The following is a 144179-nucleotide window of genomic DNA, read 5'->3' as shown; positions in this document are numbered from 1 at the left end:
TGACTGGGTATTTAAAAATGTAATTATTAAATAGGTCCTAATGAAAATGTACTTGCAAAGTAAGATCTGGGGGTCGAACATTAGAACATGCAAAGTGAATCACACACATGACTGGACAGAAAAAAACAAAAACAAAAAAGAACATGTCTGGACAGAAAGAGAGGCTTCTACAAAAGTGATTTCTACATTAACAAGCCTCGAATCGAGGCTTCTTTTGGCATGCCCTTTAACACAAGCTCTTAAGTCTCGGTTCAAATGTCATTTCACTAGTTGACAGTCATTCAAGATTTAGCAATCCAAACTTGCTAATAACACAAATTATTCTGAAAGTGATCTAATCTTTTATTATTAATAGAAGTAATATTATCAAGATGAAAATACAGTAAAAGACAGTAATTCGACATCTGCCATTCAAGTTATAGGCCTATATGAAAGACACAAATGACAGTAATTTGTGTATAGAACACTGAAAATGAATGTGAATTTTCAAATATGAAACACTTAGGACTTGTAGCTTTAAAACATCTCAGAAGACATAAAAAATAAAAATAATAAAATAAAAAAGAGGCAAGAAATCAGACTCTCTGCGTGTGTCTCTGTCATTGTCATATACACGTCGGTAGTTCTGCTAAAAGCTATAGTTTCCTCAGAAATGGCTCTCAAGCTGTGGAAGGTAATGGGCTCTGGGAAAGGCCAGATACCAAGGTGTACACAAGGGTCAGTGCATACGGCAAAACTTCAAAGCAAACCAAACCAGGAGAATAGCCGTGAAATAAATGTGCATAAGAAAAAAAAATATGCAAAGTTTTCTTTCAAAACAACATTGTGCCACTGAGATCGGCTGAATTGAGTTTTCTGAAGGAGGTCCAACCTTCTGTGACCAGTGATAACAGGGATACAGTGGTGTGGGACACATGTGTTTCTGGTTCAGTGGGTTGATTGGCAACGGATGTGGAGCTGTCCTTGGTGCTGATTTGTTTGGCTGAACTGGTGGTGGTTCTGAATGGACAGCTCCAGCCTCTCACAGCCTGCCACAGTTTGCCATTTATCAGCCTTTTAACTTGTATTTGTAAGAAGTAACACAGGCAACATACTTTTCTAATAAAATCAACTGATGTGTTCCATGCTGAATGAATTACAGGAGACATTTTTACTAGCTTTTGCTGTTATCTGTGCTAAAGCTGCCAAACACTAAACGAATGAGCTGAGAGATGGTGGAATACTCTAAAAACTCTGATTGAATTATCATTATCTCTCAACACAGATTCCAGAGAGACTGAGGGTCAAAAGTTATAGCTTCCTTTGAGATAGCAACCTCAATACGTCAAGCCGCTTTTTGATCAGTTAACGTACCCTTGAAAGACAGCTCAAACTGGTTTCTCCCAGAGTATATCGTCAGACTGTTGCATCTGTCTGGCTTGCCTGTTTGTTGGGGCCTGATATTGATTTCCACTCTCATTTAGCAACAATTCAGCATGTAATGAGAGCTTCAAGCCCAGGGACTATGTAATGAGTGTATGATGATGCCTAAGCCCTGCTCATTGTCTGCTTGGAAAAAGAGAAAGCAAAGAAATTATCAGGTGAGAAGAACAAGAGAAGAGACAACATTAAGAAAGTTTAAGAGAGGCGTTTAGGTGCAGCTTAAAATAAATCAACAGCTCAAAAGGCATCAAACATTTTCAAACACTTTTTGTATCAAAAGTAATGCATTGGCAAAGTTTAAATAGTTCACGTTAGTGCTTTTATTGTTATCAGAAACTAGAACTATTAAAAACTGAAACACCTGTGGCAAGTAATAGGTGTGGGCAATATAGTAATCACACTTGCAACCAGTTAAAATGGAGGAAAGTTGACTCAACCTTTGTGTTGCGTGTCACACTGAGCATGGAGAAAACGAAGTGTAAAGAAAAACATGGACAATCTCAAGGCTTCAAGTCCATCTCCAGAGATCTTAATGTTCCTGTGTGGGGTCTGCATGGAATTGTATCAGATTTGACTTTTCTTCTCTGTTTTTTTTTTTTTTTTTTTTTCGTGTTTTGTTCCAATGCAAACAAAAATAAACAAATAAATAAACATGTGAGTACCAAAACTTTTGCAACTGCAACAATTTTCTAAGAGAAAGGTTGCATTTTCATATATATATATATATATATATATATATGTATATATTAAAAAAACTTAATTGCATATTTTTCATATTTTAATACTGTTGAAAAAGCATGGTTTTCTCTATACATGTATATTTTTCTTCATACCTTTGTTTCTAAAAGTTACAAATAAATCTGAAGTTACTTTATGCAACTGTTAAAGACATCTTTATGTTTATATGACTTCACTAAAAGACTTCACTAATGCACATCATATTGTGAGAACATTATAATGTAATTTACTCTCAAGTCCATATAAATGTAAAAGGCTCCAGTGCTATTTGCAAGGAGCAGTTTGTCAAATGAAGCTAAATTCTGGACTATCATCAGGTAATTACTGCTTGCTGCAATTTACATTTTTTATTCTGCTGGCTTGAGTCATTTTTCATTTTTGCTTTTTATTAAGTGGTATCAAATCATGCAAATCATGTCATGAAGAGCTCATGGATATTGCAGAGATTCATTAGCTAAAAAAATTAACCCATTCATGGTTCATTAGACATTAGCAACTCAGCTGAAGACATTGCCTTATGTAATGCTTAAGGCAATGTACAGTCCCCCAGTTAAAGAAAAGCATCAAAGGTAGATTTGCGAGAGTGTTTTTTAAACAAATTACTTACAGGAAGTGCTCATCATCACTAATGAAGCTGATGTCCTCATACTAAGTCTTCTGAATAACACTGTCTCTTCTGCAAATACATTTTCACAGCAGACAGCATTCAGGACAGACAGTTACATTTTAAAGCTTATCTGTGGTTTAACTGTGACTAAAATGGCAGATATTAGATGTGTGGTGGTGCTGATTTTTATTTTTGGATTCGAATAAATTTTCCCAGCCATTTTTTAAAAGCTGATTACCCTCAATTATACCTACTGGAAGAAATTTAATGCTCATTTGTAGTTGGATTGCTTGAATACAAGCCCACCCGAATAATTAACCAAATTCCCATAAATAATGTGTCTTTAAAAGAGAGCTCTTTGACAGAAATCAGAAGGGTTCCCTACGGAGGGAGCACTGTGTTCTCTGAGCAGGGAGCAGGGGGTGGGCAGCAGGGGGTCCTGGGTAAGGCTGGCAGGTCACATATGGGACTGGTAGGTTGACATGAAGAGCCTCAAGCTGTTGGGGAATGAAGAGGGGTGGTATTAAAAGGTGCCTTTAACCTCCCACACGAGGTGACACTGGAATTCTCATTGTGTAGCTCAACATATTGCTTTGGAGAACAAAGGCAGACACAGTTGGATAGGTAGTGGAGCACCTCTGTATTAAATATTTCAAATATAAATGGAATGGGAGATGTGTGAGTGAAAAAAAGCAATAGATAGACAGACTATCTGTCAGTCTGTGTGTTAGTCAGTGTTGGGGTAATGCATTACAAGTAATGCAAGTTACGTAATATTATTACTTTTTCCAAGTAACTAGTAAAGTAATGCATTACTTTTTAATTGACAAGAAAATATCAAGACAAGAGTAACTTGACAAGAGTTACTTTTTTCAAATAAGTAACGCCAGTTACTTTTCCCCCCATTTATTGATTAAAAGCTCTCCTTTCCCCAAGTTGAGAGTAAGTCGGGAGTAAGGTGTTAGTTTTAGAATAAATGTGAACATGCATTAATTCATCTCACTCACAAAAAACAGATTCAGTATTCCTCAAAATGAATAAAAACAGTGAAATTCAACTCAGAATATGATGCAAACCTGCAGTAATTATGTTAAATAATACAAATATCCTTTATGCATTTAATACCATTTTATTAAACTATGTCTTTGCTGCCGACCTTTTATGATCCAGTTCAACCATGCCAATTAGCAAAAATTACTCAATATAATCTAACATTTGTTTTCCTTTTTTTACTGATGAAGAGTTGATATTTTTTCTTCTGCGGTCTACTGTACAGACGTGAATTCACTTTGCTCAAAGCCTGAGGCTTTTGGTGTGAAAAGGCTTTTACATTTGCCAAAAATAGAACTTTTTATATTAAAAACAAACAAGCAAGCCCTGCCCAGATTTAAAAAGTAACGCAAAAGTAAAGTAACACATTACTTTCCATAAAAAATAACTAAGTAACGTAATTAGTTACTTTTTTAGGGAGTAACTCAATATTGTAATTCATTACTTTTAAAAGTAACTTCCCCCAACACTGGTGTTAGTGGTGGGGATGTTTTAGTGGTTACATTGTTAAGCCACTGACTGTCAGTTCATTCAAAATCCTGATTCACTGAGGAACAAGCTACTGAATCATTCACTCAACCGATTTGTTAAAAAAATAAATAATAATCATTTGGTAACAAAACGCTACTGTGCGTTGCAGCAGATGGAGCAAAAACAGACAAACATAGTGGCAGCAAAAGCAAATATGTGACCCTGGACCACAAAACCAGTCATAAGGGTCATTTTTAAAAAAAAAAAAAAAAATGAGATTTATACATTAAGCTGAATAAAGAAGCTTTCCATTGATGTATGGTTTGTCAGGATAGGACAATATTTGGCCGAGTTACAACTATTAGAAAATCAGTGCAAAAAAATTGCCTTTAAAGTTGTCCTAATGAAGTTTTAAGTGATGCATATTACAAATCACAAATTAAGTTTTGGTATATTTACGGTAGGAAATTTACAAAATATCTTTTTGGCTATTGCTACAAATATACTCGTCCTACTTAAGACTGGTTTGTGGTCCAGGGTCACATATAAAAGGCAATATTGTGTCTAAAATGTACGTCTAAATAATAACTATAGGAATGTGCCTGAATCCCAATACCCTGTTCGGAAAGGAAAGGAAATTACATGTAATATGGAACCCCTAAAGGGAATAAATACAAGATGGGAGGAAAATATATTTTCGTATTTCAATGCTTTCTCTCACAGTTGACCTGTGCTGCAGCTTCTCTTGAACAGTGGGCAAGTAAACACAGGCCCCTCCCCTTGAACGCAGATGAGCCAATGGCAGTTAAGTATCAGGTTTTAACGCCATAGAGAAACATTGGAAGCTTTCGTGAGTTTGATGGTGTTTATGCTACAAAAATGGAAAAACAATGTGCCTGGGGTACTTGTAACACTTATTCCAGGTATCCTGAGAGGATAGGCAATGGAATGTATTTAATTCCATTTCCTAAACCCAACCAAAACAGAGCAAAATGTCTCTAAGCATTCAACCCCAATTGCAATGAATACGAAAACGTTCATTTTCTGGTTATCATACTCTCATTAAGTTACAATTTTCATCTGCTCAAGCAGAACGTTAATGTCATCTTGTGCTTCAGCTGGTCTGATTAAAACTAGCTAATGCTAAAGTTAGTGAGTCTATACTAACAAACCTAAATAGCAAACTGTTCTCACGTCATGTATAGTGTAGGTCAAAATAACATAAACAAAGATCTACATTTCAGTGCCTCTCCATATTAAACTGGTTATATGTAAATTAATTTAATCTTACACTGCAGTACATGAACAGTGTTGATCTGGGATGTTGTCATTGAGATCAGTGTTAGAACTGTGTCAAAGCTCTTGGGGGGTCCCCCTAACCAACTTAGTCACTTAGAATAATAAGACATTTTAGGCTGTTAAAACACAAATAAAATAATTATCAACAAACGTCATCTTTTCAATATAGAAGAAACACAAACACTGCATCTGAATTGGCATTTAGATGTATTTACCCACTGTTTAATGCAGGACATGAATGCATTTAACCTGCAGTTACAAATGCATGTTTTAATACTTTAATCCTAAAACGTTGAATGCTGATATTTAAATTTATTTTAAAAAATGAAAAGGTACTTTAAATATGGAATTACAGCCGCCAGTAGGTGGCAGTAAGTCACAGTTAATAAGTGAGTCATTGCGATTGAACCGATTCATTTAAACGGTTGATTCATTCAGGAACGAAACACCGTCATGTTGTTTAGAGACGGAAAACAGTGCTGTGGCTGTGTTTGGAATGATTTTTGTTGGCGAAATAGACCAAAAATAAGCAAAATGGTGTCTAAAACGTAAGTCTCTTAATATTAACTTCTAGTTTATTGAACTGTTGTATAAAATCAATATCATATTTGTGATTTTTGCAAAAAAAAAAAAAAAAAAAAAAGGCACTCTTGGTGTGATATTAACTATATGAAATCATATAAATCTCCAGGTTTCAGCTGACTATTCTGAACGCCTCTGATGCATTGTAAACTCAAATAAAAAATAAAATATGATTTAACGTGAGCAGGTCTAAATTGAATACAGCAATCGAATTTTTTTCATTTCATTTTTATTTTCACTAGTTTTATGTTTGAAGTATTATATTTTATTGAAAAACCAGGGGACCCCCCAAGTATATTTTTTTGGGTGTTATGGGGGGTCCCGGACCTCCCATAAGCATTAAGGGACCCCCCATAACACCCAAAAAATATACTTGGGGGGTCCCCTGGTTTTTCAAAAAAATATAATACTCAATTCGAACACTGATTGAGATCGTGATGACCTTAACATTATCCTTCTTCTGTTTTCATTGTGATCTGTAATGTATTTGTTTTCTTTTTATCTTTTTTATAGTCCTCCATGGCATATTTAAGTTCCACTTGAATGATGTTTCTTTTGTGTCCCAAATTTATCAAAAACATTTTGGGACAAAGTTTTTACACTGACAGCTGTCATTGTAAGACAGTTAGCTTGGCGGGGCTTATCGATAGGTCAGTTACATCATTGGGTAATTATACTGTATCAGGTAGCCGCTATTAATATGCGAGATATTGATATATATAAAAACAGTATCACACACTCATGCTGTTAGTGATGGGAGAAATGAAGCTTTTTAAATATCTGAAACAATTAGCAATTGAACCAAATGAATTATTGCACATTTTATACATCAAAATGTAAACTATTTAATGTCCAAGTACCACTGAATAGCAATATTATTCTTTTGTAATGCTTGTTCGGGTGTTATTAAGCAGGGTTTGGTTAATTAGAAGCAATTAAATATCATCATACACGCATAAATATTAAACAAACCCAAATATTATTTAAATGTTTCGAAAGCAGGGTATGAAACAGTATGATGTAAGAAAGCCTTGTTTGCTTGGTGAGTTTGAAACAAGCTCCAAACCACTGATTCAAAACAAGATTCATGAATGTTTCGAAGCTTAATGAGATCCCGTCACTATATGTGTTGCATTATTGTTACTCCAAAAACCCAGGATATTGTTGCTAGTTCTAACGTGACATATTTAATTGATTTGAAATAGAAATTGCAGATATTAAATCCTTAGTTTAAGAAAATGGTTGCATACACAAAAAAGGTCTTTTGGGACACTTATACTTCAGCTGTTGTATACTCATGTGAGCATGAGATTTAATATTAGGCCTATATATTTAGAATTTAATGGCAGATTTCATTTGTGCATTGCAGTGGAACTGCTGCTGAAATGGTGCATTTGCCAACATAAAACATTTCAATATTCATCAAAGTCATTTTATTGAAAAACCTATATGGATATTGATAAAGATCACATAAATCCTTGTTTAATGCGAAATAGGTAGTAAACTAAACTTTGTGATCAATTTTCATTGATTGCTGTCATAATGATTAGAGTTTCTCAACTGTGATCTGGTAATGCGCTGCAGCTTCTCTTGAACAGTGGGCAAGTAAACACAGGTTTAAATGCAGCTATAATTGAGCCATAACTCAGGATCTCTATATGCAGCCACTAATAGAAGCTGTTAAACCTCATCACATTCGGCAGATAATAAGAATTAAAGTTGGACTAAAGTTATTAAATGTCACTCAGCTCACTCATAACTTAAAACACTGTTCATTTAACTCAAAGACAAATTGGATAGAACATTATTCAGCTTGATTCATGTACAAAATATTTGGCATATCATTGAAAATGTAGTCAGCTAGATCTAATAAATGTAGTCTGTGTTATCAAGGGCACAACATGAGGTAAAACAGAACAGATTAGAAGAGTTTGGCATCATTAACAATTAATCAGACTTTTAAATAATTGCTATGCTTTGGGCATATTAAGGCTCAACTTAGTGTTTAGTTACATGTGCCAGAAAGGTCAGGATTAGTCATTCTATTAAAGGCTTAGCAGACCCAAAAATGACAATTCTGTCATCATTTACCCACCCGTATGATTTGCTTTCCTCAGTAGACTACAAAATGAGTGAGGCAGGATTTTCACAATGCTCACACAAAACTATCATGTGGTTTCAAAAGACAAGTCATATGGACTACTATTATGCTGCTTCCTGTCTTGTTTGGAGTTTGACCTTCCCCTGGTCCCCATTTACCTTTCACAGTGTGAACATTATTCTTAATGCACATTATTTTCCTTTTGTGTTCCACAGGAGAACTAAAGTCATAAAATGGAAGCCTGTTTTCATGACAGAATAAAAAAAAGGTAAATGCGACTTTATCTCTCAGTTCAGACTTTGTTTTTCACAATTCTGGTTTTAAAAAAAAGTCAAAATTGTGAGATATGACAGAACTGTATATATTAACTCAGAATCTTGCTTTTTTTCTCAAAATTTACAAAAATGCATCATGCAGTTATGATTTTTTTTTCTGAATCAAGTTTAATCTCAGTTTTTTTTCCCCCCAAGAAAAAATGTTTCTACACTCTTTAAAAAAAAGTACTTTAAAGGAGAAGTCCACTTCCAGAACAACAATTCACAAATAATTTACTCACCCTCTTGTCATCCAAGATGTTCATGTCTTTCTGTCTTCAGTTGTAAAGGAATTATGGTTTTTGAGGAAAACATTTCAGGATTTTTCTTCATATAATGGACTTGATTGGTGCCACGATTTTGAACTTCCAAAATGTAAAGTAATGCAGCTTCAAAGGGCTCTAAACGATCCCAGCCGAGGAAGAAGGGTGTATAAAAACGTGTATACTTTTTAACCACAAAAGCTTGTGTAGCACAGGTTCTGGGATGCACAATTACGTACTATTGAAACATGTCGAAAGTTCACGCCGAACGTAGGCAGAACTACAGACCCAGTGTTTACAAAGTGAACGCGCAAAGACTAAGAAAGTGCAAGTAAGTCAAACGCTGTTTACAAACAAAAAGGTACAACGATGTCGGACGATTCTGAAGTTGTAGGAAAAAATAAGATGGTTTTTCGCCATACTCTACCTTTTTTAGCCGGAGTACACAGACGATGAACTTAGACATGAATCGTAGTAGTGATGGTAAGTTCAGATCATTTTACCGACTCAGACCTTTGAGACTCGTTCAGCAAAATGAATGAATCTTTTTTTCGAGTCATTTCGTTCATTTCATTCATTTTAGCAAAATATAATTAAAGTGTTACGTGTTACTTCCCTAACACATCTACTGCTTACTGTAACGCCATGCCAGCAGAGGGAGCCCTCACCCACTGACTCTCTGTTACCGCTCCCTCTGCTGCTTCATTGGTAACTTCCTGTTTGGTGGCCATATAAGGAGGCCTAAACCAAACAGACACTGCAAAGTATTGTTTTGCCTGTGCGGACTCTACTAAGCGTTTTCTCGGATTTCCTTGCCTTGTTTTTGTTATTTTCACGGTTTGGTTTCTTGTCATAGTTTTGCCTTGTTTTTGCCATTGTTTTGTTCTGTTTCCTTGCCATAGTTTTTGCCTTGTTTCATTGCCTTGTTTATTTTGCTACTTTGACTGCCCTCTGGTATTTTGACATTCTGCCTGTTTTCTGGATTACGCTATTGTTTTTCCCTGGTTTACTCTGTTTGTTTGGAGATCGACCCTGCCTGTCTTGACCACGATCTGTGTAATAAAGCTCGCACTTGGATCTGTCACACTTCCCTGGAGTCTCCGTTACACTTACACGTTGATTACACTACAAACAAGACAAAACTGTAATGCTATAAGAAACAGAAAATATTAATTCATTGTTTACCTGGGTCTTTAGTCCATGATTAGCTCACCTCACCTCTTATCTGACAAGTTTTCGGGTATGAGTCATCGTTCATCACCTGACAGCCCCATAAGATGAATGAATGACTCGAAAAACCTGAAGACTCGAAACAGGTGAACTAATTCCAGTACAGAACCTAATAGGATGTTGGCATGTGCGACTGAACGAATCACAACTCGTTCTTCCCGAGTCACATTAAAGATTTGTTCAAAATGAACGAATCGTTCAAGAACGACCCATCACTAATTCGTAGCATCGTGAACGCGCATCCCAGAGCCTGTGCTACACGAGCTTTTGTGCTTAAAAAGTATACAATTTTTTATTTTTAGAAAAAAAATGACAATCGTTTCGCTAGATAAGATCCTTCTTCCTCAGCTGGGATCATTTAGAGCCCTTTGAAGCTGTGTTTAAACTGTATTTTGGAAGTTCAAAATTGGGGCACCAATGAAGTCCATTATATGGAGAAAAATCCTGAAATGCTTTCCTCAAAAACCATAATTTCTTGCACTGGTGTTCAACAAGCATTACTTAACATAATATCAATGTATGAAGCATTATACGCTTGGCTTAAAGGGGTCATCGGATGCTAAGTTCACTTTTACATGTTGTTTGAACATTAATGTGTGTTGGCAGTGTATGTACAAATCTACCCTATAATGATAACAATCCATGCAGTGGTTTTTAATTAATCTGTAAAAATAATATCCCCTTTTTCAAATCGAGCCATTCTCAGATGCCTGTCATTGTGGCGTCACACCTACAGAGGCCGCTCCCACGATAGTTGATTGACATGAGTGTCTTACCTCAGATCAGTTGTAACAGTCTAACCTCCATGTTTTGATGCCGTGGTCATTTACTCCTGACATCTGAGCCGCTGAAGATGCAGTAGATTACATTTGTTTGTGAAGGGAATGCGCCTCCCGATCTACATATATCAGTCTATGTTCGCGCAAATTGTTCGTGATCCAGCTTCACTTACAGCAGAAGTGAGTATAAGGGTTTTTTTATGAATCTTTGCGATCGCCTTTCCTAATAATGTGCTAGTTAGCAAGTTTAGCGGCTAAACGCAGCTAAATGCGGCTAAAGTAAACAGGCTCATCACTCCACAGAGAGAAGAGAGGGGCGGGGCGAGCAGAGCTCATTTGCATTTAAAGCAGCCTCGACCAAAATGGGATGATTTTTGCAGAGCTGATTTTGGCAAGGTAAAAAAGTTGTTGTTTCACACTACTATTGAGAATTTTTAACCAAAGTATATTATAGACTTTTCATTGAGACCCTAAAGAATCATATCAACTTGTGGAAAATGGGCATCTGATGACCCCTTTAAGTAAAGAGCTTGAGTCTGTATTTATCAGCCTTAGAGAATCAGAAGCTAACATACAAAATGTAGTATAACAAGGCTTAAAGCCTCCAGATGAGGGTGACTCAAAGAATGTCGTCAATGTGCCCACTGAGGTGGAAAGCTGGGACAAAACAGCCAGCGCGTCAGACAAACAGAGTATTAATGAAAGGTTTGATTTTGCTGTAAGTTACAGTGAAGCTCACTCAGGCTATCTGTATGACAAATGAGTTAGTTTAGAGTATTAGACCATCACTTCATCTGTGATCCTTTGGGCAATGTGCGGCTACACGCACAAACACGCCTAGGTGTTTTGATTCTCGCACGTGACTTTCCTCCCTTGAGATATTAACAGGAAATTGCTTCTCTGCTCAGAAAGCACTTAGCCGCATTAGATGGCATAATAGACTTTGCCAGGGAGAAGGCAGGCGAACTCTTATTGATTGTGCCTACTGGACACAGTTGAGACCAATTCACACTCTGAATAATTCATGTCTCTATTACAAACATGGCCCTAATTGTAATAATGTTTTGACTGGAAATTTGCTGTGAGAGAGCTGTGGCAAAAATTTTTGTATATCCCCACATTAGCAGAATGCAAAGGCAGGTGCAACAGATGGAATAATAGCCTGCATTAAAATAATGAATATGGTCTAGCCTATAAGGCTAGAGGGTTATAATGATCTTCTATTTCTTAGCGTAATTAAAAATCAGAAAGCGCTTTATTGCACAGTCGTGCTTGACTGGTTCACGGTTCGCTCTTCGCTGCCCTCGGCAAATTCGTCCCTCGCTTCCTCCACCCTGCAGCCCAAGGATCCAACAGCATGAAATATGCATTGAGAGTGAAGGTCTTTGGTCGGAAGACGAGCGCATAGAGTAAAAAGAGATGGTTGATGTTTACTGATGCGTTCATTCACAAGTGGCCTTAAATCACATTTGCTGTGGCCTCTAAAAATGTATGTGAAGTAATAAGAGGAAAAGCTTTGCTGTGATGCAGAAACACAAAAATCTTTTCTTCTAATGAAGTGAAAGAAATATTTTCACTCAACAGAAGGAGAAGGCAGATGTTCTATTGCAATTACTTATTTCATTATACGGCAGTCCCAGTCCCAGAGGGCCAGAGCCCACCAGGGGGCCTCATCAAACTTCTAAGGGGGGCGCAGGATGACTTAAAAAGATGGTAAATTAATTAATACATTAAAATAATCTGACTCTAATCTAAAGTAAAAAGAAATGAATTTAAAACAACACATAAAATCAAGATTTAAATCATGTTTCTTTCTCTTCCCTTACTAACTGTTATAGTCATAGTGAAGAGATTACAGTTCTTGAAACATCTGGAATTCCAAAATGAATTGTGGTTAATTAGTTTAATATGTCAACGTTCCCAGTTCTTTTAATAAAAGTTGATAACAAGCAGTTTTGTCATAATTATAGCAGAAATGTGTTATTCTAATTGGCATTAAATTATTGTGCTGGACGACGAGGGGCCTTTGAATCGTAACTATTCATTGGTGGAGAAAAAAATATATATAAACTGGACAATTTTTTATCTGAAATTAATGTTAACAACTACTACCTGCAAATAAATAAATAAATAAATAAATAATAATAATAATAATAATAATAAATCTGAACTTATATTTGTATTTTTATATCCCTAAAAAAGATTAATTAACTGATCTTAAAGGCCATAATAAAGTTAAAGGATTAGTTCACTTCCAGAACAAAAATGTACAGATAATGTACTCACCCCCTCGTCATCCAAGATGTTCATGACTTTCTTTTTTCAGTCTTTTGTTTTTTTTTTTGTTTGTTTTTTTTTTTGAGAAAAACATTTCAGAAATCTTCTCCATATAATGGACTTCTATGGTGCCCCCAAATTTGAACTTCCAAAATGATGTTTACATGCAGATTCAGAGGGCTCTAAACGATCCCAGCTGAGAAAGAAGGGTCTCATCTAGAGAAACGATTCGGTTACTTTTTTTTTTTTAATTACAGTTTGTATACTTTTTAACCTCAAACACTCATCTTTTCTCGCTCTGTGTGAACTCCATTTTTCTCTGGTTATGACAGGTGGGGTACATCTAAAAACTGCCATTTCATTTTCTCCTCCTTTAAAATTGTCCTACATTACTGCAGAAGTACCAACCCAGAGTATACAAAGTGAACATGCAAAGAAGATCAAACACCCTTACAAAAAAGGTAAAAAGACAAAAGTTGGAGGATAAAATGAAATGGGAGTTTTTAGATGTACAACTGTCATGACCGTAAAAAAAAAAAAAGTTAGACAAGTGTTTGAGTTTAAAAGTATATAAACTGTATATAAACTTTTTTTTTAAATAATATATAAGAAAATAATAGATCGTTTCACTAGATAAGACCCTAGATAAGGGCCCTTAGAGTCTTTTGAATCTGTATTTAAACTGCATTTAGGAAGTTCAAATTTGGGGGCACCATAGAAGTCCAGTACATGGAGGGAAATCCTGAAATGTTTTCCTCAAAAAACACCATTTCTTTACGACTGAAAAAAGAAAGACATGAACATCTTGAATGACAAGGGGGTGAGTACATTATCTGTAAATTGTTGTTCTGGAGGTGAATTAATCCTTTAATGACTAAAACATGATTGGTGAGGAAAAAAATGAAAGATAAACTTGTTTTCCTTTTCTTTTTCTTGCTTTACAGCAAAACACTTTTAATTTTTCTAGCTTTAACAGGCAACGAGACCTTAAATCATTTTACTTCTCAAGTAAGTGTACTTTATTTTAATGATGCATTTATACTATAAAACAAGACAAAAATAATAAGTAAGAACAATTATTTATTGCAGTGTGTGAGGAGTCTCAGTGTACTCTACCATACTTCTACCATACTTTAATAATAACTTTTTAAAACCAATGACTAAAGCATGAACTTTGTGATCATATAGCAACAATCCGAATGCGATTGAAGACTCCAGGCCTTCAAAAGAGGCGCAAAGCTCGGCGCTACAAATAAAAGGCAATGTAATCATTTTTCATTGTTATTAAAATATGACTCTATCTTGGAATTATACCTCCCTAGGGGAATATTGAATTGTAAAAGCTTGAATGAATTATTTATATTTGGTAGCAGGGGGAGCATAAGCATAACAAACAGCCTGGCTCATTGCCCATAACAGGCTGATTGACCAATTGTCGTTGCAGACACACTTTCTTACATCATCTTTCAGCTAAAATGTTTTTAAATAATTACTCATAAGATAATAATCAGCTATTAAAAACTATGCATAAAACTATATTAAAGAAGGTATTATTTGTATTTAAAAAAAAAAAAGAAAAGAAAAAAAAACATTATTTTCAAATATACAATTTACTATAGTGCTGGCATTTACATTACTTTGATTTGTATTGTGGTGCATTAGAATGCATTAATGTACACATAACTGAGATCAAAGGTGATTGACTTTTTAAATTAACTTTTATATCCTTTGCCTTTAATTTGCTAGAACACTGCATGGCTGATCGTATGTCGTTTAGGCTTATGTTATTCACCTCTGACGCATTAACATTATTTCTCCTACTTTCCCTTTTTTCTTAGTTTGTTTTTGAAGTTATATCTATTCATAAGACCGACCTCATGTTAGTCTAAACCAAGCATTTTGCTTATGCTGCACTATACACCGTATTCTATTATTTTGGTGAAAATTTACTGTATATGTATGTTTTCTTCAGTGCTCACAGATGAGAATATTCCAGAGTGAAATGCTCAGCCATTTATCTACTAAGAGAAATTTCAGTTTTCCCACTCCTAGTTGAAAAAGTAGATCACTGAACACTACGATTGCTCTTGCAAGCTTTCAGGTTCTTCCCATTAGGCCTGTTTGTTCCATTTACAACACATTACCACAAACAAGTTATTTTGAAAGAAAAAAAAAAAAACTGTCTGTAACCTGGATTTTTCTCTTGGAGCAGCAGATTTCATAAGTACCGAAGGGTGAAGTTTTGGGTAGAAGCTTTGAATTGTCAGCATTAGCATTAATAAAGAATGAAATCCTTTAATGTCTTGCTCCAATGGTCTCATGAACGTCGTCCTGGGGTGGAATATAAATAAACTCCAGGCTAATAAATGCTGCCACATTTTTTTTCACAGTTGCAAGACATTCAAAACATCAAGACATGGATGTTCAGAATAAAAGGCGAAAAGATGAGAAGAATTTCTCTGAACAGCTGCAGAAATGAATCAATTGTGAGTCAGTCCTTCTGTCATGCCTTTCCAGTATCTTCACCCTCTGTTAAGTTTATAATTCAGCTTGGCAGCCGAACTAAACGAATGGAGAGCTGTGATGTTTGTAATGACATGCTTTGTGATTTAGTATTTTCTATATATCTCAATCCTGGTGTCCAAACCCAACCCCTCACCGATCGTTCTGAATACATCAAATGATTATCTGTCATCCTAGAGCTTTGCTGAACTTGCAATTTATTTGTAAGCCAGCCTTCACAAGTTCAAATTCAAGTTTTTTATGCTGTCAAATGGACAGAAACCTGGTCAGAGTTGCATGGCCATGTACGGCAGGAAGTTGCCCCTGAAGGAAGATCAGTTCAAGGACACTGGTGGACTATCTCTTTAATTCAAGGCACTTTATCATCCACAGAAAACAAGGCAATTTACTAAAGGACAGTTGCGGTGCAAGCTGGTTTGATTTGTATATTTTGTTTCCCGTGCAGCTCGAGGGACCTTAAAGTCAAAGACCAATAAAGCACCGTAGAACCGAGTTGAAAACAAAGAAACTTTTGACCTGACATTGGAGCAGTTCAGTATTTATGCAGTGTTATGTTATTATGGAAATAGTGGTTCAAAGCAGTCCAGAAGATGTAGTGCTTTCTGCATTGTAGTTTTGTAAAGTAAACACATTACGAAGCAAAACTAACACTGCCTTGATAAATTATTCAAAGCTTTTGCTTACTTTCATAAAATTACTTTTACTGAATGTTCTGTTTTTACTTTAAAGCAATAGATCTCTCGAAGATGCTAATTCTTTCATCATTCACTCACCCTCATGTTGATCCAAACCTGTTTGACTTTTCTACTAAAGTAGAACTGAAGCAACTACTTGAATGACAATAAAGAAAAAATGGGCTGGACTAAAATAACACTGAAACATTTTTCAGAATATCTTCTATTGTGTTTCACAGAAGAAAGAAAGGCATACAGGTTTGGAACAACATCAGAGTGAGAAAATGATGACAGAATTTACATTTTGGGGAGAACTTTCCTTTTAAACTAGCAACTAAAGGACTCTCTTCTCTCTTTGACTGCAAGATGTAATGTGATTGACAGGGAAAAACAGAAGTTTTGATGCAAACTTTTCCAAGTGGCTGATTCAGCTTCAGCTCTGCTGCATTTAATATTGCATCAGCTCGCAATGGCCCTATCTAATTCAAGTTCTCCCAAAGGGCCAGGCTTCTGCCCTGCCTCGCCGCACCATCGTTCACTCCTTCCCAGAGGTTCAACCTAAAGGAAGACCCCTCAGCCAGGGCCAGGACCAGAAATCAACTTTAATCAATCCTTTTTTCCGTACAGCATCATTGCTATTCTTTTGATGCAGGGGTGGATTTTCACAGTCTGATGCAATTGCGCAAAAGACACAATGACCCTCTAAATCTCTAGACTTTGCTCATGAATTTATAGCTCCAAGAAATTGCATTTAACTTTTGTAGGGGTTCATGGGAGGGCAATTTGTTTCACTCAGCATAGAGGAATATACAATAACTTGAACAGCACAGCAGTATATAGAATAGCACTTTGTGAATCTTACACACTGGTGGTTTTGCACTTTATGCCCCTGCCTGCTGAACTCAAATGTCATGTGCTGTTTTGATATCTTCATGAAGTTGCAGATAGTTTCACAGAAGGGTGAATTTAAGGTTGATGGGTTGCAAGAAAGCAGAAAGTTCACACTGTAAACAGAGAAAATGTGAATTTATGCATAAAACAGAAAACAAGTCATGCCAAACGCTTTGATACATGGCAGAAAGAAAGTGGCTTCTCAAAACTTTACTCCACGATGTTCTTAGTGAATTTAAATTAGCTCACATACTGTGCTGATGTATCAAGATGCAAGGTGAGGAAAATATATGGATAGAGATACAGTGCATTAAAGACCTCTTTATAGAGTTTGGCAGTTTCTAAGCATTTCTGGCTGCTTTGTACTCTAAAAGACATCATTAGTGAGGCAAAGTTATGTGTGAAAATCAGAGATACAAAGCCTGGGTCATGCAAATTGTCATCACTTTTGCAACCTAAAAGATTAATGTCATACAGGGTCAATTTTGAAATGAATTAAAGGGATAGTTCACCCCAAAATTTTGTCATTACTTACTCACCCTCATGTTGTTCCAAATCTGTAAGACCTTTGTTCATCTTCCGAACACAAATTAGGATATTTTGACAAAATCCGAGAGCTTTCTGTAACGCAACTACCACATTCAAGGCCCAGAAAGGTAGTACAGATATTGTTAAAAAAGTCCATGTGACATTAGTAGTTCAACCATAATTTTGTGAAGCTACGAGAATACTTTTTGTGTGCAAAGAGAAAGTATGACGCAAAGTTCACTTATGAGTATACTTGCAGTATAAAACTATTAAACTAGTAGTTTACTGACACTACACTTCAAAGTGTACTAAAATGCATAAAAAAGTATTTAATTAGTAAACTATCAATATACCTATTGGTTCACTTTTAGTATACTTGCAGTACAAACTGAAAACATAGATGTAAACTAGTTGTGTACTCAAAGTTTACTTCTGTTACTTCTGTCTTGAAAGTATACTTTTATATACTAGAAAGTGGGCCAATTTAGTCCCAAGGAGTATTGAAATAGTATACTACTAGTACACTGATATTTGTATACTTCCTACATAAAGTATGCTTAAAAATATACTTGAAGTATACTTGTTTTTGGTAAGGGTTTCCCTTTAAGAAAACTAACACGGTTGTCTTTTGCTTACCGCAGACTTGGAGAAGTCTCAAACTGTTGAGATTAAGTCATGGCCACAATGCTGCATCATTGATGTGAAGTTAGAGGGGGACTCATGAAATATTCCTGACCATAATGCTCAGGTGGCTCTAAGTTTAGTGACAGCCACAGACAGGTCTAAGAAGTGCTCAGCTACCCTGTGGGCCTGGGAACGCAAGACACAGAAAAGAAGTGACAGCCTATGTGAAGGACTACACTGGGCGTCCTCTCTGCTGAAGACGGCAAGTTCCGTCACGCTATGTGGCCAGACGTTTAAAGGACAAGAGCATAGGAGTTTAGTCAACAGTGAGGCCTCTTGGGGTGACATGCAGTTGTCTGGTTGTGTGTTTCTTCCTTAGTGAGGTATCCAAACAGTCTTAGTTGTCAAATGGGAAGGAAGTCTGGATTTTCACAGCATTAAGCAGGTTGATCCTCAAATCAAGTTCCCATTTTAATTTTTATCCTTTCAAATAGATTGAGCTTTCAGAAGGATCTCTCTAGCTGTAAATCTCTCTGTGGGTTCAAAGAAACATGGTACTTTCATTCAAGATCTAAGTCCAGTACTTGCCTTGGTCACAAATTAAAATTCAAGCATTTTTTACCATCAAGCAGGCATGCAGGGCTGTGTACTTATTACACTGCCAACAAATTTAAAACTTGAAATATTTTAATTCATAAGCACTGCACAAACTTTCATATCTGTATGTGAATACTTTGAATCCCTTAATCAACTATTTTGACCTTGTTTAATCAAACTGTTTCTAACTAGCCAAAAGTCTTTAGTGTACTTTTTCCATACATTATATTTGAAGTAATCTAAAAACGATCCAGTGTCCTTATGATTTATTCCCAACATTAATTTTGTTTCTATTTCAGCCAGTGTTTTAAATATTAATTTAACTGCATTAAGGTCTTGCCATATCTATCTATAAAGAGAATGTGACAGGCATCTTAAGTTCCTGCAGCTCCAAAGTAACTTCCTCAGGGTCCTGCAAGTTCAGTGTGTGAGTGTACATGCACGCATATGCTTTTGCCTTATGTACTTAAAGGGATAGTTCACCCGAAACTGAAAATTACCCCATGATTTACTCACCCTCGAGCCATCATATGTGTATATGACTTTTTTCTTTTAGATTAATACAATTGGAATTACGTTACGCCTATGTCCGCTGGAACACCACTTTCTGGTGTTTGCATGTACGACATTTAGCGGAAGTTATGATTATAGTTTATGGTTTAAGTTTTAAATATAGATATTTTTCTTACAAAATGCATCAATTCGCTTTAGGAGGCCTTTATTAACGCGCCAAGGCCATGTGGAGCACTTTTTATGATGGATGGATGCGCTTTATTGGACTTCTATTGGACTATTGAATATTAACACCCATTTACTGCCATTATAAAGCTTGGAATAGCCAGGACATTTTTAATATAACTCCAACTGTATTCGTCTAAAAGAAAAAAGTCATTCACACCTAGGATGGTCTGAGGAGGAGTAAATCATCAATTTTCATTTTTGGGGAAACTGTCCCTTTAAGTGAGCAGCTGTATATGCAGCCTTGTGGTTGCAGCTGAAAATTTAACTGTGTTTAAGCAGTATATGAGAGGAGAGGGCAGGGAGTTGGCTAGTGACTTTAATGTTTAGTAGGGAGCCAGTGCTGTCAAGGAGGTCATGCAGGTCAATTTTAATTTATTATTTTGGGGAGGTGAGCAAAAATTCAATTCTCAGTACACATTCACCTATGTATCTCTAAGGAGGTCTTCAGGTAATGCTAAATCCAGCTCATGAATGGAATTCTCTTCCAGTGATGATTCCATGCTGTCACTCCATAAGAACATGATACAGATTTACATTTATAGAATCAAAGTAAATGTAGTAACAATAGTAACAAAATAAAGAGAAAAATATAGGAAATTATATATATACAGTCATGGCCAAAAATATCAGCACCCTTGCAATTCTGTCAGAAAATGCAACCCTTCTCTCAGAAAATTGTTGCAGTTGCAGATGTTTTGCTGCTCACATGTTCATTTAAAAATTTTATTTTTGCAAACTGCTCCAGGTCATTCAGATTTGAAGGACGCCTTCTCCCAACTGATGTTTTGAGATCTTTTAAGTGCTTTTTGACATGTATTTCGGGTCATTGTCCTGCTGGAAGACCCATGACCTCTGGTGGAGACACAGCTTTCTGACACTGGCCACTACATTGCACCCCCGAAAATTTTTTGGTAATCATCAGATTTCATGATACCGTTCACACAGTCAAGGCATCCAGTGCCAGAAGCAGCAAAGCAACCCCAAAACATCTTTAAACCTCCACCATGTTTGACTCTAGGAACTGTGTTTTTTTCTTTGAAGGCCTCATTTCTTTTTTTGTAAACAGTACCATGATGTCCTTTACCAAAAACCTCTACTTTTGTCTCATGTGTCCACAGTACGTTCTCCTAGAAGGATTGTGGTTTTGTCACATAAGTTTCGGCAAACTCCAGTCTTGCTTTTTTATGCCTTTGTGTCCTCTTGGGTCTCCTACCGTAGCGTCCCTTTTCATTCATATGGTGACGGATAGTGTGAGCTGACACTGTTGTACCCTCTGTCTGCAGATCAGCTTGAATTTCTTTGGAAGCTAATCAGGGTTCTTTATCCACCATTCGAACAATCCTTCATTGTAATTTTTCATTAATTTTGCTCTTCCGTCTACGTCCAGGGAGGTTAGCTACAGTGCCATGGGCTGTAAACCTCTTGATGATATTGACACAGTGGACACAGGAACATTAAGATCTCTGGAGATGGACTTGTAGCCTTGAGATTGACCATGTTTTTCCGCAGTTTTTTCTCTCAAATCCACAGACAACTGTTTACACTTCTTTGTTTTCTCCATGCTCAGTGTGACACACAACACAAAGGTTGTCAACTTTTCTCCATTTTAACTGGTTGCAAGTGTGATTACTATATTGCCCACATCTGTTACTTGCCACAGCTGTGTCTAAATACAAATTACAGGAGCGTCACATGCTTGAAAAGCAATTATTTTTCTTCTCTGTTTTTTTGTGTTGTTGCAGTGCAAACAAAAACAATAGCACGTGAATACAAAAACATTTGCAATTGGAACAATTTTCTGAGAGAAGTGTTGTATTATCTGACAGAATTGCAAGGGTGCGATATTTTTGCCCATGACTGTATATATATATATATATATATATATATAAATGTTTTGAAAGAAGACTCTAAAGGCCGGGACACACCTTGCAGACTTCAAAGAACTAGCAGCGACAAAAGCTGCACTTGAACACACCGCACAGACTATAACGACTGCAAACCTACACATGCATTGTGCGCCTGTGTGAAAAGATGACTATATCAGCAGCGTTTAATAGTATATATTCATCATTCAAAAGTAGAAACCGAAACAAATATATACGAGATAAACGCAGATATATGAAATGTAAACAAAGCAGCGCTTGCTTACTTTTTTGAATATCAGTTATGTTCATAACCTTATTTTAAGCCCTCTGTTTGTGCCGACTTCATTTACTTACTCATTTTCATCACTTTCGCTTTAATTCTCTGATTCATTCGCTAAATTGAACATCCAATCAGACTTCTCACTTTCCCTGACGGCCATGTTGAATCGGGCAAACTCCCGCCGACGTGAGCTAAATTTGCAAAGGGTTCTTTTATTTGATTAAAGAAACGGTAAAAAAAAAAAACAGTAATATTGTGGAATATTAGTACAATTTACAATAAATGTTCTCTGTTTTACCATATTTTAAAATGTTATTTATTCCAGTGATGCCAAAGCTGAATTTTCAGCAGACATAGCTACTCTTTCGTGGAAACTATGATTTTTATTTTCTTTGAAGAATAGAAAGCTCCGAAGAACATAATTGATTTAACATAGAAATCTTTTGTAAAATGTCTTTACTCTCATTTTGTCTTAAAATTATTTAAAAAAACAAAACAAAACAAAACAAAAAACAAATAGTCTGCCTACTTACCTTTGAATGCTACTTACAAAAAGGTACAAAAGCTGTCACTGAGGTATTACTCTTTCACAAGGTTTAATATGTACCTTTAATGTGCTAATAAACAACCTTAAGGGGTAAATAAGGTACAAAGGTATACTTTTTTGAAAGGGTACCAGCCCAATGACAGCTTTTGTACCTTTTTTCATTTGTTTCCACAAAAATATTATGCAGAAAAACATGTTTTCAACATTTATAACAATAAGAAATGTGTGTATATATATATATATATACACACACACACACACACACAGTATATATATATATATTCACTATATATATATAGTGAATATATATATATATATTCACTCACACGCACACACACTTATCTATATCTATATACAGTAACATGGCTGAGAAATCTCAAGTATTGACTGGCATATACAGCCCACACACTCAAAGCAGCTTCACTCCACTACAACAAAAGTATCACATAACAAGCGGAAATCGACTCTCTGCTATGGTTCTACTTCTGGTTTATCATGTGGTCTGAACTTGCAGTGTATAAAATCATGGATGGCCCTTCCTGGCTTAAATCAATTTTGGGCGAAGCATAAAAGAGATGCGGATGATAGACCCCATCACACAGGCTCCACTTTCACAGCAAACAACATTAAAATGCATGTGCATGTGATAAGACATCAAATGCACAGATGAAAGATCACGGAAAACACTTTCTGCTTTCATGATGCATGAGTGTAGATTGCACATATCATCGTGTCTGAAGCTCTGTCAGAGTAATCTTTGGCTTTACAAGACTAAAATATCAATACACACCATCAAAATCTCATCATTTATTCTTTGTTCTTTATAATAGAAAAAAAAAATGTCTTTTAGTTTGGAGAACTGTTCAGTCTCAGTTTTTTTAAACATATATAATGTGGTAGCTTAACATATATGTTAATTTACATATTAATTTTGAAGAAAGCAGACATTAAATTGAAAAATTAAAATTATCGGTCACTGAAATTACTTTTGCGTGTCCATTGACATCCCTGCCTATCAAGCGAGAGCAGGCTAGTTTTTCGGTTCAGGGTTTAATTAATGGCCTGTAGACCTTGTCTTAAATGTCTAGCTTGACTGACTCTGCTGATGCTTCCAGTAGGTCTGGAGGGGCAAACTGTCTTCGAAATAACAGACATTATCTGCTTCTACATTTAAATGCTGAAAGTCTCTTCTCTTGAGAGGAATTTCCATGCAGGTGAGTGAGACACTCAAGTGCTGCATTTGAAGGCATCACATAGCTCAGCCTGTCATGAATGGTTAAGAATTCCTGTTTAAAAAACAGGTTTTTTGGCTATAACTTTAAGTACAGAATATTAGCTAAGATGACACACTTATGCTAACATACCCCCAAAATACCTTTAGGAATTTAAAATGTACAACTCTTCTTTTCTGGGGAAAATGGTCCAAAAATATTGAGGACTATCCATGCTTGCTTGATTAGGTGGAATGTTGCAGGATTTCCAACTTTAATTTTTAGAGTGCCTCAGGAGATATAGATAATAAAAATTATCCCTGTAGGCAAAATATAGGGCTATAGGGGGTTTTTAGGCACATTTTGATTTGGGAAGTTTGATCTCTGGCAGAGAAGCAGAGTCTGCGCAACACTGCTCCCTACAGGCCTTCAAATCAACAGCCAGAGGATTAGTTGAAAGCCACCTCATGTTGAGCGGTAGTCTGTCTTGTGCTGAGGGTCAGCAGAGGAAGGATTGACTATGATTCACAAGCTGCTTGTTTATTTAAAGCATCAGTTCCAGACAAAAAATACCATAAAAATTGGTTTAGCATTAAGTGCATCCTGCCGTGAGACATTTTATCTTTCAGTAAAAGCGTATTAGTGACTTCCTTTGATGCACATGTAGATCACAGGTCAGTTCTCTCTTATGTGTCATTCATTGCACACTGTAAACAAATTCTGGGATCTATATCCAGTGATCATAAATGCTCTTGGAAAAACACTGTAAACAGCGGTTCTATAAATCAATCCTGATCTCACAGGAATGTAACGCTTTCTTTTATCCTGCAGTCTGTGCTTGGTTGTGGGCAAAAAAGAAACCTAAAAAGTCCTTGTTTTTCCAGTTCATTCAGTCAGAGCCAAGGTCTATTTTCCTGCTGGGATCTGGTCAGCAGTAAACACAGGCTATTCTGCTTTATTCGAAGTTAAAGATTAATATCTATCCACATGTGGTCTTGTTGCCCTGGGTTTACACCTGCGTCACTAATACATTCACATTCACTGTGTTTTCGTGTAGTGCATGAAGCGGGAAGAGGGAAAAAATAATGAATGAGAGGAATATATATACTGATCATCTCAAAACAGCTAAATATTGGTTGATTATTTGTTGGTTGGAATTACCCCAAATACAGGCTTTTATGAAGCAATTTAAAATAATGGAGTGAACTATACAGTACAAGTATATATATATATATATATATATATATATATATATATATATATATGTTTGGGGGTGTACAGCAGAAGTAATAAATTTGGGGTGTACAGCAGAAGTAACTTGCATCAAACTAAACTTGTACTGTGTAGTTCACTCCATTATTTTAAATTGTTTCATAAAAGCCTGTATCTGGGGAAATTACAACAAATACAAATCAAATACAACAAATAATCAACCCATATTTAGCTGTTTTGAGATGATCAGTATTCGGTATTGGCAAATATATGGCAGACAGATAGATAGAGATAGATAGATAGATAGATAGATAGATAGATAGATAGATAGATAGATAGATGCACTGCTGTGCCAGTGTGAATGGTAACCCCGCCTACTTTGATTAGATTGGCCATCTCAGTCATTTTGACATTGACACGCACTGTTAGACCGCTGAGGGTTTGATCTGAATGCCTAGTATGCACAGCGGTTGTGCGCGCATCCGTAGACTACCGCAAGGTAATTCTTACACTTTAATAATATTTATAGCCCCTAACAGGCTGTGTGACAATAATAAATTATTACCTCATAATGTACATCAGTATGCAGTTTTCCCTGTTACTCATGTGCCAGTGATTATCACTCTGTTACTTCCGTGCCATAGAGCTTGGGAATCTGCGCATTGCATTCTGGGTAGTAGCCACCATGTTTTAGGACACGCTAAATAGCGTACAATGACAATAAACACAAATCACTAAAAATGACTGTATTTGCTTTAATGTTTTTAAGAGCTGCTTGCACTTACTTAGAATAATTGTACTAATTTTGGAATCCATTGCGTTTATTCGAGCACTGAGTCGTGTGGCCAGAACACGACACATAAACACTCACAGAAATCATATGGCCGCCCACTACTGTACCATACACACGACCAAATTAATTTCTCTTTTGCAGTTTTTAATAAATAGGTGGCACTGATATATCTGCCAGATAAAATAAACACACCATAGCTTGATCTCAGCCAGTTGATCGTGTAAGTGAACCACCGCTCTGCACATTTAGTGTGTATCTCAGGTGTCTGTTCTATTCAAAAGTAAGTGCCCTGCGAACTTGAAATTTTCCGCCCTGATTACAGTTCGAAGACAGCGTATATGTTCCATTCAACGAGCATGAAAGTGTGTGAAGACATGAATTTAAATAACAGTTATTTACAGAGGTATATTATGTCACGCTTCTCTAGTAAGTTTAGTCTGTGTGTAAAGACGATGCAGGTGGTTGCGTAGCGCAAATCTATGAATGAATATTCCTAAGTAAATTAAGTGCTGATGTATTTAATCATATATCATATCGCCATAATTTCATCAAGGGATGAAGTGCAATAAGTTTTACTGGACTTAAATTGAACAAATACACGATTTCTTACAAAGAGCTGCTGAACAGTAAATCAGATGAGTTGCTTTAGGAACAATGACAATGATCACAACGAGTCATATCACAGATTAAATTACATTTCCAAATGTGTTATTCATAGCGGGAGCACTTACAAATTCATGTGGATCGGAATTTATGAATCTGTAATTAATAATAAATACAAATGACAAAGCCAGATTTTGAAGTTGTTTATTTTCATTGAGCTGCTTTCGCCATTGTGGTGTTTCAAACTGAAAAGCATAAAATTGCGCTTCATTTTAGATCCGTTCCCCACTTTGGTCATGACAACAGATATGGCAGTTTATGTCACAGCAAGCATTCACCAATCTAATGTGTTTTTAAATGTACAATATAAATTTTAACATCTACCTCCACTATTACCCAGTGTAGACTGTAGTGTCCGTGTCCGAAAGTCCCAGAATGCTGTGCGTTGCTGACGTCACGTTCCCATACTCTATAGGTTGCCGACCCCTGCACTATATAATATGATCATTTCATCACAATAATATGATCATTTGTACATTGTTTCCATTTAAATAGGCCAAACTTATAGGAAGGTATGGGGGTTTTGCTGTAATTTCTTCATCTTGTTCAAGTTTGTGTTTTTAAAACTGAAACTCAGTCTGAGAAATTTGTATCTGGACTCATAGCTCTGTAAGCCCAGGCCTTGGGGTAGACAGGAAACCTTTCATCACTCGTCTCTAACCTTGGGAAACAACAGATAAAGATGTCACTCTAAGCTCCCGCCAAAAGGAAAAGTCACCTGATAAAGTATGCAATCTGTCTGCCTCTGGAGAAAAACAGAGGATGTTAAAACCAATCTCAGCCTACTGCATTCTTCCCACTATGAACATAATCTTTTCAGTGCAGAAATGTCAGCTGCAACGATGCAAGACGTGTTAGCTGGTGGCACAGCTGCCAAAGCAAATTGATAAATTGATTAACATCTTTTGCCTAAAGTTACTGCTCAGTTTAAAAAGGGAATACCTTCTGCTCTGACAGGTGAGGTTGCCCCAGTAGTTTACAGTGCTGATTGCATTTATTAAAGACAGGAAACTGCACATTAAGGGGATTTGTACCAGATTGTATCATACTGTCTCTTGTGTGCACAATTTTCACACGAGCAAATTTACATAGTCAGTGAGCTCTGAATTATTTACTAAAGAAAATGTCTTTACTTTAGGAACACAGAATCCATCAACACAAGGTGCCGCAGACGTGTAAAATATAAGGTATTAACAAATAGAAAGAAAAATAACACAGTAGAAAATTACATACGTTCCAAACACATTGTTAGAGTGCAACAGTCCGGAAATAAAAACCCCATTCATTTCCCCATAGAGGAATTGATTTTTAATGATAAGACTGACTAAGATAGAGCCACTGTGGGCTACGAGGTTGTTATTCATTGATATACACTTTTGTTGAAGCCATCACCTGAATAATTTCAACATATTTTTTGAATAATCATTTTTAACAATAGAATTGTTAAAAATGATCAATCAGATTGTCCCAAAAACACTTTGCAGCTAGCCATTCCCATGTAGCGATGAAAATAAGTCAGTCTTCCTACACTCAAACTATTAAAAAATGGCTATATATGAAATATGTTATTTCATCATCTTAGAATTATAAGGTTCTATCTGACACTTTTTTTCAAAATTTAGTTATTCACATATATTTATTCGGTGACAACTTATTTACATTATGTACATTGTGTATGTTTTAGAAAATAAAAATTGGTTCTATCTACAGAAGTCTATGGAATGCAAAAACTTTGAAGCTCAATATCTCAAAAGTACTAAGAATGCAGATAGAACCTTATAATTCTAAGGTGACGATTTCTATATGAATAATAAACATATTTAAAACAATAGCTTTATATTTATTGATTGTTTTTCTTGTGATTAGCTTTGCTTTATTTATTTTTATTTTTTTGCTTTAAATCAGAGTTTGTAATGTTATGATTCACCTCGTAGCTTGTTGATTTAATTCAATGCTTATAACTCTTTAACAAATACTTTTGAAAATCCAAATGGCAAAAATAAATGTGGAAAAAAAAAATCTCTTTCTACAATGATGACTAAGTAATTGTACTTGATACATTACCATGTCAATCAGTAGAAAAGCTTTGCAGATGTTTACTGTCATCTTGCTTGATTTTTGAAGCTTTCACTTTTTGGTCTCTTTATTTCCCTTTACCTTCATATTTCTTTTAGGTTTGGCTAAGCAGTTGTCGATAAATTTTGCTCTCAGCTTCCATCCTTTTGTATACAGACTGCATGCTGTGAACACAAAATCATTTCAAGATTTTCAGAAAGTACAATCATTTTCTACATACCCTCTATTAAAAATAACTCATGAAACTCATTACACAAACATTGTATTTAAATAAATAAATAATGACAGCAAGGTCTTTTTAAAAAAAAAAATGCTTATATAAATAGAAATTGCTTGTTATGGAAAGAACTGCTATTTATTGCCTTGAGGTTTGTGGCAGTTCAGAGCAGATGCATTACCCTGCATCCTTCATTATTTTAACCATTTGCTGAGTGACAGCAGAGACAGGTGGTTTCTGCCCAGGTGAGGACCTTTGGCTGATGGATGCAGCATCAGTGAGGAGGGCAGGCAACTGTGTGTCATGGAAACTTAACATGCATGCTCAAACACCCGGGATAACATATTCAAGCACACTGCGGCTATGGGACAAACAAGCTGTCGTGACAAGAAAATTCTTATAAGGCTGAGGGCTGACAAGGTGAAACAGTCAGTTGCTAATCATGTTTTTCACAGTGAAAGGAGGTTTGAGCTGCATTTCTAATATGGGAAACCTGAGTTGCACTTGCATTCTGTTCATTTTGACCAGTGACCTAGATTCTCCTTTCAGGTTCCCCAAGTCCGAAGTAAAATGAAATGTATGAAGGAAACAGTTTTGCCATTTAATGTGGGTCTAAAAAACTAAAACCTACATATGATGTTTTGAAAAGATTATTTGGTTAGTCTATTTGTGTCGAATGAAGAAAAATCTCTGAGATGAAAGAAAATGCTAAAATCTAATTGCGAGACTTGGAGAGCTGTTCTCCTTGACATGAAAGAAATGAAAAGCATAAATGTTTTATAGTCTTCTCCATCTTAGAGTGAATGAATGTACTGAACAATGTCTGAATATAGCCCAAAATCATTTTCATTGTCTGCTACTGCTCATTCTTCGTATCTATTGCATAAACCGAAGGTGACAGAGCACAGTAGGGAATCAATGTTTCTCTGGATTACACACTGAGGACCTGTAAGTAAATATGAAAAATAATTAAGAATATTTTATGAGCATTATCTTTGCACAGAATTCATGCAGGGACGCCCAATACTGAGAGTTCACTTAAATAATCACATTGTAAGCTATACCTAAAGATGAATTAAATATTCTCCAGCAAACTCTACAAAGTGCTCCGCTCCTAAATTATTTACTGTGCTGTAAACTTTTTACGCCACACAAATGTAAGTGGGTCTATAATGGCAGTTTTATCAAAGCCTGCTGCTAGGAAAGCTCCTTTGAAGTGAGCTATAATGAAACTCAAGTATTAGAATAAATGTTTCACATACACTACAAGCTAGAGTTAAAAAACAGTTAACTGCAAAATGAAAATTCTGTGACTATTTGCTCACCCTCATGTCATTCTTGTAACTATGTTGCACTGCTTTTTAACATAAGAATAGTCGGCAACGCACGTCCTGATTTTGCTGAGTTAGATCTGTTCCTGGGTCAACATATTTTGTTGACCCTGGAACAACATTTTAATCCAAAAATTTAATCTTGACCACATCCCTACACCTAAACCCAACCCTACCCCATGGGTAATCCCTAAAATCAGAGGAAATGATAGATGAATGACACTGATGTAGAAGGACCAAACACTGATTGTAAGCCTAAACTTCACAAAAACTATAACCTGTTTTTTCAAATCTGATTGGTTAATCACAATGTTGTTCCAGGGTCAACAAAGATGTTGATCCAGGAACATGTCGTACTTGGTAAAATCAGGTTATGCAGTCAGTAACACTTTAGTACAGGGAACAATTCTCACTATTAAAGGATTAGTTCACTTCCAGAACAACATCTGTGTGAACGTTTTTTATGGTCATGACAGTTAGGGTACTACTAAAAACGTCTATCACATTTTATCCTCCAACTTCAAAATCGTCCTGCATCACTGCAGAAGTACCAACCCAGAGTTTACAAAGTGAACATGCAAAGAAGATCAAACACCCTTTACAAAAAAAAAAAAAGGTAAAAACAGCGATGTAGGGCGATTTTGAAGTTGGAGCAGAAAGTGAGACGGGAGTTTTTAGATGTACCCTAACTGTCATGACCAGAAAAAACATTTTACACAGAGCTAGACAAAACGAGCGTTTGAGGTTATAAAGTACTTTTTTTTTTTTAGAAAATAACCAACCTTTTGCTAGATATGACCCTTATTCTTTGTTTAGAGCCCTTTGAAGCTGCATTTTGGAAGTTCAATTTTGGGGGCACCATAGAAGTCTATTACATGGAGAGAAATCCTAACATGTTTTCTCAAAAGTCACATACACTGAGACAGAACAGTCAGAGAGAAGTATGAAAAGACTTACTTTGAATAATTAATGTCCAAATAATTTTGCTAGAAGTTTGGTGATTTTTGTCTGCTGTAATAAGTAGCTTATAGGCGAGCAGAAGCAATGCTGCTTTTGATGCGATTGCATTTGACCTTCACATTATTATAAATGATGTGTACAAAATTTTTGCCACACACAAGCTTTCAATCGATACTCCTCATGTGTACTGTTTTTCACATTCTGTATGTGGTGTAGATGCAGGATAGGTAGGACTTTTAATATTCTGTGAAATGCACTGGTGATATTTTTTTATTTGAATTCATGTTTGTATTCTGTCCATTCATTTAATCATAATGAAAGTGAATGAGAAGTGTACTAAAAATAAGATAAACAGCAATGACGAATCTTACCAGGCCTAGTACTAGCCTGTCACATCTGAAAAAAAAAATACAAATAAAAATAAAAGCTCAGTTGAATGCTTGTGTGTCGCGAAAATATAGCATTGCTTCAAAATCTGTATTAGGATAACTAACTAGGCCTATAAGTTAAGCTTCTATTACAGCAGAGTTTTTCCTACTTTCATTCTCTCTGACTGTTCTGTCTCAGTGTACGTGACGTTTGAGACGTCTGCTTTGTAACTACATTTCCCATAATAACTCGCGGCGTGAGTGTTACGTTACCCACAAGGCTGTTCGCCCTCTATCTCCAGGCAGGAAGGTCGTTCAGAGTCAGACTCAGGTTGAGCAGATCTTACACTTCAGCAGTAAACGATGCTTGGACAAGCAGTACGACGATTCGCCACCTCTGCGGTTCGCTCCAGTCATTATGCGGAGGGACCAGGAAAGGTGAGGAAATCTTAGGATATATGCAAAATGTGCCGGTTCTTGTTTAAAAGCTTCAGCGCCTGTATGACTGATCGGCACAAGGCCTGGTGTTCAGCTGAAGCCAGACCGGATGTCGTTTTAAGAGTTTAGTTAAAAGTGATCATTTTGATTTGTACATAGCAGCGGTTAAGCTTATATAGACAGAAGTATTAAGTGTAAAACAGTGGTTGTGATGAACCTGCAGGGGCTGAATGCAAGAATGTCTTTAGCTTAGCTTAGCTTAGCAGCATAGGTAAGTTAGCTAAACAGGCCACCGCGCCTCTTACGTTAACCGCATACTTTACGTGAAGGGTAACCTTCAGTGAATTTCAATATAAATCCATTCATGTGCTTTATTAATGATTCAGTAAAGTTGGTTTTAATGCAGTTATGGTGCAATAGTGTTTAATGTCCTTGAATTGGCAATAGTGCACCTGCTGCTTGAAATTTTACATTAGATTAGTAGCAATTAAGAGCTAAACGCAACTTAAATATTTCATTTAGCTATAATCAATTCTTTGTGATTTATTTTCTATCCATGTGGCAACTTCAAAAATCCTAGAAATTGACTGATTTAAGGGTGTGGAAACTCTATTTTAGTACACCAGTACACAGTTTCTAATTTAAACTTTTGAACTTGTTTTTTTTTTGTTTGTTTGTTTGTTTGTTTTTTTTTGACAGTATAAAATTCTATATATTGATGACAAATGACTGGAAATGTATTGGTCAGAAGCTGTCGGATCAGTTGAGAATTCTGCCTAGGACACAAAGACCTTGTTCAATGTAATTTGTTGGGCGAAAGCATGTCTTTAATTACAAAATCAAGAAAGTCTTAACATAATTCTCAAATTAAATAGTATTTAATTCACTTTTTTTTTTTTTTTTCCTTTTTTGCAGAACTTGCCATTCTCTGTTGAGAACAAGTGGAAGCTTCTTGGCATGATGGTGCTGTTCTTCGGCAGTGGATTTACCTTCCCCTTCATTGTTGTCAGGCATCAGATCCTGAAGAAGTGAAGCTCCTATCAGTCACACATTGTAAGTAACTTTGCATAATAATATATATAATAATAATGCTCTTCGTCTTCATTAAAGTTTGAACACTGCCGCATTGTGAAACATTCCAAACAATAGACGTTTAATAATTTAGGATGGTATTTTTGTATTCTTTTCTTACATTGCCTCTTTTGTGTTTTGTTTTAGGTCAGTGTGATTCTTGTGCAACGCAGCTCTCAGTTTCTTCTGGTGTGGAACCTTTAATGTTATTGTAAATAAAATGACCAATTACATTACTATGTTTTTCTGATTCTTTATCCCATTCTTTCCTATAAACTTAAAAGCATAGGCTGAAATTGCATAAATGAAATTATTCTCTTTATTGGATTGAATATTAAAAGTTACTTATCCAATGAACAAAACATGCTTAAGTTTATTAAATTCAGTTTGTCATTTGTATGATAAAATGTTCACTTAAACATTGATGTGATGTTTATAATAAAGTGATCTTATAATAGGAATAGTTTATCCAAAAATAAAAATTCTGTTATCATGTACTTACCCTGTATGAGTTTCAGCAGATGGTATCCATTGACTTCCATAGTATTTTTTCAGTACTATGGAAGTCAAAGGTCGTCAACTGCTTGGTTAGCAACATTCTTCAAAATATCTTATTTTGTGTTAAACAGAAGAAAGAAACTCATACAGTTTTGAAACAGCCTTTGGGTGAGTAAATGCTGACAGAATTGTTATTTTTAGGTGAACCATCCCTTTAAATATTATAGAAATATAATAATATGACAGGCTGTGAAGTATCTGAAGTTCACAGCTTTGCACTGTTTTTGCATAGTATTAGCAAACAGAACTTCAGGAAAGCTCTCACTTAATGAAAATGAGATACATTTTACAACGGTGGGATTATAGTGTAAAGAATATTAAAATGGGAGGGTCTGCTGGGATTCTAGACATGCGATGAGAAGTCAGTCACTTACAGCTGAAAAAGTGTGTTTGAAAGGGTATTGTTTTCCCTCCACAATTCTCAGCTTTATGCCTCTGCTGCTGAATTTCATATATAAACCCATTATAGTTCAATTAACCTTCTACTGCCAAAAGCTATAAATATCTAGGAACAAAACAACAGAGAGGGGGACTTGCAAAGTGACAGGGTAATATTGGAAAAGAACTGGCATTACAATTTTTATTTCACTGGGAACAGACTCATTCGAGTTTTATGTACATCATTCAAGGGAATGTGACTTGACAATTTTTTTTTTTAAGAAGACCAAAGGGGTAAGGAGTTGTAAGACTGCGAAACGAGCCATAAAACTAACTTGTTATAAACCATTCAGACCATATTGTTAATATTTAGTTGGGTTGACTGATGCATTTGGCTATTTTTAGTGCACAGAGTCACATGGAAATGTCATTACTTTACAGTTGGTGTGTATGGCCAGTATCTTATTTTAATCTTCCCTAAGGCAGTTTTAAAGAAATGTCCTAAATATATACGCATACAGTATCTATGGAAGCCCTTTTCTGCCAATTAAAAAAGGTAACTGTGACTTTTTATCTCACAATTCTGACTTTTTCCTTGCAATTGGGAATTATAAACTGGCAATTTTTTTTTTTAATTTAATTTTTTTTTTTTTTTTTTTTGTAATCAGAGTTGCGTGATATAAACTCAAAATTGTGAGAAATAAAGTCAGAATTGCAAAATAAAAAAAAAAACTTTTTTTCTTGTATCTCCTTGTTTGTATCTCAGTTCTAAATTTTATAAAGTCAGAATTGTGAGTTATATCACGCAATTCTGAGAAAAAAAATTCCGATATGTAAATTGACATAAACTCACAATTGTGAGAAATAAAGTAAAAAATCTGACTTTTTTCTTGCAAATGCGAGTTTGTATCTCTCAGTTCTGACTTTATAACTCGGAGTTGTAAGAAAAAAGTCTGAGTTGTGAGATTAAAAGTTGCCATTACCTTTTTTTTTTTGAGAGAGATACAAACTTGCATTTGCAAGAAAAAGTCAGACTTTATTTCTCACAATTGTGAGTTTATGTCAGTTTACATATCGAAATTCTGACTTTCTTTCTCAGAATTGTGATATAAACTCATATTTCTGACTTTTTGTCTCACAATTGCGTGATATAAACTCGCAATTGTGAGTTATAATCAGAATTGCAAGATATAAACTTCTGACTTTTCCTTAAAACCGCATAATACAGACTCGCAGTTCAGACCTTTTTTCGCAGAATTGCGAGATACAAACTCACAATTCTGACTTTAGAAACTTTTTTTTCTTCTTCTTCTTTTTTGGAAAGAGACTTCCATAAGTATCAGCACAAGTTTTCCATTTTTAATGTTTGATATAGCCCACTTGAATAGTAAGAATAAATTATATTGATACTTATTTCTCATATTTACTTTTTAATATATTGTTGTCATACACCTTAGACTTTTATGTTGTGAACATGTTATCTCCACAGTCAGAGTGACTTTGAAAGACCTCTAATCTAGTGTTCTAGCTTAGTGTTTATGTATCACTATAACACTACGTCCTTGAGAACAAAGATGCTATCTTTGCCTGTGCCAGAATGCTAAGGTCACACAGAACAGGCCATTAAAAACCAGCCATCCCTAAATCAAAGTCTGCCAGATTGTATGATAACTCTTCCCTGGACACAGACCCTGATTAAAACAAAGCAGAGCCATTAAAAATCAATTCCATAATTGTATATTAATGTTTAATGATTTCGGACCGTCATGCAGCACTATAAAGTTAATGTACCATCAAATTTGCCAAAAGCAATGAAAGCGAAGGCAACAATAAACTGTGTGCGTTAATTTTGGATAAATGTGTATTTGCTTCCAGCTTTGAACAAAAGGTTAAATTCTAGTCTGTTCGATAGAAAGCTACCGTTTTACCTCTGGGCTCTTTATATCTCGTTTACGCTAAGATGTCTGAATGGGTCTAACTTTGTAGGTTAATTGCTGAAATAATTAGCTGCTTTTAATTTGCTCAAGTCTCAGTCATTCTATTTGTGTCCTCTGGCTGTTTAATGGCTGTTAGTTTGTATTTGACTATACCTATACCATGCAGTGACTTTTAATGGAGAATTGACATACAGATACTGGGTTTTAAAGGGATAGTTCATCCAAAAAAAAAAAAAAAAAAAAAAAAAAATTCACCCTTATGTCGTTCCAAACCCGTAAGACTATCATTCATCTTTAGAACACAAATTAAGATATTTGATGAAACCTGAGAGCTTTCCCTTAGTCTCTCATGCTTGCAGTGTACATAATCAGTGCTTGGTTGTTTCATTTACATGATTTGCCAAATGTGCAGTTTCCTTGAGAAAACAAAAACAACAGAAAAAGCAAATAATGAACGAACAAACAAGCAAATAATGTTCAGAATTTAAGAAATCCTGTGGGAAAAAATGCATTCTACCTAAAGATTTATTTACACTGAATAAAAAAAAATATCTGCAGTTGACAGCAAACAGTAGGTTTGAAAAGAAATGGGACCAAACTGCCTATTAAGCTAAGAGTCTCATCAAAGGCAAACAACATTAAATGAAGAAGGCTATACTCTGTTCCTGGCATTTCCTTTAGACTTTCATTAAAGTCATTATAGACCAAAAAGAAAAATTAAATAATTTATGCTTTGAAATACATGTCATTTCTCTTTACTTTTTTTTTTTTTCAAAAATACCCTGACTGCTGTCAGAGATTAATTGCTGTGCTTCAAAATCTTATTAAGATCACAGTTAGATACTTTTGTCTCTTAAGTTAATTATTTTCCTGTAAAAAATAAAGGTTTACTTTATTTTTCATCCATTTGCTGCAGTACTTTGCTGAATAGCTCACCACAAAATATTCTCAACATGTAGTAGCACTACCAGAACACATTTTATGGTGGCTTTCATTTGGAGTGTCAATGGTTAAAATATTGCCTAAAGGTGGAAGTATGTCTACAAATGAATCAGGAATATACAGTGGCATGTCAAAGTTTGGGAATCCCTTGCTGAATCTGTGAAAATATTAATAATTGTAACAAAATAAGAGAGCATGTTATTTTTTATTTAGTACTGTTCTGAGTAAGATTTTACATAAAAGATGTTTACATATAGTCAAGACAAAAAAAGTTTGGAAACCTTTGGTTCTTAATATTGTGTTTGGTTACCTGGATGATATACGACATTTTTTTTGTTTTTGTTTTGTTTTGTTTGTTTTTTTGTGATGGTTGTTCATGAGTCCCTTGTTTGTTCTGAACAGTTAAACTGAGCACTATTCTTCAGAAAAATCCCCCATGTCCTGCAGATTCCTCAGTTTTTCAGCATCTTTTGCATATCTGAACCCTTTCCAGCAGTAACTGTATGATTTTAAGATCCATCTTTTCACACTGAGGACAACTGAGGGACTCAAACACAACTATTAAAAAAGGTTCAAACATTCACTGATGCTCCAGAAGAAAACCAAACACGATGCATCAAGAGCCGGGGGATGAAAACTTTTGAACAGGATGAATGTGTCCAAATTTTTCTTATTTTGTTGAAATATCTTTTTTTCCCCCATTTAGTACTGCCCTTCGGAAGCAAAAGAAGATACTTGCATGTTTCCCAGAAGACAAATTAAGTACAATTTACCATGATCTTCAATTTCAAAAGTATCAAAATCATACAGTCACTGCTGGAAAGGGTTAAAATATGCAAAGCATGCCGGAAAACTGAAGAATCTGCAGTACCTAGAGGATTTTTTCCTGAAGAATGGTGCTCAGTTTAACTGTTCAGAGCTAGTTTTGTTTTGTTTCGTCTTGTGGACTACATGTAAACATCTTTTATGTAAAACATATTGGTCAGGACAGTACTAAATAAAAAAAAATAATAATAACATGCATTTTGTATGATCTCTCTTATTTTGTTAAAATTATTCACATTTTCATAGATTCTGCAAGGGGTTCCCAAACTTTCGCATGCCACTGTATATATAAAATATGTCACTAGGTCAAATTCATAAGTTAATGACTGAATACAGCTAATGTTTACATGCACACTATTAAACATTGATGAAACATTACATTTAAAATGATTGGGAGACATTATAGTACTTTGTTTACTGATAAAACTACCAGAGCCTAATGAGACATCGAGAGGGTGGTGACATATCGTTCCACTAGTAAATAGGATTGGCCGAGAGTCTATAACTCTCCCATTATGCCTTTTCTCTGCCACAATGTTGTTTGCGTGGAGTTTGGGGGCTGTTTGCGGATCATTATTTGTACCTTTTCGCAGCTGCAAGTTCTCTTTCCCACCCACAGACAGAAATAGATGTCTTTTGAACCTGACGTCTTGACGGTTCTGAGATCTCATCTGTTAGTTTCTACCTGTGGTTGTTCATGCATTGGCAAACATCATCTGGCCTCTAAAATACGCCCTCACAAAACAAGTCATCAAATCCCAGATGCAATACGTGTTCCACTAGAGAGGTGGCAGACACTTGTCTTTATTATAACTCTGTCCTTCATGCCACAGCAGTAAAATAAGATCCTTTCTCAGTGTTTATCGAGAACATCTCACCTTTTAATGAAAACTACATTTACTAAAGATAAATCATGATGGATGTTGGAGTCTTTCAGACTGAAAAATATGGCTATTGTGTTGAAAAATTACTACCAAAAGTGAAAAGAAAGACACATTATGAAAATTACAACTGTGCAGTGCCAGGGGTGGTTTTATGTTTTCAAAAAGTGGTTCAGAATTAGATTTTTTTTTTTCTTTTCATGAGAGTAGCTTCACATCTGTCAATTGATGCTTTTGGCAGGAGTCTATGCCAGAGGATACTCTGTGTTCTGATAAAGAAATAGTATATGATAACATGCAATAAAAATATATAAAGTAGTTCAAATGCTTTTGAAAACAGAGAAGCAGCATGGAATTTAAAATCCACATATATGGAATGATGCATAATATATGAACAAAACAAAACAGAAGTGATGGGAGAACTTTGCATCTCAGCAGAATGATTTTGTTGGAAATAAAGACGTAGACAGCTGCTGATAATGCAGATCAGCCTGGTACAAACAATTCAAAATGGCTAAACTTATTCTTTGTCTTTCTCAACAGTTTCAGTGACTGACAGTTTTGTCACCCAGGCAGTTCACAGATGACAACAGTAAGAGCTTGTCATTTTTGCAATTTGCAGCTCCTATTGCTGTCATTTGTTTCCGCCTTGACATACACAAGAGCTGAAATACGACCAATTGCCGACACTCCTATTTCAGTTTTTGTTCGCAGTTTTATTGCCTTTTTATTGTTGTCATCATCATCACAAAAAGGTTTATTTCATTTCAAGACCTAAAAAGGCATTGTGGAGCTGTGACTTATTTGATTTTAGATGGTGATATGCCTTCCTTTGGGATTATGTTTGGAACATTTTGAGCAATTTTTTAACTGTATGGATCAATAGTTTACCATGTTTTTATAAAACCATTCTTTAATGAAAGTGATGAATCCTTCAAAACTGCAGATGTGAAAATGTTAAACAATATGAAACAATAAAAAAGTCTCCATAAAATTAAAATAAGACTTTACAGTCTTAATATAACTTCATAAATCCACCTAGTCCTTTTATACTATCTACACAATTACAGAACCTTTAACATAATCTGTATATGTACAGTGACTGTTGTTTGTGTCTTTCCTTTGTATCTTAAAGTTAGCTTTCTTTTATCTTTATCAGTGTCATTTAAAAACACAATGCAATCTACTGCACAGCATGGTGTCCTGTCTTGTAAAGAGGACACTACTCTGTCTTTTTAAAGTCAGACCTTCATTTGCCACCAGCTGAAAAAGAGGAAATGCTACAAAGGCATTGCTCATTTGACTATCTTCTTTCTCTCCAAAGCGAATGTGAGACTGATGTTGCAAAGCAACATACAAATGCAATGCAAAGATGAAATATCCACAGGCTCTGAACTTGTGAGGCAGAGAGAGTTCACTTTAAATCTCCTTTCAATGTAAATCATTTACAAAATGACTCAGTCCGGCCTTCATTCAAAGTCCTTGCCTTGTATCAAGGTTCATATCTAGAAGACTGGTGAAAAGAGCTTGAGCTCAAAAAGCTCACCATAGTGCATACAATTACATTTTAACTTTTGCATCACATCACCAGCTCCATATGTATGCAGTGTTGAGGTAACGCATTACAAGTAACATGAGTTTCGTAATAATATTACTATAAAGTAACGCATTACCTTTAAATTTCTAAGAAAATATCTGAGTTACTTTTTCAAATAAGTAACGCCAGTTACTTTTTCCTCATTTATTGATTGACAAGTCTCCTGTCGGGAAATTGGGTGTAAACATGATGTTACTGTATTCTAGACTAAATGTGAACATGCATTAATTCATCTCACTCACAAAAAACAGATTCAGTATTCCTCAAAATGAATAAAAACAGTGAAATGCAAACTCAGAATATGATGTAACCCTGCAATAATTAAATATGTTAAATAAAACAAATATATTATGTATATAATCCCAATTTATTAACCAGTGTCTTTGCTGCTGACCTTCAATGATGCAATTCAACTATACTAATAAGCATAAATTACTTTACATAAACTAACATTTGTGCTTCATTTTTTGTATAGCTGAACAGAGATCTCCTGCATAAATGTACTTTTCTTTCAGCCTGAGGTGAATTAATTTCACTTTTGGTGTAAGGGCTTTTACATTAGAATTGTTTTATATTAAAAACAAAGAAGCAAACCCTGCCCAGATTTAAAAAGTAACACAAAAGTAACGTAACACATTACCTTCCAAAAAAGTAACTAATTAGTTACTTTTTCAGGGAGTAACGCAAAATTGTAATACATTACTTTTAAAAGTAACTTTCCCCAACACTGTATGTATGGAGTAAACTTGCTTGGTTGCTCACCCAGTACAGCATAGCACTTGCAATGTGGAGCACTCAGGTAGAAGTCTCTTCAGACACTTTTTGTTTTAATGTTGTTGTTGGTCACAACATTTGATGAAAGAGTTCAAACTAATGGTACATCCCTGTTGGAAAATCCAGCATATGCTGGTTATGTATGTTTTGAAGCATGGCTATTGGTTTGAGTTGGTTTAAGCTGGTCCTTAGCTGGTGATTAGCTGGTTTAAACTGCTCAGGACTAGCTTAGGACCAGCACATTATCAGCTTAAACCAGCTCATGACCAGCACAAACCAGCAGCCATGCTTCAAAACATACCTAACCAGCATATGCTGGATTTTTCAACAGGGATTTGCTTCAGCAAATGTGTTTTTATTTCACATTTGCTATTGTTAACACTATTGGTTAGGTTTAGGGTAGGTGGTACATTATTCTTTTTAAACCCAATAAAACAATAACCTTTTAGCCCCATTAATTTATTTTTTTTTTTTTGATCTGCTGCGATACGTACAACAACCAATGTAATAAAACTCACATTCATCTGTGTTGTGTACTTTGAAACACTTTTAGCAGCACTCACTGGACATTTCATATTAAAAGTGTGGCAGAATATGCACGAAGCAACTTAATATAATTTTTCTGAGTTGTAAATATATTTTGACAGCTGCTGCAAATGTATATTTTACCCATTTCAAGCTTAAGTGGACATTTATTGTTCTTTGCTAATACTGAACAAATGCTTAATAGGCTTTGTGAAAGATGACAAACAAATTACATTTTATTGAATTCCATTTAGTTCGTTTCCAGCCTCAGTGGCCCACTCAATTAGTTTTGAATAGTTTAATTAATTGAATTTATTAAATTGCTCTCCAGGTCTCTACAATTTGGTTCCTGACAAAAGGCTACTTCAACTTTTGTTGCAATGCTAATTGATTTTCAAGATCCATAAGCTTTGGGTGGATTTGCCTTATCATGGATTACCAATGTGATACGCCTCTCTTTCCTGAATCGTTTTGTATGATTTTTGCACGGGTGGGCATGAGAAAGGGTTGTGTGAAGTTAATTACTTTTTCTAGAGGCCAAAATCGTCTTCCATATGAAACTGATTTAGAAGACTAATGCTTTAAATGACTCTTTCTTTTTCAGTCTCACAGTAAGTCAGGCTGGAATTAACCATTCAGTTTTAGCCTATGATAAATGAACTGCGTTCTGTAATTCTCAACTTTTATTAAATAGATTAATCATTATTTCATTAAAGATGTATCCATTGGGTTGAGCAGCAGATTGAGTAAGTAGCTTTCATGCCATCTCTCCCTCATATCAGTTCATCTCCTTCTGTACAAGTCTGTGAGATATTGGGTTAATAAAAGATCCAGGCTTTTTATGTCTTAAAGAACAATCTGAAGAAAATAGAGTCAATGCTCTGATCAAATGCATCAGCAGTTCACTAATTTAATTTCAGCTAGAGTTGGTCAGACTCCCTCGAGGGAAATAGTTGACATGAGAAAATTAGATCCAGGTTCAGCTGTGCTGCTCCCCAACAGTCTATATTTAACCTTAAGATCTTAAAGAAATACTAGAGAACCTGTGAGTAATCGTAAGAAGCTGTGTTACAATTCATAGGATCCCTATAGTGTTCACTGCTCATACCCAGTAATTTCACAGAGGTGGGTAGAGTACCCAAAATCTATACTCAAGTAAAAGTAAAAGTAACTACTTATGGAAATATTTACTCAAGTAAGAGTAAAAGTAACAATCCCAATAGTTACTTGAGTACGAGTAAAAAAGTATCCGATGGAAAAACTACTCAAGTAGCTAGTTACTAGTTACTTCTGATCTGATTGATATGAAGCGAAAACCTTGAATTTCAAACTATTTGGAAAGCTTCCACACACCTCTCCTTGAAAGTCTCTTTGTTTTGTTTATATAAAACATAGGCTGAAGTAAAGTAGCCTATCTCAGTCCTGTGACGGGCACATTAGTGTACGAATTTGTGTATAACGTCACAGTATGCACTTCAATTTATTTAGATTTTTGGAAAATGGATATGAAAACATCCAGACGTTTAGAATGAACGTTTTTTACGAACGTGTGTTGTTTGTAAGGTTCACAAGATATTTGTCATTACTTGCACAAGCGCGCATATGAGAAAAAACATTCGGACAGTGTGTGAAATATGGTACTTTAAAGTCAAAATGCCCATAGCTACCAAATTACCATTAATAGGGTTCAAATAGGCATCATCATATTAGCCGCTTTTCCACTATCGTGATAGAATGTGCGTGCTAAGCGAAAGCGCGCTGTATGATCAAACAGCCAAGTAAACAGCTGTTACGCTGCGTTCATAGCTCATGCATTAATACTGTCAATAAATGTGTTTTCGGAAAGATTTTACCTTCTGTGTCCGTCTCCGTTAGCATGCATATCCCCTCAGCATTTGTTGGTAACCTTATACCTGTCGTCGCCTTCTGTTTATTTTATTTTTTTCGTTGTTTATAGTTGTGTCCTTTTTCTGTTATTTAACAAAGTCCCAAAAACAGAAATATCTAATCATATCTCTGTTTATATTACAATTGCGTTACCAAGGCAACGACTAACGCATTTGTATTTAAATTCCAAAGAGTTCCGTTATCAGCACCATAGTGGAAAATGAAACCGTATCCGTGCTGACTGGCCCGGATCGGCACGGAACAGAACGGTTAAGCGAAAAGAACGGTTCGGCCCGATAGTGGAAAAGCGGCTATTGACACTTACCGCTACATGTTTTTTCATGTTGGAGCTGGAATTTTTGTACGCAGCGATGTCGCTTTTTTTGGTGCACACAGCCTGCATCGCATTATGAAACTGTTCTTTCTCACATCTTTAAGTGAAAAAATAGAGTTGATTTGAGGCCACGGGTGATCTGCCCCCGATAGCTCACACACGTCATCCTCTGCTTCAGCCATCATCTTTCTAAACGCGCGCTGAACTTAATCGGGAGATGCGTAGCAGACTCTCGCGAAGCAGCCTCTCCAGCGTCTCCCGAGACTTCAGATCAAGTAACGTAAACGAATTATTATTTTATATATCTAATATTTATTACAATTTTGTCAGTAACGGAGGAACGCCATCAAATGTAGCGAAGTAAAAGTAAAGTTTTTTCACTAAAAATGTACTTGAGTAAAAGTAAAAGTACCTATCTTTAAATATACTCTAAAAGTACTAGTTACCCCAAAAATTTACTCAAGTAAATGTAACGAAGTAAATGTAATTCGTTACTACCCACCTCTGTAATTTCATATATATGAAATGTATACTGCATTTATGTTTATTTAATAAAATATATTTTAGGCCTACAAGCTATATTTAACATCTTATATAAATACACATAGGCTAAATATAAGAAATATAATTTGCATACTTGCAGCCCTTACATTTAGCTTCGACTGTTTTCATGTTCAATATCAAAATAATATGATTTTGTAATTTTGCTACCCATAATGAAGGCATTATAAGGGGCCATTCACACAAAACACCTCTTTGCTTTTGACACTGTGAGACAATAGGGCCTCAAGATGTTTTTTTTTTTTTTTTTTAAGTTAGACTGGTCACATTTTTATAATACATTTACATTTATATAGCGCTTTTCTGGGCACTCAAAGCGCTTTACATGGAAGGGGGGAATTTCCTCAACCACCACCAGTGCGCAGCATTCACCTGGATGATGCGACGGCAGCCATATTGCACCAGAACGCCCACCACGCACCAGCTTATTGGTGGAGAGGAGATGTAGAGTGATGAAGCCAATCAGAATATGGGGATGATTAGGAGGCCATGATGGTCAGAGGCCAATGGGCAAATTTGGCCAGGATGCCGGGGTTACACCCCTACTCTTTCTTGAAGGACATCCTGGGATTTTTAATGATCAAGGAGAGTCAGGACCTCGGTTTAATGTCTCATTCGAAGGACGGTGCTCTTTGACAGTATAGTGTCCCCATCACTACACTGGGACAATAGGACCCACACAGACCACAGGGTGAGCACCCCCTGTTGGGTGATATGGCTGCTCACTGTGACTTCCCTACTCAAATGCAGATGCAGAGAGAGTGTTCTCCGTTTTTGGTTTGAACAAAACCAAATATAAAAATGTACATTTTTACAATGTAATTCGTTACAGTTAGATGTCTGTTTTCTGATCCTTTTTTTTTTTTTTTTTTTTAAGGGTATAGGGCTGCTAGAGACCCGAGATGTGTAACCTAATAGTGTAAGTATATTTTTCCTGCTAAACTATTTTTAATATTTAAATATCTGATTACTCAGTATGTGCAGTTCACTTTTATTCCTCGAGGTGGCACTGTTAATGATAATGTGATGTTTCACTCATAATTACCGCAGGCATAAAAAATCTGTATATAATCAGCAAAAATTGAACTGCAGAGCAATTACTGTACACAATGAAATATAAATGTCACTGTCATTAGATGGTGGATATGGTGAATAAGCTGCCAGCGATCAAAATATTGATTTTGAAGTCACTGACAAATAATCATTTTGAGAACATGGTTGAAATTGCGAATATGAGCCAGATGCTGAATGTATTGTGGAAGTGCACTCTGACGATTACGAAAAGTAACGCAAAAGGTAACAAAATATGCTTTATTTTATTCTTCTGTAATTGTTCTTGAAATATCAAGAGAGTTTTTTGCTATTGCGTCAGTTAGAGATCCATCCGTGCTGGATATATAGGCCCGGGTCACTCAGGGCTTTCAAGTTTTATCAAAAATTTGGAGTGAGATTACATCTGTTAGGAGAGGGGCCACTCAAATATTTGCAGCAGCGGTCCCTCAGCCCCACTGAATTCTCTCAAGTTTTTGCTAGCAGTTCCATATGACCTATTGTTCATAATTTACCAGCACAAATAGAAATTATAACAATTAGTAAATATTATAAAAGACAAATAAATTCATCCACATAAAATAATTTAAAAAATACAAATGTATCAAAAATTAAAAGAAATTTGTGTTTATAGCATATTTTGATGCCTTGTTGACAGGGGTTGGGGCTCCCACTTAAAGTACTGTGGCTCTAAGCCAGCCATTTTCACTGTCACAATGAATGATAGCATTTTGTCCCAAGCCAAACTTTTCCTAGTTTTGGTTTTGTTCAAACCCACCACAGAGAACACTCTCTCTGCATCTACACTTGAGTAGGGAAGTCACATTGAGCAGCCATATCACCCTGCAGCCCAAGACTGGTTGCCCACTAAAGCTAAGCAGGGTTGAGCCTGGTCAGTACCTGGATGGGAGACCTCCTGGGAAAACAAGTTTGCTGCTGGAAGAGGTGTTAGTGTGGCCAGCAGGCTCACTGTGTGGGTCAGGGGTGATTTTTAGGATTTTCATTTTAGGGTGGTTCAGCCCCCAATGAGGCTATTATAAATATATATATATATATATACATACATTTCTAGTACAACCCTATTTCCTTAAGCATGCAAACCCTATTGCACATGCACTGGAATATGCAATATACTGGACATTAAATTTTCGAATGAAAATGGAAACATGATTGTTATAGTCAGCTGTGGTGTGATGAGGGGTGAACACAGCAAAAACTACAGTAGATGGGAACCGATTGGTCTTTTTATGACAAAGAACCGCACAGATGCAGATATTATAACAATCTATTGATAAACACACCTTGTCCTCTGTTTCTCACGCTGTGCTGCCGCGGCCTGCGGATTGAAAAAGAAAAACGCACTGAAAGACAGGAGGAGCCGACTGAAGGTTGCCGCCACTTTCTTGTGAAATTTAAACTGAGGCGATCACAAATTCATGTACGGTTTATGAAGCAAATTGCAAAATTTTAGGTAGGCTGAGTAGTCAGTTCAGGGAGGCCTCTGGGCCCATATAAACCAGGGAATGAGCCCCCTTGATGGCTAGACTAAAACTACTTCCAGCAGCAAGCTAGTTTTTCACAAAGGGTCTCCCACCACTGTACTGTCCAGGTTCTGACCAGACTCTACCGCAGCTACTGAGACCAAAAGTTGCATTTGATCCCTGTGCCTTAATAAAGCTGCCCTAATAGTATCCTGACAAGCTCAATATGGCCATCAGAATGTACTCCCACCTAAATAAATGAGGAACCAGACTCTGGCTACTGCTTGCATTTTTACAGTTCTAAGTCTGCATCATTATACTGGGACTTTTAGACCCATACAGTACATTTCAGGGAATGAGCACCCCCTGCTGGCCAGACAAAAACTATATTCAGCAGCAAGCTAGTTTTTCACTAAAGGTCTCCCACCAGTGTACCTACCTGGCTCAGACCTGCTTAGCTTCAGTAAGAGGCCAGACTCTGGCCACTGTATGCAACAGCTGCATTCGGTTGCAGATCCTTAATAAAGCTGCTCTAATAGGGGGGTAGCGCATCCTGACAAGCTCAATACGGCAACCTTAATAAATGAGGAACCAGACTCTGGCTACTGCATGCAACAGCTGAATTTCGTAGCGGTGACTTAAAGGAGAAATCCACTTCCAGAACAACAATTTACAGATAATGTACTCACACCCTTGTCATCCAAGATGTTCATGTCTTTCTTTCTTCAGTCGTAAAGAAATGATGTTTTTTGAGGAAAACATTTCAGGATTTTTCTCCATTTAATGGACTGATGTGGTGCGCCGAGTTTGAACTTCCAAAATGCAGTTTAAATGCGGCTTCAAACGATCCCAAATGCAGTTGTAAATGATCCCAGCCGAGGAAGAGGGGTCTTAAAGACTGGGTCGGAACTTCTGCAGCGATGTAAGATGATTTTTAAATGATTTTTTAAGTTGAGGGAGAAAATACGATCAGAGTTTTTCGACATACCCTAACTGTCTTGAACCAGAAAACAGAGTCGCATTTAATGCCGCATTTAAACTGCATTGTGGAAACTCGGGGGAACAATATCAGTCCATTATATGGAGAAAAATGCAGAAATGTTTTCCTCAAAACATTTCTTTACGACTGGAGAAAGAAAGCCATGAACATCTTGGATGACAAGGGGGTGAGTACACTATCCGTAAATTGTTGTTCTGGAAATGGACTTTAATAAAGCTGCTCTAATAGAGGGGTAGCGCATCCTGACAAGTTCAATACGGCTGTCAGAATGCGCTACCACCTAATTAAATAAGGAACCAGACTCTGGCTACTGCATGCAACAGCTGAATTTGGTTGCAGCGCCTTAATAAAGCTCCTCTAGTAGAGGGGTAGCGCATCTTGACAAGCTCAATATGGCCGTCAGAATGTGTTACCACCTTAATAAATGAGGTCAAATTCATAATTAAGGTGGTGAATTAATGACCACAGAAAGTCAGGAGGCCAGTTTAATGCCTCATCTGAAGGACACTTCATTTTACAGGGGCTGGTTTAACGCTTCATCAAAAAGTCGCTCCGTTTTACAGTCCGAAGTCTGCATCATTACACTAGGACTTTTGGACCTGTACAGTACATGTCAGGGAATGACCACCCCCTGCTCAGGTACACCAATGTACCTACCAGGCACAAACCTGCTTAGCTTCAGTAAAAGGCCAGACTCTGGATACTGCATGCAGCAGCTGAATATGGTTTCAGTGCCTTAACAAAGCTGCTCTAATAGAGGGGTAGCACATCCTGACGAGCTCAATACAGCCATCAGAATGTGCTACCACCTTAATAAATGAGGAACCATTTATTTATTTATTTATTTATTTAAACCACTGCTGCCTGGATCACTTTTCAGCCGCATTTCCAGTGTTGCAACTCCTATTTAGTTTGTCCAACTGAGATTGCAAATATGAGCCAGATGCTGAATGTGCTGTGGAACTGTGCTCTGACGATGACAGCGATGGTTAAATCATCTGCTCAAATTGAACCCTTCTAAGTTTCTAAAGGTAACAAAACATGCTTTATTTTATTCTTCTGTAAATGTTCTTAAAATAAAATCACGTTTTTTTTTTCCTTTCTTTCTTTTTTTTTCAAAATAATAATAATAATAATAATAATAATAATAAATACTTTTTCAGCAGCAGATCAGAATATTAGATGGATTTCTGAAGGATCATGTGACTGTGAATGATGCTAAATATTCAGCTTTGAAATCACAGGAATAAATAACATTTTAAATTAAAGCTGCAAGCAGCGATGAAAGGGCCCTCGCACCCGGGCTCATCGCCGACCGGTGGCTTTAGGAAAACAGCAAACGGTGGGCAGTATGCTTTTAATATAGTAAATATGGGAGGAATATGTCAAAGTCATTTATATGTGCCAAACTTCCTGCTGCCAGCTGGTGGCGCTATGCCTATAACTGAATATTGAAATGTAGATGTGTTCAGGCCAGCACTTTTATCAGACATATGAAGTTTGGTGCAGATTGAACATGATATGCTTGAGCTAGTATAAGACGTGACATATCCTGCTGCCTACAGGTGGCGCTATGATTATAACTGAATATTGGCCTTTAGAAGTCTTCAGGCCAGTACTCTTACCAAACATGTGAAGAATGGTGCAGATCAGACATTGCATGTTTAAGTTAGTGCAAAATAAGTAATTTCCTGTTGCCAGCAAGTGGCGCTATGATAATAACTGAATATTGGCCTCTAGATGTGTTCAGGCCAGGACCCTTATCGAACACAATAGTTACAACAACTTCTATTCCCATGGCGAAACATCGAACTTTGTCAGGCCACAATGGACATGCCCTTCAACGAAAACTCAAGATCTTCACAATTTATCATCGCTAAGGTCTTTAGATTAGGCTGACCAAATTTGGTGTTGATCTGAATAAATCTCTAGGAGGAGTTTGTTACAGAGTAAAACATGTCACTTCCTGTTGCCAGTAGGTGGCACTATGCCTAAAACTAAATATGGTCATGGGTAAGTATTCAGGAGTGGACTCTTATAAAACATGTGAAGCTTGGGGCAGATCAGACATTGTATGGCTGAGTTATAACAACTTTGTTTTTCATGGCGAAACATCGAAATTTGACAGGCCGCCACGGACACGCCCTCCAGCGAAAACTCTAGATCTTCGCAATTTAACATCACAAAGGGCTTTAGATTAGACTGGCCAAATTTGGTGTTGATCTGAATAAATCTCTAGGAGGAGTTCGTTCAAGTATGACGCCTGGAAATGGCAAAAATGACACAAAATTTGCCGGGAAAAATCTAAATAACTTACTTCCTGTTGGGCTTTGGATTTCGTACCTGGACACTTTTTTGAAGAAAAAGAACTGAGCAATTCCAATAGGGTCCTCACACCATCGGTGCTCGGGCCCTAAATATATTCAAATAGAAAACAGTTATTGAAAATAGCAAAAATATATTTTAAAAAAATCTGTTTTTGCTGTACTTTGGATCAAATAAATGCAGGCCTGGTGAGCAGAAGAGAATTATTTAAAAAACATAAAAAAATCTTACTGTTCAAACACTTTAGTAGTGTACAGTGGAAACAAACAGAGCTGGACAGTTTTCTTATTTATATTATAAAAAAAAAACATTAAAAATGTTACTGTTCAAAAACTTTTTACTGGTAGTGCATATGTGTGTCTAAGCACTATGTATTAGCTTTCTTAGCATATTTTGTTTAGTCCATATTATTTGTCTGTTCAAACAGTCATCACATATGTCACAGCTGTCAACTTTGAATGGGAGAAGAGCTATCGAAAGGTCTTGAACACAGACAATCTAACACACCTAGTGTGAGGTCCCAGATGGACAGTTCAGGGATGGGCTGTGGCTGAATGAACGACGGGGGTCCAATCTCTCAAAAGCACTGAATCAAATCATTGCTTCCAGCTGCTGAACGAGATATGTGGAGCGTGTGTACGAGACAGAGAAAGAGTATGTGAGAAAAAGGAGACAAGAGTGTGAGTGTGTTTAACACAGACTGTTCTTCTTGATAAAGTCCTCAGATGAAAAGAAGCTGGTCCCACTGAGGACTTCCATCTGTGTGCTTCTTATAATCTTAGTCTCCACAAGGAATAAAAGAGAGATAGCGAGTGAGAACGGTTGAGAATGAGAAAAATAGAATTTAGAAAGGTCATGCAGCTTTTGGAACGGGTTACATTATCCACTCCTTAAAATTTTTTTAATGAATTTCCAAAAGGGGGAATTTGTTAGCATAGGCGTAATTTACGGCTGGGACGGGTGGGGGACATGTCCCCACCACATTTTTGACCATCTCGCAGCACAGATGTACCAAATGCTGATGAAACATTTGTTTCTGTTAAATAAGATGCGATCTGGTGCTGGAATTTGTTGTTTTTAAAAATTATGCTCAATGTTCGTGTGTTATTAGTGACAGAATGTTCTCGATGCAGCTTGTGCTCAGTCTTAACACACGAGTGCTTCAATTTGTCAGTCACTTAATGAGGCTCTCTATTCATTCCAGATACATCACAAAACAAAATACATACAAATGTGTCCCTCCTCTTGATATACGATCACCTCCCCACCCAAACACACACTCCTGTCCCACTCGCTTTTTAAAACAGTTACGCTAATGTTAGTAAAATGTACCGTTAGTAGAGAATATGGAAAAAGAAAGAAACACACCCACAAAATTAGTATTATGCAATCTGCACAAAACACAAAGCCTTAATCTATAATCAGCCATAGAATTTAGTTCCTGAATAAACTGTGTTGTGGTTTGTTATTTAATAATATGCAGGTTTTCTTTAGCTAAAACACATCCCTGAGAGTACACGTGCATCACATTTATTTGATGTCTGCATTTACATCTGGAAGACATATTTTTAGAGTGTTTGCTCATCTCCAAAACGTCTATAGGACATTTCCTATCAGATGTCAAATAGATGTCTATTAGATGTCTTTAAGATGTTTATGATTTACAATGTATGTAAAACTGACATCTTACAGATGTCTGTCAGATGTTTGTACACATCAGATGCTTTCCAGATCAAGTGATCTTTAACAGACATCATCCAGACGTACGTGTGCTCTGTGATCTGGGATGTGGCAATACTGTTCAGTTGATTTTTCCCAGTGTCCAATTTTTGCTTTCTGTTTTGCATCACTGACTATATCGTTTTAGTATCTTAAAGGGATACTGTGGCACTTAGGTTAAGAGTTAGTCAGCTGCAAATATGGCTTGACCCTAAAAAAAATTCTAACAAAAGGTTTCTCAGTGGTTTACAGTAGTATCAGATGTACTTAAAAACATACTAAAACTTTACCAAAGTTTGACTTCAAGAAAGGCCCCATTTCCAAAATGGTGGCTGTCAGGTCCTTAAAATGACCATTACTCCTTTTTATTCCTCCTAGACCAGGAATACTGGTGCCTGATACATGTTTTGGCCATGTAATATTCTAATTAGCATGTTTGCATGATAGATAAGTGATTACAAGTTCAATTATATATTAAAGCAATTGCTTACAAGCATATTTATGTAAAAAATAAGTACAATTTGCCTTAAGTATTATTATAGTAGTAGTATTATATCCCATTCCATGAAGGGTATCCACCAGGAATTGTGACCGATACATATGATGTGCCTGCACTGCAAGGCCAAGTTGTAATGGAGCTACCACAGCATGTGGTCATGTTGCCTGGACAATTGCCTTTCCAATTCCTGAAACCTTTCACCTTGTCTCCTTAGCCACAAAAAGACCATTCAAAAGTGTACGGAGAGTCTCAAGAACAAACGAAAGGGCAGAGTCAAGCTCAAGTGACTTTGTGCTCGGATACTGATCTGTAACGGACGGGACATTGGTCTTGATATCACTTTTGATCAATCGCGCAACTGTTTGAATGATCGCTTGTTTCTGGGATTCCTCATCCTTTTCTTGTTCGCTGAAATAAGATCATAGTATTTGTGATGTCTTCTCTCTCATTGTCACTATGTCATGGAGGCCTTCCCCTTCAGTGAAATGTACATTGTCCTGGTACTGTTCTCTCAATTTTCTCTTGAGGTATTGATTTCCATATGGTTCAGAATCTGGGTTTGTCAGAGATTCCTTCATTTTGTCTTGAAGATGTGTAATTGTCAACTGTTCCCCATCATTACTCTCAAGGTAAGAGCAAACTTTCATGAATGCCTTCTCCTGATCTTCATTTTTGGGCCGGCCAGACTTTCTGCACTTTGCCTCTGGGTCTTTCTGAAACTGTATGTTATATCCGTTATGAAAACTACTACTTCATAAGTGGTGGTAAACACAGTCTGCAGCATGTAGATCACGGCCATAATACTCGATCCTGCCTTTTACAATGAAAGCCCATTGATCTGCACGATTTTCACAACACTCAAGGATTGACTCTGCAAGCATATCAGTCTTAACACTACTTGTGTCTTTACTTCTATGTGTTGTTGTAGTCCCACAGAAAAGACAATCGGTTTGGCTGTTGAAAGGACCAGTTGCTACTCTGGCACTTCTTTTTGGTGGCTCGGTTGTATTCTCTGGTTGGATTTTGATGTCTTTTTTATTTATTTGTACTTCTGTCGGCATTTTGAGTGTACTATTTCACCAGCGGAGATGTGTACAACGTCGCCTCTTTGTACACTCTTTGTACACATGGTTGATTCCATCAGCTCCCTTCTGATGAACCTCAACCACATCAGAGCCATCTCTTAAGTTTTTACAGCAAATGGGGCAAGTTTCTTGGTTTACAACAACATGACTCAAAAATGGTCAAAATTGCATTTGGAGTATACTTTTTCCTCAAGCTAATTCAACAGTGTCATCCTCTCTTAACACACTCACATTGTTGGCCTTTTTCATGTGTTAGAAATCTGGGTGGGGGTGGGAGGTTTAAGTAGTCAAGGATGAATTTTGTTTGAGTAAAATGGTATACACTGTGCTGCCAACAACATTTCAATGAGGCAAGCAATATCAAATGTCAGTATTCTCTTCCACCATCTTCTGAATTGCTGAGAATTGTGAATTTAGTTATGTTGGATTTAGTATAATGCCACCTTTACACTCAAAAACATCTATAGAGGATGCATTACATATGTATTACCTTATTCAACTTGAAATGAGTGACTATTTTAAAGGGTTCACACACATGCCTCTGTTCGGGCTAATTCAGAGTTGTTTATGATCAAACTCCAATTTAAGTTACTTTTGGGTGCAATAACTTTTACATTGAATGTCAAGTCTGTGTTTTAGCAAAAAAAGCGGATGTGTCCAAAAACACGTACTGAGTAGGAGTTACATGACATAGGCTAAATTGTTTACATCTCTGGTTCACCCCAAACAAAGAGAAAACCTTACAGTAATCTCACAAAATCATGTAATCATGTCAAAGTCCAGTGGATTTATAGACCCAGAAAACATGGGGTTAGACACCAAGATTACTTGGCTAGGTCAGATAATGAAGGAGTTAGGATATTTTAAGGGTTTCCTGACCATCTTGGACACCATCTTGAAAATGACACCTTTCTAGTGGTCAAACTTTGGTAAACTTTTAGTATGTTATTAAGGACACCTAATACTACAAAAAACAGCTGAGAATTTTTTAGGGTTAGGTTTTTTTTTTCATATATGCAGCCGCCTAAGTAGTTAAACTTTTTAAGAAACACGTTTTTTTTTTTCACTCCGCTACAGAGCATTTCATATTTTTGAAAAAAAAAAAAAAGCTTGTTCAATGTGAATCATTCCTTATAGACTGTTTACACAGAATGCATTTTGCATTCCACTTCACTGTTTTTCCATTGTTTTTGTGTAAACATGCACTAGATGGACTATTTGATCATTGCGCTCATATGTCAAGACTTTTGCAGCATTCTGTGCATGACACAGCATTCTAAAAACACACTGCTCAAGTTAAAAGAAACTCAACTTTAAAAAACTTCCACTGCTTTGTGTCTCAGGTTTTTGCATTCCACTGTAATGCTTTTCCATTGGTTTGTTTTGTTTTATTTGAACTTGCACTAGATGTACTAGCTTTGACTGTTGCACTCACATCTCATGTGTTTTGCAGCATCTTGCACATGACACAGTGTTTTAAAAATGCGGCGCTCAAGTTAAAAGAAGTTCAGCTTCTAAAAACTTCTGAAAAATGTGTCTTGAGACCTTCTGATTTTTTTTTTTTTCATTCCACTGCCTTGTGGAACATATTTAAACTCAAATTCATTCCATGCGAATGGTTTTCTATTTTGATTTCGTAGCACCGCATTGGAAAAAAAGCCATAACTGTGCCAGCTGTTTGGCAAAATGATGGAAAAGCTTATGCTTATGCTATTGCATATAAAATGTTTTAAACCTGCAGTATCTATTAACACCCACGGATTCACTACCACAACCAATAGTTATTTAGGTCACAATGAAACTGAAAATTGTAATGTTCTTTTGTCCCGGATAGCACGTTCTGCATCAATCAACTGCATTATCATTAGCGTCACCAATGTCTTGATCTCTGTATTTCTCTCTCCCTTCCTCCACTGTACAATCTAGCACCTCCTCTTCATTGGCCAGGCCTTTTCTGCACAGTCTCAGAGGGAGAGAACTGAAGAGGAGGAGGGTTTTTGAGTGTGCGCATGCAGCAGAATGTGACAAACTGAAGTGCTGACTGCTTATACCTGAGCGCCAACTCAGGGAGGACGATATGCACTGCTGTTCAGCAAAAACATCAAAGTTTGTTTATCACCTCCCTCGCTCTTGATATGGAATCAGACAATTGTACTATTGTGTTTTCTTCCTTGCTGTGAGCTCACCAGTCCATCTCTGCTTTTATCACAATTCAGTTTTACAGAGCATATGCACCACTGCAGCTGAAATTCATAAGATTAACATCTGTGTCGCAGACTCTAAGTTCATTTTACAAAATATAAAGGTTATTTGAGGTTCATTCTTCTCTCACAGGTGCTTTGGCAGCAGTGTAAATCTCAAGAAAGAATACTGAAATGTCTTTTAAGCAGAACGTTGCATTTCACATTTGTTGGTTTTTATTTTCATATCTTTATTTTAAAGGCAAAATGTGATTTCTTTGCTACTAGCAGCACCAAATGGAATGTAAAACATATGATTGTATCCCAGCTAGTTCATGGTTCATCATGTGGTCTGTGAGAGAATTTTCTTTGAAAGCTATGTATATCACTACTAATCCAAAATAGGATTTATTATCATAATGTTGGGTTTTCCCTAATAATTATGCTCCTTAAAGGATTAGTTCACTTCCAGAATAAAAAATTCCTGAAAATTTTACTCACCCCTATGTCATCCAAGAAGTTTGTCCTTCTTTCTTTCGAAAACAAATAAAGGTTTTTGAGGAAAACATTCCAAGATTTTTTTTTTCCATAATGGGCTTCAGTGGGAGCCAGTGGGTTGAAGGTCAAAATTGCAGATGTAATGCAGCTTCAAAGGGCGCTAGTTGCGGAATAAGCATCTTATGTCGTGAAACGATCGGTCATTTTCTAAAAGAAAAAAAACATGCTTTTAAACCAAAAATGCTCATCTTGCATTAGCTTGACTTTATGTCATGTTGGAAAGGTTACACATGACGAAGGTGGAAGTACCGACCCAGTGTTAACAAAACGAACTTCCAAAGAAAGTCAAACGCCCTTGATGTCGGACAATTCTGAAGATGGAAGAAAAAATTAGTTTTTTTTAGAGTTTTTTGCCCTACCCTACCTTTTTGAACTGGAGTACACAGACGAAGAACTAGTCGTAGATGTGCATCGCAGAGATTTGTGGTTATAACGTATATAAAAATACGTTTATAAACAACATTTGTTATAATAATGTTATAAACAACATTTACATTTTTTTTTTTTTTTTTTTTTTTTTTTTTTTTTAGAAAATGAATCGTTTCAGTAGATAAGACCCCTTTTCCTTGACTGGGATCATGTAGAGCCCTTTGAAGCTGCACTGAAACTGCAGTTTGAACCTTCAACCCATTGGTCAATCCCATTAAGGTTCACTATAGAGAAAATTGAATGTTTTCCTCAAAAGGTTTCATTTCTTTTTGACTTGGATGACATAGGGGTGAGTAAATTGTAAGAAAAATTTTATTCTGCAAGTGAACTAATTCTTTAACACTGATGATCTATTAATTAATAGTAAGACTGTAGTTAATCATTTTGATACAATTTTTAGGAAGCTCTTGCTTCCTCTCATGGACCACCATTGTTTTCCAAATACCACCCATTCCATGCCACCTTTAGCATTTAGCAATAAAAAGTATTTTTCTCAAGATGTATCTTCATCTCATATTATACAAATCCATCCAAAAATACATTGCTCGTAATGATATGAGCTTCTCTAGTCATACTTTTCCGCCCATAACATGAGAGCCCTTCAAATTACATGGGGAAATTATGGGCTAAATGGACTCTTAAGAGGATTCTCTAAGTGCTAAGATGGACTGGGGTCTTGTCCTGTCACCTTCGGTGTTTAGCACTCTCTGACGGGCTCTATTTATGGGTTCAAGCTACACCACTTTACTCTGAAATTATTATTCTGCATGTGAGCTCTTTAACAATTTTAGTGAGAAGCAATTTCCCCTCCTTAAAAATTAAAGGATTGCGTGACGTTTTCAAATTGCCGTTTTTTGTTTCAGAGTGCTTTTAAAGGATTTTAAAAGCCTCTTTTGGTAGTAGCACCAGAAATCCTATAAGAAGAATAGAAATGATTCTCAGCTTTTCCAGCATATCCCTTTAGGATCATTCGAAATCAGATGCACTTTCTTTTGAATCCACTGTCAATCCCACACTTTTACTGTAAATCAGTAAGTAACAAACTTTGAATGGAGAATCTACCCAAATACATATAGAATAACACTTCAGATGTAGAGGTAATTAAAAACAGTAAGTCCGATATATCAGCTAATATGGACGCTATGAAAAAATGAAAAGTTTTTTAAGAACAACATTAGGCCTGAATCCCACATCACAGTCCACAATACTGTAGTGTGCAAAGCTGCAGCTATTTCACTATAGAAATAATAAATGAACGTTAAGTATTTGATAATGCACTCATTCATCTTTTTGAATGTTGCTAATGGCACGAAACACACTGCGTGAACTCTGCAAATTCAAAAGGAAGCTCAATTTAATATCAATCAATCAAGAGCTACTGTTCAGTGACTTTAGTGTAAAAACAGAAAGAAGTGGTTGATGGAGGGGCAAACAGCATATGAAGGGAGAGATCAGCAAACCTCTCTACGCATGGTTAAAACCGCCTTAGCAAATGTGTTTGTGTGTCTCTGTGTGCGGGTGTAAAGTTTCTGATTTGCACACAATGGCTCATCAATTTCTGGGTTACAGCTGCTGTTGTAGGCTATTAATCACATTATGCATGCCTAATGATGTAAAAATAACTCAAATCAAAGAAATGACCACTGTGGAGCTACTAACAAAATAAAACATCATTTACTTGTATTTATTCATGCAATTTCATCCCACAGTCTGATGGCGAGTCACAGGGGAGGCAGAGGAAATTGGACATCTTTCATCAAACCACAATGAAAAGGGCAGAACAGGGGAAAAACCCAAAGGAAATAGTCTTTAAAAGTTGTTTTAAAAGTTTAAATACAATTAAAATGTTTACCTGCACATTTAAAAAATATGACGCTCGTGCTCAAAATACTGAGAAAGCAGTAAGATGGAAATAATTAATTCACCAAAATAAGGGGCAGCTGTGGCCTATTGGTTAGAGAGTCTGGCTTGTAATATGAAGGTCATGGGTACTTGGCTACAAGTCACATCACATAAAAACTCACTTAAAAAGTGTAATATCAATCTACACTCTGGTGCATGTTTAGAAAACAATTAAAAGTAGCACAGTTGTACATAAAAAAAATGAGACTTAACCATTTAGTCCAGCAGAATGGATGCAAATGCATGAGGTTTTAAGGCTGAGTGTCCACCAAAGTGTTTTAGCCAGTTGAAAATACAAGGCACTCTTGTGAAAATAGCCAACTGTGGGCGCTTGAGAGCATTTTGGATGCGCAGCATTAAACTACTTACCTGGCAGATCGCAGAACCTGATTTTACCAAGTACGACATGTTGACCCAGGAACAGATCTAACTCAGCAAAATCAGGACGTACCTGGCAGATCCATTGCAAACAAAATGTGCCTCCAGTCATTATTTTTCAAATTACTTCACCCAAAAATGAAAATTCTGTCATTAATTTCTCACCATCATGTCGTTCCAAACCCATAAAACCTTTACAAATTAAGATATTAAGAGAACGTTCTGACCCTGCATAGACAGCAACGAAAGAAGCTTCCATCTTTCTTAGTTCATTGTCTGTATATTCTGGTTCAAATTAATAAACCTGGGCAAAAAATTGCAAGTCATTCTTTCTGTTGAAATCTTCAGATATGTTTATGAAAACTGTTTTATGTATAGATTGTGTCGTCTTCTTCTGTGTCAGCAGCACCACTACACGCATGCGTCGTGGTACTCTTGTTTCTGTCGAAATCTTCAGATATGTTTACGAAGACTGTTTTATGTATAGCTTGCATCTTCTTCTGCTTGTAAACAAAGCACAACACATCCGGTTTCTACGTCAGAATGCTGGCTCCTGTGTCAGCAGCACCACACCCATGCGTCGTGGTGCTCTTGTTAATGTTGACACAAAGAGAAGGAATGGCTGAATAAAGTTTTTTTAAAGTTAAAATTTTTTGTTTTCTTTGCGTACAAAAATAATTCTTGTAGCTTCATAATATTATGGTTGAACCACAGTCACATGGACTATTTTAAAAATGTCCTGATTACCTTTCTGGGCCTGGTAGTTGTGTTGCTGTCTATGCAGGGTCAGAAAGCTCTCAGATTATCAGATCAGATCAGAAATATTTTAATTTGTGTTTAGAAGATGAACAAAGGTTTTACGGTTTTGGAACGACATGAGGGTGAATAATTAATGACAGAATTTTCAGTTTTGTGTGAACCATCTCTTAATATTGTGATATACTCAAGTGATGGCATCTAGTACAGGCATGGATACTCCAGCAATTTTAACTCTTCCTTGATTGTTATTATGTTGTTGTACAAGTAGAATGCGACAGTTGGTAGATGTGGCATTTGCCCGTCCCCTCTGGGTAAAAAAATGACATTGATCAGCTCTGTGTTTTACCCAAAGTTGGAATTTTGTAACTCTCTGTGACCACAAATGCACAGCAAGCTTATGTGTGAGGCGCTGAAAAAGCAGCGATACGTTGCGCAACTGTCAGAGATGTCCCTGTGCGTTAAATGTGAATCTACAACACTATAAGAGACCTTTATGACAACTAACTGACATCAGAGCTTCTGTTTAACTGCCAATGATGTCTGGGGAATTGTATATCTGTGATTTCAGAGGTGTTGGATTGATTTGATTTCATTTGGTTTCATTGCGTGGTACTGGAGCTAAGTCAGTGTCAGCCACCCTTGCCATATCAGCTTAATTAAATCAATAAATCACCCCTAGACACATATTCAAGACACATTTCAGCACAAGTGACACTAACTTTATGAATTTTCCACAGAGCAAAAGAGCGCGTCATTTCAGACCCATTCAGAGCCCACTGAAATGTTTCTTGTGGCTGAAAACTGTAAACAGGATTTATGTATTTTAATTAAGCATTTTTAGAATTACTTTATTTACGAGAGCAGAAACAGTGCTGAGGGAATCGGTCGGTAACTGGTGTCTCTCATTGTTCCTACAACACAAGGACACAATCCTCGCGCGCGAACACGTCGCACATGACCACACATCACAATACCAATCTGAGTGTCGTTGATTTGTAAGGCTGATTTCTGGTGCAGCCAAATATGTGGATGGAAGCCAAGACTGAGGAAAGATGCTGAGAGAGAGGGAAGGAATGAGTGAAAATCCAGAAAAATTCAGCACAAATCATTCACGCACCACGGGTGACAGTATATGCATACTGTACAGTATATCTGTAATGAGGTGAAACTGGGGCTAAGGCATCACATTTAATTAAGGCCTGTCAAAGTCTCTTTCACTGCAAGTTTAGTCTCTTCCGTCGCATTAATGGAAGATGCCATATTAGATAACTATATAACTTAGTGACTAAAGTTGATTTGGTGATAGGTGTATTGGGAAAGATATCGTCATTGTCCTTCACAATACATTATTCATAAAATTGCTGTCCCGTTACATTTACAGTTGTAGTCTGACTGTCTATGGCATCAGTGGGAAAATATCAGTACGCCACATAAATGATTCTCACTCTCCATCCGGAGAACTGAATTACGTGCTGTTTGGATGACTGAACTGCCTTTGTTGCTATGGCCAGAGGGACCCCTGCTGGAGAAAAATAAAAATTATTATTTGCAATCATTTTTATGTTTTTGTGTGTTATTATTTTTGATAATAACTACACACTGTGCCCTATCCCACAATGCTTTTTGAAAGCTCATAAACACAGAGAGTTGAATATGTACTTGCTGCACTGTTTATTTTACTGCAATCATAATTATTTGCTTTCATATGCACATTTTATATTTGCATTCCGGTGTTCTTCAACAAAGCGACCTAAAGCAGTTTACAAATCACTTTAACTGCAGATATCAGGACATGTAGCTAAGAATAAACAATGCTTACTAGGCTAGGCCTTACTCACCAAGAAGAAAAGCCTAATAACTGCAGGAAACTGCTGTGTATATACTTATACGAGTCCCTAATGACACTGTATGTCTGCATATAAACTGAAATGAGTCCTTTGAGAACATAGTGAGTACAGGGTAATCAGTAATGCATGTATATGCTTTGCTGTTGTGTGAGTGGATAATGTGAGGTTTTGAAGACCTCTTGTCTATTGAATGTGGTTAGGGTGTTAACTGTTCCCACAGGGTGGAGAGGAAGAATAAAGAAGTTTGATTGTCAGTACTAGTGAGGACTCAAAACCCATGTTTTTGACTATCTGCATGAAGTCTGCCCAACTTTGCGGCTTATTATGATCAAGGGCTAGAATATAAATATAAAATAAATGGTACTACAAACATATCTGCTGATTTCAGCAGGCTCTTGCTGTTTTGTGTGCGATATGATCAGAAAGTCAGTAAACAGACTGTATATGCTCTTCGGGAGTATTTTCAATATAGAATCATATTTTGAATCAAATTCTTTTAGCTTTAAGCTTTCCGCTGACACTTTTAACTGGCTCTGTTGGGAGTTTAATGCACTATTGCCTGTAAATCTACTTTGGAACCATATGTATTGGAAAAGGTGCTATACAAATAGAGTGAAATTGAAGTATGTGAGAATATGTTTAAATGGATATAAAATCACATCCAAAACCTTCATTTCTGTACTCATAATATTACTGGCTTTCAGCCACTGTAATACCAAGTTTATCCAAACGAGGGCAACACAAACATAATTTTGCACTCATGTCAGCTTACTCTCCTGTCCTGTATGGCTCAGTTTATATTAAATATGACTTTTTGTAATGGCTAATTGGATGGCACCCAAAAAGTCAGCAGATCATAGAGTTCATGAGTTAAACTGAACAAAATCAGGGATATTTCATGATTATGAGCTGTTAACTAAAGACTTGTAAGACCCTGATGGACTCACAATCACATATGGGTTGGAAATACCAGGGAATTGTTAAAAAAAAAGTGATTTTCCAGCTTGGAAAAAAATCTCACCAAAAGTGTATGGAAATTTGATAGCAAAAATCACAGAAAATATATGGAAATTCCATTAAATATATTCCTTTTTTGGTTAATATCAACTTTAAATCTCAATCTCTAAAACCTGCTCTAATCTATTAAAATATTGTATAAAATATAAATGATGAGTTACATAATACATTATATATGTAAAAATCCATTATATTACATTAAAATTAGTGCTGTCAAAAAGCTTAATTGTGATAAATCGCATCCAAAATAAAAGTGTGTTTACATAATATGTGTGTGTGTGTGTATTGTGTGCATTCATTATATATTTATATTTAAGAAATACATGTGTGTGTGTATATATATATATATATATATATATATATATTAGGGGTGTATTAGATGTCACGGTTCGGTACAGTACGTACCTCAGTTCGGGGGTCACGGTTCGATACGATTTCAACAGGAAAAAAACAACAAATCTGCTATGCTTGCCATGCTAAAGTTCTTTTCATTTATTTTGAACAGACAGCAGTACAGACACTCTCCTCATTGTTTCAACGCTGGAACGCGACTGAAGTACAAAGCCTATAATTTACATACTAAATAACAGTTTAGCATTTGGATACATCGCAAATATGGAAATATTATGGAATATTTGGATTTGTGCCAAATGAAATAGGTAGGATACACGAGCGCAAAGCTCCATCTCGTAAACAGTTGAATACGCAAGCCTTTAAAGGGGTCATCGGATGCCCATTTTCCTCAAGTTGATATGATTCTTTAGGGTCTTAATGAAAAGTCTATAATATACTTTGGTTAAAAATTGTCAATGGTAGTGTATAACAACATCCCTTTTTACCTTGCCAAAATCAGCTCTGCAAAAATCATCTCATTCTGGTGGAGGCTGCTTTAAATGTTAATGAGCTCTGCTCGCCCCGCCCCTCTCTTCTCTCTGTGGAGTGACCAGCATGTTTACTTTAGCCGCGTTTAGCCGCTAAACTTGCCAACATTATTAGGAAAGGCGATCGCAAAGATTCATAAAAAAACCCTTATACTCACTTCTGCTGTAAGTGAAGCTGGATCATGAATGATTCGCGAACATTGAGGGATATATGGAGGCGCATTCCCTCCACAAACAAACGTCATCCACTGCATCTGCAGCATCTCAGATGTCGGGAGTAAATGACGACCACTATGTTCATTATTACATCCAGCAACACAACAAGTCAACTGCTCAATTTTGGTCTAACTTACATCCATCCGGCATCGAAACATGGAGGTTGGACTGTTACAACTGATCTGAGGTAAGACGCTAATGTCAATCAACTATTGTGGTACCGGCCTCTGTGGGTGTGACGCAACAACGACAGGCATCTGAGAATGGCTCGATTTTAAAAAGGGGATATTATTTTTATGGATTAATTAAAAACTGCTGCATGTTTTTTTTTTCATTACAGGGTAGATTTGTACATACACTGCCAACACACATTAATGTTCAAACAGCATGCAAAAGTGAACTTAGCATCCGATGACCCCTTTAAAGTAAGGTTATACTCCTTTGTCAGTGAGAGACGTGTTCAGAATCAGCACATGGTCACTGTCTAGTGGGCTTGTTTTCAAATGCGCAACACACGGCATTCGCTGTTCTTCTGCTGGTGGTTATCAAACAGCGTTTTTTTTTAAACAATACACACATATTTTAAACAAAAAACTTTTATTTTGTATGTGATTAATCATAATTTATTGATTTATATTATATTATATTATATTATTTAATATAAGGATCCACAAATTACTGGAAAAATCATGTGGTCAGAAGGCATGTGAGCCCTGAAAACAGCATTACCTCCACAATGTTCAGTCTGCAAATGAGGGATGAATGCCTCTAACAGGATGTGCACATTTTAATGGAATCTGATGTTTCTCTTGTTGAACTAATGAACTGATTTGTCAGAGGCTAATAAAGCCAATGCGTTTCACTTTCTAAGCCCTAAGAGTAGCTTTCAGTCAGCTTGTTTGTTTATTTATCTTTTTTCATCCCACTGAATAGATCCGTACTTGGAGCTCAGAAATGAAGGAGGCCTAGAGGCTTATGAGCCAATCTAGTTTTTTCTGTCATTGTTATGGTCTCTCATAAAGAAGCTCTTGGATGCGGCTTGCCTGAGGGCGTTCAGAGAGAAAGCTAATGAAAAACTTGAGTGAAGCCGACTAAACATCACAGACTCTGTGCAGAGAACATACACTATAGACTTACAAGCAGTAACAGCTTGTTTGTGAACTGGCAGGGAACACAAGTCTTTTTTGATATACATCAGAAGAGAATAAATTATTCTTGCATACAGTGCTTAATATGGAACTGTGATAGTTCTAGTTTTGTTAATGACAGAATATTAAGTTAAAAGCACCTCAGGAGCAATTAGTACATGCAGGCAATTTTCATCTTTTTGTCCGGAAGTCAGTTTTTGCATATGTTTGTCAGCCTGTTTTTTGTGTCCTTTTTATGGTTGTGTGTGTGCTTTGAGCAGAAGGCTTGCACAGGCTAGGACAGCAGTACTCTCACAGGGCTCCTGAGCAGGCAGGAGTCACAGATGGGCAGCTGTCATGTACACTCAACCTCATCAGAGCTACTAATACTTCCTGCAACCAACCGTCCAGAGAAGCTGCACTGAAGAAACTTAATTTACTTTCCAGAACAACAAACAAGTAGAGAAACATATTATGTCAATTTTTGCTATTCAGAACATATAGTCAGTATATTTCAGCGTAATATTTTGTTTTTTGTTGTTGACAACACACAGTCAGTTTTTTGGGTTTGACAAGCATTTTCTAACAGGTGTGACTCCCAAACTGTCTTGTTCACAGTAACATACATTATTTGTCATGACTATATGAAACAATTTTTAGAGTGCTGCAGTGACAACATATTTGTGTAGGCCGACTCAAAATTAGCATCGCCATGGTTCCCTTGACAAAAACCCATTTGGATTATTGCAAAAAATAAGCTTTCACACCAACAGAAGTGATTATGATTCTTACACATTTTGTTCATCATGATAGTCTTCACAAATAAACAACTTTTATTAATTTTGAAGCTTAAATATAATAATCAGAAGTAAAAAGCTAAACGTAGGCTATAAACAGAGACCTTGTAAGACCTTTGTTTATCTTCAGAACACAGATTAAGATATTTTTGATGAAATCCGAGAGCTTTCTGACTCTGCATAGACAGTAATGCAACTAACACGTTCAAGGCCCAGAAAGGTTGTAAGGACATTGTTAAAATAGTCCATGTGAAGCATTCGTGGTACTTATGTGAATGAGCATCGAAGACTTACACGGAAGAAAAGAAATTGTTCAATAAAGTTATTTTTGTTTTCTTTGTGCACAAAGTATTCTCATAGCTTCATAAAATTACAGTTGAATCATTGATATTACATGACTATTTTAATGATGTGCTTAGTACCTTTCTGGGCCTTGAATGTGGTAGTTGCATTGGTGTCTATGCAGGGTCAGAAAGCTCATCAAAAATATCTTAATTTGTGTTCCAAAGACCATGACTTGAGATCTGAGTCTCAATTTTATTTATATATATATATATATAGTAAGAATTACTTAAAATAACAAAAGCAAACTTTCACTTAGTAATAAGGTCTATTGACCATCATCTATTTATTCAACAAAGATAAAATATTGAGAGATCTCAAATTGATAAAGAGACTTTCCACCCTGCGCTTTAGACAAGCAGAGTAAAGTTGGCTAAAAATAGCTCATGTATTGCCAGTAAGGACAAAAGCATGCCTTGTGATCCGCAGGCAAATCAACATTATCTCTAATGTGAAAGCTGAGACCTACAACAGGTGTTGTTTTGATGAGTCATTTAGGCTTAAATTGCATGTAAGGCCAAAACATTAGCTGTTTCACTGAGAATTAGTCTGTGGTTCAAGGGGAGTTCATCAAATTTTCATGTCTTATGCCAATTTAATTTCTAAAAAACGGGAAGAGGACGAATATGTCCACATGTAAATTCCACCTTCAGCAAAATACAGATTCTGCCGTTTTGTTATCAGAGGGATTTTGTTCAAATGCTTGCTACAACAGGTTACAGCTCAGTAAAGTGCTGCTGGTCATTGATGTTTTTCAGTCAAACGGTTAGCCTCAAGAGGGGACAAGAATGATAAATGTGATTTCTCATTGATCGACCCCACTTTTCAGCCATTTGAAAGGACACACAAATGTTAGTCTGCAGTGAGTGGGTGTTTTTTCTCTGTTCACAACAGAAATGCTGCAGGGCCAAGTGGAACCAATACACTTTTATTCAACATGATTTCCTGTCAACAGCACTTTCACTCTTTTTACCAAAACTGAGTAAATTCTCACCATTGGCACAGACAAATGTAAGATTATATTGACATGCCATTCCTTTTTTTTTTTGAATATATAGATTGAAATTATTCTGGTTATAGCCTATTCTTTATTAAAATGCCCTATTCCAACTAGTGACATTTGCTATCAAGCATCACTTTTTGCTCATAATTAATCATCTGAACAAACCACAAACACTTTTATTATACATTTGTATATGAAGAGTTCAGATGCAAAAGCCTATAACTCTATCTGACGTATTTCTTTAAAATTAGCATTTCTTTATGGCTACTTCTGATTGGGCTGAGGCTGGAATTTAGCGAGTGTGAAGTAAAAGTATTTGACGGACGTATACTATGCGTCAGGAGCATTTACTCAGTATCATTATCTCATTTTTGACTGAGATGGCTTTTAGCTGGTTTTGCATCTGAACTCTTCATATATCTTTCACCCTTTACACTATGGACATGAATGACACCGCAAATTGTGTGACTTGGTGTGCAACAGTTCTAGGGGTAAAGATTACTGTTCTTGCAATTGGAATTTGTACACGGCAGTCAATAAAATGGGTAAAAAATACAGGATGCCAGATACAATGATGATATGATACAAGTCACATCTAGACTTGCAGAACCTGATTTTACCAAGTACAACATGTTCCTGAATCAACATCTTTGTTGACCCTGGAACAACACTGTGATTAACCAATCAGATTTGAAAAAAACAGTTCATAGTTTTTGTGAAGTTTAGGCTCATGGGTAAGTTTAGGTGTAGGTGTAGGGATGTGGTCAAGATTAAAATTTTGGATTAAAATGTTGTTCCAGGGTCAACAAAATATGTTGACCCAGGAAACACATCTAACTCAGTAAAATCAGGACGTTCATCTAGACTTGGGGGATGGGCTCTTTTTTGCTAAAAAGCAAGCACTCACAAGATGGTAACACATTAGCATCATGATGGTATGTTTTGCGGAGACAAGCACCACTTACATTCCCTTCTTATTTGTTACATATAGAAGATTAGGAAATTGCTTCACACATGGTCAAAATGAATGCGGGGAAAGCACAGTCTGGCTCTGCTGTAACAATCATACGCTATAAATACGACATTGGCTCACTGAGGAAGGACTTAAACGCACCATTCGCGTTCTCTCTCTCTCTCTATGAAACATCTGATGGAAGCATATATTGATCCAGCCCTCTCGCGAGTGGCTTTATTGAATCATCTGGAGAAGTTCTGTGGTTGATCGACTGCAAAAGTCACCCTTGCCGGTGATAGCATCACGTGATTTAACTCACTCCTTGGGTTAGCTCAGTTGTTGGAGATTTCACAAATGATAAACCAGTTCACTGCTGTTTTATATATCACTACATCTTTCTACAGTTGTTGGCAACATCAGTGTAAATATTTCTTCTCTTGTTAAGTAGGAGAGAAGATGTGTCACCGGAATTTTTATGTCACTAAAAATTAAGGATGGCCAGCAATGCGTTTTGACTTTGCTTTATATGAGGCAGATTGGGGAAAAGGGGAGGCCAGCTCAGAAGATGTCTTCTGGGAACTTCTATTATTTACAGTCTGCCTTCCTGTGAACTCAATGTGAGTTGACAGCAACCATAAGAAGCTCATGAATAAAACCATGGGTGCTTAAAAGCAAGAGAGAAATGCAATTTTGGATTTGATGTCGCCACTGACCAAGGGTGATGGGTTGTGTGTTTAGACGGGTTGAAAAAAAGATGATGAGCTCAGTTAAAGGGATATAGTTCACTCAAAAATGAAAATAATGTCATTAATTACTCATCCTCATGTTGTTCCAAACATGCAAGACTTTTGTTTATCTTCTTAACACAAATTAAGACATTTTGATCAAATCCAAGAGTTTTCTGACCCTGCATAGACAGCAACGCAACTACCAAGTTTAAGGCCCACATTTGGTAGTAAGGACATTGTTAAAATAGTTCATGTGACATCAGTGGTTGATGTGGTTATTCCTTTAATATCACATAAAGCAAGGTTTGTGTCACTGAACTTCCTATTTTCCTTCCATTTCCTAAAAGCCTGAGTGATACCTAAAGCCTTTTCAGCAGACATGCATAAATTAATTTGGGCTTTCTAAATCCAAATCACACTCAATTTAATGAGTCTTATGCACCACTGTTGAATTTTCGTATGCTATATAATGAATATACATTGAGTTCCAGAATGAGGCCACTAGTGAATAATTGTAGGATATTTTAAAATGCAAACATAATCCAAACATAGATTTGACACAAAACAGACTTGACTTAACATGGACAGACTTGAAAGAGACACAGATACACAAACTCACCAACAGCAGGTATACACTTCAATACATGACAAGGAAAAATGGCTGCATGAGGGCTACTTATAGCAAACAAAGAGGGGCACATGGCACAAACCAACCAATGAGCAAACAAGACACATGACTAATCTAAGACTAAGACCCAATGAGAACATGACACAGAACTAAGCAACCAATGGCAGGAATACAAGAGGGCAGGGGAAGCAAGACACAAACAGCATGAGTCAAATACAAAATAAAATAAACCCAAACCCCACGTAACACTAGTTGGTTATTCGCATGAATATTACTGGGATATTGGCTGTTTATTATTACTTAAAAATCACATATTAATAGCTTGTTTTGCAAGACCTTATTCTAAATCCTCCATCAAAAGAACTAACAAGTTAAATAATATATACAGGTGAACAGAATAACAATCAGGAAACAAAGGAAAACTAGGTCACAGGGGAATAAGCCAACTGAAAACTCAACGAAAACAAGGACAAAAACTAAACATAACCCTGACATTATGTAGTTATCCATTATTTATTTGAAAGAATTAAAAGAACCGTTTCATGTCTGTCCTTGTATCATTAACTTGTCGAAGTTAATAGGATTTAGAAGGTAATTAGTAATAAGTAATTAAATACTTTCTGGAGTGAGTAATGTGTACAGTAATCTAATTACACTGTTGAAGATGTAATCAGTAAGTAGTAATTAATTACTTTTTTAAAGTAACTTACACTGTCGCAGAGCCTACCAATATTTTGTGCAAATGGTATTTTATTGTAAAAAGGACTCTGAAACCCTCATCCTCCCCAGCTCCACCTATATATATCTGCTACGGGTTACTATATATGCTATCTGTGCAGCAGCAGTATGTCTTAAATACTCACAGCAGCGTATCAGCTTATGTATTGGCAGTAGCAAGTTCCTGCACTTGCTTTGCAGCAGCAGCAGCAATAATCTACAACAACAGCAATAACCAGCAGCAGCAGCAATTCAGCAGCACATCAGATCTGTCCCACCAAGACCAACTACATTAACACTGTCAAGTCAATTACCATGCTAAAATCGTCAGAGTTGTCATGATAGAAATTGTACTATTTGATTAGTGACCTGGAAATAGCACCATTTAAAAAATAATAATAATAATATCTATTATACATGATAACTTTTATTTGTTTTTAATTTTTCATTATTCTAAAACTTTTAGTATATAGTAGTCAACATTTGAAGTGGATCATTACATTTCATTAAATTTACCCTAAAACCAAAAAGTATACTTGTTCTTGTCTAAGGACAACTTTGCTGAACTTTTTTTTTAACTACTTCAAATGTTGACTACTGTATTTCCAATGTAAATAATTCAGTGGTCTCAAAGTTTAGACCCACTGTTTACATAAGCAGATAACATTCATTTTGGCTAATTTAACAAATGCTTGTCATCTGATCAACTGCAAAATCTCTGCAGCAACTTGGGACTAAGTGCTTTGTTTAGGGCCACGATGGTGATAGTAGTGCTCAGTATCCCTAAGCACTTGTCACAATCTCATTAAGATTCTATACTGTCAATCCCCACGGCTCCAAAGTGTCTTAACAAGTAGCAGATATTAATACATCATTATATCACTCATTAGGTGTTTGAATGTACACCAGTGGAATGACGATTTTAAGCATGCTACATCGCAGGATCTCACCTGAAGCAGGGAATATAGACTGAAACATCAATGCACATGCTGCTGGATTGCAACAGGACATGACATATGGTTTATGCAAATCGTAAGTTCAAAAATTCATTCATAACCAATCTGGACTTTGTCTTTTAGGTTTTTAGAAATGTACACATTCAAGTGAAATTAAACTATGAATTGATTTTGACATGATGTGCTTATTCTCTCATTTAAAATGGTTATAATAGTTTAAGCTATTGTGCTATTACTTTAACGTAAAGATGAATATTCTGTCATTAATTACTCTATTTCTTGTCGTTCCAAACCTGTAAGACCTTTATTCATCTTTAGAACACAAATTAAGATATTTTAGATGAAATCCGAGAGCTTTCTGATCTTGCATAGACAGCAGGAGCCGGTGTATAGCATCTCTTTGTTCATCATCTGTATATTCTGGTTTAAATAAAGGCTGGGCAAAAAATCGCAAGTCATCTTCTTTGTCAAAATTTTCAGACACGTTTACAAAGGACTATTTTAGTATGTCCCTACTACCTTTTTAGGCCCTGAACGTGGCAATTGCGTTGCTGTCTATGCAGGGTCAGAAAGCTTTTGGATTTCATCAGAAATATCTTAAATTTGTGTTCTGAAGATCGAAGGTCTTACAGGTTTGGAACAACATGAGAGTGAGAAATTAATGACAGAAGTTTCATTTTTGGGTGAACTATCCCTTTAAGAAAAGAAAAACAAAGATATATATCTTTTACTTGAGAAAATCATGCACAATAAAACCAGGAACGTCCATTAAAGTAAATAAATAAATATTCCATTTTGAATTTATGTTGACTGTAGAGCTCTCATGCTCTGATGATGTCATTCAGCTGGCATTATTTTTCAGAAGCCTGTCGTCCGAGAGCCTTTCAGTCTGTCTTGTTATTGATATTTCAGCCTAGTAAAGTTTAAGAGGAAAAGGTTCCCAGAGACAACGACTCACGCAGGCTCACTGAATGTTCTTGTCAGTCGGGAATAGAGGTGAGCTGCTTGTGCAATGCTGGGATAAAATCATCTGTAAATTACATTAAAGCTGCTCCGCTGTAGGCGCAGTGCCATAAAACGCATTTCTCAAAGTGACAAAACTCCTTTAGTGTGTGTGTGCAAGATTAGGCTATGTGTGTAAGGCTTTTGTTATAGTTATAGTCACAAGAAATTGAATTACGTTGCAACAAGACACAGACAGGGCTGGGAAAAGTGATTGCTAGCAACAAACAGTATAGCCTATTCGTAAACAAAATATAAGTCACAGTATATTGTTTAATTAATAGTGCTGCAGCATGTGGCTGTCATTTTTAAACGAGAAAAACCTTGTTTATAACCACACCTCTGAATTACTGTCACACTTTAAAAATGATTTCTCCCAAAATAGCCCAATCAGCCATGCTTACATGTGTCATTTAGTGTGACAAAGCTCTATTTGGTGTAATGATTCCTGAACACCATGTAAATTAGACGTTATGTGCTCAATATGGCAATAAATTAGATTATCACACATATCTCATTCTACGTCTTTCTTTTTTTCTCGGAAACAAATAAGCTGTTTTTGTGAAATCTGTTGGTGTCTTTGTTCAGAGTGAAACAAAATAGGTGATAATAGGTGATAATTAAATGCACATCACTGTTGTAGTTAATCAGTATGATACAGTGGCTTTAAAGTCAATTGAATCATGTCGATTTTATATATTTTTCATTTTAGAGGCCAGTGTTGTTGCTTTAATTATTTTATACACTGGTCATGTTGTTGTACAGACACGCTTTAGAGATCTCTCTGTGTGCGTTGTAAATATTTCATGAAGCCAATTTAACAGCGACCAAAAATCTAATTGCAGGACAATATAAAAGACGTACACCATGCTATGTGTAGCCTTAGGTGTCCCAGCAGCAAAGCATCATGTGTGCCTGTTTGCTTCTCTGAGTGCCTCAGGGGAACTCTGAGAAGTGTGGTGTGGATAGTCCATATATTTTGTAGCACATGCAATTCAAAGACAAGAATGGGAGGACTGAGACATACTAATAGGGGGACTGTAGTTTCAAATGCCCAATTAAAAAAAGAAGAAGAAAACAGAGTATATAGTATATGTGTTCTGTGGGTGCTGAATCAATGGCAAGGAAGTGATTTAACAGGTTAATAGCAGAAACCCAGCTAGCAGGGAACATTCTCAGAACTACGGTATAACGTTCTGGCAAAATTGAACAAATAGTGATCTGGTCTTTAATAACCTTCTCAAAACGTTTGCACAAACAATGTTGTTTATACATACTTCATGAAAGTTTTTTTTTTTTAATATTAAAATACATATATATATATATATATATATATATATATATACACACATATTATTTACTACTTGTGGACGTTTTTAACATTAAAGGGATAGTTCACCTAAAAGTGAAAATTCTGTCATTAATTACTCACCCTTGTGTCATTCCAAACCCATAAGACCTTTGTTCAGCTTCGGAACACAAATTAAGATATTTTTCTGAAGATGAACGAAGGTATAACAGGTTTGGAATGACATGAGGGTAAGTAATCATTTTTATATATATATAAATCTGCTTCTGATCATGGTTTTAAGATCATGCTGGCAGAAATGCAGGATAATGATGAGACTTCACTGTCAATGAGCTGACCTTAATTTACCCATAACCAGAATGTTTCGTCTGTGTGTATGAGAGCACATCCTCCAGTGCTCTGAGTTGACTAGAAGACTGCTTAAACATTCATGGATTTCCCTCATTTTATAAATATAAAATTCACATCATTTATTTTTAAGGGCACTGACTGCTTTTGGACATTTTTCGCCTTCAAGACTTTCAAGAAGAGAGTGATAATGCTTAAATTCCCTACAGACACTTCCTGACCTAGACTTTTTATAACACTAAGGCTGTTTTAAAGTTTTATACTAATGTAGAGAAAGATTTGCTGACATTTTGACCTAACTGTAGTGATTTTATACGTTTAGGTGGAAAGTTCACGTTGGAAAGGCACAATATGTACGATTTTTTGATTAAAATATCCAAAAACCACCAGAACAGCTCACTTATGTACTTACATTATCCCAAATGTTTCAAAGATTGTTCAAATCCTGAGAAATAAGCAATTTTAACTAGTGTAACTGGCCATGTCATTGCGTTCCCTGCCATTGACGTTATACACTCTCAATTTTCCGGTTTTATTTTGTAGAAAACATGGAAACCCCAAAGACACTTTAATATGTTATGCATTTTATTAGGCGGGTGACGAACACACAGAGCAGCATTATAACAGAACTTTTAATGCACTCAAATGTAAATGATAAAACTGCTGATAATCCCTACAAACACGTTACCGGAAGAAGCAGAACCGGTCGACTGAGGCATAATAAAAGCTCCGCTGTTTTCAAGCTGTGTATCGTGCTCGTCCTTCATTAGCAATCACTCCAGGCGTTCTCCTTTCGCTTCCACAACTTTCAGCCCCACCCTGCTTCATACTACAGTGACCTTAATAAGTCTGATTTCTGCTCGAGTCCCGTTGGATTGCATTGGCTGTGGGGATGAAAACAACAACTCCCATGATTTCACACTCAATCACGGCATCATCAAACTATGCCTTTGTTTGTTGTTTGTTTTGAATATGCTCCTTGTAGCGGCGAAAACGTATATATTGCACTTTTAAGGACATTATTCAATTTATCTATAAAGGCACAGACAATGGAACATTGTGTTAAAAGAATATGTGACGCTGGACCACAAAACCAGTCTTAAGTAGCACAGGTATATTTGTAGCAATACCCAACAATACATTGTATGGGTCAAAATGATCAATTTTATTTTATGCCAAAAATCATTAGTATATTAAGTAAAGATCATCTTCCATGAAGATATTTAGTAAATTTCCTACCAAAAATATATAAAACTTTGTTTAGTAGTATGCTTTGCTAAGAACTTAATTTGGACAACTTTAAAGGCAATTTTCTCAATATTTAGAATTTTTTTCTTTTGCACTATTTTTCAAATAGTCGTATTTCGGCCAAATATTGTCCTATCCTAACAAATCATACATCAGTGGAAACCTTATTTATTCAGCTGATGTATAAAGCTCATTTTCATAAAAATGGACCATTATGACTGGTTTTGTGGTCTAGGGTCTCATATACACTCTTAACATAAAGGTTATTTGTGTACAGTTCTATACACAAAGAAACTTTAACATCCATGGAACTTTTCAGTTGCACAAAAGGTTCTTTATAGTGATTCTTTAGGTTATTAAAATGTTCTTCACACTAAGATAGCAATTGTGGTGCAAAAGGTTCCAATGATCTACTTTCAGCAAAAATATCTAGATTCTTAAACTATCCATCTCAGATTGTCCTATACCTCCTTATGTAGCAAGTGGCTTCAGTAGTGCCACATGCACACACACACACACACACAGAAAGATGTCCATAATGACAAAGTGAGGGGCTAGTAGTCATCAGCAGGTGCTCGTGCTCCTCCACTTGGCTAACACTGTAAGATGGACGATTAGCTGCACCCTGCTTTGAATCTCATTATCATGGGTCTGGCAGGCGCCATGGCAGCAGCAGCCTGTGCAGCAGGACAAAGAGCCATCCCTCTTCTCTACAAATCATCCACACAACACAAGCTGGCTTCCCGCAGCGCGGGCCCAATCACACCACTGAGACAACACGGCCTCACTCCTACTTTGAGCACAAAGGAATGAATTATTACAGAATGTGTGAGAGGGTTATTATCTTGCACAGTTTCCTGAAAGTATGTTACAGTGTTCTGACTGCCTAGGGGGGAAAAAGCATTACAAATTTACCGTTTTTTTATTGTTTTTTTTTGTTTTGTTTTTTTATAATTTAGTAATAATCTTAAAGGGTCCTAATGAGATCCGATAAAAAATCCTGAAGAAGTGACAATATTGTAATGGATGCACTGAAATTCTAAATTCATCTATAAAATATCTTATTTTGATTATTATTTGATTGCATTATTATGCGATTTATGCCATTAAGATTCTATAATGTTGTTGGTTCCAAATTATGATAAATCCATAACCAATTTTGTGAATTCCTGAAGGATATGTTTCAAAGAATCCTGAAAAAAAGTATCATATTTTCCACAAAAATATTAACATTCTTGAATGTTCAAAAATAAAAAATAAAACAATAATAATATTAATATTCTTGAGCAGCAAATCAGCATATTAGAATGATTTCTAAAGGATCATGTGATTAAACTTTGGAGTAATGGCTGCTGAAAATTCAGCTTTTACCATCACATAAATAAATTACTTTTTAAAAAATAAATAAATAAATAAAATAAAATGGACTCTAAATGATCCCAGCCAAGGAATTAAGGTCTTACCTAGCGAAACGATTGGTTATTTTCTAAAAATAATTGACAATTTATATACTTTTTAACCTCAAATCCTCGTCTTGTCTAGCTCTGCGTGTTCTCTGTGCTGTGTGTGAACTCTGTGTGTTCCTGTTCAAGACAATTAGGTTATGTCGAAAAACTCCCATCTCATTTTCTCCCCCAACTTCAGAATCACGCTACATCGTGGCAGTAGTGCCGACCCAGTGTTTAAAAAAAAAAAAAAAAAGTATATAAGTAAAAAAAGTAAAAGTATATAAATTGTCTTTTTTTTTTTAAAAAATAAATAAAAAAATAACCAATCGTTTCACTAGATAAGGCCCTTCTTCCTTGGCTAGGATTGTTTGGAGCCATTTGAAGCTGCATTTAAACTGCATTTTGAAAGTTCAAACTCGGGGGGACCATTGAAGCCCACTATACGGAGAGAAATCCTGAAATGTTTTCCTCAGAAAACATAAATTCTTCACGTTTAACTTCTTTTTTAAAATCCATTTTACAAGAGTGCATAATATGTGCTTGAGGGTGCAAATAATTTCATATATGAAACTTTACAGAGATGGACACAGCAATTCACAGTCTGTGTTCATATCAACATGACAGAGGCAAATGTTTGGTCGCCTACTTTGACATTTGAGAAATGTCATTGAGCTTTATATAGTGTCCTCAGCACTGGAGGCAGATATGTTTTGACTGTAGATGAGGAACAATGAACACAGACGCATCTGCAAACCCTTAGTTCCCATGGCTACATCAGATTATTGCCTGATTACTTACATACAGCAACATCTCTGGCTCTTCTCAAGCACAGCTGTAAAATAATGGTCTTAACTTCTAAGGTCAATAAACACCAGTTCACTTATGTAGGTCTAAAATTTAAATAAATATGTTGTCAATTTAACAATTTAAACATACAAATGGAAATAAATTAATAACTTTTTAAACTGATGAATTCATAAACATTTATATTAATTCACATTGTAAAAATGTAGTTAAAGGGGTCCTATTATGCTCTTTTTCAAAGTCTTGATTTTAGGTGTACTAGAACATGCTCATATGCTTGGTGGTTCAAAAAACGTATTATTTTTCACATAATTTACATTATTACTATACCTTTCTCCCAGTCTGGCACTAATGGCTCGATTAGTTCCGGGTTTAATGAAGGCCATGTGTTATGATTAGTTAGCTGTCCCACTGCGTTGTGATTGGCGAACAGCATAAGGCTAAATGCAGCCTAAGATTATCAAAGAACATCATCACTAATCAGCCTAGCCTATTCTAGTGCAAGTTTATGCATTTTAAAAAAACACTTGCGTTATAAATGAGGCTATCTACACTGTATGATGAATAAATCTCTGACCACACACTGCACACGCCTGTGGCGCGTTACGGCTCTGACGTGGCAACCGGAATAGATCGCGGCTTCGGGATGTGTTTCGACCCCCGGTACTGATCTGAAGCGGCCGCTCTAGTCAATGCTTGTGTTTATACCCGCCGCACAGCGGCTCGTTGAAGCGGCTCTTCGTTGAATTTTGGCTAATACCCTACCTCATCCCTACCCACTGCCCAACAATTCGAATTACCTTAGGCGGGATTTAATTTAATTAAATAATTGCATGCAGGAAAACAAAGGCTGTAGTCCAAAGGAGCCCTTCCTTGCAGTTCTTGAAAAGAGATTTTTTTAAATGATATATCTTCCTTTGGAGTGGACTTTGAGATTTGTAACTTTGTAGATCTTTTTTATGCCCAAAGATACACACCACACACTGACTAAAATTCAAAAAGTGAAAAAGCATAATAGTACCTCTTTAAATAATAGAACGATATAACATAAAATAAATATTTTAAATTGAAATATAAAATGACTTAAAGGATTAGTCCACTTCCAGAACAAAAATGTACAGATAATGTACTCACCCCCTTTCTTTAGTTGTAAAGAATTTATGTTTTTTGAGAAAAACATTTTCTTCATGTAATGGACTTCTATGGTGCCCCCAAATGGAAACATGATCGTTTTATAAAGTTTGCGTTCATATGTGATTCATTTTCACTGGAGGAAACAGCTGTGGTGTGATGGTCTATTGATAAACACACACTTTGTCCTCTGTTTCTCGCTAAGCGCCGGTCTGCGGACTGAAAAAGAAGAACGCTGAAAGACAGGAGGAGCCGACTGAAGTTTGCAGCAATTTTCTCATAAAATTTAAAGGGGACTGAGGCGATCGCAAAATTTAGCCCCCCTAAAAATGGCGCCCATGGTGTGAACTCGGTTTTTTCCGGTCACGATCAGTTAGGGTACGTCTAAAAACTTCCATCTCACTTCGAAAATCACTACAGAAGTACCAACCCAGAATTTACAAAGAAGATCAAACACCCTTTACAAAAAAGGTAAAACAGCGATGAAGGATGATTTTGAAGTTGGAGGAGAAAATGAGACGGGAGTTTTTAGATGTACCCTAACTGTCATGACTGGGAAAAAACAGTTTACACATAACTAGACAAGACAGCGTTTGAGGTTAAAAAGTATATAAATTGTATTTTTTTTTTGTTTGTTTGTTTGTTTGTTTTTAGAAAATAACCGACCATTTTGCTAGATAAGACCCTTATTCCTCGGCTGGGATCGTTTAGTGCCCTTTGAAGCTGCATTTAAAATGCATTTTGGAAGTTCAAATTTGGGGGCACCATAGAAAGTCTGTTTCATAGAGAGAAATCCTGAAAGGTTTTCCTCAGAAAACATAATTTAATTTCTTTACGACCAAAGAAAGACATGAACATCTTGGATGACAAGGAGTGAGTACAATATCTGTGAAATAATCCTTTAAAAACTCTTTATTTGATTCATACTTGAATAGTAAAAATAGCAAAATAACAACAACAACAACAACAAAATTAAATTGCATTTTTTTATTTGTCAGTCAAGATGCTATGGGAACAATTAATCCCCTTTCGACTCAATTTTAGGAGGCACATACATATACATATATACAATTTATACAGTGTAAATATTAAGGCAGACACAAAAGAAATCAATGCTGTTTTATTCTTCTGATTTTTTTAAATAATACAAAATATTACCCAGAAATGATTTGTGTATGACAGACAGGGGCTGGAATTGTCATATTAATAGTTACAGTCACTCCAAAAAGTATCTGAACACACACACACACACACATAGTGCAGAAACCATGACTCAGCTGCGCTATAATTTCCCAAAACAACAACTAGTTTATAAGCACAAAGGCGCCTATAGTCTATATTAGCTTAGGCTGAAAGGACAAACTATTGATGTCCATAAATCATTATGCTGCGGTATCAAATGTGAGGCGGAGTGTTTTGAATATGAGGAAATCGCGTACTTTCATTTCTCCTCTTAGATTGCGCTCCGTCGATTGTCGAGCTCACTGATGTGAACGCGTCGGTTCGACGATCAGCTAGCCTGGTCTGCGCATGAGCGGGGACGCGCAGGGAGAGGAGTGGGACTGGGAGCAGCTGTGGCAAATGTTCCAGCAGTCCAGCAATCTCGAGAAGAAAAGACAATTTACGGCTAAAGAAATCACTTTAACGCACTCTTTGAGCGGAATCGAGTGAGGACGAGCGTGTCGGATATCTGCGGTTTTCTGCGAAGCGTCCAAAGTAGCACATCGGCGCGTTTTCTGAACTCACTGCAAACAAAATAACAACCCCGAAAGACTGACAATAAAAGCCCACAACTGACACCAGACCGAACCAGGGCCTCGATACACCATCCTCTCCTCTACTCGGATATTTACCCTGCACTATTTCAGAACAGCCCTTCTTCTCTTTGTGAAACTCAGGAAACAATGAAGACTTAAACTCATGTGTTAGCCGCTGAGCTGCGTGTGTGTGTGTGTGTGTGAGAGAGTGTATGTGTGAGAGAGTGAGTGAGTGTGTGCTCCTCTCCTCTGTTCTCCAGGAAACTTTCTCTCGTCGCTTTAAAAGACTGGAAGCAGAAGAAGCTTTAACAGACTTGGAGAAGAAGCTCAGGCTGTCTTCTTGAATTCTGCATGGAGGTAAGGGGCGAGGACAGGGGATCGGACGGCAGCAGAGGCCCCGACTCGACCCACTTTCCTCTTTACAGCAAACCCGCGAGAGCACGGGTGACGGATCCTGACATGATGATCTACCCGAGTGCCGGAGGAGAGGATCTCACGGGGAGAGCTGCTGCTGCCGGTTGCGAGTCCCCCTCCTCGGATGAGCCGGGCAGCAGCCGGATGTCGCCCACCGACGGGCCCACGGTCTTCCCACCTTTACCGCTGCCCCCTGCGTCGTCTGGAATCGGGGCGCAAGGGAGCGTGGATGAAAGTGATCAACAGGATGGGCCAGAATATGAGGAAGAGGAGGTTGTTTTCCCCCTCTCAGCGCCGCCCACCAACCAGTAAGGATTTATCTCGCACACATGTATCATTTATGTTAGTAATTCATGATGGGAGAGCACTTCAGACATGACCTGTTGTGATCATCTTAAAGGTCAAAAAGTAGTTAGCTATCTAGCTCTATAGGGTTGATTCCCAAAAATGTATTCTTTTACTGTTTTTTCCTTCCAACTGGCAGCTGTGGTCAGAAATTTAATGCAAAAAAAAAAAAAAAAAAAAAAAGTAAAATACAGTACTAAGTTGCACATTAAGATGTGACATTATTGGCTCTATATGTCTAGATGACTGTGTGTAATAACAGTTGATATAAGCTATGACAACTTATTTATTTCATCCAAAAATACAGCAAATGCAGTAATATTGTGAAATATTTTTACTATAACTGATTTCTATTTGAATATATTTTAAATGTAATTTATTCCTGTGATCAAAGCTACGTTTTTAGCATCATTACTGCAGTCTTCAGTGTCACATGATCCTTCAGAATCATTCTAATATGCTGATTTGCTGTTTAAGAAACATTTATTATTATTGTTATGCATATTTAAAATTTCTTTGATAAATAGAAAGATCAAAAGATCAGCTTTTATTGGAAATAAAAAGCTTTTGTAACATTATACACTATACCATTCAATTTTTCTTGTTTTTTGGAAAATAAATTATAGAAATCAATACTTTTATTTATTAAGGTTGCATTAAATTGATGATAAAAACATTTTTAAGGTTACAAAATGTTTCTATTTTTAGATAAATGCTGTTCTTTTGAACTTTCTATTCAAAGACTATTCAAAAACCTGAAAAAAAAATTCTACTCTGCTGTTTTTAACAATAATAATAAATATTTTTGAGCAGCAAATCAGAATATTTAAATGATTTATGAAGGATCATGTGATGATGCTAATGATGCTAAAAATTCAGCTTTAAAATCACATGAATAAATTACGTTTTAAAATATATTCAGATAGAAAACAGTTCTTTTCAATAGCAAAAGTATTGTTTTTACTGTGCTTTGGATTAAATAAATGCAGCCTTGGTGAGCAGAAGTGACTTTTAAAAAAGATAAAAAGTAGTGTAACTGATATCAAAATAAGAAATTCATGTTTTTTACTCAATTTTAAGATTATTGACCTTGAAAAATATATAGCAAACTATTTTGTGTAGCATAATCTTTCATAATTCATATTTCAGTTTTTACTTTAACAAAAACACACATCTCATTTTAAAATATATTTTAGAGTTACAATTTTACTGTGTAACTGAGTAACTTGCATTTAACAAGGTATTAAGTTTTTATGGTAGCATTTTTACTTTTCTGTTACATTTTTGACAGTAAAGATACACAGCTTACTAGGTTTTGTGACAGACCATTGACAAGCATTCTCTATAAATACCAAACGTAACTGTTGGTATGCATATTTACATTTAACAGGCACTTTTATCAAGTCTCTTTTGTGAAACATGATATATTTTGCTTCCTCATATTGCAAAATGTGAGGTTATGTATTCTGAAGTTGTGCCATTTCATTATGGGCTAGCCATATAACTTTACTGCTTTCCTTAATGAGAAATACAGTCGCATGTCTAGTTTTTTTCATTGTATTGTATTTATACTCTATAATTGTAGAGTATAGTTTTGACCTATGCATTGCAATAATACGGTATTTTGAATGCCTTCAAAATGTATATCTAGACCTACCTTCTACACACATTGTGAAACTGCAGTTACTGATAAATGATTGCGACTGCTTCCATTATCATATTGGTGACAAGATCAGTGGCTGAATCTAATGAAGAATGTCAGGGTGGTGACAGACTATATCACGATAAGCTAAATGATAATGCGTAATTTATTGTGGCTCTCATATCTTTGGTTGCTCAAGAGCAGGTTGATAATCAGGCCTGAAGTTTGATATTGCGCATGCATATTTAAAGTAACGTACATTTAACCAATTATAAATACCGTTTTTAGTTTTCAGTTAATTGTGCACAGTTGTTTCAGCTCGTCAAAAATACAAACATTAATGTCTGTGTTCAATATTTTACAGTAAAAAAAAAACAAAAAAACATTCTTTCATTGATCAGACCAAAGCATGATGGTTTTAATAAGAGACCTGCCTATGTTTTATGACAGCAAACATCTTTAAAGCAAAATTGTGAATCATTTCGCAGTGGTAGTTAGGATTTAATTTCCTGTTGGTTGTCAGTGGTTTCTTTGAAAGTGCTGAGTGTTGTTACAGAAAGTGTGGGGGTGATTCCTTTTGGCTTTCAGTATCATAGATGGTCTTTTCAGATGTTTTTTTTTTTTTTTTTTTTAGAGAGAGAGAAAGAGAAAACAAAAGTTCGACGACTGACTTGTGCACTGACGCTCTGCTTCATTCAGTTGTTAGCTTTTGAGAGACACTGTTGCCGTAGACTGGTGACCCAATTACGACGAAAGTTTTCTCAGAGCTTCTAGATGATTGACTCTGACAGACTCGACTGCCTATAAGGCTGGGCAGCGTTGCTTTCTGATGCACCAACACTGAACTAGAGGTGCTCCATAAGCTTATATTACCGCATGCGCTCAGCGACTGCTGAATTTCCGCCACGATGAGGTATTATTCACATTTTAGCCCTTATCTGCTCAGAATGGCTTAGGCTGTGACATAATAGAAGCCTGCATTGGCTTATGGCTCTAGACCTTGCAACACCTTTGCAGTGAAGAGGAAACGCACCAGTGTCCCATGCGATGTAGGTGATGTTGTCAACTTGCACGCTTGTTTTATTTTTAGTGTATATTCTGACACCAGATCCTACTTCTTGTGAAGGCAGTGCTGAACTTGCATAACGTGTATAGTCACATATTCTCTTGATTTCATCATTTCCAGATCCACTTTCATATTTCTTCTAAACTGAGGCAGTTGTTTCAGTGTTTTCTCACAGTAGTAGGTTGAATGGCAGCACAGTGTGGTGCACATTCTCCGGTTGGATGCAGTCCTGCGTGTCAGAATGTGTGACTAAAGTTAGTGCTCAGAAGACAGCCACGATCGTTGACGCCTCTCTGCTGTGCACTTCATTCATAAACAATGATGCCAGCAGCGGAATAAATATTTCACAGATGCTTTCTACTGTTTAACAAAGACAAAAAGCAGAGCATGTGAAGAGCGGGGCAGTTCTTCTCTGTAGCACCGGGCCTTGAATGCAAACAAACAGCACTGTGGAGAAAGAGCAGGTTGATTTCGTTTCCACAAAGATTAGAAAGGATTTAGTCATAAACGGTTTCCCTCAAGAGCTGGAAAGAGAGAGAGTTTGATATGGAGATCAACAGCGGTGCATGTTGTGTCCGCAAAGCAATTGTTCAACAAACTCACTCTCCGTTGAGGGCTAATTGAGCATCTATCCTTGTTAGTTGCTTTTTTTTTTGAGACATACAGGGACTTTGGAATGCCAAGTGGCACAGCAGAACTGCAGAAACTGCTGGTCACTGTGCTTGACACAGTCAAGAGGCTTAAGTGGTAGAAAAGTCTTTCCTCTTTTTTTTTTTGTTTGTTGTTGTTTTGTTTTTAAATAGCCTTGAACAGCTTCTCTAATTCATTGTTTTTGACGGCGTTCATGACCTTATGTGTTTAGTTACAGCAGCAGTTTTAGTTGACAAGGATTGTTTTAAACCTCATCTCAAATTGGTCTTAAAAAATCATCTGCATTTAATTTTAATCAACTCCTTAATGTGTGTTTTAAACAACAGGTCATATGTTGTTTTTTTTTTTTTTTTTAAGTGTCCTAATATTGTATTGGAGTCCCCTACAATAGGTTTAAATGCATCTAAGGTCAGAAAACATTGGGATTTTCTAAGAATATGCGCTTAATATTAGAGTCATTTGTCAATTATTTCGAAGCGATTCGTTCGAAGCAGTTCTGAGGTTAAGGTCTGTAAACCCCTCCCTCCATAAGCATACTCCGCTCTGATTGGTCAGCTGGCCAAGTCTGTTGTGATATGGTACAGAGAGGAGTATTTAAGTTAGCGAGCGCTACCATTGACAAAGCATGCACCTTTACATAAAAACAATAATATAGTGCTCCAATCCGTTCATAAAATAATGGCATAAAAATCATTTTGTTTAACACTTATGCAAGCGAATCATGCCCACAGCTAAATTTTATCTGCTAAACTGTAAACACTTCACAAAACAATAATGGTGGATATGTTAGCCGAGTGCTAACATGACTAACTGATGAAACAATACAGTTTTTAAACCAAAATATGCCTACATTCTTAGTTATTAAACCAAGTAATTAGAACAACGACAGTCTACATTAATCGACACATTCTTAGAAAATACTGGGTTCACAGTGAATTATCAGAACTATTTCAGTAAGACAATAATATCATACTTTACCTGTAGACCTAAAGCTGCACTAGGTATACATCACATATTAGCACATAAACTTGTCATTTTGAACACTCAATTGAAAATGTACACATATCAAATAGGTTGTGGCTCGGAGATGTCTGTTGGTCCAAATAATGAAGATACAGACTTATCTTTCATGGACAAGCATTTAGCGAATACCGTTGAACTCTCCAAGATTAGAGAAGCAGTCCTCAGTAAAATGACGAGCACACAACGAAAGTTTGGAATTATATTGCAGTGGTATCGTGAAAAAAAAAAAATTTACCACTGATTTGTGACAGCATAATCTTTTGGCAATGAAAACAAAACGAACTTGCTTTCACAGCGCAGAACACAGCGTCTTCTCGACATGATGTAAACACGCTAACTAGTGGAAGTGTAGGCAGTAGGCAGTTCAGAGTGTTTGTATTTTGAGGGCAGTTGGGAATTATGCTAATATGTTACCTGTGACGTGTATCGGTAACAGGCAGAAGATTCGAAAATATAATGACTCGTTAGGGTGAATCTGAGTCGATTCTTTTGAGAGACAATGTCTTTATTTATCATGCACGTTTTTTGATTAACAAATTTGCAGACTGTTGACCGCAAAAGAGATGTTATTCGAAAACCTATATGACCTGCACTTTAAAATATCTGAGCACCATGATTTATTCAAGTGTTGCACGTTTAAGATCATTCCCTGGCTGTTTCTGAACATCTATTGATTTCTCCTGAGAGGAATGTAGGTCAGGTAGGCCAAGCTGATATGATGTTTTTCCCCATTTTACTGTAAAAGGTCTAGGAAAAAATTTCGAGTTTAAAAACGCAAGTAAATTTACTTTCAAACAGCTGTAACTTTGGTTCCTTTTAAAAACATGCAGACTCTTTTCAACTAGCAGCAGATTCGTGGGTCAGCTCTTTGAGGATGTATAATCCATCCTTTGCATGACCCCGTTTCGGCTCCTGCCGCACAGTAACTGCTCGCTGAAGATGGGCTCTTTAGTCATCCATCTGTATGCTGGAGGACAGTCCCCGTGTGCTGACTCTAACAAGCTGTGACACTCCATCATGTGTGAAGAAAAACAAAGCTGTTTGGCAGCTGCTCCCAGACCCCGTTCATCTCCACCTTTTTTCCGTTGTGGAAACTTCAGAAAAATTACATCGCTAGTCCAGCCACTTTGTATAATGGTTGGTCGTTGAGCAAACCAGCGGGTTACTGATGTTCCGACCTGCCGAGTTTGCACGTTTGCAGAGAAAGGAAAGCGCAAGTGTAAATTTGAATGGTGTGGGATTCATAAATGCCACTTAATGAAATACTTGAACTCCATTACCATTATTTACACACATAACCAACAACATGAGGGTAGTCAAGTTGTGTCCTGCCACTGCTTTTAGCGTCTCGCATCCCATTTGTCCCCTCCCTTCCCGTCCTGCCTGCTCTCTTTTGCTGAGCCGTTTCATACTTTGCAGTATTTGAGTGACTGCCTTCACAGAGAAAGGACATCAAAGGCAGACAAGGCAAATCTTCATTCTCCAGTATCTCTTAGTTAAAGCGTTCCCTCCATGGAGTGATAATCAACTTGGAATATTTCACTTTTGGACATCAGCTAAGACCATATGTGAGGTGGAGCCCCACCTCCACTTGAGTTTCTGCTCAGTGACTTAAAGAGCTGTGTGGTGGGCGCACTCAAACAGCAGGTTCTCTGGGACATGGCGACGACCAAATGGGAGGTTTGTCTGGAGAGACAGAGGAGACAGACCCCGGCAACTCGGCAGCTGAGCGGGATTACTTTGTGAATGAGTAAGAGCCAGCCGAACAGCCCAGGATGCAGCAGAGGATGAATTCAGCGTAAGTGGGACACAAGCTCTGCCGTTAGGAGCTCAGACTTGCAGAACATGAAGTGAAGAACTTAATTTTCGGTTTTGCCCTCTTTGTCGAGTCTGTTCTGTTCTGACTTTGAAAAATGTTATTAATAATATTAAAAAAAATATTAATAACAATAACAAAGAAGAAGAAATCTCTTATAATTTATTGTACATTTAGCATTAAATTAAGATGTTTTGATATCATCTCTCTCTATTTTTATGAATCAATTAAAACTGTCTGTTTCACCAAATCAGTTAAACACACTGATTCAAGATGAAACACTTTGTTTCATTACCACTTGAAAAATGTTCATGGAAGGGTCTTTGCATAGCATTATAATGTGTATATGATATGCATATGCATGATATGCACATTCACACGCTATATATACATTATACAATGTATACATGATATATAATACATATGCATATATACAGTGTGTGTGTGTGTGTCTATAATTCATATATACAAATGCATGTATACAGTGATTGTGTCTGTGTGTGTATATATATACACACACACGTAATATATATACATATATAGTGTCTATATATATATGCATATATATATATACACATTGTATACATGTATATACATTGTATACATGATATATATATATATATATATATATACTGTATGCAATGTATATATTTTTACCTATGCATGTGTACAGTGTTTGTGTATATGTGTGTATATATATATTTTATATATATATATACATACACACACACACACATATGCATATATATTGTGTGGGTATGTATATTATATAGGTATAAAAATATCTAGTGAAGTAAATAGCTATTTATTTACTGTTTTTGTTTGTTTTGTTTTGTTTTGTTTTTGTATTATTTATGTCTATAAATGAAAATAATTACATTTTTAATCTAATCATTTGATTGCGGAAAAAAAACACACCCCTAAACTAATACTGTGATATATATTGAAATTTACCTAAAAACTGTAGAGATTTATTTATTTATTTATTTTTTTAGCCCTAGCTCAGCCCTAGATTTATTGTTTGGCTACAATATTTCTGTTGCATTTTAACATAATGTTATATATTTAAATTTTTATACATTTATGTTTCTGTTATAATTTTTGTTGCATAAACAATGCGTTTAGTGACTAAATGCTAATACAGTATCTTGTTTTTTTGTGTTTTTTTTTTTTTAATTAAAAGTGATTGTCTCAGGTGGACAGATGTTAAATGCATGAATTTGTACTTGAGCATGGTTACATAGTGCCTGTACGAAGAGTTGATGAATTAATTATGTGTTTTTCTTCATTGTGAATGTTTCAAACCGTTTAAGGGCAAAGTGGATTATTCAATATGTAGTTGTCACAACAGTAATTTTTTCTGGTGTTCAGATGGAGATCATCAGGTCTTTTAGTGTCGTGTGCAGAATGAGAGATGGGCTCATGACAGCTGACAGCATCGTGGAAGGGCACTGCTAACGTAAAGCTGTGCAGTTTCATTACTCCGTCATGCTGATGAGTGCTGTCGTGACATCTTTAGAGGTGTTTTTGAGGCAGTCGAGACCCATCAAGAGAGACGGATGAGTTGAAACTACTTAAGAGAGCGAATACGACCCCTCAATCAAGTCTTAACAAGCCCGCTCTGCCCTCGCTTCCTCCGAGATGAAGTGTTGTAAATTGAGAGGTCCAACTCCTTTCCTGATAGCTGGCACATAATAACCTCAAAAAGGTCATGTCCTGTTTTCAGTGAGCTAGCTATGAAGATGAAGCTTCCAGGAGAAAGATTGTCCTTCTTCCCTGGTATCTTGTCAGCATCTTTTCATGGAATTTTTAGTGAATAATTCAAAACCCTAGTATGGATCTAAAAATACAATCATTGTCTGGAAATCATAACATATTCAAGTGCTGAGAGATTTGTGCAGCACAGTGATGTTTAAGTGCCTGACTGCTGAAACACTCTCTCTTATTGGGCTCATTTTGCAGTCAAATGAGTTTTCAGTTTACGTGTGAAGTACCACTTTTCTTGTGAAGTGTCATTGTACTGTCCTGTCTGTGGGCTATCGAGCATACGGTGAACTAGTGCATAGTCCTCAGTTCTATTTATGGTTCAGAGCTCCGTTCTGTCAAGGCTGTGAATGAAGTTGCTGATGACGTGCTGCTGTCTGTGGTTGTAATCTTTTATTTTTGTACGCTGTGCTGCATATATCAGTTGATTTCCATTACAGCGAGGCACAAAACGGGCAGTGAGTGTCAAGGCGCCTGAGTGGTTTGAGTGCTATTGAGAAAGTGTCACCTGTCCACCTCAGCACACTTCCTGTTCTTCTGCTTTTGCATGAATCGGGTTTGAGGCAACAGCCTTTCGCAGTCATGCTTGATATCTACTTGCTTCAGTCATCTCAAATGCAAAATGTGAAGCCGCAGATCTCTCGAGATCAGAGTGTGTGTTGAAGATGCACAATTTGGGGGCACTTGACTTTTGGCCTGTGCTGAATAATGGGCAGGTTATTGCACTAGAGTCTAACAATTTTGAGATGTTAAAGGTAAAGTGCAAGTTCTCGTTGATTCCTGCTCTTGGTTGCTTTTATTTGTGCTTATAAGTTGTGTTTATACCACAATTGTTAAGCAAAATACTCTAAATGACACTGTGTTTTAGTTTGCAGACCGCATCTAAAAATAGTAAGACATATTTATGATCCTGACCACAAAACTAGTCATAAGTGTGACAATATTTGGTTGAGATACAACTTTTTGAAAATCTGCAATCTAAGAAAGGAAATAATGGAAAATATTTAGAAAATCGCCTTTAAAGTTGTCCAAATGACAAATTACTAATCAAAAATTAAGTTTTGATATATTTACAGTAGGAAATTTATAAAATATCCTTATGGAACTCAATATACTAATAATTTTTGGCATCATAATTTTGACACATACAATGTATTGTTGGCTATTGCTACAAATATACCCGTGCTACTTACGACTGGTTTTGTGGCCCAGGGTCACATTTATTCTGCAGATCTGATGTTGATATTCAAATGCAAGCTGTCACATTTTAGCTGTGATGGATTAGCTGTCATCAAATTTAGAACCTGAGCTGATGGCGTATCTGAGAAACTTTTCTGAGAAAGTTTTACAAAACTACATGCTTTCTCTTTTTTTTTTTTTTTTTGCTGTTAAAAACTTCTTAAAAATCAGTATTTAAAAAGCAAAACAAAATAGTAATATTGTGAAATTTGGTCAATGTAAATGTATTATGTATTGCATATTTTTAATTTTATTTAATATTTCACATCTTAAGTACACACATTTAGGGTGTTATGATTTCTAAGATGTGGAAAGTATGGATGGAATTGTTAAATTCAGTCATACATAAAAATCTGATTTTCATCAAGGTATGGACAAGCATCTGTGATTATTATACCACAAAAAGACTGCTGTTAAATTATGAAGTCTTCATATACTGCATATTTTGATAATTAATGTGTATTGAATAAAATCCAGAAAAATTAAAACAAAACAACAAAAATTTCCAGAAAAAAAGAAAAGAAAATCAGTAAAAATCGTTTAATTTATTACAATTGTAACAGTAATAGGGTCGCTATTATTGTATTTCTTCATGATATATTGTATGTTTTATGAATTGTATTGATTATACATGTTTTTATAGCAATTTTATTACACTATTGAAATTAACAATTCAAATGGAAAACACAGAATATGAGGCAAATAAAACTCAATTTTTAATCAAAAATAAAACTGATTTCATTGAGCTATAAAATGTAATTTTTGTTAAACTGTTGTAAAAATTGTAGATTACAGGTAAATGCTGTTTTAGATTTCAACTGATTAGACATTCTCTTTTTCTTACTAAAATGTAATTTCACAATTAAACAGAATCCAGAAAATATAAAGTGGAATTTATATTTTTTCCTTAATTTTACGGACCCATTGAAAACCCCTGACCTAATGGACTTTGTGTTTCTGTATGCATTTTCAATATAGCCATTCTTTTGAGACAAATTGGCTCTATAATACTGTTAAATTGAATAAATACAGTAAATGATATATTTAAATTTCCTTCTTTTAGAAGTACTTTAGTGTTTTGTATAATGTCTATTTAAAGTGTCAATTTAGCTCAGTAAAAATTAGTTAATATTCAAAATTTCATCTTTCGCCGGGACACACCAAGCCGAGAATTAAAGCAAAAGTTATGAAAACGAGTAAGTAAATTAAGACTTTTTTAAATTTCTAAATTAATAAGACTGTTCTAATGTTACGTGATCTTACCTTTCGAGTATGTGAATAATTTCATAACAGCATGAGCTGCTTAAAGTGAATAAAGTTATCAACTTAACTAATATTTAAAATGGTAAGAAAGTGCTGCTTTGTTTACATTTTGTATATCTGCGTATATTTTGCATATCCTTGTTTTCTCCTTTTAAATGACAAATATTTACTGTTGAAAGCTGCTGATATAAACAGCTAATTCCTCTCTCGCAGGCGCAGAACGCACGTCTTAGTCTGTGCGTTGTGTTCAAGTGTAGCTTTTTGGTCCCATCGTTGGCTTTTGTAGCTTTGAAGTCAACTAGGTTTGTGCCAGCCTTTAAATCGCTTTTTGTCCTTAACAGACATCCAAGAGCCAAACCAAAAGGACTGTCAGTCTTTGTATCGAGTGAGCATCATCAGTGTAGATCATTATGTTGTCTTAACTCACATAAGCGGATATGAGACTTTCACCTGTTCTTTGTAAAGTACACCACACAAGTCACTGGACGCTTGGCACAGTACACACAACAGCTAATTTAATGCAAGTATCAGTTTCCTGAGAGGGAAAGAGACTATGATGTAATTTGCTATTTTGACTTCATAGTTTCTTTTCATCGAAGGCACCAGCTAGAGATCAAGCACTGACATGATCGGACATTCCTCAGGAGGATGAGCTTGTCTGTTTCCCATCTGGATGTACGGAGGGATCTGTTATTTACCCATAGGCCTTGTTGTCGGCACAGGAGCTGAACTCCAGTGCTATGAAGGAAGAATGGTGAAATCACTAGCCTAAAGGCCTGCTTACATTTAGTCTGATGTCATTCTCTGAGAAAATAAAAAGATGCCTGATTAATTGCTTGGCATCCAAACAATTTAAATGACGTGAACCTGCTAATAAAATAAAAATAACCTCAGGACAGCGTTTTAAGATTACAGCGTGTGCATGTTTGTTATTTTTCAAAAATTTGGTAAGTTTATTTATTTTTTTACTTATAATACTTTTATCCACCAAGGATGCATTACATTTATGAAAAGTGACTGTAAAGACATTAATAATGCTAACAAATATTTATAAATACATCTATTATTTTGAACTTTCTATTCATCGAGAAATCCTGAACAGATTTTCGACAGTTTCATGAAAATTTAGTTATTTTAAATTCTAATTTACTGACCCCAAACCAAACATGACTGTATAAAATATAAACATAAGAGTACATACAATGATACATTAGAAAAAAGAATAAGCTGATGTATCATATTTTTCTATTTTTGAGGTATGTTATCACTCTCTAGATATGGAACAGTGGTACTAAAACCATGTGACGTGTAATGAGCTCAGTATTGCATTGTGATTAAAGGCTTGTTGGTGTGAACAGTCCTCAAGGGTGTGCAACTTTAGTTGCTTATGGGTTTGCTTGTGCATCATCCTGCCTTCATCACGGCTAATATTGAGGATTACAGTCCCGCTTCATTTGGTCCGCACATCTGTGTTTTCAGAAGCCTGTGATTCATTTGACTGGAAGTTTTAATAGAGCACGTTATCCAGCATGCTAATAACCCTGTATTACTGATGTCATTTTTATAGCGTACAGAGCTGCGAGGCAGTCCCGCTGAGAAGAAAACGCAGCCTCTGGGAATTATGAGGGACTCTCCTTCTGCTAACAGTGCAGTTTTAGTCAAAGGACTGCTTCATAGAGCCTGCATATTCAATAAATTAATATAGAGGGAAGGAAGGGCTCAGCCTAGTTAAGCCTGCAGTGTGCAAATTACGCCTACACTTTATCACTGTGGTTGATAAAATAGGCCAAGTTTACATGACCAAGTATGTTTCTCATTTTGTAAATGATAATTTTTTTAATACTTTCATACTGCATGTGTGTTATAAAGTGATCTTGGGGCTGTAACAATCATTACATTTTGGCAGATTATTATTTGCCATATAAATAATTTTAAATTTTTTTTGTTCATGTTCGTTTATTAGCCACACTCTGTAAGCCTTCATGTTACATTATAAGCCTAATATGTATACGTTTTGGAAGAAGTCATTGACTCAAATTGACCATACATTTGAAAAAAATTATGTAAATTCTATATAGATCAATTTCGGTGTTTGCAAACAGTGATGCCACTTTTTTTTGTGGGCGGAGCCTATCTGGTGGCAGAAAATGAGTTTTCAAGTAGCATTTTATGGAAGCCATGGAATAAAATAATGAAAAAAGGTCAATTTGAGTTTACATTTAAAAATTCTGGCTTTATTCTCGTAATTCTGATAAGAATAATCAACTCGTCATCAGTGATGGGAATAACTTCATTATAAGTAAACTGCAGTAACATTTTCAGTAATCAATCAAATTACTGTTACAACGGCGTTACTATTACTGACAATAAAATGTGTCAATGCTATAATTTTTGCATTGCGTTCTTCTTCTGAGGTAAATTCTGGCTTATTCCTCTCAGCGCGTCTTCTTCCAGAAATGAAAAGTGGCTGAGATGAACTTCATGGATGTTCACGTTTGTTTACGGAGGTGATGTGGGCAATTATCTACATGTTCGTGCGTCTCATGTGGACGATTAAAATTTGAAAAGTGGAGCTGCTCTTGGGCGTGATTACATTAGAGATGAGTTTAGTTTAGTTTCAATCTTTCTATACATATATTTCTCATGTCTATGAGGCAGATATTCACGGAGATTCAGGTTGTTTTATTTAAGTGTCCGTGAAGAGAGGTGACAGAGACAGAGACAGCAGAGAGCGCACCCTGTTTATATTATTTATTTTAAAAAAGGACATTGTTTTCTTGTTATCATTACTATAAACAAAAGTAGACTCTTTGCAGTTTCAAAATGGTGTATTTATTTTTATTTTTTTAGTTCGTTTCACAGTCATCAAGAAAAAATGAGACAGACCACACAGGTGTGGTCTTCAATCCCAGAGTGTTAACAGTGCTGCCGTGGGATGTTTTCCATGTCCACGGGTTGAAGCGACCCCAATATCATGATGTTTAGCCCCTGGAAGGTGTCTCTCACATTGCCCCAGATCAACATTAAAATAGTAGATTAGTGTACAATGTTTTATTCATTTACCATAATTAATATTGGGGGCAATATTTATTATTTGACATATATATTTTTTTTTAACACAATAGCTACTTTCACTGTTAATTAGTTACTTTTATAATGATGTAACTCAGTTACTATTTGTGAGAAGTAACTAGTAACAATAACTAATTATTTTTTTAAAGTAACATCTTTAACACTGCTCGTCTTTCTCTTATTTCCCCTCGCTTCAGAGTTTATATCCCACACTTCTGGCTTTTTGTCCCTAAAAATTGACAAACTCGCTATTGTTGAGTTAAATCGAGTTTAAAGTCTGAACTAGGAGATATATACTTACATTTCGAGAAAAATATTCAGAATTGTGAGATAAAATAGGTGAATGTTATGTAAAATGTTATAGGTTTAAATAGTATTTCATGCTGTAACTGTAGGGCTATGAACCCTATGAACTGCATATGTGAGTATTGCGTAGTCCTATTGTTTAAATTAAATTTGTGCTTAAAAAGTAGAGTAATCATAGCAGGTTTCATTCATACTCTGACCATTTAAATGTCTGCATGTAGCTTCAAATGGCGTCTTTGACCATGGTATTCTATAAAAATTATTTGCATTCCGATTCTGACATCCAAAACCACACAAAAGTTTTAATATATTTACAGTAGGAATTTTACAAAATATCTTCATGGAACATGATCTTTACTTAATTTCCTAATGATTTTTGCCATAAAAGAAAAATCTGTAATTTTGACCCATACAATGTATTTTTGGCTATTGCTATAAATATACCCCAGCGACTTAAGACTGGTTTTGTGGTCTAGGGTTATATATATATCTATATATATGAACAATATCACACGAATAGCAGTGCGATAAGGTTGTATATTAACTCGGCTGTGATTCGGCCATAGGTAATATGCTCGTGTGATACTGCATTTATACAACAGTACTATGGCACAGATATGTAAATAAAAAAAGAGACAACAATGGAGAATCTTTAAAAACCCTCTTTTGTGCAGAACTACTTCCTTCCGCTGGATTCAAATCTCAGTTTGACAGTTTAACAGCTGAGCCCAAGCCTCTGTTACTAATTAGCAAACTTTAGAACTAGTAACAAGGAACGAGGAGTTGTTTCATTAAAAGCTTATTGTATTACTGTATTATAAGCTCACTAAATTAGGCCTGTTACAATAATAAATATATCAACTTATCGCAAAAAGTATGTACATGACCTCATTTTTGGTGAAGCAATATATTGCCCATTATATTTACATAAAAGTAAATGACACCATGTTTTTTGAACTCAACTTGCGCCTGTGTCTTTTGCAACTTCTCGTACATAGCGTGGTATAGTCATGAGGTGCTAATTCAAGTAAAAAAAATGCTTCATTTGCAGATATAGCCTTGTTTAGGGATCTGTGCCTTTGTGCCTATACTGACATCTGACTACTAAGTAGGGATTGTGTTTTTCAGAAATAGTGTTTCCCCCTAATTTACAGAGAAAAGACTGTTAGGGGAAAAAAGTAGGTGGAAAAAAGTCTGTTCAAGTTCTTTGTGCATTTTTCTTTTTTCTACTTCTTACTTTGCAATTTTTATCGCAGTTATTTCTCGGGCAATATATCGCACAAGAAGGTCTTGTGAAAGATATGCACTAAATGTTTGAATGTTATTATGGCATGCATTTGAAACTGCTGGGAGACACCAAATTCCTTGTGATGGCACGTTTAATGTGCCCTCTTGGAAGAGCTGATGTACCTGTGCAACCTGATTGGGCTGCAGGCACATCCTCATGCTACAAGTGAGAAGGACCGTAACAAAACACAAAACTAGAGAATTGGTGTTATATTGTGTTGTAAGTGAAGTCTATATATAATTTTTCTTGTAATTTACTACATAGTGACTACAGTAGAAATGGAAATGAAAAGTTGAAGTGCAGCATTTCTTGCACTCTGCACAAAACTTTAGAAAATCTCCACAGAAAGCTGACATTTAACACAAACAAAACTTACTCTCTGCTGCATAAGCTTCTATATACAGTGAGTTTGAGTGTGGGAGGGCTGCATTCCCACGATATCATGCCGTCTGTAGTCAGTGTGTCATTTCATCATGGGCAAGACTCTGAAAATATCACAGTTGTTCCTGTGTCTCACTTTCATCTCTCACCTCCTCCATTCACTTGCCATCACTTCCTCTTCACCACATCAACAACACACACATACATGTGCTGTAATTAACGTTGTGTATTTTTTTGTTGCCATGTTTGAAGTGCTAATTGACCTGCTGTTTTTATGCATTTCACCATATGCTTTTTTTGTTTTGTTTTTTTTAATAGTTTTTGATGGTATATTTGATCCTATAATAAATAGCATGCTATGGAAAAATGCCTGAGTTGCATGTTACATGTTTTTTATTTTTATTTATTTATTATTTTATATGTGTCTTTTTGTGACATTTTGTTTATCAGCCTTTTATTTCTGTTTTTTTTTTTTTTTTTTTTTTTTTTTTTTTTTTTTTAATTGTGCATACCTGTTTCCCCTATTTTAACATTTTTACATTTAAAAACACAGGTAAAGGTAATTTTTTAGCGAATCTCAAAATGAAATTTTTAAACTGTACAATTTTCATATCGTGATTCCTAAATTTATTTTTTTAATTTATTAGATAAAACTGTATGCATGTACATATGATTTATACAAAGTATTTTTTTTTCATATATATGATGTTAGCTTGCAAACTGTCTCCTCCTGTCTGTTCAAGTAAACATGTCACAATGGTTAAGTGAATTTTTAATTCAATTTTTGTAGGGTTAAATAAGCATTAGTTTTGTCTTGTCTTGACCCCCTGTTGCAAAACACTAAAATCATGATAGAGTGTTATTTTTTTTCTTTCTTTTTCAGCAGGGATCTAAAATCTCTGAAACATTAACCAGTGTTGTTAGAAAAGCTACTGTTTAATTCAGAGGGCTCCATGTTTTTGAAGGCTAAGGCTCTGCAGTAAAAGCTTTTTAAAATTTCTCACTGTGCTGAGACACCTTTTTTAGAGCAAGATTTCACTTTGAATATTTCCGCATGAGTTTTTGTCGAGAGAAATTCTGCAGCGGGAGCCCTGTCATATCTGTTGAGTGAGAGGGCGGCTTGCATTCTTTCCAAAAACTCCCCCCAAAAAATCTCTGCAAGCCTCTTTTTACAGAGTTACTACATTAAAATAGCAAAGCTTTTTCACAAAATCCTGAAAATGATTTGGTATAAAATGTACTAAATATAGGCTTGATTCTGTCAGCATGCCAAAAAGAGCCTTTCAGAAAACCTACTTCAGCATTTTCCAGCATTCAGGGCTGCATTAAAATCAATGCTGATGGACCAAGTAGAGGAAGACACTAAAATCTGATTTACTGCCGACTAACTTCCTTCATCCGTGCTTGCTTTCTTTCAGATGGTACCATGGAATGTTGGACAGAACCATTGCAGAAGAGCGATTGCGTCAGGCTCGGACACCGGGCAGCTACCTCATCAGGGAAAGCGACCGCCGACCTGGCTCCTTCGTACTGTCGTTTCTCAGCGTGACCAATGTGGTCAATCACTTCAGGTGAGCTGTGCTGTCTGAATCATAATGTTTCAGTGAAGCACACAGATCCCCATTACATTCACATATCTATAGGCCAGAATATTGCAGAGAACAAGGCCGCGTTTACACTGCAAGTCTGCATCTTTTGACCATATCTGATTTGACCCGCCTATTTATATTCACTTTAGACACACTTTAAAAATAATCTGTAGTTTTTACTAAATAATTTTGCCAGCTGTGGTTGCCAGAATAATTTTGTAAAAAATATAGAAAAACTGTAAACACATTTAGAGAACAGACTGTAAATTTTACAGTATAAAACTGTAATTTACAAATAAGAAAATTTGAATGTAAACCAGTAAATTCAAAAACTCACACTGCTTCAAGATATACTGAAAACCACCATAATAATGCAGGTGGTAAACGAGAAAACCACATGAAAAATCATAGTTTGTACATCGCAAGTAGCTTGAATTGAGCCATTCACACAAACACAAAACACCATTATGGTAACACACAACAATGCAACAAACATTCGTTAAACAATAGATGTAACATAAAACCCTAATATGTAAATACATAACTGATAACAGAAACTATTAAGAAACATTATTTAACAAAATCTCACCAATATATGTGACCCTGGACCACAAAACCAGTCATAAGTCGCACGAGAATATTTATAGCAGTAATCAGCAATACATTGTATTGGTCAAGATTTTTCTTTTATGCCAAAAATCATTAGGAAATTAAGTACAGATCATGTACCATGAAGATATTATAAAATTTCCTACCGTAAATATATCAAAACTTAATTTTTGATTAGTAATATGCATTGCTAAGAACTTCATTTGGACAACTTTAAAGGCGATTTTCAGATTCCAGATTTTCAAATAGTTGCATCTCGGCCAAATATTGTCATGTCCTAACACGCCATTCATCAATGGAGAACTTATTTATGTATGTATAAATATTATGCTGTATAAATCTTATGACTGGTTTTGTGGTCCAGGGTCACATATAAAGTTTCCACCTCAATAGTGCAAGTGCGTGCAAGCATGCCTGATTCATAGTACGACATTAAAAAGCTTTCTTTGTGGGCAGATGTGTTTCACTTCTGCACTGTGGAAGCTTCCAGATATCAGATTAAAAATCTGATTAAAAATTTATATATTTATATATATATATATATATATATATATATATATTTTTATATATATTTTTTTAATTTGTTGTGCCAGTGTAAACACAGCCTTAAAATGGCTTAATAAAGCAACTACATAGCATCTGAATACATCTGTAACATCATGGTTACTTTTACCTTCACTGTTCGAAAGTTTAGGTTGGTAAGATGTTGTAAAGCCTTTATGCTCTTCAAAAAAAATGCGTTTATTTAATAAAAACAAAACAGTAAAAAGTAATATTGTAAAAAATTATTGCAATTTAAAATAAGCTGATTTGGTGCTCAAAAAACATTGTCAATGTTAAACATTTTTGCTGCTTAATATTTTTGTTGAAGCCATGCTACTTTTTTCAGAATTATTTTCAGTAGAAAGCTCAAAAGGACAGCATTTATTTAAAATTGAATTTTTTTTTAACATTAAAGATGTCTTTACCGTCCCCTTTATTGTTTTAATATATCCTTGCTGACTACATGTATTAATTTCTTACAAAAATAAGCCCCAAGTTATTGAACAGTGGTGTATGTTTAAACATTAAGCAGACATTTCTTTAATCTAAACGAATTACAAATGAAGAACACTGCAGTAAATAATCATAAGAGCCAACAATTTTTGCAGTACTCTGTGCCAAATTTCAAGTATAGGCTAGATTAGCACACAAGCTAGAGCAGAAGTAAAGAGTAGAGACGGTTCACATTTAAACACTGTGTGCTCAAGACATTCATGGCAGAGGTTACAGTTCAAGCCATTTTTCATCAATAATTAGCAAACTTGTTCAGCTCATAATGTCTGATTTTTGAGGATGCAAGCAATACGCAAACAAACAATCCTTTCAGTAATATATTAATTTCATTCTCCATGTCAAATGCTTCTAGATACATTATCTTGTTACAGTTGAATAAAGCTCTTACATTTAAATTACCATGCACAACTTGAGTTTTACAACCAATACAGTTGCTTTTGTGCTTGTGTTTTTGAAAGCCTCACAGAAGTAAATGTCAGTCTTCATTCAGGCATCGTAATTTTAATGTGGAAAGGCAAAACTGTTTCTCTTTGTGTGTGTGTTCAGGATCATTGCGATGTGTGGAGATTACTACATCGGTGGACGACGCTTCTCGTCCCTGTCAGACCTCATTGGTTACTACAGCTATGTGTCTTGCCTACTGAAAGGTGAAAAACTGTCGTCTCCAGTGGCTCCCCCAGAGGTATGATCAGAACTTCCGACTTTAAGAATGATAACATGTCCATTTGTTTTTTTGTTAATTCTGAGGTTGTTGTTATGCATCTAGAAGCAGGATTGCTTTTTGTTCTTATCATCATAGTGGTAATATGTGCCACAGTCCCTTGTGGTGTTGCTATAACCTTTCATTCTCCTTTCAGCCAGTAGAGGACAGGCGACGAGTGAGGGCCATACTTCCATACACCAAAGTGCCAGAAACTGATGAGATCAGGTATAAAAACCTATTTAAAAATCATCCTTTCTCACATTTCGTGGTCCAGACTGCATGTTTTAGGGAGTAAAATTTAAACCAGGTTAAATGTTTGAAACAGGGCTGCACGATCAATCGTTTTAATTATTAGCATTTGATTGATTAAGCATAAGTGTCTGCAATAGTGGTCCTTCGGTTATTTATCTGAAAAGAAAAACTCTTATCTTGCACTGGCTTTCATGTTTGGGGTTGTGAGATGTGAAGAGTTTAAAGGAGAAGTCCAGAACAAGTCCAGAAAGAAGACCAGAACAACAATTCACAAATAATTTACTCATCCAAGATGTTCATGTCTTTCTGTCTTCAGTCATAAAAAAAATTATGGTTTTTGAGGAAAGCATTTCAGGATTTTTCTTCATATAATGGACTTCAATTGTGCCCCCAATTTTGAACTTCAAAAATGTAGTTTAAATGCAGCTTCAAAGGGCTCTAAACGATCCCAGCTGAGGAAGAAGGGTCTTATCTAGTGAAACGATCTGTCATTTTTTTTGAAAATGAAAAAAATTGACTTACTTGCACTTTGTTAGTCTTTGCGCGTTAGCTTTGTAAACACTGGGTCTGTAGATCCGCCTACATTCAGCGTGACCTTTCGACATGATTCAATACATAGCGTCGTGAACGAGCATACCAAAACCTGTGCTACCCAAGCTTTTGTGCTTAAAAAGTATACACATTTTTATTTTCCAAAAAAAATGACAGATCGTTTCGCTAGATAAGACCCTTCTTCCTCGGCTGGGATCATTTAGAGCCTTTTGAAGCTGCATTTAAAATACATTTTTGAAGTTCAAAATCGGGGGCACAATTGAAGTCCATTATATGAAGAAAAATCCTGAAATGCTTTCCTCAAAAACTATAATTTCTTTACAACTGAAGACAGAAAGACATGAACATCTAGGATGACAAGGGTGAGTAAATTATTTGTGAATTGTTGTCCTGGAAGTGGACTTCTCCTTTAACTCTTCTAATCAGAGCTTTTCTCTTAAAGAGATGGTTCACCCAAAAATGAAAATTCTGCAATTAATTACTCACCACCATGTCGTTCCAAACCCATAAGACCTTTGTTCATCATCAAAACACAAATTAAGATAGTTTTTATTAAATCTGAGAGCTTTCTGACCCTGCATACAGAGCAGCACAACTACCACGTTCAAGACCAAGAAAGGTAGTAAAGATATCATAAAAATAGTCCATGTTAAATCAGCACTTCAGCTGTAATGTTATAAAGCTACGAGAATACTTTCTTTGTGCAAAGAAAACAAAAATAACTTTATTCAACAGTTTAACCAATATTGTGCAGTCCTACTTTGAATTCAGTGCTTCAGTAATACCACTCAATCCATTTCATGCTGAACTCATTGCACCTACTCAAGTATGCATGTGTATAGTATGAAAACAATTCTGACATTCTACACCCACCACATTGACATTATAAAGTGACCAACAATGTCAGTCGTGTTGCTGTTTCCCACCATTTACATATGAGATGACTTTCCTGTGGCCTCATGCAGTATTAAAGTGTCTATTTGACTATAGAATGATGGGAGAAAGCAGTAGGTCATCTAGTTATTTTTACCTACTGTTTAATATAGACATGACTCATTTCACATACTGTATAGAATGGAAGCTGATATATTCAGATACAGGACAGGTCTTGGAACCTCTAGTAATGAGCTGCTGATAGTAATCAGCTAAATAAGGAGACATCCTAAATATGCAGTGCTGGGGTTCTCCAGAAGCAGGATTGAGATGATTTACCTTAGTAGCTGGTTGCTCTGTGGTATTCAGTGACTCATACAGGAAGTTACAAAAAGTAACAGTGCAGGAATGCAATTTAGATTGCAAGTAAAGCTGGAAAATCCTGTGTAACAGACTAATTCCCTCCCTAAATTTAAACATTTCGAGCCACCTTATAATTTCAAAAAAGCAATTTCATAATGTCAGAAAGTATTACCTTTTGCAAGGACTCTCTAGTACCTTTATTACTAGGAAACATTTCACATTTTTTAGTTACTTTTACATTCAAAATGCAACAGGTGATTGCCAAAAAAAAAATCATCTGAAAAATAACAGGCTAGAATAACTTTTTGTCATTTCATTGTTAATTTTTCTCTTCTGTATAATTGTATATTTTATTGTGTGTCTCAAGTTTTCTCAAAGGAGACATTTTTATCGTTCACAATGAACTGGATGATGGTTGGATGTGGGTAACCAATGTTCGGACAGAAGAACAGGGCCTTATCGTGGATGATCTTGTGGAGGAGGTGGTAAGTCTCTGAGCTTTTATCCTGTGAAAACTCCTTACGAAAGTTTTTGGTTAACTTCCTATGGATTTGCACATTGATTAATATATTTCATTTGAATTTATTCTTCAGGGACGAGAAGAGGATCCCCATGAGGGAAAAATGTAAGTATATATAGTATAAAACAGTATATTTGTGTTGCACTTATTATAGCCGTCCTAAAATGTTCACTGGTTAAACATCTACTGTGATTATAATGTTTGTGATTTTATATTTTGCACACAATTTTTGTCAGAATACATGGTTACTTTTAAATGACGCTCAATAGAGAAGCATGCTTTTGCCCTCAGCATTGTGTTTTTACGGCATCCACCAGTAATTGCGAACTGCCCGTGTTAACCAGCCAAAGCTTGACCTCTTGGTCTAATACAGTCCTGTCCAAATTGACCAGAATCATGAAGTGATAATTTTCTCTGCTGCTATCTTTGATTAGTTTCACATGCATATCTCTTCTGCCTAGTTAGTATTATTTAGTTCATTGTGCCATAGCAGAATAAACATCTGTCAGAATCAGGGAGAAATGCTGCATTTATGTGTATAAATGAGTGTCTGAGCCTCAGGCTGTTGATCTGATCAGAGAGCAGCTTTGACTCACAGGGCCTTGGGTGCTGCCCTCTCTGCCCTGCTTACTTATGTCTCATTTCCTGTTTCCTCTTGTTTTTCCTTTTCTATCTTCATAGCTGGTACCACAGGAAGATCAGCAAACAAGAGGCATACAACCTGCTAATGACAGGTACATAAGCATGACATAAACCACAGGCTGTTACATATTTGTGTAATGAGCATAATAAAAAACCCTGACTGTGATGTAGATTATGTGATACAGTCAGACAGCAGGGCACCATGGAATAAAAAAAGACAACTTTGACTTTTTATCTTTAACTGTGATTTTTTTTTTTTACTCACAATTCTGGTTTTACATCTTGCAATTTATTTTTCCAGTTTTATTTCACAATTCACAATTTCACAATTCTTACTATTGCAAATTTCTCTCAATTATGACTTTTCACAATTTGAAGTTATATCTCTCAATTCTGAGGTTGTTTCTCACAATTTTGTGATGTAAACTTAAAGTTACATAATATATAAACTCAGAATTCCAATTGTAAGATATATATATATATATATATATATATATATATATATATATATACATACATATATATATATATATATATATATATATATATATATATATATATATATACATTTTTATTTCCTCTATATTTAAATTACCTTTGCTATTGTCTAGGGCTGGCCTCAGCTGAAGATTTTTCTGGTCGACTAGAAGTCGTTAATTTTAACCATTAGTCGACTATTAGTCGCATGTTTATTAATAACCCATGTAAATCCTAATAATGAGCCTTTAATTGCCTACATACATGGCCTAATAAGCGCTCAAGTGCACAAAATCTTTCACTGGCAGATATAATAATTATGAATGTGTCAGGGAAAAGCAGCAAGGAGGCTGCACTAACATTTTAATCATTTATTGATGAACTAGTGCTTTCTTTATTTTTTCGGCTTAAGAGATGAAGTTGACGACACGGACTCGTCATCTCTGCAGTAGTGATGCACCTTTTTGCACGTTTCATACGTATTACATAATCTGAGAAAATTTGTTTTCTATTTGAATTTGTTCTTTTAAAAGTAGACATTTCACTCTATAGATATGTTTTCAGTTCTGTAAGGCAAGTGTACACAGAATTTCGAAGTGATGCGCTCCAGTTCACAGAGACCGAGACAGCAGAAAGCGCATCCTGTTTGCTTGAATTATTTTACAAAAGCGCAACGTTTCATTGTTATTCTGAGTGCGCACAAATAAACAGTCTTTACAGATTCAAAAGATGTATTACTTTTATCTGTATGACCAAAAATGACGGAGTATTTTAAGTGCAAGTGACCGCAGCAGTGCCTCTATCTGTCATGCATCCTTTTGTTTGTCCTTTGAATCCTTTTGTTTTTTTTTTTTTGTGACTAAGCGACTAATAAAATCGTTTGGTCGACCAAGCTTCTTCTCGTTGATTTACGGTTAGTCGACTGTTAGGGGGCAGCCCTACTGTTATCTAACACTCACTTAAAGTTAATCTTTAATCTCAATTAAACTTAATCTTTATTAATCTTTAGTAAATGTTGAAGTAAATATCCATTTATCATACATTACCCTGTTATTAGCCAAAATAATTATCTTCCTATCAGTGTATTTACTCCCTCATGTCATTTCAGACCCACTGAAGTCAAACAATAGGTTTGCGGGAGGAACAGACTAAATAATTACATAGCTTCTGCTTTTGGCTTAACTATTGCTTTAAATCATAAAAGTATGCATCTTTTAAGCACTTTTGATATATGAAGGCATTAAAGGCTTCATTATAAGGCATTATATGCATCGTTTGTCATTTTTGGCCGCACTTAGACTCACATTAGCATAGATTACAACATTTTAATACTTTTTATTTATCAAAGACAACCTTATTACATTATAGCACAACTGAAGATATCATTCTTTTCATTTAAATCTATAAAAGCACTTATGCTTTCTAATATGTTGTTTCTCTTCTGTCCAGTTGGCCAGGTCTGCAGCTTTCTGGTCAGGCCGTCGGACAACACTCCGGGCGACTACTCCCTCTTCTTTCGTACCAATGAGAACATCCAAAGGTTCAAGATTAGCCCCACTCCCAACAACCAGTACATGATGGGAGGGCGGTACTATAACAGGTAAGACTTGGGACAAATGCTTTAAAGTGGCAGTACCTGAAAACATCCTGTGGGGTCTGGCTGAAAACAGACCCTCATGCCTCATATCCTGCTCTGAAACACCTATTTGCCTTCCCATCATATAATATAATACAATACTTTATTGCCATAACAGCATAGTTGTCTGGAATTTTTCCTGGTGCACTCATCAACAATAATAACATGTGCATATATAAACACACATAATAGCAATAACCAACCAAAAACATAATACCATGCAGAGAAACGCCATGGCAGAATATAATGATGCCATCTTGGGTAGTATTAATGATTTTATGTATGTAATCCTGAGCAGTGTTTGCATATTGCACAATGATGGGTAAATAATGATTATGCTAATTATTTCATATTATCATATTATTGATTTGGTGGATACTATATAAAAATAAACACATCTCATTTAAGTGTTTGAGCTGAATAATTTATAGACCAGCAAACTTTTCATGTCATTTATTTGCCTGCAAACACCATTTTTGTGCACACTACAAATAACTAAACAGATTTCAGTCATATGCTCCAATCATCTACCTGTCCAGATATTTTTGCTGCCTGTCTGAACAAAGCATTTTAGAGATTAAACCCTGTCCCATATATTATGGTGCAGAGCTGATTTAATTAAAATGTAACACTATGTAATTTGGCACATAGTAATAAAAACCACACAGCTTTACGTTCAGCTGGTCTCTAATTAAACAATGCTTTTCCTGGCAGTGTTGACGATATTATCGAACGTTACCGAAAAGAGCAGATCGTGGAGGGCTACACTTTGAAAGATCCTGTCTCGGTCCAGGTAAATGAAAGGTCATTCCAATAAGCTCAGATATTGCTGAGAATCATCTTAATGCAAAGCATAATGCTGTGTCCTTTTTGCCGTTTAGCAAAAAGAGCAAGTCCTCTCCGACATGGTCGACGGCAGAGAAATCTATAATACTATTCGACGAAAAACAAAAGACGCTTTCTACAAAAACATTGTCAAGAAAGGATATCTTCTCCTCAACAAAGGTACCTCAGGTTACTTTTACCGCATGCATTGACTTTTTGCTGGTTATTAGGCTTTCTGACACATACTCGTAACATTTGTATTCAGTGCTCAGTCATTCTCAGTGGGACGAGAGGATGTGGGTAATTTGTAGCACGTAAGCCCCATGTGAGTGTGGTTTTGTCAAACCATGACAGTCTTTGATCACCTTTGAAATGCACAGGAAGGCTCTTCACAGACAGCTCAGGATCAGCTACGCAGAACACAAAGCAAAGCGTTTACCTGAACACACAGAGCTGTCCAGTTCAATGACAGTGGCTTTGCTTAATAAGAGATTTGGCGCTCTGTGGGGTGTGCGCACTGATCAAAGGCTATGAATCTGAATTAGTTCTGACATCTTGTCTAATTAGCATTCTGCTGTTTGTATTTAATATTCAGGTGGTTTAATGTGTGCTAAAATCTTTACAGCTCAAATCCTGGCGGCCTAATACAGGCTCCCCATGTACAAATTAAATTTTCTCTTAAAAATTGATATAAATAAATTAGGTGTTCTGCAAGTAATGAGATTTGTTTGTTCAGGCATTGTAGACGATATACAGTAAATCTTCCTCAGGGTTGTGCATTGTGAAATGTATTTTTTATAGTTCTAATTAGGGCTGGGTTGACTATCAATTCATCAATTTTAATCAATTATAAATTTTTTTATTAATTGTTAAATTCTTAAAACTTCACCGAACATTAACTGCAGCCTGTCATCCAACAATCACAATGTGCTTTGTTACTTTTGTAGGGTCCTATGAAATCTTTGTTTATTTTTTTTCCCAATTTCTGTTTTACTTTTTTCCAAATTCCGTTTTTCCATTTTCATTTTTTCGGAGTCAGTTTTTTTTTTCCTGTTTTAATTTTTAAGTTTTAATGGTTAAATAAAAATGTTTATTAAAAAGCATGTCTAATTAATTGAAATAATGAAGCTTACACAATTTAACAGCAATTTATTAAAAGTTCAACAAAAATTACATTTTAAGGCCCTATGAAATTTTTTTTTTTTTTTTTTTTTACCAAATTATGTTTTCCATTCATTTTCTAGATTCCATTTTAATGAACTAAACTTACTTAAATTGTAATACTCAAAAGCATGTCTTATTAATTGATTTTATAAAGAATTAATTTATTATTATTATTATATATTTTTTAGAAATACTTGATTTATTTATTTTTTAGTAAATGAAGGTAAATATTACTTAAAATATAAAGTTTTAATAATATTTATTATTATATTAGTAGTAGTGGTACTATCATTACATTAAGTAATATATTTCTGTCACTGTTAAACCAAACGTTGATTTGATTTTAAGTTTCTGTTTGCATATATGATGATAGTTTTTTTTCTTAAAAGAAACTAAAATGCTCTTGAAGTGACTCTCAAAGCAGTTCTAGAGATTATATTTATGTATTCATGTACTGATATATTGAGGCAACAGAGGCTGAACACACTGCAAGCGTCAGGCGTGCTTCATTGTGTGTGTGTATAAATGAAACCATGTGTCTGCGTCATTCATTTACACAGAGATGAACAAGCAGGATTGATGTTTAAATAGTATTTTTTTGTGGCTTAATATTCACAGACACTAGTCTATTTTGGATAATATATGCACTGTATTGCCTATTCAGTATACCTTTACTTAACCTCTTAGTGATGTGTTTATTATTTAATGTATGTTTAAATAAATCTCTCATAAAATCAAGTTTTCATGACAGCCTGCTTTTAAATTTACGTTGTGGAATGTAGAAACATAATTATACCATTAAATAGTTGATATAAAACTTATTTGCAATTTAAATGTTTGTATTAAGCTCAGCTTTTAATTGGTTATTATATCTAAAAATAAATGTCAATTAAATGTAATAGTGTTTTTAATTTTAATGTCTAATATAGTACTGTACCTACTGACAGGGTGTATTCCTGTGTATTTTATCGCTTTAAATAAGAGGGCTCTTTTTTATATATATTGTATTATATATACCATTCAGCTGTTGTTTGTATTTAGTATTCAGCTGGTTTAATGTGTAGTAAAGTCTTTTATTATACAGGCTTCTTTGTGCAAAAAAAATTAACATACTTGTCTTTTAAATTTATGGTGTAAATAAATAAGGTGTTCTCCCATGGTTTGGCTCCCTTAAAATAAATTTTCTAAACTGTTCAAGTATTAAATGTTAATGTGAGTCTGAAGCATCCTCCTTACAATTTCACTTGTACTTCCACAGGTAAGGGTAAGCGCTGGAAGCATTTGTACTTCATCCTGGAGGGCAACGACGCTCAGCTCATTTACTTTGAGAGTGAGAAGCGAGCCACCAAACCCAAAGGACTAATCGATCTGAGCGTGTGCTCTGTGTACGGGGTCCACGACAGTCTGTTTGGCAGGTATGCAATTGTAATGCAACTCAAGTCAGTGGCGTCCTTAAATCTGAACATTATTTGCATGCATTCGTCACTAGGTTTGATATTTTGCATGTAATTCTAAGACACTTGTAAGATTATAACATTTTCAAGTATAGCTTAAGTGTCCACAGTGTTGGGGGCCAGTTTACTAATCAGCAGTATTGATGTAGATGCTTAATGTTGGTGCTATTTTTATGTCCAGGCCAAACTGTTTCCAGATTGTGGTTCAGCACTTTAGTGAGGAGCAGTACATTTTCTACTTTGCTGGGGAGACACCTGAGCAGGCACAGGTAAATACCATTTTACACACACACACACACACACACACACACACACACACACACACATATATATATATATATATATATATATATATGCTGAGCACACATGAACTGATTAGCTATTCTGCTTTACTACTAGTTATAGCACAAAATAAACACAAATTAACATCAAAAGTTATGTTGAAAGATACAGTGCAGCTAACTAAGTGTTTCAACCATGGAAAGTTGTCAGTAAAACAGTTAAACTTACCATTCAGTATCTATAAACTTGTTTATTATTTAATGTATGTTTGAATAAATCTGTCATAAAATCAACTTTTCATGTATGTATGTATGTATGTATGTATGTGTATATATATTAATGTATATATATACACTAATGTTGAAAATGTAAGAATATTGTACAAGTAAAAAAAATTGCTCACAAAAAAAAAATACAGTAAGACAATATTTGTACATTTTAAACACACGCATACACACACACACACACACATATATGTATATATATATATATATATATATATATATATATATATATATATACATATACATATACATATACATATATAAATACATATAAAATACAACAAAAAAAAAAACTGAAAAATACAATAAGACATGGAAAACATTTTTACAATTTAAAATAAATATTTTCTTTTTGAACATATTTTAAAATGTATTTATAAAAATAGTTTCATGTGATGGCATGGCAAAGATGAATTTTCAGCAGTCACTATTCCACTCTTTATTGTCACATGATCCTTCAGAAATCATTCTTTGTTGCACTAGAAACATTTTTTTCCTTATAATCCATGTTGAAAACAGTTGTGCTGTTTAATATTTTTGTAGAAACCATTGTGGATACATTTTTTTTTTCAGGCTTCTTTGATAAAAAGAAAGTTCAGAAGAACAGCATTTATTTGAAATACTTGCATTTTTTGGTAACAATATAAGTCCTTATTGTCACTTTTGATCAATTTAATGCCTCCTTAATAAAAATATATTTCTTTAAAAAAAAAAAAATTCAAATGTAACCCAAAAAAGGCAGTACACACTAAACAGATTTGAATCCCAGATGCTACAAAATTTGAGTTTTACTGAATGTCTGATTCAGGTATAAAAATGATAAATAAATCTCTAAAAGTCTTTGAACCAACCATGTGTCTTGCATTCACAGGACTGGATGAAATGCCTGCAGACGTTCTGCAATAACCTTAGGAAACCGTTACAGACCACATTCAACAAGCGTTTGCGTCAGGTAAGAGAGAAGTCTCACTGTTTTCATTACACGCTAGCTTCCGTTCCCATAATCATGAGTTAAGGTGTTCAGATGACTGTAAATGTGCTGTCAGAAGGGGCCACAGCTGAGCTGTCTGGATGCTGGTGAGCAGGGTGATGAAAACGCCTTTCGAAGCACCTGCTCCCAGACACGCAGTTCGGGCTAAATCTAAAAAGAACATCGTCATCTTCATTACCACAGGCATATTTTTGGAAAAAGATCTCCGCATGTCATCTGCCTTTGACATCTCATCAGTTATTCATTACAGAGCACAGAAAAATCTAACATTTGTGTGTCATTCCCTCACCTTAGGTTAGCAGTTTAGTCCTGTATGTGGAGGAGGCCCACAAACTTCCCATCAAACACTTCACCAACCCCTACTGCACCATCTCATTAAACAGTGTGCAGGTGGCGAAGACTCATCCTAGAGAGGGACAGAACCCTGTGTTCACTGAGGAGTTCATCTTTGAGTGAGTTCATTGTGACTCTCAAGATTTGTTTAGAGGTTTTGAAAGTGACGCTTGATTAAAGTTCTGATTACCATTCCTCTCTCACAGCGACTTGTCGAGTGACATCAATAGGTTTGAAATAAGCTTAAGCAACAAGACCAAGAAGAGCAAAGAAAGTGACATCTGTGAGTATCATTGCCTGTTCATTACCATATAGTTATTGTATTAGATTTATTTTTGAGAACACCTCACACTGGGACCAAAGATTTACACTCGGCAAGCATTGTGTGAATAAAAATACACTTGGGCAGACAAGTGAAATGAGATACCGGCAACTAATTTTGTTGCTTATAAGAATAATATTAGATTGATTGTCTGACTTAAGCAAACAAGTTGACCACCCGAAAGTAAAACATACTTCTAAATAAAATAAAAATATATCAGTAAGACACACACTACCATTCAAATGTTTGGGATCAGTAAGATTTTTAATGTATGTTTTTTTTTTTTTTTTTTTAAAAGGTCTCTTATGCTCATTAAGGCGGCATTTATTTGATCAAAAAATACAGAAATAGTAATATTGTGAAATATTATTGGAATAAATGGTTTTCTATTTTAATATACTTTACAATATAATTTATTTCTGTGATGCAGAGCTGAATATTTTAGCATCATTACTTCAGTCTTCAGTGTCACATCACATCATCCTTCAGAAATCATTCTAATATGCTAATTTAATATCAGTATTAGAAACAGTTGTGATGCTTTTTTGGAACCTGTGATACTTTTTTCAGGATTTTCTTTTTTTTTTTTTTTTTTTTTTGGATGAATAAAAAGTTAAAAAGAACAGCATTTATTCAAAATAAAAACCATATAATATACACTACTATTTCAAACTTTGGGGTCTGTATTTTTTTTTTTTTTTTTTTTTTTTAAGAAATTTATACTTCTTTCTTTTTAATACTATTTAACAAGGATATGTTAATTTGATATGAAGTGATAGAAAGGCCTTATATTCTTAGAAAAGATTTCTATTTTAAATAAATGCTTTAATAACTTTTTATTTATCAAAAAAATCCTGAAAAAAGTATCACAGGTTCCAAAAATATGAAGCATCAAACCTGTTTCAAACACTGATAAAAAATCATGTGACACTGAAGACTGGAGTAATAATGCTGAAAATTCGGCTTTGCATCGCAGGAATAAATATTATATAAATGATATTTCAGAGTACATTAAAATAGAAAACTAGTATATTAAATTGCAATAATATTTCACAATATTACTGTGTTTTTTCTATGTTTTTAATCAAATAAATGCAGCCTTGATGAGCATAAGAGAATTCTTTAAAACACATTAAAAATTTTACTGATCCCAAATGTTTGAATGATAGTGTATGTATGGCAGGTGTGGCAAAAGTCTAATTTTGAATCCTTACCTTTTTTTTTTTGTTGTTAAAGCACTAATATAAATGATACTTTGTGTATTATTTAAGCTGTACCATTATTAACAACATTTCCGTTAGTGGAGTTTTTAATTGATATTCATCCTTATTATTTATACGCGTACTACTATTCAAAAGTTTAGGGTTGGACAGATTTTTTTTTTTAATTTTTGAAAGTAGTTAAAGCATTTCTTTACAGCAATATAAACAGTAATATTGTGAAATATTAATATAATTTAAAATAACTTTTGTATTTAAAAATGTATTTTAAAATGCAGTTTATTTCTGTGATTGGAAAACTGAATTTTCAGCAGCCATTAATGCAGTCTTCAGTGTCACATGATCTTTCAGAAATCATTCTAATATGCTGATTTAGTGCTCAAAAAAAAAAAAAAGTTTATTATTTTTAATTATTACGTTTGCTTAATATTTTTGTGGAAACCATGATGCACGTTTTTGGATTCTTTGAATAGAAAATTAATTGCTGAATCGGAATTTTAATTTCTTTCTTTCAAAAAAAAAAAAAAACTTGAAACTGTAGTTTATTGAATATAATTGTGATGTCTATGGCCTGGCACAATGTATTTTAAATGTTACTGTAATTTACTTTTTTTTTAATTTATACAAGTTATTGTCTGTGGTAATCGACAGCATGTTACAGATAGAGTTTGATTTGAAAATTTACAGCAACATTACTTTAACATTGCCTGTGCTCCTTTTCCTTGTACATGTGCGCCCTCTGCTGGCACCAGATGAAGCAAAGCATGAATTCTGCTCTTTTCTTTAATTTATTTCTCTTCTATATTGTTTCAGTGTTCATGCGTTGCCAGCTGAGTAAGCTGCAGAGGGGCCAGATGATCGATGAGTGGTTTCCTTTGAGCTCCTATGTGCCGCTGAAGGGAATCGAGCCAGGCTCTCTCCGCGTAAGAGTGCGATACTCCATGGAGAAGATCATGCCTGAGGAAGAGTACAGTGAATTCAAAGAGGTGAGTGTGCACATGGCCATTGTTAATACGCTGAAGATTACTAAAAGGTTTTAGGTTTCCGGTTTGAACTATTATTTGTGTGCCCATGAGCCATTTGACCTTTAAATAAAAGTATCTTTTGCTGTCATGCTCTCACTGTCCATCCCCAGCTCATCCTGCAGAGAGACTATCACGTGATCTATGCTTTGGCTCACGTGTGTGGGCAGGACCGCACCCTGCTGGCCAGCATCCTGCTCCGTATCTTAAGACACGAGCGAGCCGAAGCTCCTTTACTGAGGACGTTGAATGACAGAGAAATTAATATGGAGGGTAGGGCTCTCTCTTTGTATTATTCACAGTTCAGTATTCAACAGCAAACAGATGTCACAGCTGCACTGAGGCTGGGCAGCTTCCCTTAGGCTTGTTCATCATGTTTTAGCTGCAGAACAAAGCTTTGACAGCTTTGTTTGTGCATTTTATACAGTTCCTCTTTTTAAGCAATGAACAATTGTTCATTTAATAGACTGAGTAATCAGACACCATCTTGTGAATTTGTGCAGTGTGTTCAGAAAAGAGCTGTCACGATACCAGTATTAGTAGTATCGACTCAATTTTGTATGTGGATGAATTTACAAACTCAATCATGGTAAAAGTTTGGCAATTAGATTGTGACTTTACACTGCAGGAAGGTTATGAAGCAACATCAGCATCACCTAGTTAATATTCATAAGCTAAGCTTGTGTAGTAGCATCCTTAAAATTGCTGTCTTCTAATTCATTCATCTGGACATCTCTAATTCTGAGTGGATCAGACAATATACTAGTGTTTTTTAAACTTTAAATTTAAAGAATCCTACAAAATATATGATCACAATTTACACAAAAACATTGTGAAATGTTTCTTGAGCAAATCAACATTGATTTCTGAAGTAACTAACAGGAATAAACTGCATTTTTAAATATATTCAAATACACAATTATTTTAAATTGTAATAATATTTTACAATATTACATTCGGACTGTATTTTTGATCAAATAAATGCAGCTTTGGTAGGCCTTTTTTTCTTTTCCTGACAGGAAACGTTTGAACAGTGGTGTAATTATAATGTCATTATATTTAAAATATAATATAATATTTCATTTTTTATTATAATATATTATATTTTCCTCTAATTCAGGATACATGCATTATAAATTTTATCATTATAAATATCATTATAAATCTTGTGAATTTTAAAATGTTTAGACTGTTCAGTATAAATTTAATGACTAATGTAATGTTAATTTATTGCTATTAATTAAAAACGAACACAGAAAAGGATTGTGTAATGTTTATGAAGGCCTGTTTCCATCACTAATTAAAAAAATTAAAATAAGGTTATTACAGTTGATCTCACAGTTCTTTTTTTCTGCGTGGCGTAATGCAAACTCGCAATGCTGATTTTTTTCTCAGAATTATGAGATGTAAAATCGCAATTGAGGTATAAATAAGGTGAGATAAACTCTCAATTCTGACTTTTTCCTCACAATTGCGAGTGTGTGTCTTGCAGTTCTGACTTTTTTCTAACAATTGCAAGTTTACATCTCACAATTCTGCCTTTTTTTTCCTCAGAATTGTGAGATATAAACTTGCAACTGTAAGTTATAAAATCATAATTGTGAGATGTAAACTTGCAAATGCGAGTTAGTCAAAATTGCGTGATACAAACTCGCAAATTTGCCTTTTTTTTTTTTCCCATTCTGACTTTTTTCTCACAATTGCGAGTTTGTATCTTGCACTTGACTTTTTTTCTCCCAATTATCAGTTTATATCTCACAATTCTGACTCTTTTTTTGCAATTCCGCCTTTTTTTCCTCAGAATTGAGATAAAATTGCAGTCAAGTCAGAATTGCATGATATAAACTTGAGAAATAGTCAGAATTAGATAAAAATTAGATTAAAAAATTAGATAAAAACTCTCAATTCTGACTTTTTTCCTCATAATTTCGAGTTTATATCTCACAATTCTGACTTTTTTTATAGATATAAACTTGAAATTGCAAGTTAAAGTTAGAAATGCATGATACAAACTCCCAATTCTGCCTTTTTTCTCACAATTGCAGTTTGTATCTTGACTTTTTTTCTTGCAATTCTTGTTCAATGCCTTTCAATGCCTTTTTTTTCTCAGAATTGTGAGATATAAACTCGCAATTGCAGGTTATGAAGTCCAATTTTGAGGCAGAAAAAACTCAATTCTGACTTAACTCACAATTGCATGTTATAAATTCAAAATTGTAAGATATGAACTCACAAGTCTGAGCAAAAAAAGTCAGAATTGTGAGTTTGTATATTTAGTTTATCTTTAGTTTGTCTCACAATTCTGACTTTATAACTCGCAACTGAGAGTTTAGATCACCCAATTCTATAAAAAAAGTCTGATTTGTGAGTTTATATCATGCAATTCTGACTTTATTTCTCAGAATTGCAAGTTTACATCTCTCATTTCTGATTTTATAACTCAGTTGCAAGTTTATGTTTGACAATTCTGAGAAAAAAGTCAGAATTGTGAGATATAAACTCACGTTTTGTTTCGGTGTTGCAGATGAGGCCACAACGCTGTTCCGGGCCACTACTCTGGCCAGTACTTTGATGGAGCAGTACATGAAGGCCACAGCCACTCCTTTTGTCCACCATGCCCTCAAAGACACCATACTGAAGATCATGGAGAGCAAGCAGTCCTGTGAGGTAACGGAACTAAACTGAATTTCCCACTGTTAACATCAGGCTCCATTGTGCTTCAGATCTGTAAATGTTCTCATCTCCTTGTTCTAATGTGTTATGTTTAGTGTGTCTGAGCCAAATGCATCAACCTAATGTTCTTTCCAAAGCCTTGGGCAAATTGTCTTTTGTCAGATTTCTGTTGAATAGTGAATAAACTGAACTAGCAGTCAGAATCCTTTTTCCCTCATGTGGCATGTTTTCTGGTCTCCTTCCATAGCTGAACCCATCTAAGCTGGAGAAGAATGAGGATGTTAACCTGAATCTAGCTCACCTACTCAACATCCTGTCAGAGCTGGTGGAGAAGATATTTATGGCTGCTGAGATACTGCCCCCGTAAGCATGATGGCGCACCACTATAGTTACCACTATACTTTTAGCGTTACTGCTTTGTAGTACAACCTTATAAATGTGGTCCCATGCTACCTACACTGATTATACATATTTTGCCATGACATCACATTTTATTACAGCAATGTATATACACAATATATGATTTTTATTTTTTTTTTAAACAAAATAGTATAGATTTTTACCATTAGCTTTTTATTGGTCATAAGGCATATAAGGCATAACATGAAAATAATTATCATCTGCACTTTCTACACTTCTTTATGGTACAATGCTGTTAGTATTCATACTTTGTCTGTTTCCTCCCTGTCTAAGGACCCTGAGGTACATTTATGGCTGTCTTCAGAAGTCTGTGCAACAGAAGTGGCCTACCAACACTACAATGAGGACCCGAGTTGTAAGGTAACACATTGTCAAGCTACATTTGCACGCGTTTACAGAGGAACATCTTGCAAAGTGTCAAAATGTGTTTGTCTCTATCCTCCAGTGGCTTTGTCTTCCTGAGGCTCATCTGCCCTGCCATTCTCAACCCCAGAATGTTTAACATCATTGCTGGTGAGTGCACAGCTTGCACACAAGCTCTCTCTCTTTTTTTTTTTTTTTTTTTTCAGATGCAACATATTTAGGTCAAGTACCCACTCAAATATTTCATTCTGCACCTGTTAGAGCTTCGGTCTGACAGAAGAGCACCTAACAGTCCAAATGTGTAAAAGGCATAAACGTCATAGTGAGGAAAAGTCAACAGGCTTTCGTATTTTATATTTATTGCATATTATATTTAGCAGCATCAAAATCTTCAAAAAAGATTTTTTACTAAAATGTAAAAAACTAAAATGTAATATCATAAGAGTATAACAATAATGTAACATTAGAAATCAGTTATTATGAAATTGTAATTTCATTTGTATGTAAATTACATATACTGTTGGATAAAATACAAAATAACACTGCAGTTTATTGCCAGTGTTTGTCAACGATAAAGATAAAACTGTTAAGTCAAGTTCTAAAAGAACCTAATACGCAAGTGTACTCAGCATTTTACTTCAAGTTATCAGATTTATGTATGTATAAATTTGTTTAGAAGGGTTCAAAGTAATTTATGTTTATATATTTTGATTTTCTTTTTTTTTTTTTTTTTTTGAGACTACATTACCAAACACTAACACTAAAACAATTTTAGGAAGGCTTGGCTGAGTCTTAACTTCTATAAAAAAATATGTCTTTGGGTTTGAGACTTTAATGTTTGCCTTTCTGAAAAACATTGATTTTTACAAAGCTCATCGTTCCGAAAAGCACAGTTTGCTTTGATTAGCCAGCTATTTAGTGCGTTGTGATTGGCCGAATACCTCAAGCGTGTGACGGAAATGTTATGCCCCATATCATGTTGTGATGGCGTATCCTGACGCAACGAGACATTTATAATGGGTTTTTATTGTTTTTTGCATCGGGACACGGCATCACAACATAAGGGGCATAACATTTCCGTACATTATCTATAATTATAATCAGTAACATTTCCGTATATTATCTATAATTATAATGACTCATACTGTCTTTTTACAAGTGGCATTGTGTCGCGCAGTGTAAACATAATGCCATGTCTGCATTTGTGATCATAGGCATGACAAACAACAAGCACTACTCTACACTGCTCAAAACTCGCATTTGAAAAGCCAGTAGCAAATTCTTTAAATATGAAAACGTACTTACAGGCTGTGAGTCACCAGACTGTCCTTGCAAAGTTGGAATTGCCCCACTTTTAGAAATGGCATTTGTGCACAGCCGGCATTGTAGGCTACTCTCCCAGATTCAGGAAACAGTCCTCCATAAAATGTGCTGCACACACTTGATTATTTGCATTGAGCTGTTCTGAAACAGTGTTGTGAGAACAACAACCAGTTTTTAAAGTGATTTGCTGCTTCTGACACAAGTGACTAAAATAATCTTTTCCAAAGACAAGATCATCGTGATTAACTGTTCTGTCATAAGCGACAAGAGTGAATCAAATAATAGGATACAAACGGGCTGACAAGGTCAGAGCAGTGTGATGGCCAGCTTGTCTCTAGACATGGTTCTAGTAACTTTAACATTAGTAGATATTGCCGCATTCATTTCTGAAGATGAACTTTTCCCTTCTTTATTTTCCCTTCTTTATTACATCTAAACGGCGTAACCCCAGAAAGTCATAAAAATCATAACGGTTCTCTGTGCGAGCGAGAGATTGTGTTTTACAGACAAAGACAGACTGGCTTGTAATTGATACTGCGACTAACACAATGACCTGCTCCATTTGCCAAAAACATGATTAGTCATTGTAGTAGTAATAACTGCCTGTTTTTTGCAGAAGTTTCATGGCCGGTAAAAAAAAAAAAAAATCAATTTTGGACGGTACATTTGATGATGTCACCGGCACATTGGCAGTTGTGGCAAAGTTAGTTTTAGGTCCTAGATAATAGTAAAAACAATAAAAACAGAAGAAAAGAATAGGAAGATGCCTGTGGACGAATAAAACTTCCTAAAGACCTGTGTCTTTGTTCTCTCCACTTTAGCCCTGATGCCTTTGAGGCTTTTAGTAGACCTCAGCTAATGAGAGAGCTTACAGAACAAACGCTAGATGCCATCCTGGCAGGATGTAAACATGTTGACACCTGTCATGATGCCGCAGCCACTGAAGGAGCATGGATTTCACTCCATATCCAGGGCGTTTAGACTCCTTGTGGGTAAAAAAAAAAAAGTAGATGGTACGGCATTTGGTTTAAGCCTACGCTTGCATCTATCGCCATCTGTAAGCTCTTTCAGTAGATTCAATCAGGTCATTGCATCAGTATTTTATATTCTGAGTTGCGGTAAAAATAACAACAGGTTGCAATAACACACATCGCAACCATCTGACAGCATTGAAATAATGGCGCCCCCCATAGTCTAAAAGATGCATAAAACTATGTGGATTTTTTAAATAACGCAAAATTTTCCATGGGTTTTTTTACTACATATTTTAGTAAGAGATGTCATTTAGGTTATATTAAGCCATACAAGTTTTAATACCTGGGGTTCTCTTTAAGGTCTTTTTGTAAAAGTGTAATAGCCATGTCCTAGAAGTGTAAAAAATAAAATGAACAAGGGTACCGCAACTTGTTTAGTCTGATATTAATGATGATGAAAACCTATCTTGTCTTTGCAGACCCTCCATCCTCCACAGCAGGTCGAACGCTTACCCTGGTAGCAAAGTCTGTGCAGAACTTGGCCAACCTGGTGGAATTTGGTGCTAAGGTGTTTGGATTTTCATGCTGTGTTAGAAAATGAGTTACGCTGAGTAGACATCAAAGAGTCCTGTGAATGCTAATGCTGAGATGCATTTTTCGTGATGTGTTTGTGTTGCAGGAGCCCTACATGGAGGGGGTGAATCCTTTCATCAAGAACAACAAACAAAGGATGATCATGTTTCTGGATGAGCTGGGGGTAAACTGCCCTGTATCCATTTTTAAAGCAGCATGAGTTGCCTGCGGCTCAGTTTATGAGCTCTGTGTGAAGTAGCTTTCCTATAACATTCCCTCTGTGCTGTTTCTCCAGAATGTTCCTGATCTCCCGGAATCTACCGAGCACTTTAGGACTGATTTGTCCCGTGACCTTGCTGCCCTGCATGAGATCTGTGCTACTCATTCTGACGAACTCCGCACCCTCAGCAATGAGAGAGGAGCACAGCAGGTATGTGTCTCTCTTACGATACATGATGGTGGGACATATATACACATAATGTTCAGTCAGCCAGTCATTATCACAAAACAAACCCCGACAGGATGATCAAGACCCTGATGTGAATGTATAAACAAGGGCTGTGTAAAAAATATCAATTTCTCGATTTTAATCGATTCTCATTTCTGTGAAACAATATTGATTCATAAATCCCAAGAACTAATTAGTCTAGCCTGTTTTCAGATAATAAATGGAACATTGTAGCGCACCTCCCATCCAATAAATCGCAATAAGCTTTGTGCTTTGTTACTTTTGATATGAAACAGAGTCTCAGATTTCAAATTCTGTCTATTTTATTACAATATTCAAACAATAAATGCTGTTTTGGCACTGTTTAATGTGGAGTAACAGATCACTGTAGTGCCTCAGTTCAAGAGAATTGGCACGTGAACTGATCATCTCTTCTGCTTCAATACCAGTTACAGAACGAAATAAACATGAATGAACATCCGAAGGTGTTAAAAAGAAAGAGTACAACTTATCGAAATCTGTATCCTGTCTCATGTGATCGCTTAGTCAGTGTTTCAAACATGGAAAGACGTTAGTATGACAGCTTGTAAACAATGTCATGTAACATCACATTTACCTGACCATAAACTCGTCAGTCAGCTAGAAAAAGGAACTCTAGAGAGGAGCATTTTGCTAAATATATACACCATATAACATTCATTTAAATTTGTATTGTACTTCAATAATTCATTTGTTTAAATAAAACTTCATTGTGTGTAATTTTGTTTGTAAACAAAATTTTAACCTTCAATATTAATGTAGTACAACTGACTCTCATGTATATTTTACATTAGTTGAGAGATGGTTTTTTTTCTCTTAAGAAAATTTGCCATGTAATGTACCAGATGTATATCCAAAATAATATTAAATCAAAATCGCAAGCTAATGAACCATATACTCAAATTGAAATTTGTGTCAAAACCCAGACCTAGTATGAACTGACTGTTTATCACACTTATTACACAGCCACTTATCAAATATTATTGATTTTTTGATTAAATAAATACAGTGTTTTCAGTTTTCAGAGACACAAAACTAGCTACTATAACTACTATATAGTAAATCAGTTACCAGGAACAACCCTTAAATATTTAGTTTAGCGGTCATTATACAAATGTATTTGACAACAATGTTTTGATTGCCCAGTCAGAATCACTTATTCCAGAGAGTTGTGTGATTAAAAATAATTTAAATAATTATAAATATTATTAAATCAAATTTAGAATTCCAGAATAATATGAATAATAGCTTCAATTGTTTGATTTATTGGATAAGGATTTAAAAAAAAACACACACATTTTAACTAAATCTTAGGGGTGGCTTGATACCACTTTTTCAGAACCGATTCCAATCCAATACCAAAAATTCTGAGTATCTGCCGATACCAGCACGTTTTTTTTTTTTTTTTTTTTTAAATCAGTGTTGAGTTTTTATACTTTATTGTAAAGAAAAACAACAAATTAATGAATATATGATTATAATCTATGAAAAGATACTATTATAAACTAGGTTAGTGGGTAATTCAGTAGCAGAAGTTACTGTAGAAAAATCATTAGTGCACAGTAATTTTAGAAAATCTAAAATTAGATTTAGCAAAAAACATTTTGTAGGGAACAAATAAAAGTGGAAAAGTGTAGGACTAAATCTGACATGCATTAAATGAAACATTGCTCTTTGTATTGTTGCAAAATACAATCGTGAAAAACAAGTAATATATGTATATGTAAATATTTATTAAATGTATAGCACAATAATGAGGCCGCACCATATGACATATAAGATGAACAAGAAAGGCTATTAATAATTTTTCATTGCACAAAAATAATATAATACGAAAGGCTCCAATACAGAGCGGCACTTATGCGCAGAATGATGCGCTTGAAGCAACACGGAGTCACAGCGCATCGCATAGAGAAATTCAAAGCAGGAAGTGAAGAGATATAGATGCGTAGTGTATTAAATATGTAATAGTTTATTGAGCCTTTTCTTTTAACAGTTTTAAATTTCAGTTACTGTGCTTGTGAAGAACATAGTGTTAGAAAGTTCTGTTCATTTTATTACAATATTCAAACAATAAATGCTGTTTTGGCACTGTTTAATGTGGAGTAACAGATCACTGTAGTGCCTCAGTTCAAGAGAATTGGCACGTGAACTGATCATCTCCTCTGCTTTAATACCAGTTACAGAACGAAATAAACATGAATGAACGAGAAGGAAGTGAAGAGATATAGATGCGTAGTGTATTAAATATGTGATAGTTTATTGAGCCTTTTCTTTTAACAGTTTTAAATTTCAGTTACTGTGCTTGTGAAGAACATAGTGTTAGAAAGTAACATGATTTAGAAACAACACTAAACTCCAGCAAGATAAAGTCTTTTTTTGCAAAAGCACTGATGTTTACAGATCAAGTATAATAGGAACAGTAGAAAGAGTTTTATTGTCTTGACTGTCGTAACAGAATGCGACACGCAGAAGGGAGGATGACAGAGAGCTGCAGAGGAGAGAACAGTTTATGTGAACTTGACTTAAAGGAGAAATACACTTCCAAAACAAAGATTCACATATAATGTACTCACCCCCTTGTCATCCAAGATGTCCATGTCTTTCTTTCTTTAGTCGTAAGGAAAACTGTTTTTTGAGGAAAAACAATTCAGCATTTTTTTCCAATTAATGGACTGCTACGGTGCCCCGATTTTGAACTTCCAAAATGCAGTTTAAATGCGGCTTCAAACGATCCCAAATGCAGTTGTAAACGATCCAAGCCGAGGAAGAAGGGTCTTATCAAGCAAAACAATTGATTAATTTAAATACTTTTTAGTCTCAAGCGCTCACCTTGCCTTGCTCTCCATGAACTCTGTGTATTCTGGCTCAAGACAGTTAGGGTATGTCGAAAAACTCCAATCATATTTTCTCCCTCAACTTCAAAAATCATTTCAAAATCATCCTACATCATTATAGAAGTACCAACCCAGTCTTTGCAAAGTGAACATGCAAAGAAGATCAAACACCCTTAACAAAAAAGGTAAAACAGCAATGTAGGATGATTTTGAAGTTGAGGGAGAACATGAGATGTTTTTCAGCATACCCTAACTGTCATGAACCGGAAGAAAACAGTCCAGGTAGAGTAAGACGAGATGAGCATTTGACATTAAATGTATATAAATTGTATTATTTTTATGAAAATAACTGATCGTTTCGGTAGATAAGACCCTTCTTTCTCAGCTGGGATCGTTTACAACCGCATTTGGGATCATTTGAAGCCCCATTTAAACTGCATTTTGGAAGTTCAAAATCAGGGCACCATATCAGTCCATTATGTGGAGAAAAATGCTGAAACGGCTTTAGAACACTTAAAATATGCGAAAAAACCTTATGGTGGCTTTTGTGGGGCTTAGCAGTAACACAAAATAGTATACGCACAATATTGAATTTGGATCGGTCTCATCTGACTGATACCCCGATGCCAGTATCAATCTCACTCCAGTAAAGTATTTTAGATCTCCCTTAAAAGTCTGTTGACACTGCCTGGTTGAGACCCTGCAATCTTTTCAGTTCTGTTGTGCTCCATCTAGCTGTTATTTATTCATCATTGAAGCTCATTGAAGTCACCTACTATGTGCAAAACGCACCGTTATTGGTGCAAACAATAATAAAAAGGCAACCAGAGGATCAGAAAATAACCGTCACGGACGACGTCACAAGTGACCTTGAGAAAACAAGACAAAAATGCATTTCCTTTGGCTTGGCTGTGCCATTTTTTTTTAACCCAGCGGGTGAAGATTATAATGCAATCATTGCTTGTTGGCTCTTTCTTTTCTTCACAGCACGTGCTGAAAAAGCTGCTGGCCATCACTGAGCTCCTCCAGCAAAAACAGGCGCACTATGCCATGTCCAACAGCAACAGGTAGTTCCACCTCCGTCATTTTGTCTGTCAGTTTGTCTCCGTCTCCATGGAGTAGCCAATGGGACCCCAGCATGCTCCACCCTCATCCCCATGCCAACTCCCACCCTCCCCATATCTTCCGTCATCCCTTTTCCTCCGCCTCATTGTCTGTGCCACGAGAACTATGCAAACTACAGCTGAAAACAAAACAGCTGGACTCCGAAGTCCGACACCAATGACTTTATAATCACACGGCCAGGTCAAAACGAACGACTGCTCTCCGTATCTTGGGTACATATCAATCTAACAGACGGGTCAAACGAGCGACCCATTGAGTCAACAGAATGATGTTTTTAAATACAGGTTGCCAAAGTGTATCTCTTCATCTGCTTGATCTGAAACTGAACTGACAAAAGGCTGCAACGATTCTTCTCTATAACTGGATTATGAGCTAAAATGCTTTTTATACTGTAATTTGTTACTGATTTACATGGCTATGAATATGCAAAATGTGCTCAGACTAGTGTTCTTTGTCCTTTTCCCTGTTCCATTTAGTTTGATTTGTGCTGTAGACTGGATATTGTTTTTCTTTTTATCATCCTCAGAGAGTATGATTATTTTATATCAGAACAATAAATTCTCTTGCTGGAATCATGAGTATATAATTTGAGGTAACCTGATTTGTACAATATGTTTGATTGGTTCAGTCTTCCCTGAGACAAATTCAAAGCCAGACGTTCTCAGGAGAAAAGTTCAAGGTAAAAAAATAAAATAAAATAAATGTTTACAGCAGTCAAATTTATAATAGTAAAGATTGTATCAGGAATGCATGCACTTATTAAACATGTTTTATAAAGTACTGACTGTCTCAGATCAGCTCGTGAAAACAGCTTTTGAAAATAACAAGACAGCTGTTGTGCTCCTCTAAAAAAATATTCTAGTGTTTGTCTATGTTTTCAGTTCTTGATTTTGAATAAAGAACCATTATTATGGTTATCAACAGCATCTGTGATGTGTCAATTGAGCAAACCCAGAACATCCCTTTAACCTTACTTTTCTGGAGGGAGACTAACTCTGTACTTTAAGACATCTGTTAAAGGCAAAAAAAAAAAAAAGTACAGTTGTTACAGAAGTAACTGAAGTTACAGGCAAGTTACTACCATTCAAAAGTTTGGGCTTGGTAAGATTTTTAATAACAGTTTAGAAAGAAGTTTAATCAAAAATGCAGTAAAATTGTGAATTTAAAATAACATTCTAAAATGTATTTTCTGTGATGCAAAGCTGAATTTTCAGAATCTTCACTCCAGTCTTCAGTGTCACATGATCCATTCCTTCTGAAATCATTATAGTATGCTGATTTGCTGCTCAAGAAACATTTTTCATGATCAGTTAAAAACAGTTGGGCTGCATAATATATGTGACCCTAGACCACAAAAACAGGTCAGTTTTTTGAAACTGATGTTGGCTGTTACTACAGATATACCCATCCGACTTATGACTGTGGTCCGGAGTCACATGTGGAACTTGATACTTTTTTTTTTTTTTTTTTTTCTTCTCTTCAGGATTCTTTGATGAAAGACATTCAAAAGAACAATATATCTGAAAGCTAAATGAGCTTTCCATTGACGTGTGGTTTGTTATAATAGGACAATATTTGAATGAGATAGAACTATTTGAAAATCTGGAATCTGAGGGTGCAAAAAAAAAAATAATCTAAATATACGTTTGAAGTTGTCAAAATGAAGTTCTTAGCAAATCAAAAATTAGGTTCTGAGATATTTACGAAAATGGAACATGATCTTTACTTAATATCCTAAGGATTTTTGGCATAAAATAAAAATTTATAATTTTGACACATACAGTGTACTGTTAGGCTATTGCTACAGATTGGTTTTGTGGTCCTGGGTCACATGATCCTTGTTTTCAGGATTCTTTGATGAAAGAAGTTCAAAAGAACAGTAAATCTTTTTGTAACAAATGTCTTCACTGTCACTTTTCATCAGTGTAACGCATCCTTGCTGAAAAAGCACTTTTTTCCTTAAAAAAAAAAACAAATGACAACGACCCAAACCTTTTGAACAGTAGTGTAAATGCTGTTTACGCTAATATTGTGTTAATAATAATCACCAGTCAATTATGTGAATAATAAAAAATAATGTTTTATTTCCACAGAAGAAAAAGATTTACATGGCATTTTACTGCAATATTTACAACCTAGTTTGAGAAGTGCATCCTCTATCAGTGATGGCAAGTGTCAAACAGAATCGCTCAACCCGTTCTGCCGAGGATGTTGCCAATTTAAAAACAATTTCATTGTCACAATGCATCCAAATCCTCATCGGTCCACTCCTGCAAAACAGAAAACCCATAAGCTTCAAGCGGTAGCCAGAAGATGTGCATCTGAGGAGTGTATAATTTCCAAATAAACTTACTTCCTCAGCCACCATCTGCCTTTTCACAACGTGATCATCATCCTCATACCCATGTTTTCTCTTCCTGAAAGACATGGACAGAAGAAAGCATCAGAACCATGAACTGTTACCATCTGAAGACTGCATTAATTTAGTAACTGTCTCTTACACATAAAAGCATGCAAACTTGTGCATCATTGTAGCTCATAACTGTAGTTCTAAATCATATGTAGCTGTTGTCCTTGTCAACTTGTTCTTTAAATGTAGGGTCAAGAGAAGTGATTGAAGTGTTGTGAACTAGAAGGAATTCTAAGCACACAGGGTGAAGAACAAGATGATCCATAGCATGTAGACATTACAATGCCATGACCTTCTGAAAGTGCTACCATCAGTCCTTCAAAACTTAATCCTGAAAGGTCACCATGCCTAATTTTGTCTTTATTTTGCAGAACTGAATGTACCTTTATGGCTGTAGCAACCACTATCCAGATCCTCTGAAAGAACAGATTGGCAGCAAAGACAGCAAGACTTGTTCTCAGATGGAAAGGAAGATGGTGGATGCTCTGACTTTAGTTAGGCAACACACTGCCAATGTCAAACCAACAGATTCAAAATTGAGCCATCAAAGAGATGGTTAGAGATATTATATCTGTAGAAATGGATCTTCCCAGACTGAAAATCACGAGTCTACAACAGAATAACCAAAATTGAGCATCAATCTGAAATGCTTGTCGACTTGACCCCTCATGGAGACGTCTGTGAAATCAACTTGGATCTGTCTGACTTCGCTGGTATAACCGACCCTGGGAGCCGTGAGTGCTTGACTGGCATCTGTAGCGAGCGAGAACTTTGGCACTGCGTTGCTCTTGACCATCAGGGAAGCGAGATGCACTTATGATGCAAGCCTTAAGAAACCGTCTACACTCAATTGTACCGCACAACCTCTTCCTGTTTTCGACTGCGGTTTCAGATGCAGGTAGGCTTAGATCCTACAGATAGCGACTGATTCCTATCTTCCCTTCTGAGCCGCTTCGCCTGACAAGATGCTGCATCCTGGCTTTTATCTCCAAACCAGTGTTTGTATGTGATACATGAGCAGATCAGCGAAACGGATTCAATTTTGGAGGATAGATTACATAAGGTTGGTGCATGCGTCCACTTTTAATAACCTGCCCCCTGTTCTTCCACCTAACCTACAATGGCTCAAGCTCAAATGAATTTTAAAGCTTTTCCCAACAATGGGCTGAGTATATTATAGGCTTCCTGGTTTATTTCACATCGCAAAAGCGTCAAGCATCCAGACCTACTGACTATAAAACTATATTATTTTACTATTCGTGTTTATCAGACTCGCTTGAGGAGTTAATTTGGCTGTTTCTTGACGTGTATTACTACTCCTTGAATTATGTAAAACCTCAACTTATCTCCAGTTTATTATGATTCTATAATGTCCTTTTGTTTGATTGATTTGACAAGTAGTTGCATTGTTATGTACTCGCTGATTCCTGTACAAATGTACAGTGGAGATATCTGATGGCAATACCGTGGTACTTTGATATACATCATTGTAATCATTACCTTGGTATAAGTCTGAAAAACTGGTTTAACCATTGTGCCACGTCCTAAAAACATGGTAATACTGTATATTCAGTGTATATTCGCTACAACTGACTTGAAACGGCTCACTAGTTTTCATCTACAGCTGATGTAGGGGATTCTCTACAGTACATTTAGCTGCATTTTATGACCCAGCAAGTCTAAGAAAAGCATGATGCAGATTTACCAATTTTTTTTGTATTTCAGGTAGCTCATGTATTTTTATTTTTCTATTTTATACTCAAAAACCACGACTTTTGCATCTTAGATACAAAACACCAAGTTACTAACCTGGCTGAATAAAACTCTTAGTATGATTAGTTTTGTGTGCTTTTTAAACTGTTGTGATTTAGACACTTTAGGGGTGTGTCATCGATTTTTACATTTTCTAACAAATACTCACAAGTTCGTAGCAAATTCAGCATGAATCCTTTCCAGCTTCTGTTTGCAGGTATTGACCTCCTCAGCTTTGGGAAGCTCGTATGCTTTAATAAGACCTGTCATTCCTATAATGAAAACAGACATGTGCGTTAATATTATGGTCCACATGGTACATTTATATCCTTAATGCACCAATAACAGGTCATTCATAATCTTTGATGACAAAAGTTGTCCGTAATACAGAAAGCTTCCAAATAACTGGTTTGCACAGTAAGTTCTTTTTTTTCACAACAACAGCAAGTCAAAACTTCTGATGTTTGGATATGCTATGGAAGCCTATTTCCACCGTTGAATACAAAATATAAAAGGTTATTGCGACTTTTTCTCTCACAATTTGGACTTTGTGAGATATAAACTTGCAATTGTGAATTATAAAGTCAGAATTGCAAGATATAAACTCACAATTCTGACTTTTTCCCTAAGAATTGCCAAATATAAACTCATAATTGCGAGAAATAAAGTTAGAATTGCCACAATTCGCAATTCTGACTTACTTCTTGCAATTGTGAGTTCATCTCGCAATTCTGATTATTTGTCCCCCTGAAAATTGGACATTGAAATTGGAGTTTATATCTTAATTCTGAGGGGGAAAAAAATAAAAAATAAGAACTGCGAGATATAAACTCCAATTTCAATGTCCAATTTTGAAGGGAAAAAAAGACTGGTATGTTCTCAGAATTGCTAGTCTATATCTGACAATTCTGACTTTTTTTCCTTGCAATCGCAAGTTTATATCACGCAATTCTGACTTCATTATATTTCAAGAAAAAAAGTTGCAATTACCCTTTTTTATTTTTTATTCAGTGGCAGAAACAGGCTTCCATAGATATACAGTACACTATGTTGGTAAGTTTTTGTTGTTTTTTGTCATCACTCACCAAGGCTGCATTTATTTAATCAAATCATAGAGTGAAACAGTAATATTTCAAATAAATTACTTTAAATAAATTAATTTAATATACTTCATAATGTAATTTATTCATGTGGTGCAAAGCTGAATTTTCAGCAGCCATTACTCCAGTCTTCTATGTCACATGAATTGTCAGAGTTGCCCATTCAAGTCTTTAGATCAAAAGGTTTTTAAGATCATTAAAAATGTAAACTTGGTCAAACTATTCTAGACTTTTGAGTAGTGGCGTACATGAAGTCTACACAGGGTTAAAGTATGGAAGGGTTCGAATGGGTCCTTTTTAGTCTTCAAAATGGCATTTCACAGCAAAACGGATCTTTTAGGTGATAAACCTCTCATAAAATAACTTTGATGAAGTTACAGGGCATCATTTATCAGATTTACCCCCTGAATATCTGAGACCTTTGATGAAGGTTTTGCAGGAGTGTTTCAATCAGTTATTCATCTCTTATCTAGTGACATTTTAACAGTTAAAAAAAGAAAAGAAAAATACTTACGTCTCATTGACTCATACATCTTTGAGAGGGTCTCTTTATCCTCCTTAAGCCCCATGCATTCGGTCAAATATCTGTAAATGTCAAAGAAAATACTTTTTAACGTCCTGCCGTCTCAACTGATAGAACCTCTGAATGCTGAAGAAGAAACCTACGCCTCCATCTTAAGGCCAGCGCGTGCAGCACTGTTGAGAACAGCGGTGAGGGCGATCTGGGATGGAGAAAAGAGGAGTCCAGCGTCTGTCATTGCTGCCCTGTTGAGAAAGTCTTCTGCACTCTTTCTCAGCATCTCCGGGTTCTCTAACAATGGGTATCTGGTCTGAAAATACAGAAACCATACACTTAAATAATCAGCCTGACATAATAATATTGCGTCAACCAATGGCATGCATTTAGGGAGGAACTGTCTACAATCTCACCTTCAGGTCAATCAAAAAGCCCTCCAAGGGCCGATACGGATTGTGAACAACCAGATGAAAATTGAGCTGCTGGATAAGCAGCAGCTCATACTCCAGAATCTGTTCTAGAGCCCTCTCCTGTCCCGCTTGGCTCTCCTGAAGGTTCCCCACAAACTGAGTGCTGGACACATTAAACTCATCCACTTTACAGGAGAGATATGCACATGTCAACCTGCAAAAGTAGGACATTAAGGTCAGAATTGAAAATCTCTAATAATTCATGATCTTATGACTCAATACACTTACATTATCGTCCGAGGGTGATACTCCATTAAAGAGTTGTTCAAATAGAATCTTCGAAAATACATACAAGCTGTTCCCTGAAAAACATATACAGTTTTTAAAATGCAAAAACCCAGAACGGCACACTAGATGATCCCATCTTTAACTGATAGAAGTAGTTATAATATTACCACAACAGATTTAGGCATCACAGGCTTGAACATGGTACAGAAGTCTAGCAATCTCTTCTCGTAGTGCCTGAAGAGCACTTTCTCTTCTTGTTGATTAAGAAACATGGATTCATTTATTCCAGGCTGAAAAACAGATGAAGTCAAAGATTAAAGTTTATGCTACTAACACTAGAAATGACTGGATTAATGTGCTTTGTAGACTTGCATGTAAAATAACTAGATATAGAGAATCCCTGCAGCTGTCACTTACCTTACCACTGGACAAGCCTTTTGAGCAGAACTTCCGATTAGCTTCTAGTCTTAATTTATCTAAGTCTTCCTCTTTATCGTAAGTCCAGTATTTTTTCTGAGAGCTGTTGTGATACATGTTGAATACAAGGCTGTGGATGGAACAATACAACTATGATTACACACTTACTTACATACGGGCATTTTGACAAACTGTGCAGTAGTGTAGCAGACAAGTATACACATATGTGACCCTGGACCACAAAACCAGTCTTAAGTGGCTGGGGTTTATTTGTAGCAATAGCCAAAAATACATTGTATGGGTCAAAATTTTTGATTTTTCTTTTAATGGCAAAAATCATTAGGAAATTAAGTAAAGATCATGTTCCATGAAGATATTTTGTAAAATGCCTACTGTAAATGTATGAAAACCTAATTTTTGATTAGTCATATACATTGTTAAGAACTTTATTTGAAGAATTTTAAAGGTGATTTTTTTGCACCCTCAGATTCCTGATTTTAAACAGTGATATCTCTGCCAAATATTGTCGTATCCTAACAAACTATACATAAATGAAAAGCTTATTTATTCAGCTTTCATATGATGTATAAATCTCAATTTTGACAAAATATAACTGTACATATACTTGCGGATTACTAGTATTCAAGTTCGTGCAATGCACTACCGAAACAGTTAACTAAGGCAATGTTTTCAGATATTATTAAAATTTCATCCAAAGGGTTAAATATTTCAGACTCACCCCTCTTGGGCACACGGTGACGCTCCGTCTGTGTATCAAAAATGGTCGTTAAATATCAAATAGTTTTCAAAGAGACAGCTACTGATCTTGTGTTTCAACCAAGGATTCAACAGCAGACATGCGCAAGAACGCGTCGCGAACGATTCACGTCACCTTTTAGTCGCCTATGGATGATGTCGATTGTGTTCCTCACTCACGAGTCTGATTCATTTCTGTGAATCGGCTCTTTCGAACAGTTGGTTTAGAAGATCCGAATCAAACAATTCAGCAATTCTTTTACTTAGGGAATGACAAACTCAGTTTCAGTTCAGTTTGAATCCAACTCTAATTATCACACCTGAACCAACTAATCAAGGTCTTATTAACGTTACTAGAAACTTCCAGCCAGGTGTTTTAAAGCTGTCTGACACTACACTCCGCAGGACCGTGATCCTATAAAGGGGTTTATTCAAATCATATATTTCTTAATGACTTTAATAACTTTAAACAATTAATTATTCGATGGCACTCGTGTTTGCGTTGATAGAACTGTCACACAGTCTCGCCATACACACATTTCTAATTTTATTTGTAAACTTTCAGCTGCTCGATTCGGGTACGAATCATTCTAAACGAACCGGTTCATCTGATTCACTGAAGAGATTCAACTTAAAAGATTCCCCGCCAGAGTTCAAATCTCCATCGCTTCTCAGAAGAACATAAACATGGCCACGAGGAAATACATCCGTAGATCAATTCAGGAAAAGAAGCGTATACTCGAGAAGTATGACCAACTTCCTCCAATGTCCCAAAGAGCTGCCGCGCGTCTGCTAAACATCTCAGGGCCTCTGCTTTGCACCTGGCTCCGGAACAGGAATATTAAAAATGCCAAGTCTAACCTTCCTAAAACTGCCTTTTCCACTCGCAAGACGCCTCGAGTAGAAGCTGCACTCTGGAAGTGGATCGATACTTCCCGTGAAAACGGAATCACGGTAGATGATTCAACGATTCGTAAAAAAGCGACTCAAATGGCTACAGAAATGGGTCTGTGTAATTTCAGGGCAAACACAGAGTGGCTGACACGGTTCAAAACACGGGAGGCGGTGATACGAGAGATGTTTCAGATCGACTACAAAAAAGGAGACTCATCAGAAGAACCCAAATCTGATAATAAAGCGACTGAGCCTAAGACCAACCTTACAGCCAGAAAGACGCATCGAATCGAAGCTGCACTGTGGCGGTTGATCGACCGTTCTCGTGAGAGCGGTGTTAACGTGGACGAATCGACGATTCGCTCTAAAGCGGCTCGGTTGGCCCGGACTGTGGGTTTCCGTAACTTTAGAGCGAACAGAGAATGGTTCACACGCTTTAAAACCCGAGAGGGAGTCATACGAGCGATGTTCCAGATCGGCCGACATAATCGCTCATTTAGTAATAAGACTGTGGCACAGCTAGTACCAAGGACGGATTTCACATCTACAAAGACGCGACAAATTGAAGCCGCGCTTTGGAGATGGATCGATCATTCTCGAGAGAGGGGTGTTACGGTAAATGATCGAAGGATTCGTTCAGAAGCGACTCGGTTGGCTCGGATGATGGGATTCGGTAACTTTCGCTCAAGCACAAACTGGTTCAACCGTTTTAAAACTCGGGAGAATGTTGTACGAGAGATGTTTCACCTCGACCAGTTTTCAGAAAATACACAAAGTAACCAAACTGAGGACAGAAGTGTGTCAGAACAATCTGATGAGAGCATAACGGACCAGTCTAACGATGAAAGTGACACACTATCGGATCTGGACATCCCAAAACTCGAACCGACAATAGTCACGGCGGAGCTCAGCGGTGGTTTACACACGGTCACTGTACCGTCACTGTGGCAAATGAAGGAAGCTATGAAAACACTAGCAACTGGGTTGTTGTACAGAGGATTCTGCGACTTTAAACTTCTTCATCAGTTTGAAAAAGAAGTTGGTAATGTTTTGAGAAGATCTGTGACCCTAGGAACGCAAAACGGGCTTCAAGCCTAAAATCCTGGGTTACAGTTATATGGGTTTAAGTGTGTTGTAGATTGTTAGAGACTGGTAGTGTATAGTACAATCATAACAGCACAGGGTCCAGTTGATAAAAAGTAATCTGATTGGATTTCAAAGAAAAAATATTCACAATTAAAAAATAAAGTTTTTTTTTTATTGGCATCAATGGTTCTACAAAGAAGCTTTCAAATGCAGAAAAGGTTCTTTACAGTCAAAAAAGGTTCTTTAGGTTTTTAAAATGTTCTTCAAAATGGTTATTTTAGGAAGTGCTTACTGTAAGGTTCTTTAGGGAGCCAAAAATGGTTCACTGCAAAAACCTTTATTTTTAAGAGTGTTGGATCAAATCTTGAAAATGGGTTGTTGATTGGGATCCTTTTGAATACAAAAAGAGATTATTCTGATGTCAGCAGAAGGGTGGATTTCAGGAATGTAATAATATTTTAAAACTCGTCCAAAAAAATACAACATTTTAACGTAATATGTACCCAAATAGCTGTCAATATCAAACAAAAATATCAGATTGAATTTTAAGGTTTTTTTGTTGTTGTTGTTGTTGTTGTTTTAATCACCAATTGTAAACTACGTTGGCACAATCATCAGAGATGGAGCAGTCAGATATAGTTATTTGTGTAAATGCAATGCAGAACTAGAATTCAAAGCATTGGCATTTTTTAGAGGCTCCATAGAGCACTAGTATAGACCATTTCACTAGATGTAAACATACTGGTCACGATACACTTCCTGTTTCTTTTTTCTTTTCTTTTTTTACTTCACACAAACATCACAAAAAAATACAACCAACATAACATTTGACTGGATGAAAATGTTACATTAACACCTTTAAGATGTATTTGTATATGTGAAATAAAAATAAAAAAACAAAAAAACAGTAAGCGCTTCTGGACCAGTGGTGTTTACATCTAGCGAAATGGTCTATAATCCAGATTTGGAAAACCCCCCAAAAATTGTGTGTCTGGATCAGGGTGATCCAATCCAATTTTGCTTTGAAATACTGGCACAAAAGTAAGATGGGCTATATTTCCAAATTCAGATCATTCTGATCCAGATTAATCTTTGTGAACAACTGGCCCCTGGATTAAATTCATATGGACTTAAGTGTGTTGTAGATTGTTAGAGATTGGTCCATCATGCAGGCTAGTGTAAATACAACTATTTTAGCACGATTATAACCGGACAGGTGCTACACAGACTCTCTCAGATGACCACATGGGGGCGCCAAGTGTTTGTTATAACGTGGTTCCATCGAGTGTTATTTTTAACCCAGTTTTTTTTGTAGCATTAATGTGTACTACATTATTAAGGTGCTTAGTTTTTCCTACGACTTTGGTTTAAACGTTTGAACACTGACTTTTTTTTTTTTTTTGCACAAAGAAATAAAAGTTTTTAATAAAATGCATGTTGATGCCAATTTATTCCTTTTTTTTTTTTACACAAACAACAGTTAGTTAGACCAAATATTTTCCTTTTTAAAAAGCCACTGAAGCTTATGAAGCAAGACAGAATAAATTACCAACCTCCTATTTGAGTAGGGCTGTGTAACCTAATTTGCATAAACATGAGTAATTTATGAATAATAAATGTCCTTGTATTCAGCGTGATCCATTAATTTGCATATCACCATGGCACTACAGTTATTTTTCCTGTGTGCTGTGCTACCATGAAGCGATAAGAGCCTGCACAAAACACAATCAAAAGGTGAGTATTTATTGTCTTTTTACACTCTCTAGTCTACAGCCGTTGCTGAAAGATGATATGTGTTTTAACCTAAATAACTGTCTTTTTTTCATGCTTTTGAGTGGGCACTGGCTGTTGTATGCTTGTAAGGATGTTGTCAGTATGTGGCTACAATCACTAGTATGTACTAGTGCTCTGTCATTGTGTGAATTGCATAAACATGATGTTTCGTTGCATTATTGATGAGATGCAAGCTCTGCCTTATAGGCAGCTGCATGAGAAGATGCAAAAACTGATGGATCATGATACTCAAAGATGATACCTAATATCTAAATGTTTCTTTGATGGCAGCTTCTCAGACCCTCAGTCAGCGTTTTATCATTATCAAGTGGTCTGGTCGAATTAAAGTCTCATTTCCATGTAGCACAGGTATGGACAGATAGACTGTAAGATTCCCACTTCTGAATCCATCAGAGGTCATTTGCATGATCTGTTTGTCATGCAGCAGCTGATTTCTGCCGTCAGCACTGCCTTCAGCCTGGAAATGCAGGCTTTAGGTTGCCAAGAAATTTTACAGTTTGACATTTTGTCTGTATTGGTATTTAATGCAGGTGGAGATGAGTGCTTTTATCCTTAAATTGTGAATATATTCTGGCAGATGACTTTAGTTATCAGCTGATGTCTTTGGGTGTTGTTGTTTCACTCTGTTTAAAACAGGTTGTGCAGAAATCAGATGTGTCTGGCACTGTGCCTCAGTTTATCTTTATTTATCTTCTGTCAATATTTCCTCTCTGTAATTTGGACAAATGATGCATACTGATGGTTATGAATAAATCAATGTCCAGGGTTGCTAAATTGATGGTGTGGAGAGATAGAAATGTCTTGTATTACTGTCGCCGTGATGAACAGCTGTCACTGTGCCCCTCGACGGCCGGATACGCAAGGCGAAAAGTCGAAGATTATTGTGCTGAGGCTCCTTGTTGAGGTCTGTGCAAATAATAAACTCATTATGTTGTATTCATGGTGAAGTATGTTTTATGCACATATTGAAAGTGTATGTCTATGCTTTTTTTTTTTTACAAGTATCAGCTCGGATCATCTTGACGGAGCAATATTGTGGCATTGACCCTGCCCTTTATTTCTGTTATAGTAGATTGCAAAATGCTCTGCAGTTGTGAGCACTGCAACACAGAGCTCTTGAAAAATCTTCCATAGAATTTACCTGCATAATGTCAGTCAGTGTTGCCCATCAAAATGCTTGTCCATAGGCTACAAGTACATAATGGCTCATGCAAGTTACAAGAACATCCGTTCAGACGCTCCATTGTGGCCTTTATCAATTTAACACCCGTATACAGACTCCAGAGAGCATCCAAACTCACTAAGTTTAGTGCAATATGCTGGAACATAATTTGTAAATTTGATTAGATATGTAAATTTGTATCCAGTAGCATTTCTTACACACCCTACACTCTTAAAAATAAAGGTTCCAAAAGGGTGTTTTTGCAGTGATGCCATGGAGGAAACATTTTTGGTTCCTCAAAGAACCTAAAAGAACCATTTTGAAGAACATTTAAAAAATCTAAAGAACCTTTTTTTTACTATAAAGAACCTTTTCTGTAAGGTTCCATGGATGTTCAAGATTCTTCATAGAACCATTGATGCCAATAAAAGTGTTGTGCAATATCTTGGCTACATCTCGTTTGTAAAATGTTATACTATTCCTCTTCAGACGTGTATAATCTGTTTTTTTTTTTTTTTTATGGCAACACTTTACAAGAAGGTGTCATTTGTTAACACTGATTTATGAATTAACAATGAACAATACATTTATTACACCGTTTATTAATCTTTGTTAATGTTAGTTAATGAAAATGCAGTTGTTCGTTGTTAGTTCACAGTGCATTAACTAATGTTAACAAACTGTGATTTTAATAATGCATTAATAAATGTTGAAATTAATATTAACTAAGATTAATAAATGCCGTATAAGTATTGTTCGTTCTTAGTTCATGTTAATTAATGTAATGTATCCTAATTTATTATAATTTTTACTATATATTGTTTCATATATCAGTTTACTATTTTTACATTTAGATGAACTCATTGTTAGATGATAGCAAATATTTTATCAATACGTAATGTTCATTTTTGCACTGTAGCAAAGCATAAATTCGCCTTTAAAACATTTTGTCTTTGTTTTAATTGTAATTTATTTACCCAAATAGTAAAGAATTGTAATGTTGTCTATTTATTGTGTATTGGCACAGAAATCAATGTCTTTTTATAATTTTAATATTGTGCATTCATAATATTTGATAGATTTAAAAAAAAAAAAAAAAAAAAATCATCTAAAGTGAAATTTACATTTATGCTGGCAATGATTAATATTTAGTTGTTTTTTTCTCTCTTTTACTCTGCTTTAAACCCAAGTTTTTGGTTTCGGCTTTGTCATATTTGGATGTGTACCCGACTCTGGCAGTGAACAAAGGCAAGCCCAGGCGTTCACATATCATCCACTCTTTATGCAAAATTAATGCATGCACCCCCATGACAGCATGATTTAATTTCCTCCTTTCATTTTCTGTCGCCCGTTGCCATGGACACCGACAGAGGGCTGTTGTGATATTAGCTGCTACAATATGGACAAGTGCAGCTCTCTCCATGAAGCAAACAGCTACTAAATCACATGACCTCATCAAATCTCTATTCTGCTTGCAGACTGGCTGGCACTGTGCCATGATCAAGGGCTGTAATATATTCATAGCTTACTTACAATTTCAGGTTGAAAAAGCGTTGACGATTTATGTCAGACGTTCCTGTTTGACTCATTGGAAGTGTTATATTGACAAAACCAAACTATTTGGAAAATGCATTTGACAGAAACACAACCAATATTCCCATAACACGTTTTTAGAGGATTGTGGGATGCTATTGGCTTGTGGTCCTCATTGCGACAAAGGCGATTGCACTAGACAGGATGGCGTCATAACACCATGCACAGTGTTGACTGTGTTGCCACCCAGATCATGTTGCCTGCAATGACCAATTGTGTGTGTTTATGCGCGTGTGTGGAAGCGTATTAGTCTGCCAGCGGAGTAATATATGCCTGTGAATCCAAGTGTGGAGATCAAAATGTCTCAGGTTGGCATCGGGCACCCTTCCCCCATCAGCTCCACCCCCTCCACACACACCGCAGGTCCCATCCTAACCATCTCTCTCTAATTGGGCTCTGCCTAGATTCCTCAGCTTAAAATTGCATCCTATTTGCTTCTTGTTTTCAGGGCATATTGAGCCACACTACAATGCCGGCTTTAAGTTTTAGTTTCAAAACTGGTTACACAAAACAGTTTCAAAAAACATAATTCAACATTGAACTTGAGAGAAATAAAACACCTTTGCCTTTTGTAGAACTGCTTATGGCTGATTAACTTCACTATGAACTAAATCAACACTGAACTGATTTGAGCTAATAACACAATCATCTTTCTAGAGCTGTATCCCTGAGTTTCTATAACTGATTCTGCTATTTTCCTGTTTATTTTTGTAAATCTGCTTTGACAATCTGTTTCCATCAAGAGCAGGGGTGACCATTTGTAAAATGTATGGGTCTGGCTTCCGGTCTCATCTGCATCTAGTTATTTTTAGCTGTACAAAACATCTTGTTTTGCTACTTGACATTGAAAAATTGGTGTGTCTTACCATATCATCGTAATGTATTATCTTAATTATGAACACACTGGTTTGTAGTGCAAACAGTTTTACTGTTAACCGCACAATGTTATTCTTCCCATTGTTTCCCGGGTAATGAACCGGAAGTCTCGCCGATAGGCTTACTTCCGCGTTGAAGAATAAGCTGGACTTTAAAGCCTTATAGAAATTAAGGTGACTTGGTTTGATTTGACAATTCATCCATGGATGAATAGTTTGTTTTAGGTGCGCAACTCCATTAATTTCTTTGATTGTAAGATTGTACATGAGGCTGTAATTAAACGACAATATATCAGTTTTTCTTAACACTAGAACCGCCAGGGGCCACTGTATACCTAAAACCGCCAGCAGGTAAATTGTACCCACGCACATGACTACTGTTTATAATATATATATATATAGATATAGATATATAGGCCTATATTTAGGTACAAATGCCCCGTTTTTATATCTGGTTTTATCAACAATTTTTAACACCAGGGGGTTGTAAATTACACAATTTCAGTAAAAGTCAACGACTGGGAGACTTGAATGTTTTATTGAAAATAAACGTACATTTGAAAAACAGCTACGGGTAAAAATGACCCCATGGCAGTTCTAGTGTTAGTAAGAAAGTTCAATAAAAATGAAAATTCTGTTATGGTTTACTAAGAATTTTTTTTATATTTTGTGCTCCACAGATAAAAGGAAGTCACACAGGTTTGGAACAACCTGAGGGTGCATAAACATTCCAGAATTTTCATTTATTTTTAGGTGAACCAAGTGTTTAATTTATTACAGAGCTTTTTTATAAGCATTTTAAGCAGTGACTAAGAAAATATAGGCTAAGTGGACACTCCTGTACGCCTAAATCTAAATTCCGACCTTTCTCATTCTGACACACTTCTCAATAGCAGTGCCCTGTCAATAAAGCTGGAGGTGAATAGATAATCAGACAGCAATCAGAAATTGAGATCTGCCATTCAAAGGCTATCTGAGTATGGACGAAGAAGAGGACGGGCAGCCTGAGAGTGCAAGCATTCATGTGAAAATCCAATCCTTCACAGTACACAGCCCCCGCAAAGCCTGCAGAATGACCCTTTTATCAAAGTGCCATGTCCGTAGCTCTCCAAATAGCCAGTGCGCTCTCAAGGAATAGATGCATGTACAAACCTGGCTGAGTAATGTATGACCTGTCTTCACAATGTTCTGGGTTTATGACCCTGCCATATTTGTGTGTGTGTGTGTGTGTTGTGAGTGTGTCTGTATGTTGTCCATGGTATGTTTTGAAATGGGTTTCTTATGTTCAGGCATACAGAGCATTAAATGTGTTATTCATGTGGCTTGTGAAAATTTTATTTTCCTGATAGCCTTGAGAGTGTTGGGTCATCTTAGGGTAAGAAGGGTTTACTGACACAGAGATGAAAAATATGCCATTCAGATATATCATTTTCTAAGCTGTTTCTGGAAAAAGAAACTACGATATCAGCAGATAACTGACAAACTCAAGTTCATGATTTGTCATTTCATGTCATTGACATACATGAAATATTTTCCCTCCAAACAATTCCACTTGATTTGCAAATTTTTAATTCATACAGCGTGCTGGTTTTATAATTTAAAATATAGTTTTCATAATAATATTTGAGTTGTGTGTGTGAAACGTGTGACTCTGTGCGGATTTGACTTTAATTAGACTGTATATTAAAACTGCAGACGGCCCCCTTGTGGTCATTAGTTCCAAAATGATTTTCGTAATAGACTATACTGAAAAACAAATGGTAACGCATTTATAATCTCATAAAACGGTACAGATTGTTTGCCCTTGGAAATCTGAATTTGTTTCACATCCCTTATTCTATTTTACACTCAGGGTGTTTGTTAATAGAGTTAAAATTATTTACGAATAATATAATAAGATAAAGTGACATAAAACAAGGTAAAAATAATCTATATATTTCGTAACACCTTTTTAGTTGTTTTTTAAAAAATCTGCAGATGGTTCCCACGTCCACCCCACGATGGCGCAATGACCTCATTGTTTGACTAGATGGACTGTGTCTTGAAAAATCGCCCAGATGTGATTTGGTAACTTTTCTAAATTTTCTCCATAGCATCTTTAACACAACATACTTAAAGCACCGCCAAGAAACCTGCGAGTTTATTTTGCTTTCTCCTACTTGATTATGTGTTTCTGACTACATGAGCGAGAACGGAGCTCAAATTGTTGTGAGCTGACAGTCGAGTTTAGTTCTGAGGTGATTACAAGTGGCTGTTGATTAAGCTATTGGCCTTTATGGGCTACTCGTCTGTCTTTCTTTATTCATTGCATTCGCCCCTTTTTCTTCTTGAAAGAGACCAAATGGATCCCAGCAGGTGAAAGTAAAGAAACGTGAAAAGACGCCCCTTTTTGGTTCTGCTTTCACACCAACACAATACCCCGTCCCACCTCTTTCTGTCCGGGTTTCCTACCTGATTAAACCTCTTCCTATGAACCCATTGATAGATGGTGCAAAACCTAAATCAACAAAAGCTGTATGAGCCCCTCTTAAAATTTCAAACCCTTTTAACAGTACGCTTCAATTAGCTTTTGTTTCTTGTGTGTAGTGAGCGTGTGACACAGAGAGAGAGAGGCAGAAAGCAAAAGAAAAAGATGTCTTTTATATGCTTTAATGTAATAGTTTACTTGCTGATTAATTCAGAGATTTCAAAGAGATAAAACTGGACTCTTTTTATTAGTTTCTGCCTGCTTCTCTGTATGTTAGCAGAATTCATTCAGCGTATGCTTTCTTTTTATCCCTTTCTTATTTGTTGCATTAACAGCACAAGAGGCACCTAGTAAAATTACAGAACTGTTCACGTTGTTTGTCATCGGACTTTTTGAATTAGCGGTTTGTCGGGAATTGCAGTTTCATTTGTTTCATTTTCTGTCACTTTTAATTTCTGGTGCCTATAAATGTGTGCAAATTGATTCTATTATCGGTGTGTAAGCAGGCCTCCTTTTTGTCATTCAAATGAGAGCCAAACTTCAAATAAGAATTTTTCGCCTCATCCTCCATGCAGTGTTTGGTGTTGGTGAGTGACATGGGAACCCGTAATTGACTGCGTGTAAGAAAGGGGAGGACAGTAAAGAAGGTAGGGCATCGTAATATGTAGATACCATGCTTCTGTTCTTTAGGATTGGCATCCTGCATCCATGACATTTCTACACGTTGAAGCTTTGATCAGTACCCCGTCTACTGTTGTCTCTGCGTCACGCTTCCTATCGATTTTAACTAAATTTAGCCTATATCAGCATACGTTTTATCATATGTATGGTGGCGGTTTTAAATTGTGTATAGATACCCCCCATTTTAAAATGGGCATTTTAAGGTTTTTCGTAAATGAGCGCATGCTATGCATCTCTTTGTCTAATCAATATTTAATTACATGGAATAACCTAGTGTAAAAATAATTTAAAGCAATGCATTTATGAATATTTGGATTTGGATAAATGTTTGTTTAATATTTGCTGATATAATTGAGGGGCTGTTAATGTGAAGCAGTGGGAAATTTTCAAAACTAAAATTAGTAAACTTAACCTCCATTCAATTTAAAACATTATGCATTAATAAGCATGTATTTATTTAACAATCAATACACACAAAAATAAATAATAAATATTACAATATAATATAGTCAATACTAAAACAATACATAAATAATACGCAACTGCAAAAATCCAGCTCTTTAACATTTTGTCATTTTCTCCTTAATCTTAATTCTGGCTAAATAAATTTTTTAAAGGTAAAGTAAAGTAGGCTATTAACAATAAGGGTCAAGTCCTTCTGAGGCCGTACATGCATTAGCCTTGTGTGCTGGAGACCAACATTTGAGTCATTATTCTCTGAAATTCTTCTCTCCCTCTGTAGCTTTCAAATCTCATTTGCATATTCAAATATTTCATTTCTTCTGAGGCAAGTGATGCCAAAAACATTCATTCTTGGGCATTACATGGCTGATCATGACTCACCGTATTTAAACAAGCTCAAATGAGATTTAAAAGCTATGTCAGAGGCCAGAATACTCAGTAACTAAATAACTAAATTTTAGTTTCCAACACCATATTTTCAGAAGAATTTTTAATGTTTTATTTTAATTTTGAACTTATTTATTTTTTAGTTCACTTTACTTTCATAGTATAGAAAAGAACAGCTCTTCTTGTGCTTCACAAGAAAGATGATCTTACAGGTTTGTCTTAACCTATAGTATAAAAAAATATACTTATAGATACTTACAGAATAATGTAAGTACATCTAATATGTACGCTCTGCGTAACTTACCAGTATATCTCTCTCTCTCTTTTATGTATATATATATAATATATAACTGATGATCTGACTGACAAACCCATGGAGAAGAATGGATGGGCAATGTCAGTTGCTACCAGAAGGGTGAGGGGTGAGGTTGGCACACCCACAACCCTGTGGTCACCTCCAGGCGTGCTATCACACACTGACAGGCAGGCGCGATGCCACGGCACTTCACACAAACATAGCCACATTGACAGCCGACTGACCCTGGCTGACAGCACCAGGAAAAAGAAAGGGGGGAGGGCAGAAGTTCTCCGTGTGTCCGTCACGGTGTGAGCGTGTCGGGGTGTCAACAACTTTTTTCTTCCAGTAGCCCCCAAACCCTCCGCATCAGAACACGGTCACATACCCAAACAGCTGTGACCTTACTGGACACGGGTCACTGTACATTAACACTCAAGATGGCTGCAATGGCTTTCGATAGCCTAAATGCAGTATGTCCATGTCATTACTGATGGGTTGAGCTGAAAGGCTTGTAGACAGAGGATAGGATCTAACTTGATTTAGTTAGTTAATACAGCCAGACTAGAATAGAAGTGGCTCTGTGCCAGCTAAGCATCTTTTTTTAGTCATTAAGCATTATAGATGCTTTGGCTGTATGTCAAAGGTGTAGTCACAAAAGCTTGGACCGGACCAGAGCCTCTTATGCATTTTATCTGTGTTCATTATAATAACATGCTATAGTGAGCTTAGCTGTTAACAGTTAGTTCATGAATTCACCAGCCAATGGAGCCTTTCAATTAAGCTGAGACATACCATAGAGCTCTGTACTACCCATGGCTCTTTTGTCAAAGAAAATCCTTTGAAGTCATTCTATAGAAAGACTGCAATATGCAGAAACTCGTGAGGGAAAAATGCAATGAAATGACATCACTGATCATACAGAGGACTTTTATTTCAATTTGAGACAGCAAGGCCATCATCTGTTTTTATCCTGAGTATATGTGGGAAGGGAAGTGGAGGGACCGTATTGTCTTTATGTTTACGAGCGAGAGAGGTATACTCTATGATT

General features: G+C 35.9%; 4 protein-coding genes across 6 annotated transcripts; 3 read left to right on the top strand and 1 right to left on the bottom strand.

The window, feature by feature from the left end:
• The first annotated feature begins 31504 nt into the window (after positions 1-31504).
• LOC127164867 (cytochrome c oxidase subunit 7C, mitochondrial) lies at positions 31505-32979 on the top strand. The gene is made up of 3 exons (XM_051108983.1): positions 31505-31672; positions 32588-32725; positions 32891-32979. The coding sequence occupies exons 1-2, from the start codon at positions 31598-31600 to the stop codon at positions 32702-32704; spliced, it is 192 nt and encodes a 63-aa protein (XP_050964940.1). The 5' UTR covers positions 31505-31597; the 3' UTR covers positions 32705-32725; positions 32891-32979.
• A 45866-nt stretch (positions 32980-78845) lies between these two features.
• Positions 78846-126676, top strand: rasa1a (RAS p21 protein activator (GTPase activating protein) 1a). Of its 3 annotated transcripts, none has more exons than XM_051109282.1 (26): positions 78846-80290; positions 97257-97409; positions 99639-99774; positions 99950-100020; positions 102203-102320; positions 102429-102460; positions 103037-103089; positions 104924-105074; positions 105825-105903; positions 105992-106115; positions 108358-108514; positions 108735-108822; positions 109991-110071; positions 110405-110562; positions 110650-110726; positions 112799-112971; positions 113121-113280; positions 115532-115674; positions 115928-116043; positions 116374-116460; positions 116546-116613; positions 119240-119328; positions 119440-119517; positions 119629-119763; positions 123645-123724; positions 126564-126676. In XM_051109282.1, the coding sequence occupies exons 1-26, from the start codon at positions 79920-79922 to the stop codon at positions 126610-126612; spliced, it is 3027 nt and encodes a 1008-aa protein (XP_050965239.1). In that variant the 5' UTR covers positions 78846-79919; the 3' UTR covers positions 126613-126676. The 3 variants fall into 3 exon arrangements, with proteins under 3 accessions (XP_050965239.1, XP_050965240.1, XP_050965241.1); XM_051109284.1 differs by lacking the exon at positions 78846-80290 and adding an exon at positions 86127-86507 and having other exon boundaries at positions 126564-126647; XM_051109283.1 differs by lacking the exon at positions 126564-126676 and having other exon boundaries at positions 78848-80290; positions 123645-124705.
• ccnh (cyclin H) lies at positions 125846-131577 on the bottom strand. The gene is made up of 10 exons (XM_051109286.1): positions 131416-131577; positions 130677-130806; positions 130427-130549; positions 130260-130333; positions 129975-130185; positions 129711-129874; positions 129559-129629; positions 128114-128216; positions 126136-126199; positions 125846-126052 (listed from the first exon to the last, which is right to left on the bottom strand). The coding sequence occupies exons 2-10, from the start codon at positions 130791-130793 to the stop codon at positions 126020-126022; spliced, it is 960 nt and encodes a 319-aa protein (XP_050965243.1). The 5' UTR covers positions 130794-130806; positions 131416-131577; the 3' UTR covers positions 125846-126019.
• Positions 131578-131983: 406 nt separating this feature from the next.
• LOC127165033 (uncharacterized) lies at positions 131984-134317 on the top strand. Its single transcript, XM_051109285.1, has one exon. The coding sequence runs from the start codon at positions 132120-132122 to the stop codon at positions 133422-133424; it is 1305 nt and encodes a 434-aa protein (XP_050965242.1). The 5' UTR covers positions 131984-132119; the 3' UTR covers positions 133425-134317.
• The last annotated feature ends 9862 nt before the right edge of the window (positions 134318-144179 follow it).

This window comes from Labeo rohita, chromosome 5, assembly GCF_022985175.1.
Source record: "Labeo rohita strain BAU-BD-2019 chromosome 5, IGBB_LRoh.1.0, whole genome shotgun sequence".
In the NCBI taxonomy this organism is placed as follows: domain Eukaryota; kingdom Metazoa; phylum Chordata; class Actinopteri; order Cypriniformes; family Cyprinidae; genus Labeo; species Labeo rohita.
This window is presented reverse-complemented; position numbering and strand designations above follow the sequence as displayed.

What these genes read in the sequence shown, in the direction of transcription:
- LOC127164867 (XM_051108983.1), top strand. Translation starts at nt 31,598, where the DNA reads ATGCTTGGACAAGCAGTACGACGATTCGCCACCTCTGCGGTTCGCTCC. An exon ending in ATGCGGAGGGACCAGGAAAG is followed by an intron (nt 31,673 to 32,587) that starts GTGAGGAAATCT and finishes CCTTTTTTGCAG; the next exon opens with AACTTGCCATTCTCTGTTGA.
- rasa1a (XM_051109282.1), top strand. Translation starts at nt 79,920, where the DNA reads ATGGAGGTAAGGGGCGAGGACAGGGGATCGGACGGCAGCAGAGGCCCC. An exon ending in AGAGCAAGCAGTCCTGTGAG is followed by an intron (nt 115,675 to 115,927) that starts GTAACGGAACTA and finishes CTCCTTCCATAG; the next exon opens with CTGAACCCATCTAAGCTGGA. An exon ending in TGGTGGAATTTGGTGCTAAG is followed by an intron (nt 119,329 to 119,439) that starts GTGTTTGGATTT and finishes TTTGTGTTGCAG; the next exon opens with GAGCCCTACATGGAGGGGGT.
- ccnh (XM_051109286.1), bottom strand. Translation starts at nt 130,793, where the DNA reads ATGTATCACAACAGCTCTCAGAAAAAATACTGGACTTACGATAAAGAG. An exon ending in TATCACCCTCGGACGATAAT is followed by an intron (nt 130,186 to 130,259) that starts GTAAGTGTATTG and finishes CTACTTTTGCAG; the next exon opens with GTTGACATGTGCATATCTCT. An exon ending in GCTGAATTTGCTACGAACTT is followed by an intron (nt 126,200 to 128,113) that starts GTGAGTATTTGT and finishes CATGTCTTTCAG; the next exon opens with GAAGAGAAAACATGGGTATG.
- LOC127165033 (XM_051109285.1), top strand. Translation starts at nt 132,120, where the DNA reads ATGGCCACGAGGAAATACATCCGTAGATCAATTCAGGAAAAGAAGCGT.